We start from the raw sequence: 134,118 nt of genomic DNA, 5'->3' as shown, positions 1-134,118 counted from the left end.
GGTGTTAGAAGATGGGGTGAGGATACCTGGAGATCTCAGAGGATCGGCACCAAAGTCCGTCATGCTCCGGTTCCCCTTTTGCCACGTGAAGTCATTATTCCCAGCACCAAGGGTTTAATTAATAGCTGCTGTGTGTCTGGGTCTTTTTCAGTGCTGATATATGCTGATGTAAACCAACTGGTTTCCATGGCTGCAGCTCCATGAATTTGAGCTCTGGGATGAAGCATGTCATTCCTATACCCACGGCTTTGGGTAATGCACATCGGGCTCATGCACAGGTGATGTTTGGGCTGCCTGTCCCCGCTCCTTTCCATTGCCACAGTGAAAAAGGCGTAAACAATCCTGTTGAGCTTTTAAGGAGCCCAAATCCGTAGCAATACATGTAAAGCAGTTTAGAACAGTCAATGCGAAGAGAAAACAAAACGTTGGTTATAAAACATGGGCTTATTTAGTGCTGAGCTGTAGGCACTTTTGCTTCCTGCTAATTGTGGTCATGCCATGGGGTTATAGAGCAGAAAACATTATTTCCGAGCAGTTTAACTCAGTACTGGTGGAAAATAGAATAGCCGGACTTTCATAATTGAAACATGATCTGAGATGTTCTTGTTCCAGCTATTTTTCTCACGTGTATGACCTGATGCACTCATATTCTGGTCCTAAGCCTTGACTTGGTATTCCCAGAGCTCACAGACTTTGTGGTTTAATTTTTTTTCATGCATACAGATGGCAGATGAGGCTGTTTTCAGTGTCCCAGTGCAAGCCTAGGACACTGAGGATATTGTCACAGGCTGACGCTGGGGTAAATTAGAAGCTGCTGGGAGGAAGACTCTCCTGAAGTGCAAAGCAAAGTTTGGCAGTGGAATGGCCCACATCTGCCTCAGCCTTGCCCATCCCACATGCCTGTGGACAAGGTTAACATTGTGCATGGGGAAACAGGCTCTGCCAAGGATGTATTTGCAAAATGACACGTTGCAAAGGTATTTCCACTCTGCTTTTGGGTATGGAGCTTGGGGAGGAAGAGGGAAGGGCCAAACCCTGCAGATGAGATAACACAGCAGGGGCCTCACGGTTTGGAAAAGCAAGGGAATGAGGCAAAAATCCCCGCAAGCTACTCAAGACACCAGTGCAAAGACCCATCGCTACTTACGTGAGGTTAAATGTCCTGGCTTGGAGCAGCCAAAGCACTGCATGAATTTCTGAGAATATTTCGGGGAGCTTTCCTTGACCCTCAACCAAAGCATGTGACATTTTACAACAGATTCCTCATGTAGCCTCACTCAGGCACTTCTCTGCCCTACAAAATCATCATGTCCGAATGAAAATCTGCATAGTGCCTCTTATAGGCAGATCCCTACAGATTTGATAGAGGAGGATTGGGCTATAATTTACTGCTCCCGCATCTGCTGTACTCCTGGGTATGGGGAAAAAGATGAGAAAGCAATACATACGCACGTATATCGACCGCAATAGATGCAAGGACCTCACTTGTTGGGGCTTATAACTAACTGAAGCAAAAGACCCCTCGAGAAGTACATCTCAGCCAGCCATGACCCCTAAGCTGTGAGCAGGGCAGGGATGACCGGCAGCCATAAGGGACTGAGCACCCGCCTCAGGATTTGCCCCAGCTCCTTCAAGAGGAGTTTTGATGTGGGAAAATGAACACAGCTTTGCTCTTTGGCCTGGCAGGCTCGGACTGGTGGAGGTTGGGGCTTCACAGGGCAGTGCTCTGCGAGCACCAGCTGACCGAGCAGCACAGAGCTGCCTTTGACAGGTAAAAGCGTGCTGGTTAATGGTTAATGGCAGCAAATGGAAATGTCTTGGGACAAGGGAAGGTGCCCGGGCAGCGGGGTGAGGAGTGCTCCCCTGCCGCCGTGCCACGGTACAAGGCTGCGCTGCACCGGTGGAGACACAATCGTCTTGAGCTGTAGGGAGCCGTTGCGTCCTCCTCCGATCGGCTCATGTCGGTCAACGGCTCTCAGCATCCAGAGAAGACTCGATCCTGCAAACGAGCCCTTTCAGCACAGCTCTTGGGCAACGCGGTGCAGGGAGCCGTGTGAACGGTGGATCCCGCGCGGGCAGGAGTAGGACGGGCCAAATCCTCTTCTCCTGATTCAGAAGAAAGGAGTGGCCTTGGCAAGCCAAGGACACAAGGGTGAATGCTGATATTAGCTGGAATAGCTTTGGCGAGAGTTCTAGAGATGCAGTTCCCCTTCCTGGAGACAACAGCTTGCAGCAGGTTAAGACAGGAGCAGTCTCTCTGGCACAAGGGTTACAACACTGAGGCAGAAGAAACCTATACCTGTTTCTCCAATTTATTGCTTGGCAATCTCAATGCATTTTAAACCAGCTATTTTGGGCTGTGAACTGGGGCTATGGGGCTCATGTTTTCTCAGACTTATGGGGAAAAGTACTCCCCCTCCAAAAGAAAAGGAGAGAGGGCCAGAGATTATGGCATTTTGTAGCATGACAGCAAGGTCTCCCAGGGCTTCTGGCCAATCTTGAACCCCTCTTCTATGTCCTAAAATGTCTATAACCCATCCTTGAAGGTGGGAGGCACCACTCTTAAGTCTCTGCTAGCAAGGAGAAATACTGCAGTGAGTGTTAACTGCACTGACGACAATGATGGGCTATAACAACACTGATGGAAATGGACATTCCACGCCAGACCTCCCTTGGTTTTTCTGCATGAGCTCTGGCTGCTACTGAAGGCTTTGCAGTGATATACTGCAGCGTGTTTTCTTTTTTCAAAATTACTTTTGGGGTAATGTGGAGGAAAACCCTCGTGGAGGGTGTTTCTTCCAGATTCCCACTGGCAAATGACTCCTGTCTTGGAGCAAAAGAGCTACTGTCACCTTTCGGGAGGTTAATCTGCAACTTGCCGGGCAGGTGGAAATCTCCGGGGGCGGCTGGCCGTGCCTGTGTGCACTGCGGGCGTGGGTTCCTCCGCACCTCTCTCCGTTTGCTCTTGTGCCCTGCCGCCAAGAATTAGCCGGTGCACTGAGAAAACAGGATAGCCGAGGTGGGACCGTGACGTGGCATAGGCAAACAGCAGCCCTGGCTGAATTCCAGCCAGAGGAGGAATGCGGCACAGGGCCTCCAGTTTGGATCCGGATGTATTCAGATCATTGTTTTATCTGGGGAGATTTCCAGAAGGACTCAAGTCCGCCAAAGCCATCACCACAAGGTCACCATCAAACCCAACTCCTAACGCTGATGCCAGAGATTGGGCACCCGGTGTTCTTTGGGTTATTGGCTGACTATCTGCTAGGATGAATGAGGTTTGTGCTAGAAAAGCTTAGATTTGGTACTACTTCAGGTAGTTAGCCTGCTTTCCCAGAATGCCAAAAAGCTTCAGGGAAGTACTCGGTGGCAATGAAGGCTCAGCAAGACTTGGTCCTTTAGGTAAAGAGATGGAGACTTTAATGGGGTGAGCTTTAAGGAGACATGGTGGACTTCACAAAATCTAACCATGGGGGAACAACATGCAGGAAAACAAGACTATTGTGTTCCTGTTCCTGAGTGTTTTTCTCATTTTTACATAAGCCGCAACCAGCTGAGCTGAGGACCCAGACTATCAGCTGCTGATTACTGTTATTAAATTACACTCTTCTTCTAGAGATCTTAAATCCCAATTCAGCCCTTTGCAAAGCAAATATAGATGACTTACAGACTTAATCCCAGGGTAAGGCATCGTGGGAGCCTTGCACTGAGATGTTTACCTGTCTCGTATCTGTCTTAATACGGTAGCAGGGATTATCAGTTGCTATTGTAGGGATGATACCAGGGAGAGGGATAAGGTTTCCCAACCAGTATCACTGCAGGAACTGGGTAGTAAAGACAAGAACAAACCCAAGCACCAGCCTGGCAGCTCGGTAATGAAGACAAACCTCCTCCTGAGCATCCTGTCACCACCCTGTCCTCAGTCCTCAGCCGTGGTTTGGACCAGGTGTTTCCCCTAGGTAGAGCAGCACATGAATCTTGAAGAGGAAGAAGACAAAGAATGAGGAGAAGAGGACAAAAAGCAGAGAGGATCAGTAAAAACAAACATCCCTACAAGCGAGGCGGTTTTGCAAACTGCTGTACAGACAGTTTTGGAGTTTCACAAAACCTCAGGGGCTCTCTCTCAGCCCTAATGAAAACCTTATGAAACCCAGCAAATTCCAGCACGCTTTGGTCAGGGTCATCGAGCAGAGCCTCTGCGATTTCCAGCATGAGCTGAATCTGGTAGAAAGGAGACATTTCGCAGCAAAGGCTGCCCAGGCAGGGGAGGCTCAGCCGCACCGGCACTGGTAAATGGGTGTACGAGCCTGGCAAAGGTTATCCAGCCGCAGCCCTTGGGCAGCAGAGGAGTAACTCACTTGTGCCATGGTGGTGACAATCCCCTGAGGTCCAGGCTCCTTGGGATCGTCCTTTCATGAGAATCACACCACAAGCAAGCGAGATGAAGGATTAAAGTCTTGTTGTCATGTGGGAGCTGAAGCGAACAGAGGTTATTTATACCTTTTGGACAAGATTACACGGGATGTCCGTGCAAGAACCAGAAAGTCGACTCAGGTCCCCAACAGCTCTCCCGGCAGGAGATCTGACCTGGGTTTGTCTCCTGTGGGGTACAAGACTGGTCCTTTAGCACTCAGTAAAGCCAGCTGGTCCCAATGGTTTTAATGTGCGCTAGTATCACTGGATGCTGAAAGGTGTAGTTGCAGGACATGCTGGCTTTACTGGCGAAGGCTGCTGGAGCTCTCGCCCTCACTGTTTATTTTTTTTTTTAGCATTCAGGCAGACCAGCAGCTTTCACAACTGTGGGAAACCTGATTGCTCACGTTGGTGACCATACCTGAGTGCCCACAAAACAACTCCACCCTCCCTTGCAAACTTCATTTTTAACCCATCTCATTTCAGTGACCCAGCTGCACCTGTGACTACAGAAAGTCACTCTCTGATAAGGGCTGGTGTGGGGGATGAAATCCTGAAGCCCTGCCCTGCTGCCAACGCACTCCAGCCTCCCCCACGAAATTAGTGCCATAGCAGCTGCCAGATATAGAGAGGGTAGGGGACGTCCATGTACCGTGTCAGATGGGAACTGTGCCCTGGGAGAGGATCTGGATTTTTCTTGGGGACTTTTGAGTTTGTTCCCCAGAGTCTGTCCCCAAAATAGAGCAAAAATTTCCCCAGGACAGGTAGTCTGGTAGCTGAGCTGAGTTTACCATCTCCTATTGCTCGCATTTGCTAAACAGAGCTAATGAATTCCAAATCTTAGGAGGCGAAGGGGTGGGAGGACAAACCCCACAAGCTGCTGAGCTGAGGGACCTTCAGGCAGAGCCAAGATCTTGCCTACAGGGCTGATGATAGAGCAGGTAGCCGGGGCTGGAGCCAGCCCTGAGGCGAGCTATTGTTTGCAGGAATGCAGCCCTGCCTGTGCCAACCAGGAAGGAGCAAGAAAAATCAATCACCCTAAAGGCTGGGAAATTGTCATCCTGCTACACGTTGCCTCTCCCTATTTTCCAGGGAATAGGGTGCAGAGCACTTTCTATACCTGACTGCACATGCTTGGTCCATTACCCCCCCCTACATCAGATGTCACGTCAGGCTGCTGGAAGGAGCTCCCCTACTGCTGCTGTGAGGATGAGGAGGGCACCGATACCCCTCGCAGCCTCGGTCCGGCTGATGAATGAAGATCAGGCACTTTGCCGGGTGCTGTATGCCCTTCCCCACGGCCTTCTGCACGTCGTCTCCACCTACTTCTTGTAGACCAGCCCAAGGATCACACGTAGGAGATCACACGTAGGGTGGGCTGGGGAAGGTTGGGTTAACTAGGACCCATAGAGCTTCTCTGAGAACGGAAGAGGAAGGGCTATTTGAGGGAAACAACTTGTTTTTCGTTATTACAGATGTTTCAGTGATTGAAGAATTCATGCAGCCACTTTTTAGGCAACATCACTGTCTAGAGAGTTAAGTTGCCTTGTCAGAAATGATCTCCAGAAAGTCAAAGCCAGAGCTAAAACCCAGGTCTCTTGTTTCCTCTAAACTACCCACTGGGCCATACATCCTACCGTGTTGCATTTAGATCTAAAAAGCCAGCTACGAGTTTGAGTGCCAACAAGTAACGGTGTCCCCCCAGCCGCCATCAAGCCCTGCATGAGAGGCTGGTGAGGAATGGTGGTGCTCCCTGAAACCCTCTCATTTTCAGGCAAAACCTTGCCCTGAGGCTGATACACCCAATTCCTCCTGAGAGCCTTTTGGTGGTTAGTCAGTGAAAACACCAAAGCTGCCCGCTCTTAACGGGTTGGAGCAATGACACCGGTGAGGAGCTCAAATGAGCCGAGAACCTTTTCTTGGGCAGTTCTGGTTGCCGTGTTTGAACACTAAAGAAGAAACCCATGTTACTTCTGTGCGGGATGGAACTCCTAATACCAGCGAGAGGTTGTGCTCGGGGTATCCTTGTGTCACTCCCCTGTTTCTCCTTCTTATGTTTCCTGAACAACAGCCCACATAAATAGCCCATGCTGCAAAGGGCAGTGTTACCTTAGCAATTTTTGGCACGCAGGGGAAAGCATCAGAAGTCACAGAATTGCACCCCTTATGCCCAGGGCTTGGCTTATTTGGATTAAACGTGTTATCCAACAGAGCAAATGGACACCAGCTCTACCTGTAGGCATCCGCACAACACAACGAGCGATTTCACTTCTTACCAAAACTGCTTGGGGCGGACGTTAAAGAGATGCCAGGGACATCGCCGCGCACGTGATGGCATCAACGCGCCCTCACCCACGGGCTTTCTGGCTGTGTTCGCGCGTGTTTTGCCTCGCCTGGAGTGCGAAGCATCGAAGCATCGCTCCCTTTGCAAACAGGGAGGAGGAGGAGGGTGATACTGAGGCTCACCAGCCTCGGGAGGAGGGACGGGCAGGGCACTCGCACCCCGAGTAGGAAGCGAGTCCTGGCTGTCAGGGTGGACCCGCTGCACCCGTCTTCAGTTTTAGGATGTTTTCTGTCCCTGGTGAGGATCTGGATGAGACTGGGACTCGACTCCTCTTTTCTCAAGGATTTACTGGGGAGGACTTTTCCAGACCACATTCCTTCCGCATAGAAATCCAGCTCCAGAAGAGCGTTTTGGGAGAGGACCGCAAACGATGCCTCCAGGGTTGCATTCCTGGGCTGGTGGATGAATCATTTTTCCAGTCCCACAAGGGAAAAGCCCATCTCTAAGGCGCTGAAGGCCAGGAACCAGTTGAGGGAGGGGATTTGGACAGGATGGATTGGTTTCCAAGTTCCAGGCGGCGCGAGTGAAGCTGGAGGAGAGCAGTTAGCACCGAGCAATGTGCGTGTTTGCACATCTCTGCTGGTCCCGGCAGCTGCAGTCTTTGCTTCCTCAGCAGGAGGCTGGGTGCAGCACAGGGATTGCTGCTCCGATAACCTGCCTGGGAAGCAAAGGACATGCCATTTTCAGAGGACCGCACTTTACACGTAGGAAGTGCACGGTCCAGCGTTGCTTTTTTTGCATGAACGACTGAAAAATTAGAGATTTCTTAGGAAGATTTTCCACTTTACCCAGAAAGTGGCGATTATTCAATAAAAACCCACACCCCAGCTCTCAGCCATTTCAGCCAAACTCCAAAAAGCTTCAAATCTCCGATGACACAGGCGTGAAGCTATTTCCTTACATCCCCTTTTTCTCTTCTCCTAAACCAGCCTTCCCAGCCGGATTACACTTCCCAAAGGCTCCTCTAAGGCTGCTTCGCTGGGTGCTTTGCACCTCACGCTCCCCGAAAGCAAAGCAGCAGCAGGTAAGCATCCTGCCCAGCCACTGGGAGCTTTCACAACACTTACTTTTGAAGTGAGTCCAGATGCATCCATGCCAGAAAATCCCAGTTGCAGATACGCGCCTACGGAAATGCAGGGTGCCTCGTGGTCCCAGAGACTCTCGGGGGGGTCAAGGGAAAGAAGCATCACCCGCAGCATGGTGATGGTGGCAGGGTGCATGCTATGTTTGTCCAGATGAGGGGTGTCCCCACTTACACAAGGGAAATATGATACGTGAAGGATGCTGAAGAGGCCACACAGCTTGTGCCCAGCCATGTTTGAAGCCTGCAGACTCGTACGCTGCCAGAGTGTGGTGGTTGGATTTGAGGAGAGAAAAAGAAAAGAAGATTAGATTAGATTTCAGTTGGAAGGGACCTACAACGATCATCTACTCCAACCGCATCACGCTCACTTACAGCTAGGATATAGCTGTACAGTAGTCCTAATACATCGCTGAAATCTTTTTTTGTTGTTGAAAATTAAGCCATTTTCTAGATGTGACACAAATCTGACATCCTGCTGAAAACCAGGCATTTATCCTGACACAACTTTTTCTTTCTTCTAGAAAAACCTCTCTGTGTGCTGTTTTCCTATGGGCCATGCTTTCTGTACTCTCCCTTCTGTGGCTCTGCCAGCCCACTTTATCTATAATTTCTGCCTTAGAGCACACTGGCACTGACCACAGCTCCAATTGAAGTCTCTCTGGCATCCAGCAGAGCAGCAGCAATTATTTCCCAGATTTTACATAACTCTCCTTTTGAATATATTCCTCGAATGAGACTTTTTTTTTTTTTTTTTTGGCAATGGTTTGTTATTTTAAACTTGTGGTTGTTTTTTCTTCCGAAGCACTGTGTAAGTGATCCAGACCTTGTCATCCATCACATCTCCCTGCTCACTTTCTGCAGCATGGCTCCCTACAATGCAGTCTTCTGGTCTCTATTTGTATATTTGATCTGCTCGGATTTATCATGAAGGAAGAAGCCCCTGCTGACATCTCTAATTTTAATCATCACTGGGAAGGCTCACCTCTACTCCTCACGGTGTTTGAACTGCAGATCGCTTCTCCATGGCTTCAGAAACCCATCACAAACACTGCTTCCCCGGTTCGGCTGGGAGACCATCAGTCACCTGTGACTGTATCCACAGCCCCACTGACAACAACGTAATTTTACATGGAGCTTCCCTAAAATAACGGCGGTGTTTAAAATAGTGCCTCTCTTTTATCTTCCTCTAGCATGATAATTCGATTCACTCAAGGCAGTAACCAAAACCATGCGGGAAATGGTTCTCCCTGGGGGAAACTGCATTAAGAAATGATCTTTGGAAAGCCCCACCAAGTCCACTGAGCTTAAGAAGATGACTTTGAGACAGGAGGGTTTAGTTCTTTCTATGGAGCTTTGAGCATGACTAAAGCAATTTTTGCTCAAATTTCCTGTAAGCAATGCGCTTCGGATCAGGCTGGGGGAGCTGAAGGATGAGCAAAGCTACGTTACATACCCTGGACAGGCAACTGATGGAGACAAACATCACCCGGAGCAGGTAACTGCAGGGAAAACACCGACCTCAAGAGAATATGACTTTTTGACTATTGCCACGCAGTGACTGGGGCTGACCTGCAATGAGGGACACTTCTCCCACGACCATTTTTCCCAGCAAGAAGCATCTGGCGTTATTTTTCCCCGGTCTTGCATGTTTTCCAACTCAGACAGCGAGCGTTTTGTTGAAGTGCTTTGAAGTTGCTTACAGATCTGAAGGCAGCTCCGGTACCTGACAGCTCGTGCTTCCCATCCTCCCACTTACCTTAGCCTGATAAAGTCATTCTCCCTTCCTACCTTGCCACTGTGCATTTTTAAATAGAGCATCAGGATACGCTCTGAACAGACATTTAGGAAAACAGGACTGTGCCTTCACACAATTTCCAGGCTTGGAGTGGGACCATTTAGAAATCAGCATCTCTCTCCACTTCTTTTCCTTGAATAGTGGTTTAGGCCAGCTGCAACTTCAAATTGAATGTTCAGAGGCCAAACAGAGCTCACCTGTACTGTAGCAGCCTTTGTTTTCCCATCTCTGTGTTTCTTTCATTACAGCAGTGCAGCTTATTTATAACAGACCTTAGACCAGCTCTCGAGGTTGTTAGCAGATAAAATTAATTAGGCTGTAGTTGCTGTTCATTTAAGGAAAAGATGGGAAATAAGAATCACAGAACTGTTTTGAATTTCAAAGATGCTATTAAGAAATTTGACATTTTTTCATTGCTCTACAGCTGGCCGTAAAACAGGAGAGGTGAGCAGAAGGTTTGTAGGAATGGACAAGTTTGTGGTTTGTTGTGGTAAAAGACTGGCATTTAAAGAAGCAACTCAGAGCACTTTCACCCAGCTCTAATCACAGTCACGATGGAAGAACCAGCTGTCCAGAGCAGGGAGTACAGCGGTGGGAGGACACAGCACAGAAAATCCTGCTCCACGTCACACCTTTCCCGGCAGGATTTTCTCAGCGGTGCCATGGCAGGCGGGATCTCTTCTCCTGCAGTGAAATCTCTGATGTCCCAGAATGAAGTTAGAAGTCTCTGGGAGCAAACATGCATCCCCCCTCCACCAAAATGACCTGCTAGTGCTCACCACGCACTTACTAATCCTCTCCTTTTGCAGGAGAGATGCTTCCCTACAGCAAATTTCACCTTAACTATCATACTACGTCAAGACGATTTTATAAGCTATAGCTGATGCTCAACCATGACTTGAATTTACTCCAGACGTTACTCTGCTGTTCCAGATTGCCAGCTTCTGCTGAAAATAATTTGCCAAGAACAAGCTCCTACCATGAGGCAAGGGATGGGAGGTTTGTAAAGCCTGGTGGACGGGCTACCTCGAGGCGATGTGCTGCGTCTGGAGTCCATACCTGTGGGGAACCAGAGACAGGAGATGGTTTGTGGTTTTATAGCAGGATGCAAAGCATTTATTTTGATCAGTGAACCCAAGTTGTTCTAGCACTTGGCTGTTACATCAGCACAGCCTGGGTGACTCAGATCCAAACCAAAGCTGATGCAACGGCAGGATATAGAGACACAAGCAAGATTAAGCTTTTAAGGATGCTCTTCCCACTTCAGTCCTTCAGCTTTACCAAGGCATAGGCCACTGCATTGGATGTGGTTTCTTGTAGCCAGTCTGGCCCCCCACCACAGCAAACATCAGGGGGGCTGGAGAGATGTGCCGCAGAGCCGAGAGGGTGATGGTCTCCCATGGAGATGGGGAAAGGTTGCCTAAGGTTGGAGGTGTCCTTCCTCCCCCAGCCAGGGTTACGTGGTTTGGGCTTCAAGTCTGTATGGGCCAGTAAATCAAACATGCCTCAGCCCAGTAAAGACTGACAGTATTTCATCACCAACAGCCTGTGAGTACCTGGGTGGTGAGCTTGTGGGGAGGTAACAACGTTGTGAGCCACGGAGTGGGACAGAGAGGACCCAGATCCAATGTCCAAGCTCTGCCACAGGTCACCTACGTGGTCTGGGGTGGCCTCTCCTCTTCCCACCTACACCTCCACTTCCCATCTGTAAAATGGGTACGTTGCCCCTCAATGGAGAGCTCCCCCTTCTACTACCATGTTTCTTACGAGGCTGCTGAGGAACATGAAAAGGTGACTACTTTCTTCTACTCTGAAGGCAGAGACCCATAAACCACTCTGGTTTCTTGTTCCACCGTCTGTCTTGGCAGCTAACCTGTGTTTCACTTCCCTCTGGGTTAAGTTTCATCAGATCCTGAACCGCTTCATTTGCTGGAGCCCTTCTCTACATTTATCAAACCACTCGTCTCGCTGGAGGATGAGCAGCTATTCTCTTTAATTACGGAGGTTCATAATGATCCAATTCCTGCTTCGCTATTATCATGCAATAGTTCTTGGGGTATATCTGCTCTAGAGCTGAAAAAGATATTAGGGAAGGGAACCCGCTATTATGACTAAGTGGTTGCTATGCTTCAACAATTCTGTATCCACGATGGAGCTGATACCCATTTTGGCTGCGAGATCCCTAAAAATGGGTGAGAACACACAAACCCAGTGCCTGTGCAATCCAGCCTGTCAGAGAGCACATCAAATTCATTATTTTAAAAACGCACCATGAAAGCATCAGAGCTGACAACCTGGTTACGAAGAAGAAGTTAAAGAACAACTTGATTTTCTTTAAAGTTAAAATTTAGAAAATCTAAAGCAGACAGAAAAACCGATTCCCTTTGCTGCCTGTAGCTGACTCACTGCAGGCAGTTGAAAGGCGTTTCTCCCCCAGCTCCCAAAGTAGGATTTTCAGGAGAGTCAGGGTGATATAGAATCAAATAAGATGAGGCTGCAGTCTTTACAGAAGATATAAGAAAACATATTATTTGTAGATTTTTTTTTTTACCCCTCAGATGATGGGAACTCAGATAATTTCCTTCTTTCCATTGGTGTGGAGCTGAGGAGTGCCTGTGCCCCAACAGCATCCAAGCAACAGAAATGATTCAAAGAGAAACAGGATCTCGGGGAGATCAGAGCCACTTTTAACATCAAGTCATTAACTGGAGCTGACCTTTTCCCTGGCACAGGGTATATATCACTGTAAAGGTTGGGAGATGCCTCTCAAGGAATTTTTCTCCTTTTAATTTAAATTCTCCGTATTGGCTGGGTTACATTAACTGAGTTGCACCTTTATTCTGCATCTCGTGGGGAATGCGTATTCGCAGATAATCTGATTTTTGCAGCACAGAGAACGTCTTTGTTTTGCTAACAGAGATGCAGGCGTTCCTTGCAGTAGGGTCCCATTAGCTCCAGCACCCCCAGGGCCCTGTGAAGCTGGAGGCTGCCCACGATGGGCAAAGCTGTCACCTAGAAAAGCCAGGAATTTGGCCCAGGCATGGATCCCAGCCTGGGATTTAACTTTCAAGGCAGCCTCCCCCTCACCACAGGAAGGCAGGAAAACCTGTGGTGCTTATTTAAATCCACAAGAATGACCTTTTTCACTCTTTGCAAGGGCAGCTTATATTAATAAACACACTGATTTGAGGCTGGAGCTGTGCCTTGTCGAAATATTTGGATGGCTGTAAGAGGATGAATGAACCTTCAGGTTAAACACAAGCAATTCACCCCATGGTGCATCATGTTCCCGGTGAAGCCAGATGGGGTTTGCTTCTCCCATACGTGTCTGGAAACACCCATCAGCATCTCTTGGCCCCATGTTGTCTCATTGGTGAACACTCATCTTCCCTTCTAGTAACGCTGTTTCTCTACTCAAATGGCAATATGTGCAAAATAAAAAGATTCTAACTGAACGAGAAGAGCGGTTTTGCTCCCCAGAATTAATGAGGAGCAGGATTGCAAGGGGTTTAGTGACCTCCAATCCAGATGTTTTGCAGTTGGAGAAGTAAAACAACGAATGCTCAGGGAAAGCAGGGGCAAAAGAGGGGGGAACAACTGAGCCAGAAGCGTGTCCAAGATAAGCTGGAGGGTTCGTAGCAGAGCTGGGGGTGATACCCTGGTTGGATGAATCCTCATCGGCTGCTGGAGCGGCCGAGCCCTCCTCCTTCACCAGGACAGGTGACCACCCCATTCCTGGGGACAGCCTGCCAGGAGGTGGAAGACACGTGGGAGTCATAGAATCAAAGAACAGCCCAGGTTGGAAGGGATGTTGAAAGATCATCTGGTCCAAACTTTCACAGGAAGGGGAGCCTAGATGAGGTTATCTAGCACCCCGTCCAAACTCATCTTGAAAACCTCCAGCGATGGGACTCCACCATGTCCCTGGGGAGGTTGTTCCAGTGATTGACTGTTCTCACTGTAAAATATTTCTTTTGTCAAGATAAAACCTCTCCCGGTGCAACTTGTACCCGTTGTCCCTTGTCTTCTCCATGACTTCTTGTAAAGAGAGAGCCTCTGTCCTCTTTGTAGACACCTTTTAAGTACTGGAATGCTGTGATGAGGTCCCCCTGAGCCTTCTCTTCTCCAGGGAGGAAAGACCTAACTCCTTCAGTCTTCCCTCAGAGGGCAGGTTCTCCAGGTGGGAAGCAGCACGCAACCGAACGCACAATGAGAGCAGAAAGCCAGGGAGATGGGCTGCGAGGGAGGCTTATGGGTTGCAAAACCAACCTTCTTGCAGCGAACAAGAGCGTGTGCTGGGCACGTGAAACCAGACAACGTGCTAACTGCTGGCAGAGAAAGACCTGGGGGTGTTGGTCGACAGCCGGCTGAACATGACCAGCAGTGTGCCCAGGTGGCCAAGAAGGCCAACGGCATCCTGGCTTGTATCAGAAACAGTGTGGCCAGCAGGAGCAGGGAGGTGATCGTCCTCCTGTCACTGGGCACTGGTGAGGCCGCACCTTGAGTCCTGCGTTCAGTTTTGGGCCCCTCACTGCAGGAAAGACATGGAGGTGCTGGAGTGTGTCCAGAGAAGGGCAACCAAGCTGGTGAGGGGTCTGGAGCACAAGTCTGATGAGGAGCGGCTGAGGGAACTGGGGCTGTTCAGCCTGGAGAAAAGGAGGCTGAGGGGAGAACTGATCGCTCTACAACTACCTGAAAGGAGGGTGTAACGAGGTGGGGGTCAGTCTCTTCTCCTAAGTAACAAGCGATAGGACAAGAGAAGATGGCCTCAAGTTGCGGCAGGGGAGGTTTGGATTGGATATTAGGAAAAAAATTCTTTACTGAAAGGGTTGTCAAGCATTGGAACAGGCTGCCCAGGGAAGCGGTGGAGTCACCACCCCTGGAGATACTCAAAAAGCGCGCAGACACGGCACTTCAGGACGTGGTTTAGTGGGCATGGCGGCGTTGAGTTGACGGTTGGACTCGATGATCTTAGAGACCTTTTCCAAACTCAATGATTTGATTTGATTTCAGGGGGAGACGCAGCAGACCCCCCAGCAGACGCTGCCTTTCCGGCCCGGCCGCCGTCCCCCCTCGCCCCCGCGCTGGCTCCGGTCTCGGCCGCGCCACGGGCATCGCGCACGGCTCAGCGCGCTCGCGCCGGCGGGGAATCGGAACAGACGCGGGAGCGATGCCTCGTTACACACCTGCCAGCTTGGCACCCGACTTATTTCTTCTTTTTTTTTTTTTTCCCCCGCCTCCTGGAGACTTAACATTTGTCCACGGTTCTCGTGATGTACGTCAGCCAAATCCCAAACAATTTAAAATGTTGTTGCTTTAAAAAAAAAAAAAAATAAAAAAAAAAAAAAAGGAGAAGAAAAAGGTCAGCAGCAAAGCTTTTTGAAGAAACAAGGTTTACACACTAGGGCAAGGTGTAACAACTCAACTATTTGAGAGATACCAATTTCTCTATTTTTTTATGTGCTTATCATACAATTCTGCATTTTTATGGAAGAAATAAAAAATCAGTAACTAAAATTATCATGAGTGCTTACCTGCCCTGCATTCAGTGGTGAAGACACCCGTTCCTTTTGCAAAGGAAACTCAGCATTCATTGGGCAAATGAAGAAATTTCCTCTGAAATACTAAGAGATATTTTTAACTGGAGGAAGACGTTATCCGTGGACCTGTGGAGCGCAACCCTAGCAGGAGATTCAGATAGCAAAGTTCTGGTGATGCTTTTACTCGAGATAATATCTTTTAAATTTCCTTTACGGCGCCTTTAAAAGCCAATGCTGCACAGCTGCACCATCTCGTGGTGTGACCAAGCCCTGCATGGCCCGAGCCTTTAAAACCCTCTCCATTTTCATAAAATTTTGATCACAGATGTATAAAAGCCAAGTACACTCCCTGCCAGACCATGCCACAGCTTGGCCCACCACAGTTCAGTGCCACAAAGTCACCCCAGACCTCCCCCAGCTCCCATCCTTTCTGCCTACTCATCCTCTTCTCCGGGATGCAGGAGTCCAACCATTTTCCAACTGCAACCATCACCATCCCAACTATTTGCCTGTACCCCTCCAGTTATTATTTCAAGATCTGTTCAGCAGATTAAGAGATCAGGCCAGTGAACTACTATTCATCTGAACCTGCCTTAACTGAATTACTAAGGTGTGTTACAGAGGGTTCAGACGACATCAAGGCTCCACGCGCTATTTAGAGAAAACATCGAAAGGAAAATTAAGGGTCACGGAGCTACCTGGCCCCGTGATGCAGAGCCAAGGGCAGGAACCTGGACGTGCTCAGTCTTACCTTTACTCTTACACAGCACGTGGCCCCACTAAGCTAGAAATGGGCAAAAATCTTCCTCTCTTCTCACAAACACATTTGCTCATGAAGGAACAAAGTGGCACAAGACACCAGATATTATGCCCCAAAACTTCAGGTACATAAAAACACGTATGAATTTTACACGTATCTACGGTTCTCAACCTCTCGCAGTATGGCACGTAGTAACCAGGTGATTAGTTAGAGACTAGGACATAAAAATCTGAAGAACATTTATAAGATGATTTTCCTATTAAAAACGCACACAAAAATATGTCAGGCTCTCATATTTCTGTGGGCTAACCTGCTAGCGCGTGCTTAACTTACACCAAACTTCTTTAGCATGATACTTAAGACGCTACTGCCTGAAGACCCAACTCTGAGACGTTTGTCAGTCGAAAGGCAGCTTCACATGGTCACCTTGAACCAATTCAAGTAAAAGGCAGCTCCCCCAGTTCTCTCCAGTTTGCTTAGAGTATAAATGTTGTTTGAGCATAGACTGGTCGTCACTGGTTAACCCAAGACCAGTGTCAGGTCACCTGCTCAAAATCACCACTGCTGGATGTACTCGCGACAGGCACCGCCAAGTGCAACAGAGACAGACGCCGCTGCAGCCTGGAAGAAAATGCAGCGACGTGCCTCCTGATCCGCTCCCAGGTTCCCGTTTATCCGTGCAAACCAAGGGCAGCCAGGTGGGGAATCAACTGTCTGCTTCAGGGGGTGCCCTGAACGCAACGTAAGGGATGCTGCACGCAGGAACTAAACCAGGGTCATATAGGAATCCCCACCAGTCTGCACCATCTGTTTTCTCCCACCACCTTATTCCCCTCCCAGAATCCAGAATCTTGCTCCTTTCTCATCTCCAGCTTGTGTACAGGCTTCAGTGGCTTTGGAAGCAGCAAGATTGTTTAATTCAAATCTCAGCAGGTTAACAGAAAAAGAGTGGGAACTGAACCTACCTGCCAAATATGCTGCTAGAGGAAGAAGCCCTTGATGCTTAGCAGTCATGGCTTTAATCTTTATTAAAGCCCAGCAAGTCCAAAGAGTTGGGACAGGAATGGAATGAGGAGAACCTTCTATAAAGTCTTTGCTTCCCCCCCCCAGTATTTCCCCCAAGGAGAATGGCATGCAGAGCGAGAGGGGGAGTTCTGGGGGCAGACCTCAACTATATGCATTATCAGACATGAAGAGGATGAAAAAAATAACACAGATAGTTTATTGTCAAACTGAATCAAAGCATGAAAAAAAACCCCCACAAAGTTACACTGTAAAGAAATTTGGTTTTCATCACAAAAGCTCGTTAAAATCCAACAAAGAAAACAACCCATTGTCAAGCCAGTAACTTCAACAACCCTCAGACTCTTCCGAGTGCAACATTTACTGAAAAGCTGGGAATTCAGAGGTGCTGTACATTGCATTGGTATGAACAAAACGATCAACCCTCATTATCTAGAAGAACGGTGGTTCTCAGAGGGGCTGACATGTTTCTGGCTTAACGGTGACTCCTCTGTTCGCCTTCAAGTAGCAACAGCCTTGTCCTAGCTGGAGTCCAGCCCGAGACGATGGCTAAGGCTGACGGGGGCCAGCTGCATTTCATTTCTTTGTCCAGCATTTTCCTGCAATTTACATCCCAATCAAATGTGTCTGCATCACTAAATTAAAAGGCGGTTGCAAAATTAAACGATGCCAGTTGCACAGAGAAGACCGGTGGGACGTATGATTGCAGCACAGGGTCCAGCAAGGTCCAGGGGATACAGCTAAGCTGACAGAGCCATCACCTCAAAAATTCAGTTTGCTGCTGATTTAAGCAATGACCAAATCTAACCTTTTTAAATTGCTGTTTGGGAAGGTGTCTAGTTGCAGATGCAGACTTACTTTACTGAATCAAATCGATCTCTATTAAGTCCAAGATGTTAGTGTATGTCCTGTGCTTCAGAAAAGCTGATTAACGAGGCATTAGGCAATTACAGGACAACCTGCTCCTCAGTGCAGCTCCCTTTGAAACAGCACTTGAGAAGCCTTTAAACAAAACGCGCCTGGAAGCTTTTCAAGTTTGAGTTTGCCAACCTGTCCAAACCAATATATTACCCAAAGATCATTTATTTTCCAGTAGCTCCAGCAGAACCAACAGAGGAGTCCAGGAGAACTTTGCCTGGTCTCCTGCCAGCAGAGCTGGGTTGGTAGGAAGTCTGGATGGCGAAAGTCGTTTGCCAGGAAAACTGCTGGAGACTGCAGGATCCCCTGGAGCTGCAGCCCACCTGGAAGAGCCCTTTCCCATCTTGCAGGGAATTCCAGAGCAGTTGGCTTTCCTTCTGAGTCAGAACACAATAAAAAGGGGGAAAAAAAAAAAATTGGAAGGCATATACGTATAGAGACTATCGTATATTCAGTTTTGCAGACACTTGGTTTCAATCAGTCAGGATAGAACAACAGTATTGTTCTCAACACTGTAAATGAGCTGTTTTATTAATCTGAAATACTTGTTTTACTGAGTGAAAGGCATCTTTATCCTAAGTAGCAGCTAAGGAGACTGGTAAAACTAAAAAAAAACCAACCCAACTAAAACAACCACCACCAAAAAACAACCTTAAACAAAAAAAATCAAAAAACCCAACCTACCAGTACAAATTAAAGGCAGTCTAGGTCATTCCAACTGATCACAGGAATAACTAAAAAATATTTTTAATTGCAACTAATGTGCTAACTTGAGCCAGCTGCTTATTCTAACAGGCCTGAGGTTTTCTGCTCACAAAGCACTAATAATATGTGCCTTTTCCTAGAAAGGAAGGCTCTGCCTAAGTCTTACTGTGTCAGATAAAAAGTCCCAAAATAGACTTTCCAACCAAATAAGTGTTTTATTCAGATATTCACTTGGATATGGCAGTGATGTTAAGAACAGCTATTCAAGTAGCTGAAGTAAGCCCTTCAAAAGAAGTCACACAGCTTTGAGACTTGAACAAATTATTGTATGATCTCATCCAAGAGATCTAAATAGCTGGAACATCTGCCAGAGTCACCACCAATTTACTTAGCAGAGTTCATCAGTAGTTCATCAGCTCTGTTTGCACAAGCAGGTGCCAGGGCAGTCAATAAGGAGTCCTATACATGACTTAAAAAGAGGAGACGGGGAGGAGGGTGGAACAGAGAAGGGTGATTTTACTATCTAACATGGAAGTGCATTAGCAGGAGTAAAGTCCCTGTCAAGTTAGGGCAGTGACTATTACTGAAGGAGAAGTGCAGAAATTCTTTTTCCCAGAGAAGTATTACATGCACAAGTAACTATATGGTTAAAATTTTTTATTTGTGACAGTAAAGAAACCATTCAATACCTGATTGACAACACTTCTCTCTCCTGAAAACACTCATATGGTATCTGTAGTGTTTCTCAAGTATCGCTGGATTGTTCATTGCATTAAAGTGTAAACAGCTCCATTATTAGAAAAAAAAAAAGAAAAAAGAAAGAAACATTGCCATTGCTTACTCCTCTGTTACGAAGTTCCCAACAGATCTTTAACAAGAAAGTAAGTCAGCTGGATTTTTACAATATAATGTGAAACAGAAAACTGACAGCTGGTTTTGCATAGTTAGCCCAGAGATTTTCAAGCAATTGCCCCACACAAGTCTCACCTGCCCTGCTCGCCCCACAAAGGCAAAACATCACAGCACCTTGGAAATCAGAGGCACAAACTTGTTTCTGTTTTACAAATAGGGCTGTGCGGTACTGTGTTTTATTAGTTTAAAAAGAATCTGTAAAACATAGGATTATGTGTTTGTAAATTATATAGCTACAGATTTTTTTACACTGAAATTTCAAAAGCTGCAACATCAGTACACACCAGTGTCATTTAGATACTTTATTGTCCCCAACCAGTCTAATCAAAATCATGCTGTGATAAAGTGATTGCATACACTGATAACCAAATCTCTCCAGGTGTTGAGTTTCTTCCATGTATAACTTTGCTGTTTAAAAAAGATTAAAGGGCAAAACAAATAGACAAATTATTCTTCCAAAGCTACCTAAATGAACACAGCAATATTGTACATTTGCTACGATCTTCCATTCAAAACCTGCCACGCTTCCTGGTGGTTAACAAGTATTCTGCGCACAGCCCTAGTTTACAAATGGCAATTTAATCGTAACACTTCAGTTGAATTTCAAGAATCTAAGGCATTCTGCCTTACAGCTTAATTTAAAAATACCTATACAGGCAAAAAACCTTTTTTAACCCGACATAAAAAGGACAACAGAACTTCAGGCCAGGCAGCATTTCTTTAGCTGAACAGAATGACCAATGGGAGAAGACTTTTTAATACTTCTATAATATCCAGAAATAGAATTGAAAACCAGGGTTTATAACAGCCCTGGTGACCTGCATGCATTAACTGCACTTCAAAATATGCAAGAGATTTAGGAAACAAGTATTTTTTCCTATTTTAACTTTTAAAATCTTGTATTTAAAATACAATCAAATACCCGTATTGCAAATTTTACAAACATTCCACTCATTATCTGACTTTATGGACAGAACTATATTGCTTTGTTAAAATCTAGAAACTCTAAATATATAGCGTATGTATATTCACACAAACTTAACACTTGAAATTTCAAGTACAATGATAGTGTCAAAATAAACAACTACGACAGTTTGATCCCTTTGGCCAAATCTGAATACCCAGGGAAGTCCAAACCTGACTGCAGAGTGCTCCAAGTTTTATTTCAATGAGAATGAGTTAAAAAAAATTTTTTTCATCAGAAGTTATAGAAAATACTCTTAAGATACTAGCAAAGATCAAAAATGTTGCTAAGTTTTTCACCTTTGTATTATCACCACGTGTCACTTTAGTGCTGTACTAAGTTAAAATATTTTTTCTTTCTTTTTTTTAAATTTGTGGATTTCAGGAGCCAAAATAAACAATACAGAACATGTATGGTTGTACGGAACATCATCAGAACCATTCTTCCAGAAGCTGGTGCAGAAGTTCAGTTGTCCATTATATGCGGATTTTAAAACAATACAAGACACTTTAATAATCAACATTCATTCACAGACTTAAGGCAACTGGTTCATGAAATCGCTGCTTTCATAAATGCAAACTAATGACATGGTTTGTCTCACATACAACAGGTCACAACCGTTAAATGGCAATGTCTCGGTGGGGTTATTTATTGTCTAATTGAAAGATTGTTTGGTCTAATGCTAGTGAGAAAGTCTTTGAATTTTTTCAGCCACTCCTATCATACCTGCACAACTAACTACAACCTGAATACTTCCCTGCAAACTGTATTTGAAGCCTAGAAGCTACAAACACAGTTGAAAATACTGCTCAGAGAACAACTTTTTGGCAGCTTACAGTTTCATTACTCTGAAGTCAAATATGAAATTAAACAATCTTAAACTGAAAGTAAACGTTAATGGACTAACCAGAATCCATACGTCCTTTTTTTTTCATTTTTTAAACAACATAGGTTGTTTGCCTTTTTTTTTTTTTTAAATTTGACAGTTTTGTCTTTTGTTGTGGCACAGAATTATACAGTACTAAGGTAATGCCAACCAGTAAGAAAACAAAACGGTGATGCCGTACAGACTCATGAGCGTCATGGGACTGCCTCCAACATCCCTCGCTACAAGACAGAGCAAGCAGCTGGAGCACAGCTGCACTGCAAGGGGGCAAGTCATCTCTCAGTTTTATACTGCACCTACGACAATCTACTCACTGCCTGTGTAGGCTGGCCTGCCCTTCTATGAATGAATTTGTTAAGCTGCTTCACCAATGCGTTAGACAAGGATGACAATCCAAGTCCATTGCAATTATTTTTTCGAAGTTGTCAAGACTTTTTGAGAAAAACAGAAAAGGCAAAGGGGATCTACTATTCAGGATTTAGCACTAGGTTAATTAGAAGCACCAACAACTCCATTTAGTTTTCTCTGATGACAGCCAAACATAGCTGTGATTTTTACATTTGCAGACTTACGGTGTGGGTAATAATGAAAAGGTGACACTGGAAAGGGGAAAAAACCCAACAAACCCTGTGCCTTGTTCTTCAAAGACTTAAAATATTTAAAAGTTATTTGTTTAAAACGGCACCTATGACACTACAGAAGATGCTAAGCAGGTTCTCAGATTCAGAGATGAGACTTACTCAACTCCAAAGCCGGAGGACCAATTTTAGTCTAGGCTAGTAACTTCTGCCCTTCCAGCAAGACTCGATAAAGGTCCTAATCTGTACATTACACCCTGGGGAAGAAGAAATACAAATCAGAGATGTGGGAAAAATACTTTTTTCATTTTTATACACCAAAGAAAGGAGAGGGCTTCATCCCAATTGAAGAAAAATAATTAGAAAAAATAAAGTCCTTTACAGGTCACCTTTAACTGAGTTCTCTGGTATATCAAGATACCATAGGATTAATACCTAGGGGTGGGCTATGAAGCCTACATTTTATTTATTGCCCAAGTTTGCAGCTTACAGAACATGTTTCATAGCACAGGCACAGTGGCAAAAACAGTATAACAGCCGATGGTCAACTCCATTTGGTGAGTATACAGTAGCAGCAATGAAAAGAAAAAAAGTACTCCAAACAGCTCAATACAGATCCAGCTTACCCAGATGGGTTTTTTAAAGAAAAGAATCTTAAACTAATAAATAGATCTCCTCCCCATTCTCCCAAGATAATGGTTTTCCAAAAAATAAGAGGCATGGCAGTTGTGCGTAAGCAGAGACAATAGAACTTCATCTGTCTAGAATAAAAGGTGCTTTAGATCTATCAGCCACCTTACTTTCTCAATTCCATCATTCCGTAATACTCAAACAACTGCAGATATGTTCAAAACTGTGCCCAAAATTGTATCAGTGAAACAACCATGTAATTAACCCAAATCACCCCTCCCACAAACGCTTAAACCTTCTGAGCATGACAAAATGTAATACAACTTAATGTCATTGTGGAGACAGAAACCCAGCATCTTTGTTTCAACTTTTTCCTTTGTTATATATTACAGTGCTCTATAAAATTTTTCCTTTTTCCTTTTAAAGCATTTAGACAATACAAGACTAAAAGATGTCTGGAAATACGTCTTATACAAAAATGAATTTTTATCTTAAAATAACATTCAAAAAGGCACTTCATTCTGTAAGAAAAAATTCAGAGTCAGGTCAACTGCTCTAAGCAGGGGGGTAAAATTGTCTGCATAGTGGGAGGGGAAGAAAGGGAGAGAAATTCAACTGCTGAAATACAAGCTTCTTTTTTGGCATGTTTTAAGAAAAGCTGATCCAGTAAAAGATGTCCATTTATGAAATTCATCAAAAGAGTCCCATTTAAAATAGCTTCTTTTTTTTTCTTTTTTTTTTTTTTTTTCTTTTTTCCTTTAAAAAAGTAGTCTGAACACATGACCTTAGGAGTCAGGCTTCTGAAGGCTTAATAGCATCACTCATGATTGTCCTTCGTGTCCAATGTAACAGGAAGATCAAGAGTAGCACTTCTGACAGGGGTGACCTCCCCAAAGCTTACATTTGAAAGAGCTGAAAAAGATGGAGACAGCCTCTAGCAACTGCAATCTAGTAGCAGAAGTCAGTCAAAGTTAAGGGCTACCTGTTGCAGAGTTTATGAAGCATACTGTAAACTTCTTCCTCTTTGCTTAGTCCTTCAAAGAAAGGAATAAGATCTAGCAGCTCTGTGTCTGTCATGTCATCAAACCAGGACTGCACAGGCACCTGAAACAAAGCAACCAACAAATACTAAGACGACTTCATGATGTGAAGAACATGCAAGTTTTGCTTATGTAAATGTCATGTAATACTCACTGCCATCACGGTAAGGCAAATTGCTAGTTGTTAGCATTCAAGCAGAGTACCACGTTCAAGTCCGCATTTTCTATTATGCAACATCAATCCCAAATCCAACTATAAAACATTTGACATGCAGCTGACCTTCTCCTACAGGTAACCTACATGACCAACACCGGGCAGCTCAATTTGCTCTGCCTCCTTGATATTCAGAATAGACTGGAAGAAACATACAGGTTATGAAGATGTACTGACACTTTATTTATGGGCAAGTCTTTTTTTCCCCTCTAAGTATTATCAGTGTGAGTCACTAAACACAGGCATGCAGCAACAACCCTTTCTGGCATGAGGTTGCAGAGCAAATATTTAAACAGCGAGTACAGAACAGTTCTCTGATTAAAATATAAGACCTTGAGAGCAGGTTCAGAAAATAATGCATATAATAACATAATAACACTTCTTAAATATGTGGGCTGGGTTTAGGGAAGGAGTTTTGTGTATCTTCACTATGGAAGTATACTGAGGTCTTTTAAAGACTATCTTGGATCTCGTTACAAGCTCTGGTTTCTGCAGAGACTCGAATATCAGTTAGCTAGCAGCACTTTTCTATACATGATTAAACCACTCTGACAAGGCCCTTAATTTCATCTCCCAAATTTCTACAGCTCATTATTTTCCTGGCACTGAATTCCGAGATACCAAATGATGATCTGGATCAGGTTTTTAATTTTAACCATGAACATAAATTAGAGCTACAGCTCCTGGTTATTATAAATAGCAACTTTAAACCATGTGTGGCACCAACCAGAAAAATGTTTTCACCCAATCAGTTAGAGCATTGCAGTATTGAGATGTGAATTTAAAAGCTGAATGCTGCAAGATAAATGGCTCATGTCAAAAAAAAACCCCAAAAAACCTAAACATGCTATCCTGGAGAGGCAGGACCATGCAAAACAGCGTCCCTAATAAAAATTTCCTACATTAATTTTAACAGCTCACAAAAAAGGCAGCCTAAAAACATCAAAGAAAACATTGCACAGCCTGATTGTTTAAAAGTCAGTAGATCTAAGGGGAGTTCCAGCTTGCTATCCTGGCAGCTACAAAACAGATGCGAGCACCTGTACTGATTGCAGCAATGGATGGAGCAATTCCATCGTAGCTACTGGAGCCAATACGAAACACACAGTGAAAATGCGCATTGCTCCTAATTATTCTCCCTTGAAGTACTGTTGCTTGGCTTTTATCCTTATTCCTAAAACCTGGTGAACTTGTTGACCAACATTTCTAATTGTGAAGTGAGTTATCACAAAAATACTTAGAAGGAGAAGCATAACAACACAATAGGATCTTGATTTTTTTTCTTCCCCTTAGCCATGAATACAGAACTCAGATAGTAACCAGTAAAGCATTAATTATCTTGTCTAATAAAATATTTTCATTCACACAATGAAAAAAGATGGAGTACCAAAAACAGTTCAAGTAAACCACCCTTTCTGTAATCACCACTCCAAAGAACAGAAACTGTGCTGGAGGGCAGCTTTACTTTTTAGAGCTAGGTTAGTTATGCAGGTTCTACACCACTCGGTATTTCTCAAAACTGATGGACTTCATGCCAAAAGCTAAAACTGAAAGCAGATGAACGGTTACGACTATGACACGTTGTCAAGATCAGTTTGCCCTAGTCCTTCATCATTTAGCAGTGAATACCCAAACCTAACTGCAGTCTAAGAAAACACAGAAACTAATGCTAGTTAACGTTCTGAAAGGCTATTTTCTGAAAGAGAAAGTCTGGGCAAGGACCAGAAAAATAAAGTTACACTTGAGTACTTTGAATACTAAGAATACTTACTGCATTTTCAGGATGGAAGATGTAAGATGCAGGAGAATTATCTACTATAATAACTTTACTCAGCTCACGTCCCAGTCGACTCAGATCCTTCACATAATTTCCTCGGTGGAAAACACAGGATTCTCTAAAGAGCCTTGCCCTGAACACACCCCAGCGATCCAGTAAGTCAGCTACTGGGTCTGCGTACTTAAAAATACAAGTCAGAAACATGAAGTTAGCAATGTGCAGATAAGGCTACTTCACAGAACTATACAAAGAAGGGACCCCAAATAATTTCAGATAAAATGCCCTTTCTTCATTTTCTTCCCTGCTCCTTGTTAATTAACTTACATGCCTGCAAACCTGAAGTAATTAACAGATAACACAAAAGTAGGATGGTTATCTTTCTATGGAAGGCTAACTTGCACTCTAATGTTTTCTGTGATTTATCGATTACATTTTATTCTTAGGGCCAACTTATAGTTACCCTAGGAGTTACCTAGAAGTTGATGGATCCAGGGATCTCACCTAACATTACCATAAAACCAGCCACTGCTAACAGAAAATCTATATGAAGCCATTTCCACAGCTGATTCATTTCCATGTGCCTCTGAAGATAAACTGCAATAAACGCATCTGAGCTCAATGTAGCTTTTTCAAATGATGCCCTTGGAGTGACTGGGTCAGCGAGAATCTTAAGATTACCAAACTGCATAATTGGGCCATAAAAGATCAGACAAAGATGTTATTAGGAAAAATACCCATGTACAATACTGGGAAATTCTTATTTTATATATAAGATGATACTTTAAGTGAGGCACAGCTTAGAATCCAACAATTGATATAAACTGTCCAAGGAAAAGTATCCAAATAAACTAGAACATGAAATAACCATGTACTTGGAAATGGTAGCTGTAATTTATTTTTGCAGGATAGGAGTTACCATTTTCCTATATTTTAAACTGAGAAATGAAACTGATGTTGAAATCAATCATCCTTTGACTATGAAAACTGCTAGACATTTAAGTGCAGTATGTTCCATTATTTAGGATTTTCACAATGTGACTGAACAGAACTTGGTAAACAGAGCGCAGGGAAGAATCCTCTAAGAGGGCACTAGTGCAGATCAAACAGGGTCCTGTCCCCTTCCACCATCTCTACCCTAGGTTGAAGTAAAAGCTTACTATGCTAGAGTATTATTTAGAAATAATCAATGTAATTTTACAAACAAGACACCACAAATACAGTACATTGAAAGAAGTGAAGAATTTAAGATGTCTACTACTGTAATGTCTACCACAAAACTACCTACGAGGTACTACTGCTACTGGAGACCAGAGGGCACAAAATATTCCTGTTGACGTTTCAAGCTTTACAAAACGTCTAATTTTCTAACTCCAGATTGCAACTGCACCTTGACAGAACAAACATGTTCCCAATTTTCAGATGCAGTAAATTTCTGAATCGCTGGCTGATCACGTTGATAGCGTTAAATACAGTGTATTTTATTTCATGCCCAGCTTTAATATACAGCTTTACTTGCACGCTATTTGTTCTAATTTCTCACTATAACCATGGTAACTTGTAAGCCTTTCATATTGGCATTATGAGCAATGCATGGAGGCTACATTATGAGACAAGCCCATATGTGATGGTGTTACCATGGAAACACTTACCCACACACTAGCAGACAAAGTACACACTGTCAGACAAAGAAGCAGAAAAGAAGGGGAAAAATTAAGATAGTACCAACTGTGGAAATAATTATCCATAGAAAACCCAACCAAAAGTCCACTGACCAGCACTGTAAGGGCTAACGAGATGAAGAGAGGAACAAACCTTGGCTAGACTGGCTGTGAAGAGTACACATTCAAAAAGCTCTCCCATCCTCTGAAGAAACTCATCCACATGTGGTCGTTTCAATACATAAACCTGGAATGATAATGACTATTTAGGTTTAAATGGTATTTAAGGTAACAGGGAAAGAAAAAAAAAAAACAAACCCCAAACGCTCCTGTAATCCTAACGCTTGAAGAAATAAAAGTTAACATGGAAACAGTTCAAACGAAATACTGAAGAGAGAAAAAAAAAGTATACAAGATAAAAGTAGACATCCAATAATGAGAAATTTGAATGCATGGGCTGCCAAGACCCATGCTGATTATGCAATTGCAAATACTGTGCATCATCTGGAGAGATGCTTCTTGAAAAATCTCATTAAAGGCAAAGAGAGACAGTAGGGCTTCTCAAGAAGTGAGGATTCAGATCTCTTAACCGAAATGATTTTGGTGCTGGTGTCTTCAGTCCTGAAGAGCTTCACAGAAGGAATAAATCTGATGAAACCTCTATGATGACAGGAATTGCACAACAGGAAACTGTTTTCTTCCTGTGGCTAATTCTTTCATTTTTTAAATTCCAGGCGCTAAGCACCATATCTTACTACAGATAGTTATCAGTCATCTGGATCTGCACACAGTTTTCACCAAAAATCTTCATAGCACCATGCAAAATGTCTAGCAAATGCTGCTTTCAAAATCTGGTGGCAAAGTCTACAGCATCTTCTACCGTGACCTTGCATAAAGATGGCAAATACTCAGGATCTCTCTCCTCTTGAGCAGCTTGGTTTCAGCAATGCTATATCGCCTGCTTGCACTGACAACCATACAGGCAAGCTTGGCTGCCTACTGTCAACAACCTGATTAATAGGTATTAGAGCCTCCTTGCCTCTCTTTTCAGAGCGAGGAAGATGATTTGCATTCACAGAAAATACCGAGATAAGATAACTGCTGCTCAGAAAGCTTACAAGTAGTTCATAATATACTGTGAAGCTGAAGAGGGGAGTCTGCTTGAAAAATATTTTTCTATCTTGTTTGCACTTAGATTAAAAGTTTGAGAGTAAATACTGGCAGCACTTTATCTTCTTCATTTGGCAAATAATCCTTAATTCTGGTAAAATTCAAGCGGAACAGTCTGGCATGTAACTGAATTCAGGAAGAACTGCAAGACTGATGCAATTTCAGGAATTTGTTTGATATATAGAACTAGATTAATTGTATGTATTTTTCTAGATTCATATTAATAAGGAAGTAAAAAACATAAGGCACCCAGAGAAAAAGCCTGAAGGAGAAAAATACGGAAATGGCAGCTTGAACTGAAGTGTAACAATTAAAGCCTTTAGCAAAAGAAGAAAAACAGTTGCATAATAGGGACTTGAAATTGAAAACCTAAATCTGAAAGCAAAGTTTTATTAAAAACATGTATGATGGAGCTATACCTTAATGACCAAAGCAGAAATGTTAATTACTTTTCCACTTCAGCTCATATCATGAATACATGATCTGCTTTAAGTTATTTCTATGAAGTTTAACTAAACTATCTCTGGCCCCTCAAATTCAAGCAATACATTCAAACTTTGATACAGATAACAATTTGTAACCCAGATTTATTTTTTATTTTTTTTTAAACAACCACGGCAGCACTTAACCAATCAATTAAATAAATGTGATATCTTATGAATTAAAGACAGTTCACAGATGTACTTCAACACCACTCTGTTTCCACAAAACTACAGCAAAGTTTCCCGTATTACACTAGGCATAAACCAATTTCCTATCCTACAAAAATGTAGTTAGTTTTTCACTTAAATCTTAATACGTGAAGTTGTTCCGTAGCATTTCCTTTCCAAATTATATCTTCAAATTTTTAAAGACACAGGTCAAAAGACAGTTGCAGTCCCTCTGCGTCTGGGTATGCAGAAAGAGACTATCCCACTTGCCAGTTATAAGAGGAAAGATAGCAGGATGCAAGTTACTCCTTAACTCTACAGTTCATAAGAAGTTTTTAATTCTTTAGCCTTAAATTATACTCCTACACTTATTTTTGAGGGCACAAAAGGGACGCCCCAAAGTCTTAAATTCATTCTTGGATAATTAGTGATGGAATCTAGTATTAGTTTCCCTTTTAAAACCTAGTGTTTTCAGCCACAGCAAAGGAAGTCTCCTCTTCACTCTCAATCCCTATCTATGCCTGTGTCGGTCAAGTATTTCCACTTGGAATGTAATTACAAACTCCAAGCCAAGGATATGAACTTTGCTGCTTGCAACATAACCCACCTCCTCCATAAAGAGAGCGTACAGTAAATCAACCCAGTAGCTACAGACTGAGAGCTGCTTAACCACAGGCTTGCGGACAGGAGTGGGCTTATAAAAGCAAGTATTTGCAATATGTGCTCTTTTGGCAATTCATAGGTCTCCTAATACTGCAACTAGTCAGTATTAGCTGTAAGTACACAGTGTTTTAAGTTGTATTGTCTCCCTTCTGCAGTTTAGATCTCCTGATCCACCACAGAGCACCCTCAACCTCCTCTACTTGAGTTGCTCTTGCTGTTTTACCTTAAATCTTACCTACTGGGCTCTGGCCAACAGATTTGCTTCTCACGTTAAATGCTTTCTTAATAATAAATGTGATCTCTTAGGATGAGGTCTCACCATATTTTCCCCTTAATTCTCCCCCTCTCTAAAAAGCCCAAACTCCTTCACCTGTTTTTGTGGGTGGTGGTTTTTTTTCTTCTTTTTTTTAAACAACACTTTTTTTTTGGAGAACAACAGATCTTAATACACTGGATGGTTATTCTCCTTAAGTTTTTTTGAGAAGTCCTACTTAGATCCTGGAAGCAACTGCAAGTGCACTGGTATCCTGGGCTACAAAATCTCTTTGGCTTACTTCACATAAAAAGCTTTCTTCAGCTGACAGTGCAGCTCTTTTCTCCTCTTCCTCCTCATTTGGAATTTTTTCCCCCTTACTTTGTTAGTGGCTGGACTTGAATCTCAATGCTGCATGGTTATTTGTGGCTTGGCTTTTTCCTCTGTTGCCTGATGTCTTCAGTTTAAGTCTCTAGACTGACTGGCTCCTGGCATTTTTCTGAGATTTATATACAGTCTTCAGGGCATTAGAAAAAAACCCAAACCCTCCAGTTTTTCTTTATTGTATGCTTGCTAATTTCTTACTTATCACAGTAAGATTTTAGAGCAATATAGTCTTTTTTTTTTTAAAAAATGAACCCTACTTTTAAAATGCTATGGCACAAATCAGGCACTAGACATGTTTTCACAGGATTCTGTACTTAGAGCTGCTAATGGCAGAACCCAAGTAATTATCTTTAATTGTTTTCAAGCATTTGGTATTTCCACACACATTTTCTATACCTCAAAGCAGTCTTAACCTAAAAAGACTCAGTATTTGTAAACCAAAAGAGAAACCCAGCTCAATTTTAATCAATTAAATAGGACACAAAGAATTGCCTTTCAAAATGAGCTTTACAATAACGAAATCTTCAAGGAATGACAAATAAATCTGCCCATGACAACTCAAACTCCTGTAATCTCCTGTTTTGTGGACTGGGTGCATCTTCTTAACAGCGAGCAGAAAATAACATGTGTCCTCAAGCCTCCGTCTTTCTGGTTCACACAGTTGTGGTTGCCTCCCAGTGCAAGTAACCAAGAATAGGCCAGCTAGAATGGATACAGCCTATCCTGGATTACTTGAACCAGGCCACAGCCTTCTGTAAGAAAATCAGTGAATTTTGTCCTTTATAGCAAGGAACTTTATTACTCGAACAGCGTTCTCCCCCACCAATAACAATCATTTTGTACACTGCATTCAAAGTATACATGAAAAACATTTCTTTAGCTTTCAACAACTAAAAATAAGCAATTGTTCATTGAATTAAAAAGCCCCCACAAAACACTTAAAACCCCCTAGTTTTACTCACTTAAGCAAATCACACTCAAGAATGAAATTCCAATTAACACCAAATCAAACTTCCTGGCAGCCTTCTTCACTCTTTGACACCGACAGCAATGCACAAAGGCACTGCAAGTCTATTTGGATAAAAGACAAAGGACCACCACACTCTAAAAATCTTCACTTATTGGGGATTAAAACTATATTTAACACATGGTTTCTAATCTGGGGGTTGCGATTGCTCTGCATTTGTTAAATGGGAAGCACACTCCAAAACAGTGGACATGTTCTTGCAGAAGTTACGTCAAGGGTACCAAACAGGTTGAACATCTTTCTCCAGCCACTACTTTCACCCTCAAAAAGCTTCCTCTAAAAAGCACTCTCAGTTGCAACACATTTCCCTGGACTTCCCACAGTTTCTCACTTATAATTTGGTAGAGTAGGGGACCAGCTCTGATTTCCTTTTATTCAGAGAATGAGAGCAAAATGAGAGAACTGGCCAGAAGAGTGTCAGCTTGCATCAGAACTGCCCTTTTGTATCTGTGCCATCATTCCCAACACAAAGCGTGGGATTCATCTCCTGTAACTTTAGCTGCCCTGTAGACAGGCACAGTCTCTGCAGGCATTGAAAGACCCATAACAGAAAGAGAGGTACCTGCACACATGAGTTATTTCCTTGTAAAATAAAATGACGAATCCTTTCTAAAGACAAGGTAAATTAAGCTAGAAAAAGAAAGATGGGAGAGGGTCAAGGGATGTTCAGAAAAAGCTGTTTTTTAATCTAAGGAAGCTGGTTTATCCAAGCACCCTTTAAGATGATGATTTGAGTTGTCCTCCCTATAGAAGAACAAGAGTCTTTCTGATCTTTGGATTATAAATGACATAAGGGAAAATGCAACTTCCCAAACTAAAGACAGCCTTATTTGAATACCTCTGCTGCAGAACAAAAAAATCACATTTACCATGAACAAAACTTGTTAGATAAGTCGGTTTTCAAACATACAGCAACTGATTTTGCCACAATTTGTATTTTTGGCATATGAGATCTGAAGTATCTTGTATAATTTCAAATTTCTTTCTGAATGGGCACTTCTGAAATAGCGTTCTCCATTTGTTTTCCATGGGGCTCTGTCTAAGGCACAGTTCAAGTACAAAAAGAACTTGAACAGACAAACTCCTGCTTGATAAGATATCATGCTTACGGGTAAAGCAGGTAGGGATACGCACTATGGACAGTATGGTTCCACAACATTTCACGTATCCTGTGATATTTTAAACGGGTGGAAGTATTTCCCAATGCCAATGATTAATCTTGGAGCATATAAACTGCTTAAGAAAATGGACAAACATTATACAGATGACGAATTTTGACAGATAACAAAAATTGTTGTTATTGGTTTGTTTATGCTCTAAGTGAATAAAAAATTACAGGTGTGAAGTGGGAACTGGTTGTCAAAGCTCTACAGTCTGTGTTAATGCACATCGGACTAAGCCAGAACATCCACTTTCGTCCTTAAGATTATCACAGTTTACAAATAAATAAATAAATAAATAAATAAATATTGCTGGATGACAGTACATTACTTTGCCTGCAGAGGTATTACAAACACAGGAATCCAAGACTTTGCCTATTCTGCATACCATATAAATTACCTTTATTTCAAGGATCACAAATTCCTTACAATTAACTTCATTTCTACCACGTAGATGGGACTGAGATATTTACCTATTTTAGAGATTAAGAACTTGAAATACAAAGGGATTAAGCAATTTCCTTGAAAATTATTGAGGAAGTCTCCAGCAAACCACAGAGACTAACTTCATTTGACCTTCTCTGTCAAAAGCATCCTTCCTCCTGTTCATGTTTAGGGTATGGACAAATCCACTCCCTTTGACCAGTTAGTTTTGTTTTTCTTTTTCCCATATGCAGTCACCTTGAGTGCCTAACTGCATCGCGTTTCGTGAAGAATCTGAGAGTTTGCAGCAAGGAACGGAAAAGCAACAGGCTTTGAAGTGCTTCAGTGTAAAGCCCAGTCTTTTATTGGGTTTTGTTTCAAAATGTAAATATATAATCTTGACAAGCTAAGTGATCACAATCCTAAGCCACTCAAAATTGTTAGGTAACCTATTTTATTCCTTTTCAAAAGTATTCTAGAAAGTTTTATGAGAGAAAATGTCTACGTTACAGCAACAAACACAACTAAAGCTCACATCAAATGAGGACCAAAAATACCACAATAAAAACCTCCCGAAGCATCACTTACTTATGTGATGAGCATTCAGCTCTGGTGAACATTAGAGGTTTAAATACCCTAGATACTGAATTTTTCTACATAAAACAGCACAGTATAAAAACTGTCAAAGCAACTATCACTTTAAAACACATTTAAGTCCATTGACTGATATTTAGTAATTATTTTAAGAGTAACAAGTACATGGATGGTTTTCATAACAGGAAATCTAACAGAACTATGAACTAACTTTATGATATATCAATTCTTCCAAGATCAAAATATGAATGTGTTTGCCCAAGTAAAAATAATCCATATAAAAGACAACATTTCAAAAATTGAAGTATTTAAAATCTCCATTAAATCTTATCCAGGGAAGATTTGCAACTCAGTAACTGCATTGTCTTTAACCTACAACATGCAACAGAAGATGTTTCAAACAATTTGCAAGATTCATATATCAGAAAGGCTCAACTTCACATTAACCAGTATAACCTGTCTCCAGCAAGAACTTTAATGCCTGTCTGAAGAGGAAAATTTACGACACTGTAATTTATTTCATTCAATGTTTTCAGAAATGACTACTGATTAAAGACACCAAGCTAAAATACATGAAGGGGACTGATTTTCAAATTATGGGTATTTTGCATTTACTGAAAACCATTTCACAGAGTCTTCACTGAAGTTCTTAAAGAATAAGACATAAATTAGTCTCCTTGCAATTTTGTCCAGACCTTTTGAAGATGCTGAAGTGTATTAAAAGGTCCTATTGGAGGAACTTAAACTACTTGCAGGAAGAAAAGGGGACAGAACTTAAACACAGATTGTCACAAAACCTGAAGAAATGTTCTTCCTTAATACTTTTATAAAGCTTTGTCCATACAAACTACCAACAGACATTAAAGCCAACTTATGTCCGGTTTGTCTGTGGAGGGAATAAGAAATGCAGTATTCAAGTAGTTTTTTCTGGGCCTAGGAATGTTTGAAAACATTTTAAAATTGACAGAGTCAAGTACTGAAGTCCTGAGAGAGATATTCTGGAGAACTGAAAAAGTTAAAATTGAGACTTAGTAGTTAGAAACTGCATACCTGATCCAACAGGGATGCCTGTCTGGATGATATATTCTAGAGTACACAGCTCTTGTATTTTGCAAAAGGACAGGTTATTGAATGGAAAGCAGCAAATAGACAAAGATAATGCTCTGGGACACTGAGGACATTTCCACTACTAGAACAACGCTAAAGGAACAACAGTACTTACCTGATGTATGGTTCCATCAATTTCAACAGGAACGATGAAATCAGCATTGCTAATTGGCTAGAAAGAATGACAAGGATATAAATCAACATTAAAAATATGATTATTAGAGGAAATATTTCAGAGGCATAAAAGAGAAGAGTACTTACTTCTCAGGAACAAATTAATAAGCATTATTGACTATACAGATCCACTCTGCGTATGCACCCTTTACACATGCAAGTCAGAAGCCTTACACAGCTCTATTCACCAGATACTGCACCTCCCTCTTCTCTCATGTTTTTAAGCTTCATACAATGTAATAGGCTTTACTGCTTGAATAACCCTCACTACCACTGAGTGTGTTTAACAGGGAAAATATCTATTTAGGTAATGCTTTCATCAGGTCTGTGTGGATGATGACAAAGAAATTCAGCCACGTGCTTCACATGTTCTACTCTGGGTCATCAATTAGTAATTAATGAAAAATAAAGACAGTGGTAAAAGTAATACCTAAGATTTATATTTGAATCAGGAGCTGTACAAGCTGCAACAAGACTTAAGTCATATAGTTAAATGATTCACAAGAGGTGATACCTTAAGATCATGCTATACCAATCAAATTAATCATGTAAAACTGCATTGAAATTCAAAAGGGAAGAGCAGGCATACTCTGTCCAAGTCCTTGAATCCATTTTTCTAGTCTGTTGAATACAACTTATTTCTTAAGACTTATTGTAAAAAACTGTTGGTCAAGTAAAATTACTTTGGAAAGCAGGAAAGTGTCCCTGTAGACAGTTTAAGAGTACGTAGTCTAATCTTGGCTAGGCAATAGTGGTAGTTGGGGAACACGCTGCTAACAGTGTTTACTAGTTCAAACAGACATCAAACTTGGCAGAATCCTTTGGCACAGCTCATGCACTACGTCCATGATAAAAAAAAAAAAAATAAAAAAAAATCACGTAAACATGCCTGGCTGAAGTTTGTAACTCATTCCATTATCTGCAGCTTGGAAATGGCTGGGACACAGAGCTGCCAAATACAGTTTTAACACAACTGATTAACAGACAGCATGCTTCATGGATAACAGCCTAAAACAAAGGCTGGGAGTAGTCTGGCTGGTAACTGGTATGGCATTACTAAGCTAAGGCTGGAAAACATCTTCACTTAGCTCTACTAGACTTGTACAGACTTTCCCATCTGGTTTTCTGGATCAGCCAATAGACTGATCTCAAGTACCACCAAGGAGGTGCCCCTGAAGAATCTGCAAGACTAGAAACAGTCTTCAAACCCATTTGGGGGGGCAAGGGGTTGCCAAGAAAGCAGAGAAGCAGCCTAGGTAAAGAGACTGAGAAGCAGATCACAAACTGGTGAGCCTAAACGGGTGCTCTGTGAAAAACGGTAGGAGAAAAGAATCCTGCAGTATTAACTTGATAGCATCACTTCGATCCCATTCCCTGGAAAAATGAGATTCTAATTCCACTGTCAAATGACCATAAGAATTTATATGGAGGGCAACACCCTCCCTCTGTAGCAAAATTAATACGGAAGATGGTTTGATCCGACAGCGGCAAGTGCTGTGTCAGAGGGCAAATGAGAAGCTACACTGACTCTGACCAACCGGTATTGACAACCAAACCTCCAGAGCAGCTGATGCTGGAAAACATCCTGTTGATGACCACTGTGCTAGTATGAGCTAAAGAATTCCTCAGATACCTGCAGATACAATCTAGACTTTTTTTTTTTAGCCGACATCAAGCAATTTACAAGATATATCCTCCTTTCTGCTCCTCAGAAAGACAGAGGAGAGGGTCCCATCTGTTATCTGCATGAAGCCCCTCAGAAAGAGAAGATACTCTGCAGCATCTCTAATAGCCACAGAACAGGTACACAAAAACATTCTGAAGCTTCACCTTAAAAGAATCCCAAATGAACTGTCAGTAAGACTCAGCCACCAGTTTTCAAGTGGGTGCCAGCTCCCTGCATTCTTTGAAGAGACTTGCACGCACTTGAAGAATTTATATATGCATGACTCCCTTAAGCAAGATAAATAGTCTGTAGCAGCAGAAAAAGAATAGGTCATTTCAAGCTGCTAAGGTTTTGAAGCCCACTGATAAAACTACAGCTATTACTAAACTTTCTTAACAGGAGCAACACCAACCAGATGTCAGAGAAAACCACATTCTGTTTAGACAACTTCATTTTTGCTAACAAATAAAGCTCACCATTTGTGACTTTGTAACACTAACCAAACTACTCTGAACTACATATTTGCTTCCCCCACTTACACTTTAGGTACTACGTAGCTTTCTTGTTGGCACAAGAGATAAGGAAGAGAGCATGGACTGGGGTTCTGTGCTTCATCATGATGGGAAGACAGGAGAGAAGTCTGCAACAATTTGCTGGATACAGGTTTCTAGGGTTGCACACGTGAAACACGTACGCGCCTTGAGTGGGAACCACAGAGACAGAGCGTGAAAGAAGACAATGTATTTCCACTGAAAATCTTTACTTCAGTTAGAACTGCTTCTATTTAATAAAAAGCTTCAGAGTTTTAAATGTTCTAAAAGTGCTTCACAGCCAGTTTTGAATATGACTACATTCTAGACTTGCATGTGGTTTAATTCATTTTATACAAAACCATGTTTACATCTCCTTGATTTAATAATTTAAGATTTTTGCTTCTATTATTGTTTTATGATGGGAATGATAACTATAATGTCTATCTGTTCCTTTTTTACTCTTGCCAAAGCACCCCAAATTTTATTCCTTTAATATGCACTTAACATGAAAGACTAGTACCTCCTTAAAGCTCCACAAATATGCAGGGGCATAAAAAGACAAGAATTACCCTCCTTCAGATGTTGCTCCTTTCATAAAAGAACACTTTAAATACTTTGCCTTTCTGGTTGTGTTAAAAAAAATTATCTGCATTTGAAATATGAAGCCTATTTCATAACAGAATTATGAATTCTAAAGTATCATGTGTTTTAAATAAAGCCTTTTGTACTAAAAATCACAAATTTATGTATGCTTTTACAGCTTTTAAGTGGGGACCTGCCTGGGCAGAGCAGACATGTTTTAGTGAAAAAAAACCCCAAACAACCAAACCCCCAAAAACCCCAGCTAAAAGAAACTGCAGAAGTAACTTGATTATTCAGGCAGAGCAGCGCATAGAGGTGTTAAACCCCCTGCTCTTATGGAAATCCATTGTTATTTCTGATGACCGCAACGCGTTTACTTCAGCTGAAGTATTTCCCTTTGTGAAACAAAATCCAAACAGTACCCCTGGACAGTGCCAGCCACTGAACAACTAAAGCCATTTCCTCCAACACTTGGTTTTCTCTTACCACATCACAGGGCTTCACATTAAGATAATGCCATCATAGCCATAAGACTCTAATACTGCAGAAACTCTAAACTTTTCCTAACACTATTTACTTCACACAAAAAAGGACCAGTTTTCTTTTCCTATCAGAAAACGTTATTCAGTGTTCATATTAAGTTAAGTAGAATAGTCTTTTGATTTTTCTTAAATATCTGTTTAACATCATTTAAATACCCATTAAATATCATTTGCATAAGTGGGATAATTAAAATGAGCCCACTAAGAAAGCACTCTGCAATAAAGGCAAACCTCAGTCCTACAAGAAAGGATTTATACTATGGCATACAATAAACTTGTATTTCTTTAAAATAGTTTAAAAAAAACCCAAACCAAACACCTAAATTGAATCTCATTTTGTTTCAAAAACCAGACAAATCACAGTACAAAGTTACCCACAACATTCAGAAAGCAAACTTTCATTTTTACATTTCAGGTAACACTAAGCCTAATACTTCATTATTTTTATGTAAACGAAGACTTTTAAATTCAGCTTTCCCTTCCTATTTTTGACTTTCATTTAATTAGGAAGGCATGGTCCCTCCTGTCCCAATCCAGCTGTGTTTCTAATCTCCCTCAAAAATTCTCAAGCACAAGTTCAGTCTGGGTAAAGAAGACAAGGATCTGGCACTGACGTTAAGAGGTTCCTGTATGCCACCACAAATTGTTATATACCATTAGGCACAATAAAGACAGAGAAGAATCTCAGTTTCAGTTTGAGGCACAGGAATATTTGTTCTAGTATCTCCATATAAGGTCTTCTTTAAGTCAACAAAGACAGGCTGTTGCCAAATTCTAACCACAACATGAATTATGGTTTGCATATTTAAATGCTGGCAGCTAAATACTGCAGGATTAAAATGTTGAGTTTATGCTAGCAGTGAAAAATGGAGTGCAACCAAAACTAGAAGACTATAAAGTTGATGGTAACTCTAGTTTGCTACTAGTAAGGAAACTTACTATTGATTCTTATAAATTCTCCAATCCAAGTATAAAACTAGCAGATGCTTTATCATGTCTGACATTTGCTAATCAGAAATGCTACCAGTACTCGGAGCCAATTTAGGTTATTTGTATTTCTGAATTCTCCTATTCTAACTTTAGCTCTACTTAAACAATAGAAAAATACCACTACTTCCACCACATGCTGAAATCTGAAGGGTTATAAAAGTTGCTTCTAGAAGATGACTGACTCATCAGCGACAGCTAAATGCTATTTGCTTTCCTGTTGTGAAAGCTAAATACTTAAAAACACTTAACTGTGATTGGGACAGCAGTCTCACATGGAAAGCAATTTTCTCAGCCACAGAGCACAGGAATCACTGGTGCCCAAAGTCTACTGGTTTAAGGTACGTCTACCTAGCATAAAGCTGTGCTGAGTTTTCTGTTCCCCTAGTCTAACTATGGCATCATTTAAACATCAAAAATGAAACCATATTTTCAGAGCAAAAAGTTTTATACCTGTTAAAATACAGGTCCTTGTTGGAATAGTTACCATTTAAAGCCATGAAGTCAATACTATTCCAGGTCTTGCTGCAGTCAGTATGACTTTCTCAGAATCAAAAAAATAGCAACGTCTATGTTACTCCCCTTACAGCTAAATTAGGACAAATAATCATAGGAGTAACAACGAGAACTACCAGGCATCCTGGGAGAGCCAGTAAGGCTAGTTAATGTGTTAAAAGGCTTAACATTTCCTGTAACATTCACTGACAGATTCAAGTTGCAAGAGATTGCTTTTGAATTTACTTACCTTAAATGAACTGTGCACTAAAGTTTCATCTAAATCAATGACCACACACTTCTTCCCATAGTCTGATGCTGTCAGTTCTGGCAGGAGGTATTTAGCTGGTGGCTAAAAACAAAAAGAAAAGAGGAAGACAACAAAAAAAAGTAAAACCTCTATTGAAGGGGCACTCTTCTGCCAACATTACTATTCTAGTAATTACTGGGAACTGAAATACATGACTTGAAGTTGAATGTTTTTCTGGGCTCATTGCAAGTACATGTATGGAAATTAATGGCTCATGCAATACCCATACAGACTTTTCTTCTCTTTTTGTTTTTTTTCTTTTCTTATTTTTAAATGAGAGACTTGTTTGGAATGATCTCCAAAGCATTGGAAATGGAAATGGTAAAACACCACCACTAGCTAAAAAACAATAGAGAAAAATAGAACATTTGATACAATGATTTCTTTTTCCAGTGGCCCTCCTCCTAATGCCTCGGTTTTAGTTGCTGCTGTTATCCTATTTATAGTCAATGCCACTTCCAGCTATATCACACCAATGGACCTTTACACCAATTGCTATTTCTGTTTGCTGTGAAAGATGCTAAAGTGGAGAAATCAATCCTGAAGGAAGACAGCATTACTAACTTTATCTTCCAGGACATGTCTCCACTCTCATTTTTACCACTTGTGAGGGTGCTGACCAAGAGCTTTCATGTGGATTACATTCCCAATCAAGGTATTAAAATTGCAGTATAAAACCTAAACTAGGCTCTTCTACAGTACAGTGCCCTTACTAAAAAATGGTACCAATTGCATGAATTGACAATTTTTCTGAAAGCAATGTAGACAGTCACACAGACTTCCGATGGCTCATTCCCCACTTTAATATCCCAATTTGCAATACAACTATGTTACTTTAGACTTCGGTACTGGATACTTCTGAAATAACAGAAATGGGGAAGAACGCTTCCATTTGGTGCTGAAACACTGGGTTTTTTTGATGAAGGAAAAGGACTACCTTTATAGAAAAATATCAACAGGGACAAGCTCAAGACTGAGAGGAAATTAAATTAATTAAGAATTGGATACAGAACTCTAACTTCATTCTTTTGCTATCTTTTTATCTGTTCAGACAATGTTGCTTTGGTAAGGATGCACCTATTATGCTTTTTGTTCTTTTCGATAGTTTTTTGTAGAAGTGCTTGCAGAGATCTGAGGCCATCCCTTTGCAGACAGTGGGAGACAAACAGATGAGTCAGACACCCTCTGAACATCCTACAGCAGCAAGTACAGATTATTAACCACTGATGGGTTTCAGACGTCGTGTTAAGTTAATAGATACTGGCCAATGATGCCTAGTAAGTTCCTGTTTAAATGAACTACCTAACAAATGAGATTCTGGACTTAAACAAAAGTGTCTTTAGCTAAAGTATAAATTACTGGGGGATTTTTAGGAGTGCTCACTGAAATTGATTTGGTGCCTTACAATTAACATCAACAACAGTTTCTTCAGCTACCAAAATGGAGGCTGCCTTGCTTACAAGCCACTTGTCTCAACGCATTTTCTCTCAGCACACATCTAACAATGACCTTCAAGAAAAAACAACTTCTGCTTAATGCCTGTAAAGTACCCATCCATCACAGTAGCCTAGCGAGGCTGAAATTTATAGGACACCCTTTCTAGGTGATAGACAGTCCCATATATACATTACTTCAATAACTGCTTGAGCTCTACCTCTGCTCATTTGCAACTACGACCAGATCTAAAGAATTTCGGTTTCTCACTCCTATTTCAAAATCCAAAAGGTATGTAGGCACCCCACCTCAATTTTTCTTAGTAAGAAGGATCCAGACTTGCAACTTGAACACTTTCAACCTAAACAGACTAAAAGCTTATTGAAAGAAAAATCAAACCCATTTGAAGACAATAATCTTCAGAACCCATGTTCTGATGCTGATTTCTTGTCTTTGAAAACTAGAAAAAGGTAGGAACATCCCAAGAAACCTTAAGCATACTGGTTTTTTTTAAAGAATAGTTTCATTCATTTTTGCACTCTTAAAGACTGTTAGTATTTAGTTTGAATATTTGACTAAGTTAATCTGCACAAAGAGTTCAAAGCCAGCAATTTCTTCTGCCATGTGAATTCTTTTTCAAACTGAAAATGTCTATATAAATGGAAAATATATGGAAATAGATATTCTTTCATATAAAAATATGCATATGAAAAATATGAGCACTGCCTTATCACAGATATCTTTGGTTTTTATCTGGAAACTAGTATGCCTGTCATCCAGAAAGGGACGGACATACACCAAGAACTACAAAATGTGAGAACCTTGAACTCAGTTTCTCTCCCTTTTCAGTATTGCCTTAGGAGATCATGTGTAATTATTGATCTAACTTTATCTACCAAGACTACACCTCAAGGTTTTTCCTGGGAAAAGTCTCCCACTAGGGCACACCAACCTTCCTACAAGCTTTCAGCTTCTTGAATTCAATCTGATCCTGTTTTCAAAGACACCTGGTCAACAGTTTGCACATTTGAAGATCAGAAGAAATAAATTTCGTATTTCAAAACCTGTATCTCTGTTGCCCTCAACTTTGAAAACACATTTGGCACCTGATAATCTAACAGGGATAAAGAAACTATTCTGAAGCTGAAGGCACTACAAGTTGCGAGACTGCTAAATGTCTGGTGTAGGACTTTGGAGCAAGGATGACATTTTTGAGGCTTTAGGAACTTAAAGGATTTGTATGCAGGGCATCAGTCCGTTCGTTTTGCTGTTCAAGCTTTCTGATCTAAAGCAACTTCCACGTGCCAAGAGCAGCAAAGCTTTTAGGCAGAAACAAGCATTACTCAATGTTGTATTTTAATTTCCTCGCTAATGGAGACATATCCAAGAAGAGTTCCAATTACCAGATTTCCATCATAGTTAATAGCGAATAGTTATGGATCTTTGATAATTTTTTTTAAAACATAGTAGCTTTAAAGTTATCTAAGATGATTAAGAGTACTTAATTGTGGCTAACAGCAACTCATATTTACTATGTAATACACTCCAAAAGACTGCAGACTTCCACAGAACTCAGCAGAAAAATAACATGTGGTATCTCAGTACTGTAAGTCCTAGCTTGGTCTTCAATTCCAACAAGACATAAATTGTACACAAGTTAAAGCTTTTAAACTAGTCACTGTTTGGGATTTATGCATTCCAGCTAGGTCTCATGGCTGATCAGCTTAACAGACCTTGTAGTGAAACGACTGCTGCACTGCTTCAGTCCCGTGGAAATAGTATATTCCCTAAGAAAAAAAAAAAAAAAGGGGGTGGTGGTGGCAAGAAAACAGGACTTTTGGTTGAAGCATAAACAGCTGGTCAACATAAACCTTTCAGAAATTTACTGTATAAAACAATCATAACTTTTCTTCCCTGTAGGCCCGTATTTCCCACAGAGACAAGTATCAGAATTAATAAGCCCTCTCTTTGTATACTGGAAATGTTGTCTAGCCTAAGTGCAGCACATTAATTTGGTGTTCATTTTCCCTTCAATTCACACTTTTGGTTGCACTCTACATAGCTAACAGCTTCTCCCAGCAGTTATGCACCAAAATACTCTAATAGAAGATAAATTATTCCCACTTAAAACACAGCTGCCAAAAAGTGCTAGCTCCTGTTATGAAACAGGCAGTTCACAAAATTTATTCTAGAAAAAGTTGTAATAAGAAGTTGTCTAAATGTAGGTAAGGACATGTGAAAAAACAGTATCCCAGTGCTAAGATTTAACTTCTGCAGGGATTCTGAGGACTAATTTTGGTACCATTCCTTTATACTGTGATTTTAAATTGAACAAAACAAATGGACACTCCAACTCATTTAAGAAAGTGCATGAGTATGGCTTTGTTTTTTCCATCTACCTTTTTGTTCAAAAGAATGAAAATAGGTGCTGAAGTTGCTATGGGTCTACTTTGATTTCTCTACCATACTCCTTTCCAAACAAAGCTGAGAAAAACCCATGAAAGCACAGGCATCCTGAGCTATACTTAATATATTTTTAAGTCAGGTCTATCACAATGTGTCAGCTGCTACTGTTTTGTCTGAATTTGTTTGTGTTTATTTCAGCCCTAAAAATAAATCATTTTGCAGCATTAGGGAAAAAAGAATCAATTAAACTGCTGTTTAATCTATGCCTTATCTGGAAACAGTTTCAGAATACAAGATACAAACAGGATAAAGTTCATCTTTAAAAAAAAAAACCAAAGTCACACTGTTTCTATTTTCTGAAAAACTGAACTTGAAGCTGGCATGTTTCTTGCTTAGCAATTATCTCTATCAATAACCAAGTGAAAATTCATATTAATTCAAGTCTTTAAATTAAGTGCAATTAATGCAGGAAAAATCTGATTGAGCAGAAGATATACTTCACTGATTTGCACATCAATATGTACATAAAGCATCTGCACATATGTACATAAAGCAATGGAAGTTTTCAAACAGGTGACCTCAGCAGACTGCCAGATTTTATACATGCATAATAAAGCTCCCGCAAACCTAATATTTTGACTGGAGGCTTCAACTTGGAAGTTTAGTGAGCAGGGAGTGGGCCGTACTCTTTTCAGAATCACTATGGAATTCTCTAAACACTTGAAGTAGTTATATTTGCAATGAGCCCTATAAAAAGTTAATGTGCAACTTAATTGTGACCAAGCTCACTCTGTTTCTGTTCAGAAGATTCTTCTCCTGGCATGTATAATACATACAGTTGGAACAGCCTATTTCTCATCCATGACCCTTAGTGGGTCTTAATCACACCATTAAGGACAGGTGTCCTCCAGCACTCAGGACAGAAAGCCCTTGTAAGATTGGCAAAGAGGACCAGGAGCTTTAATTTTAGGCATTTTTCTAATATAATGTTGCATCTTCGTTCCTACCACTTTATCCATAGGCAGCTCACTTCTGTCTTTATTTAGACTATTACGTACTAATGCTTGCTGGCTTCTGTTCGACAGCCAGAAGCACTCTGATACTCAGATAGTAAATGTCACACAACTGCCTGCGGGCAACGGTTGCTTGACAACACTTGCATGTCCTGCTGGAAGAAGGCATCGGATGGCACTGGAGAAGAGAAATGAGTGTGTTTAAAGTCACCTGCTCACTGAGAACTCTACATCATGACTGCAGAGATAAGTTAATTTTACTGCCTTATAAAAGTGCTGGGAATATAGGTCAGCAAAATTACAGTTGAGCTATGGAGAAAACAAACAAACAAACAAAAAAACCCCACGCCCTTCTTTATTCATTCATTTTCCTACCGCTACCCAAATCTAACAGAGCACTGCTTTAACATTGCAAGGACAGTGTTCTAGCAAAGTATCTCATTTCATGTTTGTACCTGACAAAGCTGTACTCATTTGTCATTTCAAAATTTTGTTCTGTTTGAATTCTTATTTCATTAATAGCTACACTAACTCTCAGGCAAAATTTTATTACAGGTCAGAGCACAGTCAGAACATGTTTTACACTAAAATAACTATTAGTAGAGTAACTACAGTGACCAAACAGAATCTGGCAGGTATGTAAAAGGAAAAGGAATTTAGAAATCAGTATTTTTATAAATCCGAAGTTTTCTATTCCCACACTTGCATATACAAATTACATGCATGTACATGTGTGTGTATACATACATACACACATGCACGCAAATATATATGCATGAGCCAAATTAGAAGTAATTTCATATCAGAAATAATAGGTAAGCAATAAAAAGTAATTACTAACAGTTCTTAAATCCAAGAAAAAGTGGTGAAGAGGGGAAGGGATCCGCATGGTTATAGCAATCTCCTGACACTACTGCACTGAAGCATGGACAGGGTTCTTACAGGACGTGTCTTGTAATGTTGGACTACATGAGAAGGAAGGGAAAGAGGAAAAAAAATGGTATCTTGGGGAATATTCAGGTCTTTAGGGGCTACCAAATATCTCAGGAAAGAGGGCTGTGTCAGTAACTGCACACAACAGCACTGCTACTTCCTGGAAAACTTTGCAATAATATAGTATTAGAAACAGCAAAGGACCTCAAAAAATGTACTTCCAGCTTTAAAAAGCCTAAGTCTTCATCCACATAAAAAACAAGTAGAAAAAGAACAGCTTTTTGACCAAAAAAGGTTAAACTTAATTAAATGAAAAGCTTCAGTTTGAAGAATTTTTTTTTCCCCTTCCTTTTATTTAGTTTTGGAAAATAATTCAGATGTCAAATGGCATTCCAAGTTTAATCCAGGGAAGATAAGCAGAAATATTGAGGCCCATAAAACAGCGGCTGATACTGAGCACATCATCTCGAACAAGTGCAGTAATGCAGCTGTGGTCAGTGTACTCTTTGTTTTCCTAAAGTAGCCTGTTTCAAAGAAATTATGCAGTTTCTAACTCTTATTTGCAACTGGAATATAGGGAAAAATTAGAGGAAAAGGTTTTTGTAACTGTGTTTCACATAGTGATGGTAAGTCACCTTTTATCTCTAAGTAACTTCAACTTTCAGACTACTTCACGCATTTTCAAACTGATAAAAATTCAAAAACTAATTTATCTGAGATGCAAGATCAAAAGCATATAAAACCGAAACTCTACTTTTAGTCCCTGTACAACACGTGCAGTTCAATTCATCTCTTGAGTATACAACAGTACAGACAGAACGTAAAATCCTTTTGTTAACATGCAACACAAACCAGACCTGTTAGACTGCAACATAAGATGAATCAAAGCAAAAGTTATGAAAATTATTAAAAGAAAAAGGGATAAAAATACATACACTTGGTATAGGCATGACCTGCATCTGGTCACCCTGGGGAAAAAGAAAAAAAATCACTGTAAGGGTAATGGCTTTTAAGGGTAGAACAAAGGTCTGAAGCAGTAAATGTAGCACTCAAACATTTTAAACCAAAAGTTCAAAGTATTCAAGAAACCAGGGTAAAAAAAATAAAAACAGGATCTTGCATTTTAGTCACTGAAATGACTGGTTAGTGTATCGGCATTTATGATTTTTAGGAGGCTGGACTGGTAAAACCCATGCTATGATTAATAAGAGATGATAATAAGAAAGTACATGTATTTACTGTAACTTTTTCAGCTTTAAGACCTACTAATGGGTATATTTGTCTATTTTCACTGCAGCGACAAGAGGCTCAGCCAGACCTTGGTAGCAGGGCAGAAGCCCACTCCTTGAAGTTGACTTCACTTGAAACAAGTGTCTCAGAAAAAACAGCTTTTTCACTTAGGCAACAGTAAAATGTCCAAGAAGGACACGATGATGATAAACTAATCCAAGGAATCCCACTTTCTTCACCCAGAAAGAGGCAACAGTATCAGTGCTTTTCCCATGGTCTCACTTTCGTATTGTACTTGGGAAAAGGCAAGACAGTCTTGGCCAACTTGACCTTTTCTTTTCATGCTGGGACCTGACATATGGAGACAAAGACACTTCCATTTACAGCTTCCAAATGGAGAAAGCGTGGTCACAGAGTCACCAACTCAAATATGTAAGAGTTTTTTGGGAAGTAGGAACTGTATTTTCTAATCTTTCTAATATATCAAAAACAAGTATTTTTTTCCTGGTGGGCACAGCACATAAAAAAAAGGAAGCTCACCCTTCTAGGACAGATGTTGCTTAGGTAGATGATTTTATTCTTTAATTACTTGGACAACACAGGCTGTGACTACCAGCAGACTGATTATCTATTGAAAGAGCTGTTGTCAACATTAGAACATCCTCTTCCAGCTTAAAAAGTCTTGTGCTCACTTGTTTTGGAGTCTAACATAACATTGACACATCACTGACAAATAAAATTAATTCAGTATTATTTTTAAAATCCTCTTTTTTATTGCTATAACAGCAGAACTTTTTACTGAGGTTTGACCAAAATCCAGAGAAGCTGATGAAGCAGCTAGAGAGCAGCAACTACTATGAACTATCAAGAAGTTTGCTTTATTAAAAAGTACCTGATTTCTATAAAAACAAACACACACAAAACCTGGTAAGATCCAAACCCCAAATTTTCGTCAAGGTAATGGCAAAAAGAAAAGAAAAAAAAGTATAATTCAGCACATTAAGGTCCTGTTAGTGGAACATCATCTGAAGTTCACGGGCATTTGAGAAAGGACTGTATCTGAGTAGGTGCCAGCTGGGTTAGCTGACCTGTGATCAAACTGTTATCAAGGATATGGCTAGGCAAGGAGAGCACAGATTGTGAACCTGTGTTTTGCTTTGTTTTTAAAGGCTTTTTTTGCCTTCACTGGTAGAGAGAATAAAATACAACCGCAGCTCCTCTTCTGTCAACAGACAAGAACAGTGTATGAGAGGTAGAGACATATCCACAGTTACGGTACAAGATCTCGTGGACACAAATATAGCTGTGTATCACATCAGGTTTTCCCACAGACTTCAAGAGGCACTCACCGTGGTGTAACTTCCTTTTTATTTTAGCAATCTCTTGAATAAAGAGCTGCACCCCACGGTATTACTGTTAAGCCTGACTTGCATGGGAATCCAGAATCTAAGTTGCTGAAGGACTTGCATTACTGTTTGCTTTGTTTTTCTTGCAGAATTTCTTAAATCAAAAAAACAAGAAAAACAAGCAAATTTCCTAAGAGGAACCCTAAAAGTACCTATGCAAAAATCAAAATGGTAATGATAACAACTGGAAAAAAAAGCAGAAAGATAAAATACAAGAGTCTGCTGGTAAAGCATAAGTGTTCATGAACAGGCAAATGCTTTTTAAAAACAAGCCTGCCATGGGAAACTTTTTGAAAGTGTCCTGTCTCATTTCCTGAAGCCTTGGAACAGGAAGGGAAATAGGTCATAATGGTATCGTTTGAAATAGATGACAGATGACTGCATTTGTTGAAGTCTTTCCATGAGCTCCTGATGCTGGTAATAGGACAAAGCTATTCCTAGAATGCCAAAATTTCCCCCTTGTATCACTTAGATAAACCAGGAACTGATTTGTGCAACCACTGAAATCAGGATTTTTTCATGGGACAATACATACAGCTGAAATGATAAATCCTACCTTTTCCCTTAGCTATGTAATTTTAGTTTGAGAGACACAACATTTTCAGTACTGCGTCCGTTCATCAATGCTGTCTGTCTGCAGTCACGTACGGGATCAATGAGCACCAAGTTACAGGCCACACTATTTAGCTTTTTTGAGAACAGTCTGTATTCAAAGATAAGGAGCTGTTTCATTTTAAAGAATAACCCCTTTAGAGAAGAAGCTGATCAAAAGAACAGATTTATCACATTTGTTTCTTTAACACAAAGCTTATACTAGACCATGATAGGTTCTTTACAATATTTTACAAAAACAATAATATAGTTACTATTTGACTCTTCATTGACTTGGAATATTGAGCTTTGTCTCTTAATATAGAAGACTTTTGGGGTCAGAATGAGTAGGCAGAGAGAGCAGAATCAAACATAGCTATGCAGAGGGGGTTCTTGTTTTCTAAACAGACCTGCCATACCACATGCTGATGGTGACCAACAGAACCAAACACTAAAAATTTTCTTGCTCTGATCGGCAAAGGTGAAGCAGGAGAAAGAGTACTATAATTTACAATAATCTCAATTATCTTCCTCCACATTGAAGAGTGTGACTGGTTTCCATGTCTGTTTGGAAAGCATGCCGTTAATAGTCTCCCCATCAAAGACTCCATGCTCATGCTGCTCCTCTAGGTCTCTTGTATGAAGAAATTACTACTTTTGACCTCAAGAACGTGCTCCCTACAAGCTGTTTTTCTCACTCTGGTGAACCATATTCATAGGGCATAGAGAAGATCCTTCTTCCTGCACTGTTATAAACAGAGATCCCTGAAGCAGACAAGAGTGTTGGAGACATGACAATAGGTCATCCAAACAGCTTTCCAGCATCACCTTGGAGATGACATTGTGCAGCAAAAAGCAGCAGGGAGAAGGAGACCTGTTGTAGTGATTAGGATGGGTGAGGTGGAAATTCAAGGACTTGACCTTTCTGGCTTCATTCCTGTTACAGGGAAGGCAGTGGGGACAGCTGCTGCCTCCAGAATAAACCCTCTTCTAACTCTGTCTTCTTCCCTGCTGAGTGTGGATCAAGACCTTCTCCTCTAATCCAAGAAGTATAAAAAACCTTTTCCTCATTCATGCTTCATCTTGTTGAACACAAGCCATCTGCCCTATTTGGATCTAACTGTGAAACAAAAGCAAAGATGACTCTAGTGGAAGTGGGTTGTAAGTGAAATGGCCAAGTGCCAATAGTGTCAGAGCTCTCTCACCCACCACGACTGAAAGCAAAGGGAAGAAAGAGCTAGTTTGCATCTAAGCTTTTCTCACCTTCCTCGAAGCCTGCAGATGAAATCTGTATCTGCAAACACTTCAAAACTCTGGTAACAAACTTACCCAGAAAAAAAAAAAAAAAACAACAAAAACAAACTTACACCCAGAAGCACACCCAGAAAATACACAAAATAAGTCAAGTCACTAATTGAAGAACAGAAATTGAGATTTTAAATTATTCAGAAGAAAACAAAGAACACTTCCTTCTCCCAACACTCCGGCCCCTAAAAAAAGAACTAGCTGGAAGGTGTTGGTGAGCTGCCTGCTGCTGAGGAGGCAGGAAAAAATTAGCAAGGATTTCTTGAGGTTGAACATTGTGTGCTCCCAATGACACATCTGGCTTGGCATCCAAGCTGCAGACAGGCTGATATACCCACTGTAATAGATATTACATCTTAGAATACATCTTTGTGCTGCACTAAAAAGCTGTCGCATTTTAAGAAAAACAAATATAAAATAGTTTCAGTAAATACAAGTTATTATTGAAAAATGTTGTATTGAAACTACAGAGACAGGATGGACCATTCATTACCAGTATTAGAGTCACACTTGGACAAGCAACTGCCCTGTGAGTAGAAGGTTTAAAAATGAACTCAATACTTTAAGGAAGTTTTTGGGCTTTTTTGCCCCCTAATGGAACAGAAGTCAGCGCTGACAGACCCTGTTTATTCAAAACCATGCTCAGTTTGGTGTTTCTTCCAATCCTATGAAGGAGTGACATGACACTTGACTTGCCAAGCATAATGAAGTCACATCATTTGGTAAAATACTAAATGAAGTACTGATTCATTTGAAGCACCAAACTGATTTTTTCTAATACAGCAAAATAATAATAATAAAACCGTATAATGCAATTACTCTAAACAGAATTTCAGAACTGTGTTTTCAATTACTTTATAAAATACTCTTCCCTGCTTTCCCTTCTTTACAACAGATTAGCATTTAAAGAATTGAGACTCCTAGTTAGAAGGAAGTTAGCTTATCACATCAACTTCACCTTCAAGAATACTCCAGAAGCAACATAGAACAAATACTGAATTCCTGTAAGACCAGCAGAAGCTTTCTCCATTACTTTCCTTCCTCTGAAGTCTTTTGTCACCAGTTTTCATGTAACAACTCTACTGAACAGTAAAGACAGAAGGAAAGTATATCCAAGTCATTTTATACTAGTTTCTAATGGGAACTATTTAACATCGTTGTGCATTTTTCTTTTTCTATTTTTGAAGGAAAGGTTCACAACACATGAACTGACTGGGCCACAGTCAGAGGTCACCTGTGATGTGATAAGTAATTAATAAAACATAAAAAAGAGATAGCAGATATAAGTAAGTGACCATTTGAAGAGCAGCTCAACATAATTTAAACTATTTTAACCTGGCAGGCAGAATAACGCCAGAAGAGCTTTAAACAAACAGAAGAGGAGTTTAAGCAGTGTGTTGTCAGGCCTTCTTTTCTTTCCTAAAACAGGTAATTTTGTCATTCCTGGACATTTGATTTCACCAATTTACAAACTGAGGCCCACTGTTGAATGTACTTTCCCCCAACTTACTTATCACTTCTGAATCTAGACAAGATGCTCAGTGTAACTCGATCAAATTCAACCAGCCTGCACAGTTCTAAACCACAGCTCTCCTGGTAAAAAGCATTAGCCTGACAGCCTAACAATATACAAATATATCCAAGTCTTCAATGTTGTTTTTCTTTTTCAAAGTAATTTCCTACTTAAACTAACAATGTTAGCACTCAAAATAAAAACAGCATATAAAAACACACACAGAACTTATTAGTTTTTAATACTGCATTTAAAATAGAAATGTCACAGACTTACTTGCACTCACTGAAGAACTACCCAAAAGCTTAACTATACTTGATTTCTTCTACAAAGATCTGTATGCATCTGAGTGCCTTTCATTCTATTTGAAGAAAATGCACTCTTTAATAATTCTTTTTAACATATTCCTTGAACTTTTTTACTCTATTTAACTGTAGTCTGGTAATTCTATGGATTCTGTGATTTGTGTCTTGGGTTCTTGTACAAGTATTGCACAACTTCAAAACTGCTCACTAAGATAGCATAGAGTGAGGATGGAAAATTGTGTGTATATACATCCAATCACTCTCTCAAGGAGTAAGATACGTTTAGAAAGCAATTGTTTTACAAAATGCAATCTGAAAACTACTGACTCCAGACCATTTTAAATCATGTTTTCTATAGAAAAAACAAACTCTTCTTTTCTTTATGTTTTTCTTTCTAATGAACTCCCATTTTCTCTCAGCTAGCAGCCTCACTTTTGTCTCCTTTCCATTCCCTACCATCGTGGAAAGGGAAATTTTACTAGTTTCCCTTTCTTTTTGTTTCTCAGGGGAACACCCGCGTACATGCTACACACGACTCAGCTTTCCCTTCAGCACATCCAGGCTAGATTTGCCTCATTTCAGTCAAAACGTACATTGGCTAGCAAAAGAAGTCTAAAAATACACATACAATTCCTCCTCTTGGCAGAGGAATTTTCACTGCACTTTACCTCTGCATGAGCAGTTTCAGCATGAACTGCTGCAGTTCAGACTTTACCTCCACATGTATTCTTAAGTCTCCATCACTTTCATTTGCTTTCCTTTCCTCTCTCCCACCAAACAGCTCTTCTAATCTTTCTCCTGAGCTTTTCAGAATTCAAACATAACCAGAAAAATTCGAAACAAAATAAAATGGATTGGACAAGGTAGGTAAGAAATCAGCTGCATCAAATATGAAAAATTAGTGTGAAGTGCAAAAGGGTGAAAAGATAGAGACATTTCTATTTCTGCTATTATTCCTCATCATGGATACACCTATGTTTGTGATCCCTTAACATCCTGGAAAAGTGCAAGGGGAATGGTGTTTCGATTAAGAGTATAACACTAGCACTAGTGGAGTTTTGAGAGTGCTGAAAAACAACATGGTATGAAAAAGATGGTATTCTTGTGTTTGCTATATTGAACTGAAATTCTTCAGTTCATAATGCAAATGCTCTCAATAGTTATCAGATTTAAAAAGAACATATAAAATCATTTGTGTTGTGATTTTATGAATATGGCAAAGCAATATAATTACTAGAACTCAATGCAAGTAACATGCTGCTCTTACATTCAATGCTTTGAAGTCCTGAAAGTTTGTATCGATTAATTTGACTTAAGTAAACAAAACTTAATAACCTGGAAAAATGGCCAAAAGCTGATACCTCTGGACTAAGTGTGCATCAAATATAGGTGAATGGGTTAGAAAAAAGGTCCAAAGAATTACAGTTCTCCCCCTCTTTGAACTGTTTTTATGTCACTGAAAACCCTTTCAACTGACATTCAAAGAGGTTCCACTACGCTCCAGTGGACAGATTTTAATCTTCCTGCAGCTGGGAAAGAGAACGAGATGCTAGAGACAACTCCGCATTTGAAGTTTTATGAGAAGTCCACATTTTTTGGTGTCTTACTCAGGTTTTAAATGTTATTTGCTTACAAAATGTGTAGTGCCAATACCCTTCATGGAAAGGTTAGTTTTAAATTGCATCTGAATAGACAGTATTAGCAATTCACCATCAAAACATTAATTTCTTCTGTAACTCAATGTGTTCCCCATGTGGGAAACCTATTAAGACAAACCTTCAGAAGCGCAGAGTTAAACCTTAGTTACAAAAGATCCATATGAGAGCAAAATAAGATAAAAGCCTGACCTTCTGAAGTCCTCCATTCTCCTCCACCAAAGGAGGAAGAGCACTGGTGCTATTGGTAGATGGTGGTTCGACATTGTAGTCACGAAAGCAGCAGAATAAGGTGCTAAAGATACTTCGACTCCTCTGCTTCTTCAAGCTGATATTACATTGGGACACTAGGAAAAAAAAACAAACCAGCAGAAAAATAAATTCATGTAGCACAGTCCTAGTTTTCCAGACTACAATGACTGAATTTAAGGTGCATGGTTATTACCTCAGAAGTCCTTTTCAAGTCTTAAGATAACCTCACAGAAATTTTCCATCATATTGAGACACGCTTCCTTCCATTTCAACACATTTTTTCCCTTGTCAAACTCACACGGTGACGTTAGCCTATTACTAACCAATCTAGATCTCCGCACAATCAAAGGTCTTGCCATATTAAGACACTACATTGAGAGTTTTCCTAGAAATATCCAAAGTAGTTACTGTAGATGACATGAAATACCTTGCTGCTAAAATACGTCTCTGGACGGAGGAAGCAAACAGGACTGATCTAAAACAGAAGAGACGCAGTAAATGCCTACTGATGCCCACGCATATTTTCTAGCCAAATACACAACCATATGTGGAACATTTAAACTGCTGCAAGGGTCAGAAAAAGATCTGAGATGTTTCTGAGTTTCCTCTGTTACTGCTTGACAGCGTTGCTGGGGGACAAAAGACACCACACAGAGGCAGCATGGTGAGCTGCAACATTGAATGCAGGAACAAGTCTGGAGAGGGTGTTACTAAATAAAACAGGAGTCCTGGCCTTTCTTTTCAACTTGTTTGTCTACCAGGATGAAAAAAAAAACCCAACAAACTGGTAAAAAATTACATACAGCTCAATGAAAACAAGTGTAGCATTTTTAAAGACTAAAAACTGTAGATAAAAGCAACAGTTTGGAGAAAAGAAATGCACATAAGACATCTAGTCATTTCCCTAAGATTCAAACTCCTGAAAATTAGATCTTGAACACAGACATAAAAAAATAGTTGGAAAAAAGTTTAGAATATTTTAAGTAACCCTCGATTTGATCACCAAATATTTTAATGTTCTGTTGTTAGCTAGAAGTGTTTGTTTCCTACGTCAGAGTGCAATACCTGACAGATTTAGCACTCTTCCAGGGCAGGGACAGACAGGTGCACCCCTTTTCATCTTGGGCCTTTCGCGCAGCCCTTTTTCTTTGATGTTTATCTATCCCACTGCAACATATGGAACTGAATGCTATTGATACTCAACTTGTTAACATCACACGGCAACACAATGAGAGACAACCATGTCATCTGCATCTTGTAAATAACTGCTTTACCACAACTATTATCATGAATACTGCAAGAAACCAACCACCACACACCCCCTGCCAGAGACAGGCACTCCCCTCTGCCGTATTGCTTTACCTTAGCCAGGACCAACTTACCCTCTCCATTAAGCAGAGGAGTATCTTAGACTATAAAGATTAATGGCTTCCTTTTCAGAGTCAACAAATGATGCAATTTAAAATACATGCAAACAAGCCTGAACAAGTTATTTTTTATTCTTTTCTTCACAGCTATGCAGCAGCGCATATTAAGGTAGCAAACTTTAAAAGTTGGATTACACTGAGAAAAAAGGATGCTGTGAAAGTTGTAGCACCAAGCAGATTAATAGCTATCCATGCACTACATAGTTTATTTACATTCTGCATTAGAAGGAACAAAACACTCCTGCCATCCCAAAGTTAGAGGGTAAGTGAAAATCTTCCTAAGTCCCACTGCAAACATCAATATGTAATTCCCCATCTTTCCTCCTCTCTCAGATTATTAGGGAACTGCCACATACATCTACCTTCCTCCTGATATTACAAATATATCAAGTGCATCAAGGCAATTGGTAACAGAAATACAAATAATACAATTATTAATATATAAAGAAAATTTCAGTGAAAGAAGAGTTGTGTATCAAATGGAACACATCTCTCCTGGAAGACTTAATGGATACCATCACGCTCTGCAGTCAGAGGGTGTGCAGGTACACGCTTGTGCTTTGACAAGAAAGCCTCATGGTGCAGATTTTGAGTGAACTTCCAACCACTCTCTGAAAATATAAACAAAATCCTCCAATTCTGTACAGTCAGCATAAGCTAGACATCAATACTTTCTCCTCTCAAAGCACTTGCAAAGTGTCCAACAGTAATTTTCTGTTCTCCATATCGTATGTAATTCCACATTTACCAAAATATTTTTCCACCTTAAGGGAGTGAGCAATGCTCAGGTTCAGTTATTAGTTGCTATGAAGAGGAAAGTATACCCGTATCAAAAACTAAATGGGTTTTATAAACGTTCACCATTTACAAAGTGCTCAGATAACAGAATAAAGTCAGAATTGTGCACAGTTTTGTGCATGTCTGTGTGTTTAAGGAAGTGTTTCATTACTTTAAGGACTGAAACCAATCTAAACACTGCTTTTCAATACTCCAGTTAAACAGAAAACATATGCAAAACTCTGGCCTTTGGTGGTGTAAGTTACAGTAAAAGACTCATTCTCAAAATGTCACATTCTGTTTGCAACAAATTTGAAGAAACATGCCTTTAGAAATCCCCAAAGGATACTTGTGCAGCTATGAAGGACTTTTTCAAAACAGCACTCAAGAAAGCAAGCACAAACAAGTTTGTTGCAATATCATCCAGGCAAGGAGAACTCCTTTCTGACCTTAAACACTGAAATATGATGAAATTAGAATGGGAAGCGCAATGCTGTGTGCCCTGTTCCCTACAGCTAGTGCCACCAAAACCTTCCTAAGAATCTGTATTTTGTTTTTAGCCTCTACTTAAGAATATGACAGCAAATAATCACATTTGAATGCTTAAAATAGAAATGCTCTTACACAGCATTTATCATAAGCTTTTTTTTTCCTGGACTTTGTAAGGTACAAGAATGTAACATTAAACTTCATTCTGCAAACAATTTTTATGCATAAAATAGTCCTCCCAAAGCCAAGACTACAATTTATAATAAAGTCCAGTTTATATTCTAGGCTGGGTCTGAGGTAGGTCTTCAACACTGAATCCATTTCTATAAAGTTAATAAAAAGTTCGTGTTAAGCAAGAAAAACTAATTACCAAATGTTTGCATAAGAAATGTTGCACAGTACTTCTGAGCTTAGTCTTGGGGAGGTTAATGAATACAAACAGCATGCAAAGCAAAAATTTACCTAAACCACATCATGTTTGTCCCCAAACCTCGTAATGCTGAAGATCAGACAATGGATGGTCTGGACTCGCAAAGAGCCATATTAACAGATTACAGGATAAAGTCGCAAATTTTCAAGAGAAATTCTGCCCAGTAACAACTACAGCATTTAACGGAGAGGAGTGAAAGCAGGGATGCTGCATGGGCTCTGATGGCTATGGCTTTAAAAAGATGCATGTGGCCAAGAGATGCTTGAACTCATCTCTAGTGATTCCTCAAATCTGTTCGCATCTTGCTGCTCTGAGCAAGCCTTTCCATCAGGTGTGAATTACAGCAGTGTTTTTAAATTCATAACTTACAGCCTCAGCTACACAGCAGATCAACAGGAACAACACAACCATTTAAGAACTAAAACTTGTATCTTTTCTACCTAGAGGATAGAAAGAGGCAGTAAACAGAGCAAGTAGTCTAAATAAACATTCAAAAATCTCAGATAAAAGCTACTGCTTTGTTCAAATCTTTTAAGAATACTTGTTTTGCTTGATAAAACTACATTTGAAATCTGTCCACTCGTACTTCATGAAATATTTGTTCTAGGAAAAACAATCCTTTATGTTGTTTTTCATCTTGGCAATTTTGCCATTCATAATGTAGTGGTGTTTCAAATAGGTCTTTCCACTAATTTAGATGCTATTTTAAAGAGATCCGTTTTTTTTAATGATATATTATAGAGGCTTTACTGTGACTCAATAAATTCTAATTTCGGATGCAGTAAAGAACAGAAGTTCTCAAGTGGCTTCACGTGCCATGCTATATTAACACACACAGGTATTGCATACGTAGAAAAGATATGCACCATATCTCATTTTTAGCAACTATGACAGTGTTGTGCATCACAGAAAATAGTTTCTCCTTCCTTAGTGACACAGGACCACATGCAATACGTGTGCTGTTTGCTAGATTTGCTTTTCTTGAAGCAGTGACAGTACAAATGTAACAACTGTAACTCTAAAGGTGTAAAGAAGCATTAATACTGAATCACTACTATAAATTTGGGTATTCTGGATGCCAGCAAATTTTAAAGAGAAAAAAAGAACTGCAGAGGACAAAACTTGGCGCTCCTTAAAAGCCTATAGGTAAGCCCAGGCAGTAATGAAACTGGAATGGTAAGCTGAATTATCTAAACTCCAAGTCTGAGCAGCATCCAGCACAAGGAATTGAGAGGACTTTTTGTTTTTTTTTCCCCTCCATCTTTTGGGAGTTACAACCTTGATTTCCTATGACATCCACAGAAGTACTATACTCATTACCCCTATCACCACTGAATGCCAAAGACAACTTCAAGCGACCTTTTACATCTTGAACACTGCATACCAAACATATAAACACTGCGTACCAAAAAAGCCCAGGCAAAACAACTTCACAATACAAAAGCATGTTATCCATGAAAGCAGAGAAGACTGTAACCAGCAGGTATCTGCAGAAGAGTTGAAGAAAGGAACCACACAAGACCGGAGCAATACTTTACCTTACATCACCACCCCAGGTACACTCTAACTGCACTTCAAGGACCTCCTTACCTGAAGGCATCAACTGCGTATCTAACAGTCCGCAACAAATTCCTCTTTCATGACTTTGTCCCATCACATTTTGAACCTACACCAACTTTTAGAGGCAAAAATATCCTGTGGCAAGAAGGTCCACAGCTCGGTCAACAGTTTAGCTGATTTCATAACTCTGACCCTCCTTGTGTCTGATCTTTGTACCGTCTCTAATTCACATTTTTGAGCAGGAGAGAGACTAGAACCACACACAATATCCAGTATGAAAGAAGAGCACCATGAATTTATACACCCACGTAATGCTTTGTTCTCTTAGTTTTCTAATAATTCCTACTATCTTGAGTTTTACAACAACTGAACGTTGGGCTAATGTCATTTTTCAGACGATCTTATCAATAACACCAAGATCTCTTCATTAGCAGGTATTTCAGGCATCACAGCAAATATAAGCCAAGAATTCTTATCTCTTCCCATGAAGCAATCTTCACACCTATCTACACTTAATTTCATCTGCTACTTTAGAGACCAGTCATTCAAAATCCTGTTGCCTTCCTACAACTCTTCACAGTTAAGTTTTAAATCTATATACAGGTGCACATATATGCACACACATTCATATACATGCACAAATACACACCCCTTACCCTTACAAATTTTGTCACCTTATTTCCTTATTCCCGTTTCCATATGGTTTAATGCTACACTGAAAAGAAGACCGCACAGATCCCCGTGTAACTTCTTCCCCAGGGATCTCATGGAGGTCTGCAAGAGCCTTCAGCAAAGCAGTTTGTCAAATTATCTGAATTTCTAAAAGATTATCTGCAGACAGGGTCAGAAATGGGAGCACAGCTCTTCCTACCTAGGAGGGAAGTCCCTTTGGTGCAGATTTCCCCCGATTTGAAAACACAGTCTCACCTATAATTTCCAGATGCTATTTCTAATGACAAGCCTCATTGCTCGTAACCTGTGTGCTACCCGCTGCTTGCGGGTAAGTTAATTCTTGAATTGCCTGCAAGTTTCTGGAATCCAACAATGGTCCACAGAACTGTGCTTATTGAGGTCTTCTGGTAAGTCCTAACTGAACCCACAGCATTACTAAGCTGGGGGCGGGGGGGCGCACGGTTAAAGATAAAGGCAAGTTTTAAAATAAATTACTGCAATCACGTAAGCTTAGATGGAATATACACAACCATACTGGGTGGTTATACGAATAGAACAGGAAGAAAAAAAACCCCCAAACAACAAACCCCAAATATTACAGACAAATGTTATAATAGGAATTTATACAAGAGCATGCTAATCTACAGTATCTTTTCAAACCTTTCACTCAAACCATCCTTTGGAGGCAGAAGGGTTGTGCTGCTGTTCTCCCACCAGGACAGTTTCAACAGGAGCACAAGTCACGTAGTAAAGAAAAAGCTTTTCCCTCACGCCCTGTATTCTAAAAAAAGTTTAGTTCAGGGCTTCTCTCATCAAATTTTGCTGTAGTTGTGTGAAATTACAAAACCAGATTGTTGTGCAGCCTTTGTACAATAAACCCCTTGCTGCTGCAGGAAGCCACTGTGGGACGACTGGAGGGCTCCTAATCCAGCCCATCCCTCTGCAGCGCATGAGTGAGCTAATTACCGCTGATTTTTTTTCCTAATTAAATGAATGCAATAGCCAGTTCTCCCAAATAACATAAACTGGGTAATGAAGAGACTTTCTGTGCGCTTACAGATGAACTTGCTAAATGCAATAAAATGAACATCTGTGTATCGTGAGCTCTCTGCTAACAAGTTTGTTTATAATACAAAATGGAAAGACGCAAGTCAGAATAAAGCAGTATTAAACAAAGCCTTTCCTTAAAAGGAAGCAGTTTTGAAATTTGTACATGATTAGAGATGCACAATTTCTCAATCTTCTTAAGAGGCTGTATCTGATGTTATCAGAAAAATAAAATTTTATATGCTACACGACTCAAGCTAGAAACGGTTTATAACTTTACTTATACAGCTCCTATTTTTGTGATTTATTGACCAGGATAGAAATTATTTTACAATACTTGGTGCCAAATCTGCACGTGATGCCCATATAACTTTGGTTTTAAATGCCATTTGCAGTTTATCATCAAAAGGTTTAGTCTTCCACATACACTTTGCAGAAAAGATAGGAATAACAGCACTGTCACATACCTGAAACAACCGCCCACAACTGGTCTAAGCTTCAAACATGTACAACCCAAGCAAATTGTTCTGTTTATATTCAGCATGACATACCCCAGATTATCTTCATTTCAACTGAAGCTGGCAACTTCTCTCCCCCAAAAAACATAATTAAATAAACTTAAGGTTTTGCTTTTTCCACTGCATTATTTCTTTGAAGGGAAGGATCCCCGACTAGTTTAGTGAAAGAAAAATATTTCCAAAACATTTAACTCCCCCTCCCCACAAAACCCTTTCCCATACACTGCATTAGTAATCTGCTCCGAATGGAGCTCATCGCATGGCTAGGGGCCAAGAAATAAAAGCTTAAATACGTAACACAGGTGTGGACATGGAGGAAAAATAACCAAGTAACTTATTTTTAGTTTTGAGATAATCTCTTCTTTATTTCACTTTAATCTATTTATAGTAGGTCACTGCACTTGGATCTCAAAAAATGTCAATATGATTTATGAACTTTTAGGAATTTTAGGAGAAACTGAACATTAGTCTTATTAACCCACTCCATGATGTTTTGGAAAACAAACTCAGAGGTTGCACCTGTATGCTAACATCAAATGGTTACACAAGAACAGCTTGTCTCATTCAAAGAGAAGTTATCTAGTAGATATCAGAACACTACAGTTTGCTTTCCATACCTGTGAAAGTCCTATAAAAATATACTTTCATGTAGTACCTAGGACAAAAGGAGAAAAATCATCGGGATGAATGTTAATTCAAGACAGCTAAAGCGGTACAAAGAAAAAACAGACCTCTACCTAAACAAACAAAGCTTTGGAAATGTTTTTGTTGCAGCAGCTTAAAGCAAAAAACTTCTTTTACCCTACATAAATTATTTATTACAGTCCTCAAATCTGGGTGGATTAAATACCTGCTGTTGGTTACTGGATGCTCATTTCCTAAGGATCAAAACTAGTGAAATTCTGAAGTCACTTTTTTAATACACAACTGAGAACTCAGCACTGCTCTCTGTACAAGGCTGTGATGCATCATGAGAAACAGCTAGTAAATGTTAAAAACAGCTACTGTACACAGAAGCCTCTTAACTGACAAGCAGGGATAAGAAACCATGAAAAAACTCAAAACAGCACAAAAACCCAACGGATCGCAAGGCAAATTCCAAAACCATAAAGCAGTTGGTACACTTCAGTTTGCACACTGAGGTTTGGTCGGACATACATATAAATGCAGGTTATACCTTCATATGTGTCAGCTTCTCTCATAAGCTATAACTTAAACACCTGAGCTGTCTTGCAGTGTTGCAGTATTCAAAAAGCTAGGAGGGTTGCTACTAGGAAATACTACATTAAAAGAAATGCATCTGTCAGAGCCCAACTCCTTGCATTTATTCAGCTCAAAGACTGAAGGCAGATCCACTGCTTCAGGGGCATCCACATTTCCTAATGAAGCTGAGAAGTTAAAAACTGTTTTAACAACCTAATTAACCTACTGAACTACGTTCTGAGTGAAATACCTTCAAGTTCAAATTAAACAGCTTAGATTTTGGCCATCTCCTTTCCTGCTCCAGTGCTTGACAAGCTAACAGGGCTACACCGAGACCACTTCCAATTTCGAAAAGCAGCACATGTAGATCTGTATCTCCAAAGGACTGAAAAGTAGGTCTCCTTGTGATCCAGGAAGGAACTAATTAACACTTAGCACTTTCATTTTTGTGCCTGTATCGCTTGCCGCTGGAACAGCCAGGGACAGAAGATGGATGAGAATACAAAGGAGAAGTTAGGAGATGTCCACCTCCAGTGGCACTCCAGTAACTCCTCCAGCAAAACGAGCCAGGGAGCTGCTGTACCTTTGCCTGCTATGTAAAGAGCTGGACATCATTAAAACAGGAGGCAAAATGTGCCCATCCAGCCTTACCTGGGTTCTCCTCTGAGCCCGAGGAGAGCCCGAGCTGTGCTCAGTACCTGTCCTGCGCTGGCATCCATCCACCTGGTCAGCACGTGGCATCGTGGGAGAGAGCATCAAGAACCGAGGACCAAAGGCCCGTAACGGGGTGCCCTGGTCTTCAAGGCTGACCTGTGCACGCTCGCTTTCTTTTCACATAGGACTAACTAGCTGCTGAACACACTAAAAAAGGTGCTACAAGGATATACGACCTTTTTTTTAAATGTGTATATGCACACGTATATGCATAGGCACACTGTTCACAGTTGGACCTTTTCCTAGTATTGGCTTTTTTTGAGAAAAGCCACAGCACTTCATACGTTCCAGAGGTGCCTATGGATATAAAATCTCAAAACACAGATCTGCTTAAAAAAATAACTAAAATCAGTAAATAAAATAAATAGCTAGCCACACCCCACAGCCACTCTTCCATCAGCTGGTGGTCTGAAATGGTAACAGAGCTGCCCCACGTACAAAGGACCAGAACCACTTGAAAAAAAAAAGATAAGAAAATTAAAAGAAATAAACCCCCTCATCTCACTTTCACACCTCACACAAGGCAAGGTTGCGGCACCGGAGTTTAGTGTTTGTTGGCAGAAACGATCAAAGTTTTTTTCCTTTTGCTAAAACAAAGTATTTCCCTTCTGAAGTAAAACTCATGCAATGCAAAAGCGACGCTTCAAAACAGCTTAAGGGCAAAATAAGATACAGCAAATAACACAAAAGTAGCTCCAGTACCAAAAGATTACTACCGTTTTTAACTGGATGGAAAACGAAGCTAACTGAACCCCGCAGGCAACGTTATGGTGATATATTATGCTACAAAATAAACGTAACTATTTGCAGTGACATTGTGGAGCCATCTCTCCATACCTATAGTGCTTCAGCAAGTTTAATGTTTAGTCCCAGCCACAGTAATCTATAATAGTGTAGAAGCAATATCCATAGAATCTGATATATTTAAAGCAGTAGCGCACCATGAAGATTCACTTTAAAAAATACATTTTCTGTAAAAACAAAAATTAAAAAAAATAAAATCAAAGCATTTCAGAAGCTGCAGCATTTCTTCATTGTTTGAGCAAGGACTGAGCTGCTCAATCTGGAGATTTTCCCAGCGCCGAGGTTTGGAGCGGCAGTTGAACAGGAAATACTGCGCAGTCTGTGCATGCATTACATTCCTGTCCCACCCCGAGCGGGCGGCCAACAAACAAACCTTTCTTCTAGTAAAAGGGGGGGGGGGAGGAAAAAAAAAAAAAAAAAAAAAAAAAGAAAGAGAGGAAAAAAAAAGGCAGACTGCACAAAGTTCACCAGCAGATGTGACCTATGAATCCAAACCGGCCTTTTCTGCTGATAAAAAGAATTTGATGCATTTGCAATGTTGGTGTAACGTCACGGTTTTTTGAAGCTGCATCAGCAAAGACCTGGAAGTTTAAAAGATGCAAAATCTGCAATGCTGAGCTGCTGCAGGGTGCTGTAAGTGAGCAGTAATTGCACATGTCAGAAGGTTTATTTTAAGAAGGTTTTGCCAAATATTAGTAGCAGCTTACAATCAAGCTGCAACAGTCAATCAGAACTGAATTTGGTACAGCAAAAAGACCTATTCACAAAAAGGGGGATTGTCTTATTTCATTTTATGTGCAGCACTAATGAACAAGGACTCAGCACTTAAGTTTGTCTTCAACCGTGAAGTAACAAACAGAATTAATAACCAGAACATATGTTCGTGTATCTTGACTCTTTTGAATTGCTCCCAGGTTGGCCTCTTAAATCCTGGAAGACATTTAATAATAATTTGTTAAATACTTGGGAGGGAAGGCAAAGGAGAAACAAACAAATGGAAACACGAGCAGCACATGGGGTCAAAATGGCAGTATCTCAGAGTTTGTTAGTCATGGCTGATACCCTCTGGCATTGGAAGAGGATTAGAGTCAAAACGGCAATGAAGCAAATGTAAACAAGCATGTGTTTATGGAGCAAAAATATGTACAGTATCCGATCTGCTCTGCCTTGGATTGTGCTTACATGTAACATGGTGGGAAAGGCAGAAAAGAACAACTCACCAAATGCCAAGTAGCTAAAACACAGGAAAAGAAGATACAAGCAAGCAATGCACGGGCATCTGAAGCCATCACACAACCAAAGCAGTTAACAGTTTTCCCCAAACGTTAATTTAATTAAAAGCTGGTATAATAAAAAAACCAGTCTTTGAACCAATGCTGATTACACAAAAAAAGAGTGAAAAACAAACTAAAGAAAAGCACTTTTGCAGAGCGTGTTTTCTTATTACGCATGGCATGAATGTACAGACAGACGGACACTCACACATGGCACAGACACACACACACACACACACACACACGGTCTCTGCAGCCCCTGCCCGCAGTTTCCTTGAGGAGTTATACCACGAAATCAGTATGAAGTTACTGAAGAGCTGTAAAAGCCCCTTCTTCAGTGCTCTACAGGCACCGTGCAGTGTATAAAACACCAAGCCACCCGTCTGCCGCACATATTTTCTCCAATCCATTAATTTTTCAAGTCAAAGTGTGATCCAAACCGAAAAAATATTGTCGAGCACCTTATCTACGATCGGCTCATTTCAAGTTTGTTCTGTTTAATAAATAAATGTTTGGGATTTTTCCCCCAATGACCAAATTCACAACCTGAGGTTGTGAAATTAATCTGAGTTTCTTTCTGCCTCCTGCCGCAAACAGGTTGACTCAAACATAGGTGACAGCTTTGGTACTCTTTTTTGACTTGTAAAAAGTATGAGACAAGTGGTTCACGAACCCCAAATGTAGAAGAAATTCTGCTCTCTTTCCTCTCAAAAATACTACCATACCTCCAAACCAAAGCCTTACCAAAACCTTGCTCATCTGAGGAGAGTAAGCTTAATTTACTTTTCCTAAATATAGCTGTAAGACATTCCCATAGAGACAGCAAAATTCCCAACTGTACTTTTTTTCAGCAAATACTTCAGTAAGACATCAAATCTAAAGTATTAGTCTATTTTTGCAGGCTTTCTCATCTCTTTCCTAGGTACAGCTCTTCTCTAACAGACTCATCTCACAAAAATACTGTTAAGGGGTGCTCCCTTGCAAGGAAAAGTTTTGTTTCTCCATTTTGCCTCATGAATTTTTCATTCACTCCCTAGGGATATTTTGGGACAGATATTCTCATTCCTGCCAGGGAAATTGCTCATCCAAAGATTGCTCCCCAAAAGATACATCCCTAATAGTAAAAATCAAGCTAGGACACCTTTTTTTTGTAGCTCCTTTGATGCCTATTTCCAATTACCACTTATTTCTCCAAACCCTTTGCTATTTTGTGGATATTGAGTGCAGTTCTCATAAAACATCCACTCTGCGAGAAAGTACACATTTAAAACAATGGTGTTTCTGGTAACATGTTTTATAGAACCAAAGCCAATTAAATCATGTAATTTCTGGAAAAGACTCTATCTTAATGGAGTAAGGAACATGCATGGCTACTTATGAAATATTTACATTCTTTCTTTGGAAGAAAAACAGAAGTTGTGTAACTTCAAAAAGACATTGACTTTAATAAGAGATGTAGTTTTCTGGACCAATTACTGTTTTTCCTCAGTCCTCCCTACCCCTCCCCAAATTTCTCTGTATTATGAAACCCAGATACAAGAGAAGAAAGAGGAACCCCACTCATTTGGAAGAGGAAACTTTCTCTAAATCACTGTATCATCTGTGCTTCGGTCACTAACATAAACTAAAACTAATAGCTGTTTCTAACAACTAAAATTGCTCTTGAAATCAAGTTACAGCCAGCATACCGCTAATATCACTTTAGCAGGTTATTTGAATCCAGTGTTTCTGCGAGCAAAATTAAAACATCAGATTTTGATTATAAATTTAATTGTTGCATCTTTAGTTGCAGGGATTTCTCAAGGAGTAGTCCAGAAGACACTTGAGTGTATCTGCTGGGAAAGAATCTGACTTAGAGGAATTGTTGCCAAAGTAATTTCTCTTCCAGCTTCAGCTTCCATGGAGTAGATTTTACCCAACCTTAGATTACCCTTCATAAATTCATTTTTTTTAAAATACTTGCAATATTTATGGACATGTAATACAAATCCATCTTACAGAGAGAAAAATGTTTATAATTTTATTTGCTGCTTTTTTTCTTCAAGCTGTTGCACGTACCCTCACCAGTTAAGCCAGAAAGAATTTTGATGAATTTAAGTTTTCAGTAAGATCTACACATACTCAGTAACTATATTAAATCTAAAGTAATTACAACATCAAGCACTGCGGGTTTCCAATTAATGGAAGTGTCACCTGCAGAACAGCAACACTGCTAGGTATCTCTCACAAAAATTTTAAGCTGTAGTTCATCTTTCTGTAACAGAGCATCTATTGCTACACTCCTAAGAGGTAATTAAAAAAAAACCATAAAAGCATATTGCAAATTCTCATTAATAATTTGCTAAAATACCTAGCATTGCTCTGGTGAAGTATGAGCCCTCTCTCCTTGGCTTTTAAACTCCTCTTCCCTGGGGTGTATTTAAAAAGGCCAGTAGGATACAAGCTGTCATTTTTGAAAGACAAGTGTAATGCACTCATATTAAGTTTAAAACATCTAAATGTCTATCCGAATCCTGATCAACTATAACCCCCCGCCCCGACTACAGAGGAAGGAACAGCCAAAACCAATATACATCTGACATTATTTTAAAATGTTTAGTAGTCTGATACAAAGATTTTTATTGCCCCAGTGGCTGGGTATGCATGTTGTACCTAAACACAAAGCTGAACTAAATAACAAAACCACCTTTAAGAAAACGTTTAGCTTCCCTCATTCAGCAAGTCCATAATTTAAATAAAAAGTAGTATTTCACATTAAGAATTAAAAGGCCTGAAATGGTAACTCAACAGTCCTTAAGGTAATTCAACCAATATCAGCAACGAGTGTAACAGCATGGACTGCAGGTACTGCTTGATATTAAGTGTCTTTTCAACTGATGCCAAGAAATAAATAGGAAAATAATCATTCCTAGCTTCTTCTATACTTTGGACTCAAGAGTATCTTACCCGTTCAGCATTCTCAGACCATTAAAAGCAGCACATTCCCACCTGGAAATATGATTTTCAGAAAGCTAAAACTAGACTAAGAATGAAACAAAAGATATAGGAAACTGCAAGTTTTGTATGATAAAGTTACTACAGTTTTGACAAAAAAAAGCAGTGAAACTTGCTCAACTTCCAGCAATTCCTTCCTTTCTAGAACAAAACCACAGTTTATTGCCTGTTTAGAAATTCAGATGATAAAAAATGAAAATGAATTAATTTTTCTTATTCCATTAAGCTTAACAGGAGGGGAATTTTTAAAAAGCATTTCAGGGCCTTAGACAAGTACTTAGATGCCTCTACCTAGCTGACAGTTCAGCTGCAGGTTGGAACAGCTGCAGACACGTTTAATTGCTTCTCCAAACACCCAGAACATCAAGTACTTTTGACCTATTTGAAATATCCTAAACTTTGTACTAAAAGGAATACACACAATTTAATAACCATGCTTTAACTTCTAACAATCCTGTAAAGCAGAAAGCTACCCACTTGCTATTTTACATATAAGCCATGAGAAAGCATGAATAACTGACCACTGTGTAATAACTGAAGATGTTAAATAACCAGTGTCTTCAGGACTGCAAGTTTGGAGAAGTTAAAAATAAACTGTTTCCTTAATTCTACCAGGAAAAAACAAAAACAAAAACCAAACCAAAACCAACCAACCAACCAGTATAGTAACTTTTTGTTTTTTACTGGAGCAAAAATGATGACATTTGTAACTACACAGATACATTCTTGTCCTGGTTTTGGCTGGAATAGAGTTAATTTTCCTCCTAGTAGCTGGTACAGCATTGTGTTTTGGATTCAGTATGAGAAGAATGTTGATAACACACTGATGTTTTCAGTTGTTGCTAAGAAGTGTTTACTCTAAAGTCAAGGATTGTTCAGCTTCTGATGCCCAGCCAGCAAGAAGGCCAGAGGGGCACAAGAAGTTGGGAGGGGACATAGCCAGGACAGCTGACCCAAACTGGCCAGAGGGGTATTCCATACCATGGGACGTCATGTCCAGTATATAAACTGGGAGGAGTTGGCCAGAGTGGGGCAGATCGCTGCTCAGGAGCTAACTGGGCATCGGTCAGTGAGTGGTGAGCAATTGCATTGTGCATCACTTGTTTTGTATATTCCAATTCTTTTATTATTATTATTGTAATTTTATTATTGTTATTATTACCATTATTAGTTTCTCCCTTTCTGTTCTATTAAACTGTTCTTATCTCAACCCACGAGTTTTACCTTTTTTTCCATTCTCTCCCCCATCCCACTGGGGGGGGGTGTGTGTGCGTGAGTGAGCGGCTGCATGGTGCTTAGTTGCTGGCTGGGATTAAACCACAACAATTCTACAAAACCCACTCCTTCTATCCCCAAACAAAGGCCATATATTGGTCTTATCAAAGGTAGAATGAAAGAAGGTAAAAATAGCACCTGCACCCATTAACAAAATTAAAACTCTTTCCTAGCTTGCTTCTTCAGGATGTGCCTTTGTGCTAATTGTAAGAGATAACCAAGGCATGATGCAACAGAAATTACTGTAATTTTACAGCTCACCCAGGTCCCAGCCTCTCTCCACCTACATTCTTGCCCAAGCTGTTTATGCAGAACACTTCCAGATCAGCTGGTCTCTGCCCAATCTGGCAAAAAAAAAGCTGTTTTCCCTCATCACTGATGCAGTGGCGAGGGCGAGCAGTTTATTTAGTATATAATGACACAATACTATCCCCACTCCTTTGCATCCTTTTCTTTCTTTGGATAAGAGAGCCAGACTTTTACCATTTGCATTAAACAGATCCTACTGTCCTGTTGTCCTTGGCACTAAAGAAAGCCAGGTCTTGCAGAGCACTTACTCTTCATCTCTTAGGGAGGCAGGATCCTTGTCTAATTACCAGCACTTCTAATAGCAGAGGTCCCAATTAGGCTCAGGGGAGAGAAGCAGCTGATGATCTCATGCAGGAGCCCAAACCAGATGACCAATCCAGTACATTTACTGCACTTAGCTTAGATGGAAAATCCCAGGCATATGGACCCATAAATGTTAAATCATATTAAGTCTATGTCTACGTATCTACTCAAGCACTTAGAAGGCCATCTTTAGGATTTGCCCCTTCGCTTCTCCCCAAAATAATAAGCTCTAACCTTACAGAGCCCCAGCCAGGACCGACACTCAGCATTGCTCCTCTTCAGTTATTTCCACGCTCTCTGCGCAGCTCTGAGTCGGACTTTGCCAGTTTGCAGTTAAGATGCCTGCACCGGCTCTGCAAGCAGGTGTTCACACAACAAACCCCCCTTCTATGTGGGTTGTAACTCAAACTGAGACGGAAGAGGGGACAGCAACAACAATTTCTAACCGAAAACTGTACGGGTGCCTCCGGGATACCCGGCTGCGTGCAGCAAAACTTGCATTGAGAAAAGCATTGCCTAAGACAGTCGCACCTGCCACAGCTGTGTGAGCTGTTTATCCTAATAGCTTTAAAAGTCCCTTTTGGCCAGAATAATAACTGTTATGTCCTGTACTGTAACACAGCATAAGCAATTTTAAAAGCTTTCTTCTGGCCACTGGATGAGTGCTATCAGTTTGGGCAGAGCCCCTCCCTGCCCATTTAGCTCCCTCTGCCCAGCCTCAGCATATTCAATGAATTACTAAAATCCAAACAGACTTCTGCATTTGAATTAATCTCCCGAAGCTATACAGAGCTAAAGCAGAAAAGCATTGTATGCGATTGCATGCCTGCTGCAAATCAAGATAAATATCTGGCACCTCTCCCACTCCTACATAACCAAAAGGAGGAGAACAAATAGCTGCATATTGGCTTCATTACTGCCTTTCTTATGTATGGACTCATACTTTTCTTGGGGACATAGGAAAACATGACAGGAGAAATGCGTGACCAAATGCAATTTTCCCAGACCAAAATTTAACAAAGATCAACAGTACAAATCTGGAGCTAACTGTTGCAGTACTACGCAGACTTTCTCCTTTATGCTGAAGAACTCTACTCCAGTAATATGTGTGCAAGAACAAAGGCACGAGTCCCCTCCCATGGTCCCAACACAAGCAAGCAATTTCAGCACTGCAAAATAAACAAAGTAAGGTCCGGTGTGTTTAAGACACGCACTGCCAAAAAACTCCTGCCAAGACCCAGAGAGCTGGTAGTGGGAAATTTCTGGGTGGTAATGGGTCTCCACACAGAACAGAACTATTATTTTTTTTGTTTGTTTTAATTACATCATTATAGCTCTGAAGTAATTTCTGTGGATATTCTCCTTAACCTCCTGGTAGCTCAGTCATCAGCCCAGCTGACCACAGGCAGTATTCACGTAGCCAAGCTGATAAGCGCTTGCAGGGCATAATTCATCTGATTTGTCTACACTAGAACCCACCCTAAAAATGCCAATTTTTTTTCTTCCCTCCTCTGAGAGTTGCTGATGAATAGCTCAGCTGTTTATATTGCAAATATTTACAGATAGGGGAAAGATCACCATCCCTCACTCACATCACTGCTTTAGTCTTTCCTGTAACTCAGAAGAGTTGGCCAAGACCAGAAACAATCCATCAAGCTTGCTTATCCTAAAAATGCTGCAAAACAGCTCCCTCATTTAATCCTTCTGCTCCTCTACCCGTATCAATGCAACTATTTCCTAATCACCCCGAACTATTAATCTGCACATCCAAAATACAAATGGAAAATGTTGTTCTTATGAAAACCAACCCAAAACACAGGACTAGGGCTTAACACGAGGTTCCTCAACAAGGCTGAATCAGGAACACTGGACATCAAATACAGCCTCCTGCCCCCCCAGTTTGCTGCTTAATGTACCCCAGCTTTCAGGATTCCTGGGGACTCCACCAAGTTTCCCGTGATATGCTGCAACAAAAATGCCGTGGTACAGAAAAGTCTGATGACACAACATTTCATGGAAGATTATTTGCTCAAAATATTACATGGACCAGCTCGAAGACCACAACGCAATTTGCAAGGGAAAGAGCTTACACAAACAGGGCAAAGCTTCTGGATGGACTTTCACAGCAGTTTTTTTTCTCCACTCTTCCTCCCTCTTTTTGCCAAGAGGTGAAAATGGAAAGTTTTTTCATACAGAGGATGCCTTGGACACTGAGTTACGCAGTACCTAAGCAAGCACATTATCCACAAAACATGTTTGGGTTTTTTTCCCTCCTTTGAGAAAATTCAGTTTTTCAAAGATCTTATCTAATCAGCTAGTGCACATTTATAGGTGAGCCCAAGCGCTGAAGAGGCCGTTTCATCCCTTCCTTTAATGAAGGATGAACACAATTTCCAAATACCTTCTTCGACAAGCCACACGTTAAAACACGTTTCACCACCATCCGATAACAATGCAAGGTAATTACAACACCCATGTAATGTTTGTACCTGCTTTCTGGCCACAGGTTTTAAGTTTCCCACTACCTTCTTAAGTCTTCTGTTCAATCCCAAAGATAGGTGTATCTTCATGAATAATGTTAAAAAATTGCAAGTTTTACAAATCTGTGACATTCCTCCTACTCTTCTGCTTATGGTACAAACATCTGTATCAGCCTGTGCTTTATATCACTGGAAATTTCATAGCAAACATTAAGAAATGTGGCTGGAAGTGAATGTGTAAAAAAAAAAAAAAAAAAGCTAGAAATATGTAATTTCTCTTGCAACGGCAAGTTTTGGATACCCCCATTAAAAGGAAAGACAATACAAAAATCCAAGTAATACCAGAAAGTACTAACTGCTGCAAGTGACAACTGGGGACATGGAGTTGAGGTTTCCTTAAAACTTTGGATCAAGTGACAAAAGACAATACTGTATCGTACTTCTTAATAGGATATATGTACTGAAAAGCAAAGAGAAAAAGGTCAACCCCACCAGTTAAGACAACCAGTTAAAGTCTAAAGAGAACTAGATTCACTTTTCTGCTCTACTCTGCATTTCCCCTTTTTTTTTTTTTTTTTTTGATAAGTGGCTTCATACGTTTTGTGCCATAGTTCCTTGTCTATAGAACAGCTTTTTAAACCCAGAGTAAAAAACACCTACAAAACATTTCCTGCTTCATTTTTATTCTTAGGTAAGGCACACACACAGCCTTTCACTAGGAGCTTGGGGCTGAATATATATTAAAAATTGAGAGGTGCTCATATAATTTAATAGTAAGGTCTAGAGGAATACTTAGCTTGTAACATCCTGACTTTATTCCCTTATCACAGGTAGCATAAATTCCTGTAGTGCTATCACACACTGTTTTATCCAACATCTAGAAATTACTTTAACTGTATCTAGGAAATACTTCACATTTAAGTAACAATTTCAGTTATGCCTTCCACAAAATAGAATTGTGATGTTTGGATATTACTAATTACAGATATTTTTCCTATTAATAAACTAATTGTTGCACAAGATTCTAGTAAGGCAATAGAAAAATGTATCTTGAGAGTTCTTTTCTAAACATGCAACTTGGTTTTTTTTTTTTTGTCCTTGAGTCATTTCAGGCGACTTAACAAAGCATGATCTAGGAATGAGAAAGTACGCTGAAAAGTACAAATGAAAAAGATCACTAAAAATGATGTCACTTGGCTTATACTTCTTGTTTATAGTGATAATACAGAAGAAAATAAAATTACAAACATAAGTTTGCACCAGGTTTAAAATATTCCATATTGAAAGAATTTAGTGCATTACATAATGCTCAATAGCTTTAAATGTTTCTCTAAATTCCATTTACGTGCAATAGATAGAAAAGCTCACACACATCTTGCCTGCCTTAATAAACCAACAGCATATACATATATGCATGAATACATTGCATGCATATGCACACATCTGGAAAAGCTAGCTTGAAAGTCGTATAAGCAACAAAAATATGTAGCCCAGCCCTGTATCCAAACCAGAGAGGTAATAATTCTTAGACATGGAGTTTAAAGCAACCTCAATAAACAGTCACTCTGTCATTCTAAAAAGCATATTGGAACTAGACATTTTTAGGAGTTGAGTTCCAGTAATATTGTACAAATTATTCAATGATCCTATCAGCTTTTTTTCAACAAAATTCTGGTTTCTTTTCCCTGAGGAAATTCCAATAGTATTTGCACGCACAACTCCAGTATTAGCAAGAGTTAGAGTCCTTTACATTTTTTTTTCCTCCATACAGATAATGTATTCTTCAAGTTCATTTCCACTGAGGGGAGGAAAAAAAGCTTTCAGCTTTGCTTTTCCTCATGAATAATACATTAAAAATTTAATATCAGAGAACAAATCTTCTTTTTAAGCCTGCAGAAACAGTAGTACATTTGCCCTATTACTCTGAAAAGATTCATGTCACATTTAAATAAGGGTAAACCATAATCTCCTGTTTTCCATAATTAAGCTGTAACAAAATATTTCACCATTTATCAGACCAATTCTAAAACAAAACTGTACAGCTTTACAACTGCCATCAAAAAAGATAATCACTTACCGTATCCACAATAAGGAGTACAATACATTTTTGTCCATAACTCAGTGTTATAATCTGAAGTGGAACAGATTTTCAGCCATTCATGAAAACTGATTTGTTTACATGAAGGAGACAAGAGAATCCTGATTTCAAGTAGGCATCTGTAGTCCACATCACTAATAGTATATATAAATAAAACCAAATCCCACAAGCAAAACCATTTACAGCAGCAAAAATTATGTAAGAGAGCAGAGGGAGCAAAATAACTGCCTGTTAAAGGGATGAGAACTTCTAGGAAGAGAAGAGTCCTTCTAAGAATGGCAGCCACATCGATCTCATGCTACTTGTTTAAGCCTTGACTCTGCAGGCTGATGGCTCTGCTATGGCCTCAGGCTTCTTATTCTTTCTTAGGCTTGTATAAAAATAAACAACCTGTGGAGTATGAACCCAGATGTTTCAGAAATCAGAAAGCAAGAGTCCAATTATACTGCTACCATAGAAGTATTTTTAAGTATTTGCGTCTGGCAAGACTGCGTTAGAAGGCAGTATCGCCGAGCTCAATTCCCTGGAGTCTTCAAGCATCTTTTCCAGGAAGCCACCAGCAAGTTAACGACACTGAAGGAACTGGACAAGGTGTCCTCTGAGAAAGGAGCACACGCACTACAATCTGCAGAATGAAGGACAAATACAACAAACACAAACTTTGTCTTCATTTCTATGCCTTATCTCTGCTGGAAGGATGAGTAGAATGTGGGAGGATATCAAGGGCAAAAGAGTCACTTTTTTTTTAAGGTGATTGGAAGAAATGTTATGGACTCTACTGTAGGGCTGCAACTACAGGTTTAAGCCAATCGTCAGCCCAATTACCCTTTAAAGATAACTTTTGATTTCTCTTCTTTAAGGTACTGCGTTCCACACGAGCTGGGATACTCTGCTCATTATCACAGCAAGAGAGTAGGAAACGCAAAGTTTTATTCTTTACCTAATTTACTACAAATCCTTTTAAAATTATCATTAAGTTCTTGGCATTCAAAGATTTCACTCTGGGTTGGATTTTCAGGTGGCTCTTCACTTTCCCTACAAGTCAAATTCCAAGGTACAAGACGTGGGAGACTCTCTAGTGCCTGGCTTGCAGAGAACTAGCTAGCAAACATTGTTTGATGATCAGTTCCCAGATCAGAGATTGCAGAAGTGAGCTGTAAACCATGTCAAAGACACATTTCTAACTGAGCTTTCAAAGGGAAGCGAGGTCCCAGCAAGCTTTTGGAATCAGCACTCCCAAGTCACTTGGTTTTGCAGTGTTCAAGAGACAGCCTCTTACAAACCTGTGGCTCTTCAACCTAGAGATTGGTGAATTCCTCGTGGTATTTTTCCCAAGAACTATTTTCCTACTTCTCAACATGTGCTTTGGTCTTAAAGAATGAAATTCGTATGAGGAGCTCTTTTACCTAAAGCCTCTCAGCAATAAAACCCTACTGCTTTCTGAACAGTTAAAACCACGAGAAACTGCTGATCTGCCCAGCTGCCCTCATCCAGCTCCTGTGTTCAGCACAGCGAACGAGCAGCTTTGCACAGACAGAGACTGCCCCAAATGTCACTCGTGTCCCACAGCAGGAAGTCCACCCAGCAGCAGCTGGCACACAGCGCAGCAAACCGCACAGTCTATGTTTGTCCATTACCCTTTTTCCTTTTGGCTGGCGTTTCGGGTTCGTGAGCTCCTCTCCCCTTACACAGGAAGCTGGGGCCTCAAGCTTAATCCTGCACATTCAGTTCTCTTCTCCTCCAGCTACCACTACAAATGTATTCTCCCAGCAAAAAAAAATAAAATAATAAAAGCACTGAAAGCTCTCGCAATCAAATCTTTGCTAAACTTCTCCATGGTGAGATTATTTCTCCCTATTTCTGGAAGAAAACTGAAGGAAAGAAAGATTAACAAATTCCTGCAGCTGAACAAACACACTGAACATTACTAATCAAGACAGAGAACAGATAATCCAAATCCAAAGGTACAAACAAACCTTGCAACACCACTACAACCAGATAACCACGAATGTCCTACTATCTTTGTTCACGTTTCGGCATTACTCTTCAGTCACGTTATAGGAGCCAGATGCAGCTGCGCTCGAGCACTTTCACTGGCTTTTGTGCGGGGTTGGGGAAGTGGCAGCAATAGCAGAGTTGTAGGAGACGGGTAGGAAGATGGGGAAGATGTGGTTGCAAGCAGAAGAGTTTGGCTACAGCAGCCTGGGAACCCAGTGCAACAGATCGATGGGGTAGAGGGAGGAAGGAGCAGTCTACAACTCTAATTTCTCTTCTTTCAGTCTGAAAGCAGTTTCTCTGCATTAAGGCATCTACCTGCTCTACGCCTCTGCCTGCTCGCTCCATGCCAGTCTCTGGACTCTACCATCAGCCCCTTCCATCCTTGGAACAGCTTGTTTCCTTCTCAACCTAAGAGGGTGAATCTCCTTTTCCTCTCTCTTGGCCATTACAACATTACCAGGACCACCCCAGTACATTCCAGGGTGGTGGTGGTAGAAACCAACCGAACAAACAGGCATCAAATTTCTGTATCTTGAAATGTAGCATTTTGTAGTGTTATTTGTGTGCCCTGCCACCCTCACCCCTCCCAGCAGCTTCCTCAAATCCTTCTTCCTGAACCTCATGGCCTAAAATAGAGTAAAAAAATCCTTCCTGTCATCCTTTCCAATTATTTTGGCACTTCCTCAATTATTGACTCTAGGTAGAACTACTGTACTATACATAAAGACATCTGCAATTTGCTTAATTGTATACATGGTACTCAAGACAGGTAGTTTTGCCCAGTTCCCAGACTCACCATTCCTTCAGTTGCTGACCAAGATCAGCAGCCAACTCCACTACAGTTTTTACTGGATTTACTCTCAATAGTTTTATAGCATTTAAGATGTAGACAGCACAGCAGCTTAAGTTGACTTAAGCACTGACTGTTGTATTGACAACCTCGTCAAAAGCAGCTGATATATCTTCCAATGCCTGTGGTCTGCTGAATAACTCCAGCTACTCACCAAAAGCACCGCAGGATGTGCAAAAGGCACCGCAAAACGAGGATGTATTAGAGCACCCTCCCTACCACCAGTCCCTCAAGGTATTCTGCAAAAAGCATTTGATATGGCTAAGAGAAAAGGTACTTTCTCAAAAGGCAGGGAAGAAGAGCTACTGCTTAAACTGCCAGATGAACTGATTTCTTTTAGGCCGTTTGACCATCTGATTCAAGGTGCTTCCAGTGGTATGAATAAACCTGATGCTTTTAAATGCTCATCCTTTATTTCACATTCAACTACAGAGATCCCACAGCCATTTACATGTAATGTTTAATAATGTAATAGCAAGAATAGGTGGGAAGAAAGGAAAAGAAGTGACTATACATGGATTAACTACACGCAGAATTAACCACACCAACACACCTTTTCTCTATTAAAAAAATCTATGCTGACATCAGCACTACTGTGATTTCTGTTGGCAAACTAACTATTGAAATGTTGCAGCCACATCAGTCACAGAAACTATTGACAGATATATAAATAATTAAATAAAAATCAGGATCCTCTCCACCCCACCCCCCCCTAAAAAAAGTTCTCAATTTGTTCAGCTTTTCACTGCAAGTCAGCTTTTCTAGTCTGATTTCTTTCTCCCTGCTCCTTGGAAAGCTCTCAAATCCAAATCCAGTGCTTAAAGCTTAACACAGCAGTGCAGAAGAAGTCTTTCCAAAACAGGGTACAGCAGGACGACTTCACCGTTCTTACAAATCAGCTGTCACATTGGAATGCGTAAACAGGCATATATCTTTTTTTTTACTGCTGCGTGTAAAATTTGACTACTACAACTATCTCAGGATTTTCTATGGAGTAGCAACACAACTAGTAGTCCTTTCTTCTCAGTTTTTGCAGTGGATTATTCCACAAAATCTTGAAATAGTCTGATGAAGTAACATGAAAAACACAGGATATACATTTAGCTCATCCAGTCCCTTTCTATTTTAGTGGGAACACCCAGTATGTCTTTTATTTCAGTACCTGCAGATTCAGTACATTCTCCATTGCATCATCCAAGTCACTTATGACGGACCAGTGCCAGACCTAGAATAGACTGCTGCACAGTCCTACCTGACACATCTCTTCGAAGGCCCTGAACTACTGATAACACTATGCAAAGATTTCTGCACCCATTTTATACCAGCTTATATGCAGACCGCATTTTTCTAGTTTAGAGTCTTAAAAGCTTCACTTCAACTCATGGTAATCTACTGGTTTTTCCTTTCCTTGCTACCAAGTTACAGACGTTAAGTTCAGTTTCTTTGACATGGTTTATTTTTTAAAAGAAAAATCTGCTGGATATTATCAGTTTCCTTGGATTCTTGCAATATTTCTTATGTTTCCATGTTCCTCTCTGAAAACTGAAATTAGAAATTATGAATAAGGCAGCCTAAGTATCATGTTCATTCTTCTGGGTTTTTTTTAGATGCTTATTTACTCTTCCCAAGGTGTCAAAGGTAACAGCTCACAGCTCTGAAGTTGCATAGTTTCACACCAGCCACTAAGCATCCAGTGATTTAATTTGCCATCTGCTCTCAATTAAAGACTTAGCCAAAGACTGATACAAGCTTCCCTTCCCCCATTTTAATAAAATATTTTAGTGTCAGAAGTTGGTAACTTCCTCTTCCTGCTGAGCAGCAGACCAAATCCTTTGTCTTCCTTTCATTACCACAATACTTGCTGATTCTTTGTATTCCCCACAGCCACTGCTAGGTGCATGTTCTGGCAAGCACAAGTCACAGAACATAAAAAATTAATTAAAAAAAAATAAAAATAACAACAAAAATATCAGAGAAGCAAAAATATTCTTTTATACTTACCCCTGCTCAAATCACCCCTATTGGAAACTAGGTCAGACTTTCCGCAGGCTTCCTTCCCTCTTATGCTGGAGAAATGTGTCCAGTTAGTGAGTTACTATATTTTCTATTCTTCATTTGAACTGGGACAGTCTGTGCTTGTCTCCATAATAAAAAATTCTGTTAAACTGCCACTGTATCTTAGGTCCTCTTTTTTTTCAGGTTTGCATCTATAAAAACACTGAGTCGTGTCTCCCACCTCTCAGAGTTTATTGAGGTTTGCCATCTTGTAGTGCACTGATTTTAATGTTTTTTTGCTCTCTTTCCCCCTTCTTCCTGCCTTGAATCCCCCGAAGAATGCCACCATTTCACAGTCACCCCTCCCAAACCACCCTCCACTTTTGTGATCCCGGTGCCTCCTCACCTACGATTTCAGAGTCACGCCTTTAGGGATCTCTCTCAGGTGTCCTTCCTACATCAAAGCCTGTTCGAACACTAGGAAGATGTGCTGGACAACGTGTCCTGCTGCACTCCTTCCTCAAGTGTCTAGTTGCAAAAATCACTTCACCACCATCTTTTGTGGTTTGAATCACTCTGGACTCTTAGACAACATATAAGGCATGTGCTAATTGCAAGATGCTATCAGGTCCTTGAGTGAAAGCACAGTAAGGATACAAAGACGTCCAAGAAAAACTATCTACTACAACGTGACTGTACTGACATCATCATCAGCGCTCACTTTCACAACCTATTATGTCAACAAGAGACGTGTTTTCATGAAACCTGGCCACTAGAGAAGCTGTCTGGTGCTACTGTTTTACAGTAAGTTTTATTATTTCTAACATTTCACCTCAGTCTGTCTTTCTTGATAACTCCATAAATGAAGTTCAAATGTTTAATTACTGTGTCATAAAGACCCATCACAAGGATGTTGGGTGCTTCACCACTTAACAGAGAGCACTCCTAAAGCTGACACTGTCCTGCCACACAACGGTTGAGCAAGGACAGCACTGAAGGTATGTTGTTACGATGAACCATAGTAGAGTGCAGCAGTCTTCAAATAGCAAGTGCAAACATTATTTATGTGCTCTACATCACTGTCACTGCTCCTGTTCATATGAAGCGCATCTTAGTCCATCCTACAAAACGCACAGTGTGAATGCAGACTGTAGGCTGGCTCTTCCTGCATAAAAGACAACTCCAGCATCTCCAGAGTTTGGCTTAAAGAGGTGTCATCTGTCACAGGTGAAGGACTTGGCCAAAACTGAAATTCCTTCCTGTAACAGACCCTGCGTTTTCCTGCCCTTTGCAGATCCCCTCCTCTCACAACTGCAGCTTTTACCATGTCTGCTGCAAATAGGCACATCACACTGATCCTTTTTCACAAATGCACAACTCATCTTGGATATTTCTAAAAAATAATCACTCTAACAAATCTTCATGTCTAAATGAAATACGAGTTATTTTGAGAGAGGTGCATATCAATCCTTAAGGGATGAATCTTACTTTCTTACCAAGAAAATTGTAGGTTGTATTTTCAGAGTCTAAGAAGTGCCAGAGAGGCACTAACACACAAAAGTGATCTCTAATTCTGCTCAAATCCTCATATAAGTACCTCTCAACAGGACATATTTCCCCTTTTGATCAAATGAGGACGTGACTATAGCCTTTTCTGCCCGAGTGAGAAAGCTGCCCAGCTCCCTTTAAGAAAGCTGTCACCAAGACCAGTATTTCCACTGTGACTAACCACACTGAAATAGAAGTGGTTTTGTTTGGAGGGGTTTTTTTTAGTGCTTTTTTTGTTTGTTTGTTTTAAGCTTTTTTCTAAATTGATTCTGAACTCAAATGCCTGGGAGAGAGGATTTAAAAGAAACCAAGCAACAAACAAACAAACTTTGTGCAATTTTGTACTGTTTCTTAATTCATCTTTGAAGGCAGTGCGTAGTATTGGTATCAAAAAAAACAAAAAAAAAGTCCACAAGCTCAGCAGTCAGTGAAACACCCTATGCATTTCCCTGAAGTTTTTCTTATAGGTAGAATATAAACTGACCACCAACACTTTAATCAGTATTAAGCATCCTTACAAGAACAGATAAAAATTATACTCTGGTTGTCCAAGTTGATTTTTTTCTTTTTTTTTTTTTTTTAAGCACACTACTTCCAATCAACATTGTATAAATCCAAATGTTCAGTGTAATAGGAAGCTTAAACATTAAAAAAAACCAAAGAAGAACTGCAGAATTCAAGGACTCCCAATAAAAGAGGAAATAGAAGGGATGTTCAAGACCAATTACACTTACAGCTCAGATGGACACCAATAGGCTCCCATCACGTTTCAAGCAATAACCATTGTCTCCACACAACACAGCTACCAGAGGAGGTACCCAAACTTACAACCATCTCTTGTAACAATGAATGTTTCTACCACCATGCTCAACCTAGACTACCATTTGACACACAGGCATGCTTAAATCTGTTCAGCTGTTCTGCACATATATATGCACGCCAAGCAGATGAAGAGAATCACATTTGTAGTGATGAATGAAATAACTACAGGCACATTTGTAATGTTTCACATCAACGGTGACATGTTCATCTATCAGGTTTTCAACATGTACAACCACCTTTCCATCATGAGATGTCTTACTACAGACTCCAGCAAAAGCAACCGCAACAATTAATGATCTGTTTGGTACATTTGTCTCTACAGGTACCTCATGATATCAGAGAGTGGGAAGAAAAGGATGAATCGTAAGAAAAACCAGTGTCATTTATGAAGACGACAATAAGAGGTCAGACTCTATATACTTCCAGAAGTGACCTAATGAGCCTTTTCTAAGGAACAGGGCTGCAATCTTGTTTTAATAAGAAGTAGGTGTACGTTAAGAACACAATTTTTCATGGACAGCAATGTAAGAAATAAACATTAATGACACTCCAAACATACCACTTGTTTTAGGAAATGAGAAGCCCATCAATTATCAGTGGCAGACCAGGATGTACAACTACCAGGACTGGATCCCAAGTCTCCGTGCCAAGGGAGACCCCGTATGTTTCAAGAACTTTTGAAGCAACTTTTCTGAAATACTTCAGAGTACAGGATTTCCGAATGCATTTATGCTAAACTTTATGTGGAGCACTGCTAGCAGATAACCTAGTGTCCTACATTTTTTCGGGTACTAGTCAAGATAGTAATTGAAAAGAATATGCCATTGATGAAAGGCCAGAAGAGAAACAACCATGATCTGCTCCATGTAGAATCACAGTTTAAAGGCAAAGCCCTTTGAAGAATAAAGACAAAAAAAAAAAAAAAAAAAAAAAAAGACAAACCCAAAATACACAACCTTTCTTCCACCAAACACAACCCCTGTTTAAACTTATGTTCAGAAAGGGAGCCAAACGCACACAAGGAAACCGAGAAGATGAGGCTGCAGCAGCTTGTCACATCGTGTTGGAAATTTTTTTTTTTTTAGAAATCTATTTTCCTTTTAAGTTAAGTGCTTAATTCCATGGATAAAACACACATTGATTAGCTGCTATTTTTGCTTCTACAGCGCTATCACTGACAGCAGTTTTGCTGAAAAGAGCCCCACAACAAACACTGAATATAGCAGCAGAGCTAACATACAAAATGATTTTCAGTAACACGTCAAAAATATGCTATCAAAGATTAACTTCTTGCCTCCAAAAGCAAAGACACTCTTTTAACCATTAATCTACCAAACTGCAGTTATTAGAAACCTCTAGTTACCCATACCAGAGACATACAGCACAATATATTATGAAAGCATACCAAATGCGGCTGGTAAATCACAGAAGACTTGCACTCAAATTATGCAAAAACTAGCTACATGGATTATTTCAGTACTAACGCTCAGTGTTTTGCAACATTTGGAAAAGATGGAAAAATAATCCAACTCCGTGAACATGAGTTTTACTGTAAAATGCTTCACTTTTGGCCTTGCTATCCTGTAACAGAGAGCACCAATTGGCTAATCCACTTTCAGAGATTTTTTTTATTTCTATTTTTTTTTTTTACTTCTCTTGAATAAACTGCAAAACTATGACCTGCCTTCTCCTGCCATGTCACTACATGAGAATAAAGCCTGAAATGCTAATACTGTCACCAAAACAAACTAAAAAACAATCAGAAAATGTGCTATTGAGTGTAACAGAGTTGTATGCCCAAATAATGTGAGAAACCAAAGCAGTAATTAACACAAATTGTTTTATGTGACAGAACGAACAGAATATAAACAACCTACTATCATGACACTGCTTAAAGAAAGAGTTGGCTTGTTATGGCCTAGTTGGTATTATGGCAATAAAGCAAAAGGACACTGCAAAAGGTAAAGGTGAAGATAAGGAAAGGATATATCAGAATTTTATGTATTTTTTTCTTTGAAGACAGGATTCAGAGGAATTTTTAAAATGAGGTACAGATTTTTCTAAAGGAATATCTACCCTGTAATTTTTTTTAATCTTCTGTACTGAAAATTAATGTTCACGGCATTCTGATGAAATGCTAAGATGATGATGATGATGATAATAATAATAAAGTATGTACATTCTTCCTGAGGCTGTGTGAACAGCAGGTTGTATGAAGCATTAAACTATTTCACCTCTGCAAGTTCAGTGCTAAAATTAGAAGTTAGAGCAAAAAGTAGTACCTAAAATACTGTCATCCTGCATGTCCTGGAAAAGTTAAACTCAAGCAGCAGAGAAAGAGTATCCTATCCGCAACAGTTTAAAAAAACCCCTAGAAATATAAAGAAACCCCAGCACTAGTACCACCAAAAATTCCTTAGTGTTAACAGTTGTTTTTTTGTAACCTCAGAAGAGCATTTTGCAAGAGGCAAGTTGTGCCTTGTTGCAATTTTTAACCCTTGTTCTTCCTGCACCTTTGTGGAGATATGACTATCAGCAGTTCTTTTTTACGGTTGAGGAAAATCAGGGAAGCACAGTCCTGACAAGAGGGGACTTATGTCAGCTGCAAATGCTGGTAACAGTTTATTAGAGCAAAGATGAATATTCTGAAGGATACAAACTCCAGCCTGACATTCACGTCTCTTATGTGACCTGCAGAACTTCCTGGTGACGTAAGTTATAATTGACACAGAAAATAAGAACAGGCACAATGAAAGAAGGGTTGAAAAAGCACCCCAAACCACCAAGATCATCTATGCTGCTGTTCTCTCAAAACCCAACCTGCTCTACATGAAGTCCACACGTGTTACAGTACAATCTGAAAAACTATTTTAAATCATTACACATTTGGGGAAAAAATAACTAACACAAGAAAAATGTAAAAAGTTGTCAGATGGCAGTTTATTTAAAAGCAACCCATTATTTAAGCTTCTTGTTCAGGAACACTGAGCTATTTATGGATCATCATGTCATTTCTGGAGGGAGACCATAACTATCTGATACCATTAAAGTCCTCAGTCTAATTTTCAGTAGAGCAGTGACCCTAGTGCCCCAAGCTTCCTCACATTCATACTACACTGTATAAGAGCCATTATCAAAACTACTACTCACTAAGATTATATAGGCTCAGATTCTGTGTCTTTTACAGAAAATATAACAAACCACCACGCCAGATTGCTGCAGGATATTATGAACTGCCAAGTTTTAAAACAGAGAAAGTTGAATTTTAGAGGCAAAGGATCTCATCTAAATTTTAAATCCAGACAAACTTAAGTTGATTTCAAGATTGAGTATGAATATACACTGCGTAACAACAGCAAACTACTCAGGAGCAAGACCACTTCGTAGTTAGGAATATGTTTGTCAAAGAGTGAAAAACACATGTAATTTAATAACAACATCATCATCATCAACATCTCATTATCTCCCTTTCCATCACTGAAAAGGTGAGCTGATACCACTATTACCTTCACATAAATACATATCCAGAAAAAATAGTTTGTCTACAACCACAGCTAAGCATCTCTAGGTATTCTGTAGGATGGCCTCAAACAAAGCAGATAAAAAAAAGCCAGGAAGGGTTGGTTAGGTTTTTTGGGTTTGGTTCCCCCCCCCCCCCCCCCCTTTTCCCTTCTTCATTTTTGGAGAGTTTTGTTTGGTTTTGAAGAAAGCACATGCTGTTGCTCTATTTGAAATACTAACCACTGCAACATTTTTATTAACAGCATTTCTTGAGCTTACCTGTTTCTTGTTTTCCAGAGAGACTATGCTTTCTAACTGTTTTGGCTTTTACTGTTATGAACAGATACAGGCACTACAACACTGTAAAAGTGTGCTTCCTACTTACTCAGTTTTATGCTGTAGCTATAACCCCAACACACAACAGTCCCTACCCAACATGTTCAAGATGTAGACCCACAATTACACAACCTGCTAAAACTGGCAGAACTCTTTGCCACTGACCTTACGTTCCCATCTTTTCTCTTGTGAGAAAATTAACCCAATCAAGAGGCGGTGGGGTTGGAGCAGAGGGTTGTTAACTATAGCTCAGACATAAAACACTGGACAATGCATAAGCATACAAGCACTGGTGTTTGTCAGCCCCGATTCTGCCTTTGTTATCCAAGTATTTCTCTGGACAATTAAAGTTCATGGACTAATAGCAGGTATTTACTGAAACACTCAGTAACTTGGGTAGAGAGTCTCAAGAACCAGCAGGTCAAATCCTTAACAAGAGAGTGCTGGAAAAGAGGAGTATCCCTTTCAAATGAACTCAGCTGCCATTTTCCTAAGTGACTTAACTATGTTAATATTTTTTGACACGTAGTATGACTTTGTTGAAAGTGGGATTTTGTTTATTCTAGAAAATTTTAAAAGCTATGCGTGCACAGTAGGAGAAGCGCTTTCAACAGGTGATTATGCTAAAGCAAAAAATGGCTTAGATGAGTAATTGAGAGCATGACAAAACTGTATTATTTCACAAAGTGGGGAACCTATAGCTATAGTATCTTCCTGTCTTCAGGAAAAAAATACAGCCAAAGCAAGTAAGAGAACAGAATGACGCACCGGCTTTAAACTGAAAATCACTACAAACATAATGGAAGAGAAAGCTCTTTGCAGACAAATGATATTTAAGTGAACAGTGAACTGCTTGAGGAAGAGGGCAACATCTGACAAACAAGCATTTTATTATTCTTCTGTATATCTAGATTAACATTTTAAGCAGATACAGCTACCTAGGGGGAAGTTAAAGAGAAGATGGAGTGAGACTCTTGGAGTTACACAAGAACAGTAGAAGAGACAATGGATCCAAGTTGCAGCAGGATAAATACCTCCTAAATATTAGGAATTACAGTGGTAGAGCAGTAGAAGAGGGCCCCAGACAGGCTGTGAAATCTCCATCCTTGGAGATAACTCAAAACTTGACTGGACAATGCTCAGAGCATCCTCAGCCCTGCTTTGAGCAAGGACCTGCAGGTGTCCCTTCCAACCTGAATTACTGTATGGTGCTAGAAGCCTGGACACCACCTACCATGATAACAAACCCTGTTACCTGAAGGTGGATAGCACGTATTTATGTATAGTTTGTGCTCCTGCATATATATGTAACAACTAACTCTCAGTTATTTAAAGAACTATACACAAGTATTTACAATGACTGAAATACGACTAATGGGTTAAAAAAAGACAAAAAAAAAATCCTTTTCTAACATCAGTCTGCCAGTCTTGTATGAACAATAAGCCTTTTCTTTTAAATTTTTTTATGTAGCAGAAAATTAAAGCTTAGTATTTTTATCTTGAAAATCTGTATTGCCAAATAAGAAAACCTAAAACAGGCTTGTGTGACATCTGAAAGGTGATTTTTTTTTTAAACTGACATTTACATCACACTGAATTCTTTAAAAGCTTTCATCCGTCTTTCCTCCAGTTTTATGTTAGCTACCTTATTCTCCTTTTTCTCAGTTTTCTGTTTACCCCAGAAATATCGGCCTATCTCCCTTTTTCCAGTTACTTACTATTTAGTCATCCTCATTCCCTTAAGTTACTTGCTAGGACGTTAACAGTAGAGGTAGAGCGAGCAATATCATAGCCTGCCAGTGGAAATAAGACATCATTTTGCTAATCATTGATCATAGAAAAAGGGTGAAAAGCGTTAGCATCTCACTAATTGCTATATGCTTGTAAATATTTACCAAATTGCAAACTTTCATCATGAATCTTACGGTGTCAAGCTCCAGCAGCGAGCTAAATTTTATCCTTAGTATCACAGACCAGCATCATTAAAATTCTAACACTAAGCATACAGCTGAGCTTACAGAATGATTTAATCTGGTCCTAAAGTAGAATTTCAGAACAGAAGTCTAAGGTTGGCTGTAAATTCAACCGCCCCAACCCAAAATGCATAGCAAGTACCTGTGTTAAAATGCCTCCCCTTGAAGCAGAGCTTAAGCTCACACAAAGTCCTGTACAGGTGCCAAGCCACACATACCTGCAGGATGAGACAAGATTCCAAAATATTACAGCTTTAAGTTCACAAAAGAAGGAAGGCGGGTACTAGATGGAAGCCCTGTGAGCAAAGCACTGGTCAGATCCCCCATTCCAGGCATGGCCATGCAGCTCTCTTATCGCTATTGTCTTTCCCTCCACTGATAAGAGCAACCTGAAGCTAAGACCCAAACCACTGAGTAAGTGTAAGTCAAATGAAATTCAGAAAAAAAATATAAAGAGTCTTAGTTCTAAAGAGCTATGAAAATTTAATTTTGCTATGAGTGCAGTAAATTTATGCTTCCTGAATATAAATGTTAAAAGAGAAGTATATCAATTCTTTTAATGGAATGCACACTTTGGACTTCTTTTTTTCCCGTAGCAGTACCATGGACTACCAACAAGTATGAGATGAATCCAGTCAGAATCCCACTCAAAATGCTCATATATGTGTGATCTCTCCCCTTCCTTCCACAACAGGATCCCGTTTCCTTCAACATAGCCAGCCCTGGTGATCTCCCAGATGAATCCTCTTTCCCTTCCATAACTGAGTATTGATTTGCCTTTGATGCTACAGACTTCAGAAGAGCAGGGAACTAAAAGTTTCTTACAAAGACTTTTCATAAATAACTGCGAAGGATCATGATCTTGCAAGTATACTTATTTAATTCAGAAACAGATAATTGTAACAGATTTTGTGGAAATGCTGAAGGGTAAGCATATAAAAGTGTTGGTGGTACTCACTCAGGAAGCCAGCTGACAAAATCCATCAGAGAAGGCATTAGCAGAGGTGATTTTTTATCAAATTCAGTTGCAGCTTTTTGCAATGGGAGATTTGTTAACATCCTATAGAAACTGTGAAAACCATCAGAAAGGCCCCTGGAATAATGCAGCCTTTCCATAACTCTCTATATTGTTCTCTGGGCTGCGCAACAGACACAAGGAGAAGTTTCTCTACAGTGGCAAAACAACAAGCCCCTGCTGATGCTGAGATCAGGTTTGCCTCTATGGAGTAAAGCAATATGACTTCAGTGTGACATGAAACTTCCACAAATCGCAATTTAAATATGCTGCTGAAATTTATCCATGAGCAAACTACACAATTCTTGTCTGCAACAGGGCAAGTTTTTAAATCGCTTCCATTTTTACTGCATTACTGATTAAATTCAGCCAGGTATTTTGGCTTTGGAAGCTGCAGCATAGACGGACTTCCAGGATGCTGAAGCACCACGTTACCTAACGCTGTTCAGAACAGCAGGTTTCAAAATCTGAAAAGCCCATTTTAACAACCACCCCCAATGCTGCTAAACTTAGAGAAGCAGAACACCACCAACAACCGCTGAAATTTTTTTGCCAAGTTTTCCCTCTTCTTCTCCTCCTCCTCTGAAGAGAGGCTAAAGATAAACGGTAGGACTCTGCAAATCTGTATCCCTGGTTACATTTCAGTGCAGCCAAACACCAGTGCAGCATGTACAGCGTGTGGAGCTCATGACAAAATTGTCAAATTTGGGTTTTGAACTCCATTCCACCTATCTTTGCACACAGCCAAGCATGGAGGTCGGTGAAAAAACTGTGCAGGCTTCCTTTACTGTTAATGGAGTCTCCAGTACATGATTCATGTCATCCTAAAGCAGACAACTACAACGGTGCAATCAACTGCATCCTACAAGGGCCTGCGTTTCCTCCACCATTTATTAGAACAAACCCACCTTATTTACATGCACACATGACAAAGCCACAGGTTAATTTTGACTGAGTACTGAAGATTATTTTATTAAAAAAAAACAACCCAAACATCAAACCCCCAAATCGAAAAATATTCAAACACATTGAACAAAATGGAAGACGCCCTGACTTCTAACTTTATCAACCAAAGGAAGGAAAATTCTTCTGTTCCTGACTACCTGGTAAGGTACAGCAACATTTCCATTTTTCAGACATGAAAATGCTTCTAAGCATTGCTAGCAACAGCTCAAGTACTTGACTGAAAAAGTTCTACCAGATATTTAAGCACTGCATTATTTAGGACTCCTCCAAGCAAGGCAAATGACTGTACTTAAAATACTAGTGACAGCAGAAAGCCTTGTTTCTAAGAAAATACTGCCAAACTAACAGCATCAAAGATGAGCAGCACACCATGTCTTTCAGTCACACATCCTCAGCTGAGGGACAACAGAACATCTGGCTCAGCTTTTTCTCAAAAAGGACCGAAATGCTGAAATCAATACACAGGTAGTGTATTGTGTATTGATTCACACAGAAAAAAACAAACAAACAAACAAAAAAACAACAGCCAGCGGGGAGGGAGGTAGGGATGGGCAGTGAGTGCAGGGCGGGCCCTGGACATCTCCTGGCACCTCCTGGCTCCACACAGAGTGAGAATAATTATATGTGGTCCTCCCGGTAATCAAGAAAAGTGGCCTATTTGGCCACTTGGACCAAGAGGCGGGTCATGGTTTAGAAGCACATTGGTATTATTTCCTGTGACTGTTCCAAGGGCTGCATTTAACCTCTGGGAAGTGATACGAATAGACATGATGTTTTCCAGAGGGAAAGGTGTTAGCGGTCAATTTTACCCAAACATTGCCAAAGAAGTATCTTCAGGTTAAGCATCTGAGTCCTCCATTCAGTTGCTGTGCTTTATTTTTTTCTAGAAGAATTAAAAAGTGACTTCTCTAGTAAATACTTGATGCCATCTTTCACTAGAACACAAATCAAGAATTTAATGTGTTTATATTCAACTCTCTTGCTCAATACATTTCTACTATTATTTAATACATTTACATTATTTAATACATTAATACATTTACAGAGAAGTTGACCCATGCAGACTTTGCAAAGATAATATAAGAATTTATAGGTGTTTTGCCACTTGGTAAACTTGATATTTATTAAAAAAAAAAAAGTGTTTCTGAATACTGGGTCTCAACAGTAACCTATCATGTTCAGAAAATACGCAGAATTTATTTTGTTACAGCACAAGACCATCAAACCTCAAGAAACATTTGGTTGCTTTGTATGATGAAAGAGAAAGCAAAACCAAAACTGCTTTCAGAGACATCTGCCTACTGGACTTGGTAGTCATTTCCACAACTGCAACATTTTATCAGCTATTTAACTGAAAATACAGGATACGGATTCCCAGACAATCACAGTCGCTGCACACATATCATCTTAATTAAAGCAAGAAAGCCTGCTTAATCCTGTAAAATATTTCATAACAGCCAGCTAGCTGACTATCGCCTAATCAGCTATTAAAAATGTGGAAACTGTGAACCCGTTTTCCAGTCAGAATTATCCATTCAAAACTGTGTCATTATTATCCAAACCAGAAATCTTTACTGACCTTATTAGCAGAAGAGTAAAGCCATTTGTTACTTGAAGGCTTACCATACAAAGCCCACCTACAGTGGGACTTAAATCAACTTCACAATAAAAAATTGCAGAATTATTTTTAAAAGAGCAGCTAGTATTGGGCTGACAATTACTTGAAAATAGTTTAAAAATACCACCATAAATTTTTGGTTTTGTTTTCCCATCTTGACTCCAACCAGTAATTTAAAGTGGTCAACAGAAACATTTTACTTCAACCTTGCACCATTAGCAAAGGAAAAAAAAAAATAATCAAGCATTCTGGTAAGTAGTAGGTGCATTACTGTTTGCTGAAAAAATAATGAATTTTTACCTATCGACTTCTAAAATTACTTAGTGAATTCCAACATCCCCCTGTCCACAGCACTAAGGATAAACAAAGCCTAAACTGAACAGATATTAACTGTAACATGTTGAATTTAGGTCTATCTGAGCATATTATGCAATGAATCAGCCGAGCTGTATTATACACTTATCTTTCTTTAGTACCCATTGAAGACATTTCCAAAGCAAAGACAGTGTTACTTCTATGTTTTAGTACAAACACCACTCAAACAAATGCATATCCTTGCACACTAACATCCCACTTTCTCAAGGGGTTGGAGTGTGTTTTGTACAGACTGAGTGCCAGGTTACCTTGCTAAAAATCATACTGCTATGCCCTTCTGGTCATCATCACAAGGTTGCCTTCTGAGATTTTCATGATTAGTTTCCTTTTCACAGCTTATACCCCTGGTAATATTACTGGAATTTTTTTGTTTGCTTAGTTTTGGTTTGTTTGATTGGGGAGGGAGGGTAGGGGTGTGTGTGTCATGTTTTGGTTTTCTTGGTTTTAGGAGCGCAGGGGAATTATTTTTTCTGTTGCAAAGCTCCAATAAATATTTTTAGATATACAATTTCGGAAGATTGCAGGTGTTATTTAAACAGAGATTGGTGAAAAAAATACTTTTGGGTCATGGGGTAAAAAAATCAGAACTGCATGGTGCAACAGGAATTCACAACTGCTGTGGAAGTTGTATTGGATCATAACCACAATAGTGCAAGGTCAACATTAAGTTTTGCACTTCAGGCCTTAATCTAGCATATTACACAGTGCAAAATGAAATAGCATAGTTTCATTCTTTCTATTTAAGACATTTCCTGAAAGGACACTTTGAACAGAAATTATAAAGTGAAACCTCCCTCTGATCTCACCTTTTCTTGAGATGTGGTACTGCAGCTACTGAGTGCTACTCTGCATCTAATGGAAACAGTACCTTACTGATGGATCTAGGGGCACCTGGTTCTTAGGAATCTACTGAAGTTGTTTCTTGCACCTGGGGCAGCTTTTGTCTGAAAGCTCATTATTCTCCTTTTAATAACATTACAGTTTTATAACATGAGATAGTAACAGTATTTAGTTATTATGTTTAAGATAAACAACTGTTTGATTTAAAGGTATTGAAAAGAATCCATCACTACCAAAACAACTGAGGTAGTGACATTTTTAAAAACACTGTGCTCTGAGAGCTCACTTGCCTGCCAGAACGATGCTAAACAGGTAATTTATTATAAAGTGCAGCAGTAGTAGTACAAGTAAATAAAGGAATGAGACCTGAACAGATTTCTGTTTCAAAACTGCCAAGTTTGATTTCCAGTTTTGTTCAAATTTTTATCCTTTCTCCTGTCATGACATATTTACAAAAGAAAAAGTGGTGGCAACTGCAGGCTAACATGTTGGGCACCAACAATCTGAAAGAATTACAGAAAAAAACACCCCAAACTATCATCATACTAACAGTGAATGCTCTTTGTAGTAATACTAATTAGTGTATCTAAGTTGTTAGCATCCTTTCCAATATAGACAGCAAGAATTTGCTGGAGTGATTCAAATTTCTTCTGGGGCAGGAAAGAAAGGAATTTGAATTTCAGGGCACAGTTTGCATTAAACTGTCAGTTTTATCATGATAATCTGGAGCCAGAAACATTCAAGTATTCAATCCACTCTAAGAAGGACATTTCTTGGGTTTTTTTAGGTTTCACTTTCATTCTCCATTAAACTTCACTATACTTGCTTCCTTGACATCTTTAATCTCAACACAAGAGGGAATCTTCCAGAAAGACAGGAGATTTTGAAATATGAGGAAAAAACGAGTCCCACAACTATTACTCACGATAAACCCGATTAAACAAATCCACTTAAAATCTCATTCCTTTGTGGATAAGCACAGACCTCTACACAGATGCAAATTGTTTTACAGTTATGTTGTAAACCCCCTCCTTCTGGGACTTTTCAATTTATGTCAATGTGTAATTAGCAAATGAATTGCACTGTAGATTGCATTCAGTACTCTTTTCCTTTTCTTTTTCTAATTCCCCAACTAACATAACCTCCCCCCGCTTCCAAAACTCTCAAATAATTTTCAACTGATTCTCAAGAAAATCAGCTTCATATCATAAAAAGTCATGAGAATTGGCAACTGGCCAACAAATGACTTGGCGGAGGGAATCATCTTCCAGCACACATAACCCATCACAGGAAAACTGTTGGTGAGAGTTCACAATAAATGTAAGTACAGATACTTGACATGTGCAGTTGGTCACTATGTAAAGACATTTTTCCCCTTCCTTCCCCTACTGACTGATGACACACAATTCATATGCTGAAATACTATCAGTACCTTCATAATATTATTTTTCAGTACCTTCAAAAGATTACTTTTATTATAATAAATGCAAATTGGTGTCAGTTAATCCTGTTTAGGAACTTCCAGATAAACTATTTTGGCAACTGTATCTTCAAGGATTATGCAGGTCACCCATACGATGCATGAGCAAACACTTCCTTTTACCCAAATGGGATATTCTGCCTTTAATTCTGAAGCCGTGCTGTACTGTAGAAAAAGCCCTAGCATACTTTATTTGTTATTTTTCATGCACCTCCTCCCTTTAACTACAGCACAACATTCACTCAAATTTTTTAACCAATTGTTATGAAGAAGAAATAAATGTCTTGGTTTTAAGAACCAAAGCTGCTGTGCAGCGGTGGTGATCCTGCATCAGGCACAAGATGATAGACCTTTATCTTCCCAGACTTTTATAGGGAGTTAAGAAACATAGAGAACGTCTCTCCTTATAAGATAGCTCCTGCCATTCTGGCCAACTTGCCAGGGGCCAATCTGTCCATGCAGTATGGTCCAGGGTTCCTCATCACCGCACCATCTCACTCCCCAAACATCTACTACAGCTTCTCATACCAGAACTATACCTGGACGCAGCCACCAGTGCCAAACACCTCTGAGCCCCTTAAACTTCAACACAAAGCACATAGAGGCAGCTGTTACAATCCAGAAACAAGAGAAAAAGGTGAAAAAGCAAAATACAGCAAGGGAGAGAATTAAAAAAAAAACAAAGGTCAAAGCTTCACTCAAAAAAATCCTATAAAATACATGCTTAAACTGTTTTTCCTGAAATGCTTTGCTTTATGCTGCATTCATCAAATTGTTAACATGTATCTTTAACCAATTTTAGTTTTCATTTCCAAGAAGTCCCATAAGCCTGTTTTTTTAAATTCGCAAGCCTTTTGTGAAGGTTTATTGAGATCCTTTATAATCTTAAAAGTTCCTTTCTCTCCAGGTGGTAAATACTACATCATTCAATGTGCTTGGCTGAACCAAGCATAAATTATTAAGTATCTTCTAGGAATGTGTCACTATTGACCACTCCTTTGCAGAATACTTCTATCTGAAATATCACTAGGAATAATTGCCAACTTCACAGTTCAAGCAAACCTTAGACTGCAAAACAACTTCAAAACCTATGCCCACCATTTTGAACTTTACCAAAGCTTTCTGATAATTAGATCCTCAGTAACCACATGTACGTGCATGGGTAACCAATGCAAGTATGTAAATATTCAGGCATGTATATACAAAACAGCTTTTGTGGACAAAAATAAAGAAGCCCTGCATGCAAATTGTTAAATGCATGCTCCAGACAACTTTGTACAAAATTCGTACCTTTAAAAAAAATTCTTTTACTAACATTACTTCAAAGAAACATGCCTAGATTCTTCTACATGTGTCCATTGTAATACCATCTGTTGTGGCAGAATTTTCTTTGACAGCTATGAAGATGCAAACTGATCCATCTACCCCAACAAAATGTTCTCTGAGGCTAGGACTTCATCCCCAAGTACTGCAGACGCATCTCTCCCTCTTCCTCCCTCTGACTCCCAGAGGCCAGGAGAGGGGGGAGCGCTACACACCAAGGATGACCAAGCTTTGCAAATCATCAAATAAACAAGAAAGATTAAAATTTTACTGCTGATTACAGCAGACAAGGAAACAGCAAGATTAGTTTTACTGCAAATTCTGCTGGGAATCCTGGAGGACAACTCAGGAAGCAAGAGAGCTGCGGGGGTGGGGAAGAGCATGGCAGTGAATAAAAATCAATACTTTACTTTCTACCAAGAAAACAAGGAGGTCCTACAACAGTAGCAGAAAACAACTAACAGAACTGGCTGGCCAGTTACTCATGAGAGATGACTTGACTTTAAACAAAACCATCAATATACAAACAGTAACTTCAAGTTGGCATTCATGAAATAAATTTGTTTCCTACAAAACTGTCCTGAATTTTTATAAACATTTTAAGAAGTTACATACACAGTAGTTTTTGACAGATCAGGCATCCTCCATTTGGGGTTGCTCTTCTGTACAAAATATGTCCTTCAGTATCTTATTTGTCCCTGTCTGTCAAGCTTTAAATATACTAATAAACATTCAGAAGAGAGTAATAGTTCTTCCTTGCAAAAAGAAAGAAGAAAAAATATCTCATTTAAAAAAGCCCAACATCCTTAGAATCTAAGTCTACCATGTATATATTCAGATGTAACTCACAATAAATTTTTTAGGTAATGGAATTCCAATTTCTAGTACGGCCTATCACTTCTAATAATGGGGTTTTCTTTTTTTACAAATCATACTTCATTATCTTGTACAAAGAAAACAAGACGTGGCACTTTTATGCAAGTAATAATTTTGATGACACGCTGAATAAAGCCTACAAACTTTATGTAGGCCCAGTGCCATGCACAGAACTTTCTCTGCTCATTTGTCTAAAGCTGGTATTTTTACTGCTAATATCTATGTTATGCAGTAGTAGCTGGTACTGAAAGGACTGGACTGTCTAGGATTCACTTTGATTTTTCTTGTCTTATAGCAAACGTTCTAGAAATACAAAAAGGCCAAAATGATACCACAGCAGAACATATTTTTACTCTCATCTATTTAGATGCTACTCATGCCTTCTGTATCTGTCACATCTATGTCCATCTTACACCTTAACCTCTCCAAGTAAAAATAAAGCAAGCTCCCATCAAACTCCGGCAAAAGTAGAAGTTGTAGAAGATTAACATTTCCAACGTGAAACTCTTAAAAACGTCTCTGACTACATTACAGCACAAAAGGCATCTTTCCCCTGTGCCTGCCCACAGCCCCTTACAAAAAGCTCTGGAAGTTCAGCAAAGCATTTAAACCCACTGATACCATGTTATCCTATTTGAGCCTCCTGGCCAGGAAGATGAGCACTGAAAATACAGCTTTTATCAATATCATGCAACAGAAAAGACACACAAGAACTTCAGAGATGCTGCTGAGCATTTTTGTGAGATTTTCCAGGCAGGTCTCCACTGCTGAAAGAAATCAAACGGTATTCTAGCAATCCAGATGTGGTCTTTAAACATCTAAATGTGCTTGCTCATTAGCTCTATCAGCCGTTCTCTTATTTCAGCTTTAAAGATTCCTGCCCCTTTCTGGATATACTTATGAACTGGGATACGGGAACACACCCAACCACCCAACCGGGTGGACACAGACCCACCGACTTCATCGTGAGAGCACCCGCTGCCTGGAGTCGTACGAGGATGGACGGGGCTGGAGAAGGTCAGGAGTCCGTAGTAGACACTAAACCTATTCCCTGTCCCACTACCAGTGCCCATTTGGGCTCAGCAACCCTCAAGAGCCAGGACTTCATACCCTCCGCTCTGTCCTTCAAACAGGCTGGAGCACTTCGGCAGCTCTGTTCTCCTTCCTGGTCCTACGTACATCCACATGCCCAGCTTCTCTCCCAGCAAGATATATAACCCAGCCAGGGAGGAGAAGGAGGGATGAGCCACATCTTCCCCTACTGATTCACACAATGGGTAAAAACCCAAGGAAGAACACAGGGAGTTAGACCTATCTTTGCTTTTCCTATTTTTTTAAAAAAAGGGAAACGTTAAATCTCATGGACAGAAACACTTCCAATATAATTCAAAGTAATCCATGCAAATTCTCCGTCGGGTAGGCTTGAGTAATGGACAGAGTCACTCCCAAGTTAACATTTCCATATCCAGGATTGCCTGAAACTGGATTTTTAATGGAAAACGTAATACTGAGCACCAACCACAGTGGTCATTGCCAACAACTCTTCCAATGCAAAATTTAGCAGAAAACAAAGGCGTACTTGCTTATAGAGCGAGTATTTAAGATTCAACATATATAAAAATTGTGAGCTAGAACTAATTTGTAACCATTTTCATGTTTGAAAGATGACTTTTACAAGACAGTAAAACTCATAAATTAAGTGTTCCGTGATGGAAAAATAAGCTTCCCACAGTTAAACCTGTCTACCAGGCAAACAGGAACAACATTTTTCACCAACACTGACCAAATAAGTGAGTTCATTTCTCTTAGTTTTCACTTTCTCAGCATTTTAGTGTGGTATCTCTCTAAAGAAACAAACATGGACCCATTATCCCAAGGCTTATTTGTGATGTTCAGATTAAATTCTGAAAGATGGAAGTGTAGCATCGATCACACTGCATTTTACTGATTATGTCAGAAAATGCTATTTGCATTTCTGAATACTGAATTGACAAAATGTAGGTCAACTTTGGTTTTTTAAAGGCATGTTAAACTTCTGAACACTTTAGCTAAATCACTGCATTGAAACAAATATGAATTTGACACGACATGCACTATGAAGAAATGATAATGCTGCAGCTTACAGACATGGACTGAATATTAGATATTCATGCAAATTATAATTCATGTTACTGCCAGTATACTTCAGCTTGTTAAGTGCTACCCTAAATCAAACCTTGGGTTACTACAGGTTACTACAGTCTCCCTGGAACATAAAACCTACTGTATGGTTACTCTGGTTTCATATAACAACTATGTCATTAGTTAATGATTTAAAATTTTACCCTCTGCGAGCAATTCACATTCCAATGTAGTGCTGGAGTGGTTTCCACATCTGGGTTGTTTTTTTTTTTTTAATACTAATTTAAAGTTAAAATTCTGAAGTTAGTATTATAAAAATTTGTTGAGACAATGTCTCAGGAACATTAACATACGTTCAAATGTTTGAGTACTCTGAATCCTGGTGATGTAATGGCAAAAAAGAATATTCAAAATATGTTCATATATTTTCAAAATGCTTTTTATTGAAGACACAATTAAAGATAGTTATTTTGGCTTTTAACTTGAGATCTTAAGAACTTTTATTTTAAATGATAATGAATACTGGTCTCGTCGTCCTTTTTTTTTTTTTCTCCTCCAATATTATTTGAAAGAAAGGAAGGCAAAAAAAGTTTGCCTGTTTGCAAAAACATCCTCAGAGAATTATACTGTTCATTAAAAAAAAAATTAATGGTTTAGGTTTCAAATAACTTATTGCAGAAAAAAATACACTTCTGTAGGGGCACTAAAACATTTAGTTACCCTAAATAACTGAAAATAGATGCTCAGCTGACAGACAAATTTTATAGAAGTCAGGAAAGATGCATCTGAAAAGAGAAAACACAACACCACAGCCTGAAGGTAGTACCTGAAGAAGGACTGGACTATTATTATGCTAGTACTTAACTTGGCACACAGAAACAGCCAAGAATTTGCATAATTTACGAAGATCAAATTAAAGCATGTAGGTAAAAAAAGGGAATTCACTTCTTGGGACAGAATGCCTATCACCCATCCACGATCATACTCTCTACATTACACTCAATGCAAAGACTTGTCAGCATTGCACTTTTTTCTCTAGATTTAACTGTATAGATTTTACATTAGAGATCACTGTTAAACTAATTAATAAGTAATACTTTCCTTATAAAATAAACAGTTGATTTTATCTGTAGAACTCAGTAGAGATTTAGATTTTCAGTCTTTCTTTGTAGTTTTTATTTCTATTTTTTCTTAGTTGCTCACATTTATCACTGATGTTACAAACTCCCTTTCACATACTTGTGTCTCCATTTTAATTTCAAGTTAAAAGTCTTGTTAATGCTTCCAATTTCCAGAAGCGCCAAATGACCACAACATAAAATATTTCTGCAAATAACTACTATTTTCGTTACTTAAAAAACTAACAGGGAATTAAATCCTCCATGAATTCAGGGCTCAAAATATTTTTAATCACCTACGTAGCACTTCCAACGGGGAGAACGTAAGTTTCTATTTCCCAGAAGTAATTTAACGACATAGATAGGGACCAAAATCCTCCAGGAGCATGACCACCACAGGCATTTCAGAACAAACATTACAATAGTAATAAAATATGATTGTAGCAACTTTCCATGCTCAGCCTTCATTTTGACAGACAACTAAATACAGTGCACCACCATGTGGCAACATATTAGGGAATGCTTCATGTACCAAGATCTGTTTTTTCCCACCTTTGAAATTTTTTACTATTTGTTAAAAATAAATGTTAACAATTCCACCTTAGTATTAATAAATTCCTCTTTAACGAGCTGTCACAGCTTCACCTATCTCAAAAGCTAATTTTTAATAGATCTGGACTAGCAAGAAAATATTTGCGCATTTTTATTTCTAAAGCACAGTATTTGCCTAAAAACATAACTGCCCCACAACCAGAGAAAGCTCTGTTTCTTGCCAATCGCGCTCCCTTGCACAAGAGAAATAGGGCATAAGCATATACTGCACATCAAGCTCCTTTTAAAACATGAATACATTTAAAAAAAAAAAAAAATCAACCGAAATGCTGGACTCACAGCTGATTAAAAGCTTCAAAAAATCTTGGAAAAAAATCAAAGACTTGAAGGTATACACATGCATTATTTAGCAGTTGCTCAGCTACTCTAAAACTGCTTCTCTCTAGCTTAACAACAGGAAAAAAATTGGTTTTTTCCATGAGAAACACCAACAGAAGGTCCCAGAAACCCTAAGAAAACCCTGACTCCCGAAGCCACTACATGCCACTTAGTACCCTGGAACATATTTCTGCAGCCATACGCTAAACTTGGAGGAAAAAGCAGGTTTTCGTTAAACTGGACAGCCTTTGCTTACACAGTATAGTGCTGTTGTAATTCACTGTATTACAAAATTTCAGAAGATAGGCTCAGGTGATTCTTGTATTTGTTAAATACAGAGTTAATTCATTATGCCTTAACATATTTGTTAGCCATTTTGTACCAAGACATTCAGTTCAATGTGAATTACCAGTGAAGACTCACTTTAAACATCACTCTCCCACTAAGAACCTATCTGTATTCACCATCTGAGCTTCGGGCTCTCTCGTAGCTCATCGGACCGAAAGGTTTTGCTAAAACTGTTAAGAAATCTAACAAAAAATTGGGTGACGTGATACGCAACCACGCAAGAAAGGTAGGTAGCGCAACGGGTTTTCACAAGCTCCGTACCTCCAGCAGTGGGAAAACCTGTAGTGGAAGAGGTAGGAGCAAGCAGCACTCTCCTTCCAGAGCCCAGGACGGACAGACCTGCAATTCTCTTACTGCAAAAGTTGCTCTGGCATGATTTGTGAGCTTCACCACAGAGCACATAGTCAATCCAAAGCATGCACTTTAACCACATTAAAAAAAATACAGAAAAAAAACATTAATCCACCTCCTATATTAAGATCATGCTGAAGTTGCCTCATCTCAAACTCCAACTACCCTCCTTCCACCCTCCCCCCAGCTCACCCTTGCTAACACGCAGCCTGAAAAGCCCCTGCTATGCAATTAAGACCATCATGATTTTCTGCCAAAGACAAACCAATAGCAAGAACACAATGCATATTATGCAAGTTACTGCATAGTTATGCAAGTTATATGCATATTTTCGCTACGCGGAGTAGCTCACTGTACCGAGGACTCTGAAGACACTTGTTTGATGTGGATGCTTACTCTTATTCTGAGCTGTCAAATTTTCCTCTACTTGTCTCAACTGGCTTTTTTACACTAAAATTTCAACCAGCTGCTAACAACACTAATGAAGCTCTTCCAGTATGTACAATAATATAGGCTAAGACCACAACAACATCTGAGCACAGTACCACGTAAGTCTGCTCCAAACCAGGTCTTAGGAGACAACGCAGGCAGAGCACCAGCACCTTATTTACTGTAGACACCCCATGCTCAAACATTGACAAACCGGAGGAAAACATCATAAATCTCTTGAGACAAACAAGGCCTCATGGTGGAAGTTATCACTTCACAAGCGATACGAATTCAAGAGAGGTACATGAGCACTCCTATACCAAACAGAAAAATAATTTTTTGTTCTAACACCCCCCACGCTGATGGCATTTCTGTTTTTTTAAAATCTACCTCCATACTACTTCTGCAGTCAACACTGGTGAGAGGAGAAGACGGAGATTTCACATACAGCCTTTCATTCGAAAGTAACAGGGACCAACTTCTCCAACAACACAGGACCCCTCACTATTTAGAAGATGAGCCACACAAAAATGGAAGCTTTCTGGATACTAAAAGCATTGATTTTAGAGGGAGATATATCAATCTACAATTTTTAGAAGACCACTCTATTAGGAGGTCTATTACCATACCTACTAGGGACCATCGCCACACACTCTATTTCCAGTTTCTGTCCTTTCTCCCCTTTTTACCAGCACTGCCCGTAACAAAGCATAAACTCGACATCCAAGTAACTTCCAAAATCTGTGAGCAATCACACAGAACTCCCCAGAACTTGAACCCTGCCGCTTACCTGTACCTTTCGCATCGCCAGCTGTAAGGACACAACCACTTACAGCCCAAGACCCCTCCGAGCTTCCAAAAGGAAAGGAGATTAAGGGCAATCGTCAACGTCCAGACTTTTGAGGAGAAGGAGCTCCTTTGGCCAGGCTGGATTCAACTTATTTTGGAGTAAAATGCAACGTAAGTGTGATGCCTTATGCAAAAACCAGCTATTTATCTAGAGAGTAAACAGAGCCCGCTTTTAAAAGTAGCCCGTGTTTCTTTCCGAGACACACGAGTATCCTTCAACAACAAACCCGAAAGCTACGCAAATTCTTAAACGTGAGGCAGGGAGAAATAGAGGGAAGCAGAGAGAAATCTGGAAACCCTTTTTCCCAAAAAATGGGGCAAAAAAATTTAAAATCCTCAGCTGAGATTTCAAAACCTTGCAACACATCCAGCACAGGTATCCTTTACCTGAAGCAGGGCACTAACTGCAAATTGACAACCTTGCAAAGTTACCTCGCAGACCCTCAAAGAACAAGAGTATTTTATTTAAATAACTGCTGATTAAATTCGGTATTTAAACACTGTAACAAGTTCTCGGCTGTATCCAGCAAGCAGTTTCAGAGACCTTCACACAAATACCTTCATCCCACAAAAAAAAAAAACCCCAAACCCAACAAGCCCTCCTCTATTCCCAGCACCCTCGAGAGAGGATTATACGGTCACTGAAGAATGCAAGTTGTTACTACGTGCATTTTTAAGCAGCGATTTCCAGAAAAAAAAAAACCAACCCTCGAACAAAAAACTAAATAAAAAACCATGGAGAAAGACAGAAGGCAGCTCACCTTTATCCTGAGTGCAGGACAGGATCTCCTCCTCTTTGGGGTTAGTCACCTGGGTGATAATGGACGGGTTGTCCATGGAAACAGAGTGAGATTCCACCTGGCTATTTCCCTCCCAGAGGCAGGCTTGTGTGCGGGGGGGGGGGGGGGGGTTGTGGGGGGGGTGGGATTTGTTTGTTTGTTTAAAATTCAGTATGTGGATTTGTATTTAAAAAAGAAGAAAAAAAACCAACAAAAAAACCCCAACTTCTCCAGGAGCGAAGCCAAGCTGAGGGGGGGGGGGGAAGGGGGAAAGGGGGGGGGAGCACCGCGCACAGGGGCCCCTCCGGTAGCGCTGCCACCGCCGCCTCCTCCAGGCGCCAATTCTCCACAGAGGAGGAGGGGGGGGGGGGGGGGGGAGGCAAACCAACCCCCCCCCTTAAAAAAAAATAAAACCAAAACCAAAATAAATACAATTAATCCAATTCACCCTTCCGGGAAGCCCTCCGCAGCGCTCCCCCCGAGACCCCGCCGGAGCTGCCGCCTCCTCCTCCCGAGGCGGGGGAAATGCCGCCGGCCCTCCGCGCCTCAGCCTCGCCTCGCCGCGCCTCCCCCCGCGGCGAGCCCCCGCCTCACGCCTCACGCCGCCGCCGCCCCCCGCATCCACCTGAGCCGCCCCGCGGGGCCTCCCCCGAGGCAGAGCGTTGCCCCCCCTCCCGCCCCGCTCCCTACATACCCACCCCCCCCCGCCACCGCCCTCCTCCGCCCTTATCTCATCCCCGCGCCCCCCACCCACCCACCCCCCTTCCCGCGGGGAGCGCTGCGGGCTCGGCGGACCGACGCCGGGCGGCCGCCCCCTCCTCCTCCTCCTCCTCCTCCTCCTCCCCCCTTTCCCGGGTCACGGGCCGCCGCCGTGCGCGGGCGAGGAGGGAAGCGCGGTGCGAGGGGAGGAAGGGAGGGGAAAGGGGCCGAGCCGAGCCGCGCTACGCGCCCCGGCCGCGCTCCCCGCGCTGCGCCACAGCCCGCCGCCGCCGCCGTCGTTCTTCGTCGTCGTCGCTGCCGCCGCCGCCGCCGCTCTCGCCGCCTGTCAGCCCGCCCGGCGCGGCCCGCGCCCCGCCCCGCTCCACCCCCGCGCCGCGGGACGCTCCAACATGGAGGCGGGGAGCGGGCAGCGCCCGGGCCCCGCTGCGCGGTAAACAAGGGGGCGGGGCTACGGCGGGGGGAGGCGGGGCGAGGGCGGGGCGAGGCGCCTGAGGAGTCGGCGCGCTGGCGGCGGGGGGGGGGGGGGGGCTATTGTTATTGCGTACAAAAGGCTTTTCTCTTCGCCGCGCGGAGGGGGCGGGGCGACGGGAGGGGGCGGGGCCAGCGCTGATTTGAGGGGGCCCTGGGAGCCGCGGGGAGGCGGGAAAGGGGGTTGTGCGCCATTTCCCCTCCTCAGGGCTGTCCCGCGTCGGCGCTGGGCCGAGCGGGGGCTGGTTTCCTTCGGGAACGGGTGTAAGTTGTCTGAGGAGGAGGTGAGGCCAGTGGGGAGTGAAATATTTTTGCAGGTGGCCGTGAAGTGTTTTTCAGAGGTGAGTGTGTGGCTAGAAGGTACCAAGGGCAGTCTTGGCGGCTTCTCTCAGAGAAAATACTCTCTTTTTTTTTTTTTTTTTTTTTTTTTTTTCCCCCTTAGAGCGTCTTAAAAAGGCATGTCTGACTCTCCAGGAATTCCCAATGCTGCTATTTGCTGGTGCGTCAGGAGACTGACTCCAGAGTGCGTGCCCTGCTCCTCCTGCCTTCCTCAAGTACCTGCCGTTCGCCAGGGTGGGGAAGGGAGGTGGGTGAGGCCACCCAGACTAATGGCTCTTTTTATGGCACTGTTGGACTGTAGAATCAAGAGAAAACCTCTAATGTAAATAAGGAATGGCAACCCACTTTCTTTCCTAGGGGAAAAAAAAAATTCTAATGTATATACAAGCCTCTACTGCAACCTTGCTACAAACAGCACAGATACCATTTTAAATTCCATTAACTAATTGGGGAAGATCCTTCTGTAGCTGGCATAGACCCAGGACAATGTGAATTTAAGTAATACTGGTTGCAACTATCTTTTTTTTTGCCCTAAACCAGAAAGCCACTGCCTGTGTCCATTTTTAAAATGTGTATATATAAAAATACATATGTACCTCTGAACAGTTTTACTTAACAGTAGCAAAAACATGGCATTTCAGCTGCTGAGCTGGATTGCAGAAATGACCATTGTGTTTAATTCCAGGAGCAGCAAGCACCTGTTCTTGTTGCAGTGCTTTACCGCAAAGGGCCCAGCCTTGAGGAATTTCTAATCTGCGGTAGTGCCACATCTAGTTTCTGGGGAAAATTACTTAAATCTCTGGGTCCTTGTTTCACTCTCAGTGAGTGTATTCCCTACAGTCAACACATTTAAACATTTTGCTGCGAGTCTTCAAATTGCTGCATTTGCCTAATGTAAAAAAAGTTGTTCAAAATCTAGCTGTGTCTTCTCTCACAAACTAACACTCCCTAAACAGCAATACATGTAGAGATACCAGTATTGCAGGTTTCTGGGACTTGTATTTTAGGTTTGCCTGTCTTATGACAAACACTTGCACAGGGAATGAGTGCAGTGCTACTGCTTGCATTGCATCCAATTGTGCAAGTTTCAACCTGCTATTTAGCTTTGGCTTCTCAAGAGAAGAGTCTTGCAGTTGCAAACAGTCCCTTACAGGTTAGATCGGGCACAGATGAATAGGAGTTAGTACATGTTGGCTGATGGAATTAGTCCTGTTACCTGCGAAGGTTGAGCGCTCCTGCTCCTAAGCTATTATGAAGCTTTATCGCAGCACTAGCTATGTTGTAATCCAGCAAGTGCTTGATCTTTTACCTGCCCAGGCACTGGAGGCATTTTTAATTATCTGAGGGTTAATTTGCATAGAAGCTTTTGCTGAAACAATAAATTCATACCTCTGTTATTATTGGATATGAGTTTCTGTATCAACACTTGTATTTGGATAAAACCAAAGTAGCTTCCTACTAGCATTAAGACAAAGGGGTTGCTTCAGACCAAGTTCAAGAGTCATCCAGCACTAAAAACATCTTCCACTTCTTTGCAGGGAAAGGGCAATTACGTGTGGTATGAGAACATGTGCTCTAGTGCCTCTTTTCTATGCAGGGATGAGGTGATACAAACGTCTTGTCTGATGAAAAGCACGTTTTGCAAGGCTTGACAGATACAATATTCACCTTGAACCAACGTATATTTTAAATGTTGGTATGACTGTTTTTGCAACTTATGTTGTAAAACTCCATTTGAACAGCTAGCTGTTTATTCATCTTATTAAGGAATTTGGTACTTGCTTCAGTTTAGAGGGGGAACTGCTATTTATGGTGATATATAAAGCGTAAGTAGGGTGAGGGGGTGCCAGAAGGGGATATCTGTCCCTGTGCTTGTCCCTTCGCTACTGTCATGCAGGCCCCCTTACCCCTCCAGTCTAAAGTGGAGAGCAGAAAAACAGGATACTGATGGCGCACTAGGAGCTGTAGACAGTCCATGCTCTTGCAGGGCAGTGGGAAGCAGAATGGAAGTTTAGAAAGCTCAGCTGTACTTGTACTGGCAGCACTGCCGTAACATAGGAAATGGGTCCCTTCCTCTAAGCAGGGTTGTTCAGCCTCTCCCACCCCCCTCACTCCCATTCCTGTACTGGTTATCAGACAGGTGTAACAGAATCAAGAGCAATCCACGTTGTTTCCTTTCTGCTTTTACTTTAGAGACACTCTGAAGTGTGTACAGTATCTTCTATCTCTGTTTCTTTATATGCTGTGTAAACTAAAGCCTAAATAATCCTGTGGAACAAGTGAATGGTTTCATCTCCATGTTACAGATAGGAGGTGGAGGCACAGACAAAACAATACTTTGCAGGAAATTGCAGTACAAGCTAGTAGGAGATCCACATTTTCGTCATGACTCCTGACATTTGTCCTTGCTGCTAAAATGTGTCCCTGTTTCAATGCCATAGCATGTTTTATAATGGGGGGAAAAAATGTTTTTTTAGCAAAACTGTTCTACATTAAAAGGAAGCGTTTATTTTCATTGATATCAGCTCAGTGAAGGCTTGACCCTGGGCCCACAATGGGAGTTTTATCCTTGACTTTAATGGAAGAACAATCAAGGTCTCATGATATTACATCCTAAAGAAAGGAAAATGCTGCAGTTTGTATGTATCAATAAGATAAATGTCTCATAGTTAGTGTAAGCCACTATATTCTTGCAATAAACGGTTTATTGGATTGATTAAATGTCTTAACTTCACTTTAGCTATTAATCAGTTTTGGCAGCTGTTTATTGCTTTGTATACTTCGAAGTAATGGAGATTATTCCTTAATTATCTCATTGCAGTTCATTCATTGTTTCCTAAATAGTGCCATTACAGTGGTAAATTGCAACAGTAAACCAGTGTCAATACAAAGTTATGGAGTTCCTATTTTATGATGCATTCATAAAGTTAACATGATCTACTTAAAATGTAGCTGTGATTTCAGCGCAGTGACCTATTCGATATAGCATAAGAGATTCTGATGAGAAAACAGTAGAGCATTAAGTGTGCTGGGACTCTGCTTTCACAAAAGTAAAACATAGCATATTCCCTGTTGGAATATATGTGCATATCAGAATTTATTAAACTAGTACTTATTTGATCACTTTTGGTTTCACCAAATGCTGTGAGTTCCAAAGGTTTTGTGCCTTTGAATACAATGTATTTGTTTCATTTTGTCTGTGAAAAAAGAAATGAGAACTCTAAGCAATACTATCATTTAGAGGTTACTATTGTCATTCCACGGAAGGATAAGAGAGTACCAAATCAATCAGAAGAAAATGGCTGCTTTTAGTATTATTTTCAGATCTGGCAGCAATACATAAAGTAGCAGTTGCATAACGATTTCCATTCTAGGTCCCTTTTTCAGTCAACTGTAACTATACCTAACTTTAACATTATGAGTTGTCTGTTTCAGGCTGAGTTGTTTGGGAGGAATCGGTATTACTGTCAAGCTGAGAAAGATTCATGAAACCCACTTCCAAAAACTGTAACATAAATTGTCTCCTTTCTTGCTCCCCAATAAGATTTTTTTTTTTAAATAACACTGCAAATTTTGAGTTCTCATTTTTTTTTTATTCTCCTTGACTTTTCACTGCGCATATGATAGTGGAGAATGTGGGTCCTTAGCTTGGATTAAATTAGTGCCGAAGATAAGGTGAACGGGTTTTTACTAACACTAAGGATTTATGTTCAACCCCAGATTCGTATAGACTCCTGATCCAGAAACTTTGATTAAGGAACCCAACTGAGATGAGGCTTGATTGTGCCAGATGCTAGACACCCACATGAGAAACGATGCCTGAAAAGCGCTCAACCCACTGTGAAGTGAATGTATAATTAAAATGCTGGGTTGAATTCAACTGGTGACCAACAGGTGGAAGGCTCTGTAGAGCTCATCACCTGGTGACCTACAAGTGACATATCCAGTCCTCCCTAATTGCAAATGATAGCTGCAAACGTTTGCAAGAGAGCCTGGGGGTTTTTTGAGCAAGCAACCGAATCATGTTCCAGCCTTTTCAAAGGCTGGCAAAGTCTCCCATTCACTGGGTGTGCTACTTGCAGCTTCTGCTTCATATGGTCAAGTTTAAACAGTCTCCTGCTTCCCTAAGGTGCTCATCAGCATCTTGGAGCTGGAGGTGAGCTGCCACCAGAATTCAGCTAGCAGAGGCATTCGTAAGAAAGCTCCCGCTTAGTCAAAACCAGCTGACTCAAGGCAACTATTTAAATTCTTTAGCCTAAGTAATTTGGCGTAAACCAGATTAGGGCTTACTTTGAGTCTTTCAAACTACAGAAGCAATACCACAGGGCCAGAAACAACCATGTAGGAGGCAACAGCAACTTCAAGTAGTGTAATTGCTTGTCTAGCTGAAGCCTTAGACTGTATCCATGCTATGACTTTTTGCTGTTGGTGAGAGATGAGGTGAGAATTCTGTGTCATCAAGGGACCACAGTGGAGACATGACAACAGTAGAAGGACTTCACTTTTGATAGCACTTCTATTTCACTTGAGCAGCAGTGGAATAGGCTAAAACTTGGCTTTTACCCTTATCTGGTTACCCATTGTGAGCACTCTCTTCTCCAGTATCCTGCTGTAGCGTTCCTGCTGATACAGCTGTAGAGGCTTGGTTTCCATTTCAGTTTTACTGGTTGTCAGATAGTTTATCTGTGAAACAGATATAATAACAGCTAATCTTGTGTTATGGTTCCATGGCTGTTTATAACTCCTATTAATAGCAACTATGGAAAGCCTGGGAGCAGATTTTATAGGGCACTGGGGTAACCAGTTAACTGCACATTCCCCTGAGGCTACGTAGCATCAAGTGTATCAGCTTGTCCTTTCCAGACTAGGTCATGATCATCTTAACTCTGGCATTCCTTATCTTTTGGGGATTTGACTTTGTGCTCTTGGTGTTCTTTCTGAGACATGATTGGTAAGCAATTGATTTTGCTGCATGATTTATACTTGCAAATGTCCCAGCTGATTTCCAAGAAGAGGCTCCATAACTAAGCTCTACCTTGTGCACCAGCTTAGGTGGGTATCTTCATGGCACTTAAAAGTGATCTGCTGAATTGGCTGGACTTTCACTAGAGGGAAATAGGATAGGTACACGATGTTTCGGTAACTCGTAGAGGTTCATACTTTTAAGTGCTTCTAAACGAATTCTCATTTCAATTGCTGGTACCCACTCTTAAAGCTGTGTATTTTATTCCCCAAATGTGGGAAATACTAATGTAATACCTGATTCAGTGAGGCATTGACCAACACAACCTTTGTCACATATAAAACTTGCGTCCTTGAAACAGGACAACAAATGCCATTCTTACTGATAGATACATGATGGGTTTGCTAAATTAATAAGAGCAATGGTAGATTCATGCCACGTTAGTGATGCGGTTATGCTTTCCCATTAAGCACAGTAAACATGGGAAGGTGTTTGTCTACCAATTCTGGGGGAACCAGCTGATGAGCTGTGAGAAAGTCCTGGGTTTGTGGATGATGAAACGGGATAAGAAAGGCATGACAAAGGCCTGAAACAGCCCTCAGCAAGGACTTCAGGTCATCTTGGCACACAGAAGTGGTAATTTATTCTAGGAGTCACTACTGAAATCATCAGTGTGAGCTATGAAATAAAGCAATAGTATGAATAAAGGCAGGAGAATTTGGCCTAATTGAGAAACAGAAAAGGAGGGCTGAGGAACACGAAAGTTCTTGTAAGTGCAGTGTCCTGTCATGTGAGTCAACTGATAGTCATGGTAAGTAGCAGTCTAATTTTTTTTTTTAAAAGGACTTCTCAGAAGAAAAACCTGCTGACTGTTGGAAAAATACAGTCAAAACGATTAAGAATTGCAATGAGAAATTCTAGTCTGTGCCTAATTTTATGCCATTCATTTCAAATTGCATAAATGGTAACTTGGCTTCATGCCTAGAAGAGCACCTGAGAACACATTGCATCATCACTGAGAGTCTATTGGCCTTTTTTAATTATGGGCTGGCTTTGGAAAGTGAAGTGGCTTGAGTGGTTAAGGCTGATACTAGACCTAACTAGCAGTGAATGACTACCACAAAAAATGCTAGCATGAAAACCACAAACTCTTTGAAGTCTTTGGAGCTATGCTTACTTGCCACTCTGACCATTTATTTGACTGAAATTTGGTTCACACGGCCACTAGTGGAAGATGAGAGTGTCACGAATGTGAAAGAGCATTTCTCATGTGGTGGGGTGGTCCGTGTGGCTGGAAGTAGAGAAATTGGAGTCAAAGTGGGTAGGCTTGAGTGAGGAAAAGAGGAGAGAGTATCTGCAGATGTTACAAAAGGGAGCCTTAGGCATGTATGTCTTCTGTACACAAGCTACGAGGGGGAAGGGTAGATGGGGGAAGTGGTAAGGCAGAGGAAAAGAAAATGAACCACAGAATGGGTAGGAAATCCTTAAAGAAAAGCTCCTAACAACTCTCATCATTTCAATCCTAGTGGCTTTCCCCTAGAGAATTTCCTAGCAGGGCATTTCAAATGTGGGGTGACCTTCAGCACCTGGTTGCTGGAGAGCCGCAGAGAAAGTTGTCGGCATTTGTTGGAGAAAGGAGCTTTAGATATTGGAAAAGCAGAGGCAGTTTAAAGGAGTTCTGTGGCTGTGCTTGGGAATAGTATTGTTCTCTTCTCCAGTTGTTCCTTCTGCTGCCTGTGTAATGAAAAGGAGTCCAGTGGACACCAGGAGCTCCACATAGCTTTGCTTTCCTGAATATGCAAAGCTATGGAAGTGCTGCTGCTTGTCTGGTTCCTGGTGACTCCCAGAGCAGGAGACACTGGCCATCCCCAAACAGTTTGGAGTAATATCCTACACTTTTCACTGTAGAATTTGTATTCCAGTAAAAGGGCCATGAAACAGGTTCTCTGATAAATATCTACAAGTAACAGGAGGGTCTAAGCATCAGGAAGATGCGCTTCCGTAGGACAACTAGGATGAAACTGAGGTTAATACAAATATTTGATGGTGAGATCAAGATAACTCAGTCTTGTCAAAATTACTCTCACTGTGCTGGAGTCTGTACAAAAAGTAGTAGGAAGTGACCCATAGCCTAAAGATCTGCAGTTAAAATGTAAAAGGAGATATAATTTCACGTGGGAAACCGAAGCGTAGAAAGAGTAATTCAACTGAGATTGCATCGGCAATTTCTGGCAGGGTTGGGACTACCCAATCTGCTACCTCTCCAGTCTGAGACTGAAACTGTCCAAGATCTTGAAAATCAACCCGGTAAAGACACGGGAAGGAATATAGTCTGATAAAGTTGCGTACTACTCCTGGAAGATTGGCAAAGTCCATAATTCCTGGTCCTATCACCCACCCATCGGAAACAGAAGCACCGAGCGGCCCCCGGGATGCGGGAGCTCAGCCCTGTGAGCAAACACAAAGGACTCACAGAGCGTGTACTATTGCCTCATGCAACCGCAGTGCAATCGTTTGTTAAAAAGGTGCCAAGTGTAAAAATGTAACTGATGCTCTGTCAGTGGGTCAGTGGGAAGCCTCCGCTTGTTTATTTTTGGAGCCGCCGCCCCAGCAGGGTACCGCTGAACTGAGATTCTCGCATAAGCCTTTCCCAACTTGAAGCCTGTCCCAAGCCACCAACTTAATGAGTGCCATTGCTGTCATTTACAGCTAGCAAAGACATGGAAGCAACTAGATTGTAGCTCTATTAGCTGAAGACGTGTAGGCAGGCCTGCCGCAGCAACAGACTTCACACGGTTGCAAAGTGTTGAGTGCTCTGGAGACTGATATGCCATGTTAATTCAATTAATTGGTTCTTCAGCTTGATTGAAAGATCGGCTGGGGAAGTACAAATATCAAGCCAAACAATTTTTTTCTTGTCTGTTGTGGGTAAAGCATTCTGCACGTGATTGTCTATCAAATGTTCAGCTGCAACACGTGCATCTTGATGTTCTTGGGTGATTTTCTCCAAGCTTTACTTGACAGCTATTCTACATTTCACTTTCCCTTGGGTCAGTAAATGAAACATTTTCCTTGCATACTTGCATTACATTCCGTTGGGGAGATATATATGACTGGGTACAAGCCAAACTGGTGTTTAGAGACTATGATAAAACTGGAAAACAGTATCGCAATGTGTTGGTCCAAGCATCATTTGCAATTCTTTGCCCCTGGCTAGTCATCCTGCAGCTCTGTGTAGCAGTAGTGCACTCTGTTCCATTTGCATGCAGAGAAGACTTTGAACTGCCTGGCATTTTATGTGAAATTTCCCCTTGGCTGAAGGCCCTGTGCAACATCCATGCACCATTTAAGTTCTTTATGCATTAGCTTTTACCAGAATAGTTAAATAATTAAGGCAGTCTGTTGGCCAATATATTGATAAATGAATTACTTGGCTTCCATTGGCTGCTATTTATGTGACCGTGTGGGTTGTTATTTGCACGTATTCATGCAGCTCCAACTACAAGTGGAAGTGCCTGGATCACAGAGTGGTAGTGCTTTTTGGAAGAGTTGGGTTTTGACCTCATGGGGAACCCCCCCAGCTCTCTCCCAAAGGAGGAATTTGTGGCTGAGGGGTTGGGTTGTATTTGCGGACTGCCTGCGCCTGAGACAAAACCAACAAGCAGCGCTAGGACACCTGCTTGACCTGTACTGCTTTGATTTAGGGAAATTAAACTACCCCATAGAGAAAGAGCTGAAATCCTGCTGCCTTTGAGAATGTTATTTCAATGTACTTGTTCAGTGAGTTGGCCTGGTAGTTTACAATTCAGAAACCCTAGAGCATTTGTGAATTGTGAGGGAAGTACACTATTCATTATCTGCTGTCAGGCATTCATCATTCCAGTGTAAGCTTCAATCCTCTCATCAGGATGCAGAACATTACTTATGACCAGTCACAGGCCATGAATAATGGCTTAACGAAATGAACAGTTCTCTAACAATTCAGACTCAGGTTTGTTAATCGAAACTATTAAGAGCCAGATTCCGGCACCCCCTCACGCACATTGAATAACACCTATCCCCAGTGCAGTCTCTTTGGTTTTAATTGCATTTATGGTTTAACAAACTATTTTTTGTTAATCTGGCTGCCCTCAGCTAACTAGCTCACGGGAAAAGCTGGAGTTTGCCTCCACCAAAGTAGTTCTTGTCTCGTTCTGCATTAGCACTTGCTGTACAAAACCACTTTGGCAGTGATGACAAATCTGCATGTCTTTTCCTTAGCTCCATCAGATGGGATATCCACACTGGTCAGCAGCTAAGCACTGCTTAAAGCTGAGCAATGATTTAAACATATCTTTTATTCTTCATGTGCTAAAAGTAAGTCAAGTGACACATTCTTTATGGGACCTTACGCACAGCAATAAATTGCATGACCATATTCATCCATGTGTAGGATTATGCACTGTTCTAGTCAACCTCCCAGTTGAGGTTTCACACCAACAGCAGTTCTCTCCTGTATATTGCCAAACATACTTCAGGCTCCTGGAAAGTGGAATATATTGGTGTATTTGCAACCCAGTCCCCAAGTATTCCTCTACAAATGTTCAAAGCAGCTGGTAGCTCCAGCTCTCTTCCCCAGTCGTAGGAGGCTTCTTACATTTTTTTGCTATTCTGAAGTGTGCCAAGGACGCTGGTACTGCATTTTTGAGAAGCAGGGATTGATTAAGTTGGAACATTTCATTTATGGAGAGCTTTCTGGGTAGTGGTGGTAAGGTAAAGCCCTGGAAATACTCAGCTGAATCTGTTATCTTCAGTACTGTCTTTGCATTGTAAAGCACAGCCTTGGGTGTCATTACACATATTGGGTAAGACCTCCAAGTGTGGTTCCCCAGCACTATTTTGGGGCATGGGGACTACTAGCAGATGTGGAGGTGGTAGGATATGTCCAGGATCCTGGATGCATTCCTGCTCACTCTGGTATTCTTGGGCTGAGACTTCCAATGGAGACTCTCAGGAATGTAGTTAACCAACTTCCACTGTGGTCAGACTCCTCTATGTGTTTGAATAGAACTCTGCATTTTATTTTACATATGCATTTGTAAAATCATTTTCAGTGCATAATCTTCCATAACCAGTTCTTCTTCCTTGGGATCATATTTGGGAAACAGCCACAGCAGCTTCACCCCCGGAATGTATTTCCCAATATGATTAAATGTCAGTCCATTTGTATGGGTAAATCACTGCTCAAAATGAGAAAAAAAAAAAATCCCTCTAGATTCATGTCAGAGGATCTCTCGATCAGCAACGGCTGGTGCAGGGGAGTCACAGCTTGCTCTGGGTTTTTTTCCAGCAGATTACGGTCTGAGGCACTAGCTGCAATGAGTGGGAAGGGAGGAGCAGGGAAAAGAGAGAGAAAAAAGAAAAGGCCCTGATCGAGAGAGAAGCCGGGAGCGCTTATCTCTCCCTCCTCTGCCTTGCATTCACTGCCACCAGCTCTTCATCATCTCTTTCTGCCCTCAGGGCTATAAATGTGGGCATCTGTGGGGGAATAACCTGACATATGGTTTTGTCTCCTCTTGGAAGTTTTCAGCAAATTTTCATTTTGGTCATTTCTTTTCTTCAGGCATTGTATGTTCTTTATTAGAGAAAAGAGAGGAAAAATGCAACCCAAACAACATTGCAGCTTCTCCAGCAAAGTTTCTATTTTGATTTATTGAAAACTTGTCCAACCAGTTATTTATATTTTATCTGTGAAAGACTCAAAAAATTTCATCTGAAAGAGATATTTCCATGGAAACGTCCATCTTTGATGAGATGTCGTTCCTCAGATGTTTCAGCTGAAGAATTTTGTCAGTTCTGGCAGAAAAAAAGAGTGGGGGGCAGAACAAACAAAGGCCAAGCTCAAAGGAAAACATGCAATGCTTCAAGTTAATGGGCTAAAATGTCAGCTGGTAAACTGCCATAAAGCCAGAGAAGTCAAGCAGTCAACCCGAGTCAATGGAGCTATGCTAATTTACACAGAGGATCTGGCCTTAGATTTTAATAGAACCAGCCTAGCAAGCTGTTTCTCCTCTTGCCCATCCTCCTCCCTTTTTAATAAGCTCTCAGTCATACTTGGCCTATCCTTTAATAATTCACCCTTCTTTCTTCATGATCCTTCTTCCTTCTCTGGAGATAATGGGATGGGATTTTCTGCTTGCAGCCCTCACAGAAATATCACAGACAGGTTAAATTCTGCACAGCTGGCTACTGGCTTCTAACATATCCCTTGTGCCTCTTTCTGGACTCTAACATCCATCTTCTGTTTGGTCTTTACTTAGCCGGTGCCAACTGACTTCAATGCTATTTGCTATATATTATGATACAGCGTATTGTATCGTAATCTATAGATCCTGGGATATTGAAGTATTAAGCTCACAGAGCAATCAGTTACTTTAATGGGAGTTGTGTGTGTCTGGCCGCAATTCTGGAAAGCAGATCTATGCGATAGCTCTAGGACACAATCCAACTTCTGGACCGAGAGACTGCTCTACCGCAGAAGTTACTATTTCTTTCTTGCTCAGGGCCAAATAGGTATTTAAAACACAATTGGCAAGGTGCACATTATTGTATGCTTTTTTGTTGTTGTTATGTGTAACTACAGTATGAATAACCATGTGTAACTGCTCAGTCCTACGTAACCTGTAGCTGTATGAAATAAACACTTGGTGATAACCAGTGTCCAGACCTGCATGTTTCTTACCCCGTTCCCTTGAAGCCAAGATCCAAAGTATTGAATTCTGCAAGACCCACCAGACCACTTTTCTTAATCTAGTTCTAGCTTCTTGTTGACCATGTGCTTCCCTCTCAACTACTTTGATTAAACAGAATAGGGAAGTGTTGATGCAGAAAAACTCCCTTGTAGACCTTAAAAGGCTCATGCATCTTTTTTTTTTTTTGGAAGATCATCACTGCAAAAGGAATGACACCTGATTGTCTCCTATAGAAGTAAGTAGTTTTGAGTCCCCAGAGAATGTGAGCCCCTATTTTCAGGGATGTATTTCAAATGCTTCGGTTCATTGTACCTGATCTTGTTCATGTCGAGGAGTGAAGACACCATGCAAAGTCTGAGATGTCTTCTCTGTTGATTTCTCAGAAGCATATTGCGTGGAGCACATCTTTTGCACACCTTTTTCCTGAGTAGCTGAGATGCTGTTTGATTGCCCAGGTACAGAGCTGGTAACTGCATCTTCCAGAGAAATAAAAAGTAATGTGTATGAATGGTTCCCTTACTGAAACCCTGTGGACTCAGTATTGATTAAATCAACCTTTTGCAACAACAGAAGTATGATTGATGTCGTCTGAATTTCAGCTTAGCATCTTGATTGGCATTCTTGTTTAATGACTGTTCCTTATTTGTTAAACTTAATTGATGGTTATTGCATTTGTTTCTAAAGAATATTGCTTTAATTAAAAAAAAAATCTCTGCTCTACAGAAATTAATATTCACCATCTATATGGCACAAAAAGACTATGTGGTGAACATAGAGAATAATTAGTAGCTGTAGGAGGAGAACTTATGAGAAGATGATTATGAATATGTAATAGAGGAAATAGACTACAAGGAAATTAAACCAAGACATTTATGAGTGAATAATTGACCTCTGAGTAAATACAAGCATTCTCTCAACAGCCACTTGACATGTTGTTAACCACTCAGTATTTCAGAACGTTAACCACCCTTTTGACTAACCAGTTCTTTGCTATTGGCAACAACTCACTCTCTGGAGTTGCCTTCCTATTTTACAGGGTGATTGCTTACTGTATGCATAATGCTATAAATACACGTGGTGCCAAAGCTTTGGAGTAGGTGGGAGAAAGGTCATAATTTGTTACATATGTGTAAATCTACGCTTAGCCAAGGGAAATAGTTGCAGGGACTAACTAAATCTGCTTCCAGAATTACGCTGTTTTACAAGAGAGCAAGACTTTATCGCCACTTCCAAATGAATACAGATCTCTTTCCACCTTGAGGGCATCTGTCCAAAGTTCAGATTTTCAGAATTGACGGTGAAGTTTCTAAAGTCCATTTTCAAAGTTTTCCTTTAAATTTAGTGACTAATTAGGAATTGTGACTTTAATGACTTTAGGCTAGAGATGTCAGCCTGTTCTCAAGAAAGTCCCAATATCTTCCAAATAAGAGGCCTGATAGATATGAGCAGATATGTTAGCCAGACAAGCAAAGCTGATAGCGGTTGTATTTGAGAGATAGTTCCCAAGAAACATAAAGCATCCATGAGTAAGGACTAGGCCTTTAACCTGAATTGTATGGAGTAAGTGGAGTCAAAGCTCCCTGAAGGAAGACTGCGTTCATATTTTGAGGATTCAGAAATCATGATAAAAAATAAGATGAAGTTTGTTCATTGGGAAATTTTTATATTACAATGGTCCATGGAGAATGAGGTATAATGGCTGTATATTGAGGATAAAGATTATGTTTTCTCTCTAGAGAGAGGAATTATTCCTGCTGATTATGGACCAAACACATTGCTAAATTATTGCCAGTTTTACACCAATGAAACTGATAACAAAGATACGGTATCTGTGGAGTTTTGTCTTTTCTCCTCCTTCCCCTCAAATGCTGGTTAGTGCACCAAACGTTTTTTACATCATAGAATAGAGGGCAAGTAGTTATCTAGAAAATGTAATGATCAACTACAATACGTGACTGATTGAATCAGGTGAGTAGTGTGAAAGATGAGGCTCACTTGCTGGCCTTGGCCTCTTTGTTTGGCAAAGAGAGATAAGAAGACAAAGCTCAGTTTTATCAGAAGTTAACAAATGACTAAGTAGATGAGAATCTCAATTCAGCTCTTTATTTCATTGTGATCCAAGTAATTAATGGAGTATGCTTGGAGGTGGTAAAACACTGAACAGAATACCTTAGCTATCCTCCCCTTCATCTCTGCTGGAACATAGATTGGTGCTGTTGGGAGGTACTGTCTGTATCAGCGAAGACCAGGTAGAGCCTTTGGGTTTGAAGGGAGCTGGGCATTTAGTTCTTTAGCCTCCTTAGAAAGTCCTAATCTACATAGCTGTAGTCTACATGAGTCCATACTTACAGTCCCAAGTCGCACTTTTAGCTATCTTGCTGAAAGACAGCAAGTTTGGGGAGCTAAGGTATGAGCCATAGGAATGAAATCATATGCTTATCCCAAAGGAAAGATGTGGATGTGCTCCACTTCAGCACAGCTTTTATCAGCTGTGAACATTTTTCTTTCTGGGAAAAGGAGAACAACCCATAAGCTAAAAGCAAGTAGTCCAGAAAAAAATTGATCCAGTCTTTTTTTTTGGTGATGATGGCAAAGTTTTAATGGATGCATCTACAATAGTGAAACAAATGGTGTTGACCCCTTACAATTTGCCTTCTAATTTTTTCCGATTTTTAGAATGATCCACAATTTTTGGCCCAGGCCACCTAGCGCTGTGCTGAGCAGTCTCCAGTCACTGTTTGGAAGTTCACATGGATGAGGGACGTTTTCCCATAGGCAGTTTGGATGAAGTCAGCCTTTTCTGGAGGCTGAAGGACTCTGATGGTATGGACACAGCCAGACTGTGGTAGTTGGTCTCTGGACCATAAAGTGCTCCCAGGCACAATTTACTCCACTAGAAGAGGTGTAGCTGAAACTTGTTAGGCTATATTCAGACATTCAGGGGAGATCCTTCCTCAGTTACCTTTTCAGCTAAGAATAGCTGAGATAAGTTGTAAGAGAAAGAGGGAATATATTGAGATCTTTTACGCAAATCATCCACATTAAAAATGACAAGACTATTTGGAGGATCCGACACCACTTGAATAGCAGTTTAGCACTTTCTGGGGCATTCTGCTTTTTTGGAGGTTTTCCATGTTTGTGGAAATTTGGGTACAAGAATTGAGGGTATATTTTGAGCCTCTGTGGCTGTGCCGCATTTCAGAACAAAAAAAACTGCGGCAAAGACATAAAGACCAAATTCAAACCAGGGGCTAGGACTAAGATGCAAGAGGATGGAGCAACAGTGCACGCTCCAAGAAAGCATCCTTATGCACTTCTTCTTACAGATAAATGCTTACATATTGGTCTGAATAGGTGAACATGGGCTTACGTGCTTTCTAGAAATGAGGACAGGGTTGCACAGAAGTAGAAATCCGATGCTGGAAGAGTTTGATTCTGAAGTTCCTGCAAAGGGACTTCTGGGGAGGTGGATTTAGCTGTATGGGCAGGGAGGTTAGAAACTAGGTGGTTACAGGAATCAGAAGATGCAAAGAGATCATCCGTAGAAAGAGATCTGAAGAAGTAAAGGTTAGCCTTGTTTAATCAGGGTTAACATTTTCTAAGTGTTTAGATACTGTCTTAAATGTTCTGCATTCTAAAGCAATGTTAAACATAGTGGGTCCATTTCATTTTTACTGGCACAAATGAGAAATAGACCTCTCCACTCACTTGAGCTTCTACTGCATGCAAGATCAAAATCAGAGCCAGAGGCATTTGGAGTTTGAAAGAAATGTTTTTGGTTTTGATGTCTATTTTTGCTGCCTCTATTTAGAGCAAACATAGCCAGGGCTGGAAGTGAATACAGTGTCTCTGAAGAGGTGAATTATTCCCAGCCAATCTGTAGTGGCAGAAGTGTGGTACCTTATGGGCTTGAAATAGACCATCCTCATTAACCACATGTTGGGCCAAACTCCATTAATTTCTACAGCCCCTCAGGGCTGAATTTAGCCCATTATAACAAAGTGATAATATCGTTGGAAGCTATTTTTGTGCCCTGTGCTGTAAGTTGGATACTACGATACAGTATAAACTAGGTAAAGCCAAGATATTTTAGGCTTTTTGGCATTAAGTAGTTTCTCAGTATTTGTCCGTGCATTTCTCAAGAGTTCCCAACAGTACTAATTAGTGTGCATCAACGATGCTTGAAATTCAGGGACAACTAATGCAGTGAGTGTGTTGGGGGTACCTGTGGTGTCTTCAGAGCCATGTCCTTCTAAAGGTGTTTGAAGAGAGCTGTGTGGTGTGGTGGTAGGTTGGCCAGTGATTGCTGGGACTTTACTAGCAGTAGTGATTGTAGGAGTGCCAGTGATATGGAGTGACGGAAAACTAGGGAAGACTAGGCAAGTTTTCTACTAAAGTCCCTAGCGTGGCCCACTTAGGGCTGTTGAGTTGCACGTTGACTCATGCATATCTCCTCTTCTAGTCTAGGTTATGTGGAGACCTCTCAGACTTTGCTGTTGTTGAGGCAGCTGTGTGATTTAGACTTTCGTTGGGGAAAGAGTGGAGGTGGCAAGGTTGCTCAGGCTGATGTCATGAGTCCATCCCAGGACTAAAACAGATGGCCAGACCCCTTCCCACAAGGGACAGTGGGAAGCTAAGAAGCAGTTGACATACCTGGTCTATGTGCTATTTCTTAAGACATCCCTGCAATTTGTCTTTCCATTGGTCACTTGTCTCGTGGCTTTTGGCCATCTTAAGATGCTGGTATGTGTCTCATGAGCTCAGGAGTATCAGTCACCGCTCTGGTTTAGCAGCACAAAGAGGACTCACCGAGTTCATATGAAAACTTCTCCCAAACATACGCAGTGTCTCCAAATCACGGTCCCCTTCTCCAGCTGAGGTGAAGCAGGTGAAGGTGGGTGCCCTGCTGACACGTGACAGTTTGCCGTGATGTTACGCGATGCTGTTCTCCTGTGTTGTTATTCCCGTGGCAACAACAACAATCATTTGACACATCATCCTGCCTGACGCATGCCTGAGCTGTGCTGTACTGGCATTAGCCGGCTTTACACCTGCTGAATAATTGTGCTCTCGCTAGATTCAAGATCGGGCATGTGAGCTTCAGCCATTCTGAGAACAGCTTCACTGGAGCAAAAAATCCGGTTAAAGAGAGAAACATAGCAGGCAGCGAGCTGCTGAGTCATGACGCAGCCCTCCGCGGATAGCCTTACACCAACGCAGAGGATCAAAGGTGAGGTGACCTTGTGCATCGGCGGTGAGGCAAAGTCCTCTGCATGGGCTGGAATGTGCATTAGCTCTGGAATGCAGACAGGCAAACACTGCCTCTATTAGCAGCTGTAGGCACGGGTCTAAGATCATCTGCATCTAAGGGGAAAAAGCTCCGCATGTGTCCGAAACCCAGAGAAGTCAGTGGAAAGACTCCCATCAGTTGTGACTCGGGTGCTCAGAGAGAGTATTCTTAGATCTGTTCTTCTGACCAGGATTGTGATTAGTGTGGGTGGTGTTTAGTTTTGGTCCACTCTGTTTTGAAGCTGGCTGAAGCTCCTGGAAAGCCTAGAAACCTCTCTTTAATTTGCTAAATAGGAAACTTGCATCTTATCCTGTAATTTCACAATTCTCATTATGATCTCCAAAGAAACATTAAAATGGGTCGTGTTTTAAAGATTACGATTTCTCATCCCGTCTCCAGCCTACTCTTTTTATTTCAGTGGTCTAAATATCAAGGTTATTATTTCTGGGTATGTGTGAATCAGTGGTTCTGTACTTGCTGATTCCTATACCACCTTCTGGCCTGGGTAATTAAACTAAGCAACCTTTCGACTACTTTTAGAGGGATTGTCTGGCAAGGCTTGTTTCACTGGCTTGTCATATGAATCGAAAGCAACAAAGAGCCCAGTGCTGTTTGCCAGATCTCCTGCATTGCTCTGAACAGTGTCGGACAGAGAACACAAAGGTGTCGGTCAAGGTGAAAGCAGGACTCTTGTTTTCTGTTCAGATCCCTTGCTCTGTTTTGGGCTCACAGGTGCTGCTACAAGGCACAGACTGGTAAGATTCATCTCTCTTAACTTTAGACATCTGCAATGTGGACATTTACTTCTGAGTAATCATCCTGGACCCCCTTCACAGTCCAGCAGTTTACCTCATCCTAAAGTAGACATTTGCAAGACATGCCCTATTGGGTTATGCCCTAAAAGACCCTGGTTGTCTTCATGCACTCTAATGGGGTCTAGCAAATAAGCTCAGAGACAAACATCTACAGCTGAGCTATCCAGATTTGGTTAGAGAGCCTCAGGTTTACAGTCTAGTTTTCACTGGATCTCAGGGTTTTAAAATCAAACCTCTGTTCAGTCTAGTTTCACTTCAGTCAGTCATCTCCGGAGACGGATTTGCCCTCTTTCCAAGATAGGATGTGAATTTGATCCCTAAAACATCTGCACATATGGCCCTTTGCTGAAATCATGCTTTCATGAGTTTCTTGCCCTGGGGCATACCTTTTTTTTTCAAGCCATCCTCTAGGAAGTATTTTGTAACAGGGGAATCTGAATGGGATGGTTGTGCTTCTTTCCATTACTACTTGGGAAACCACCACTGACCAGAACACCCACGAGCAAAAAAGCCACCAGGGCAGAAAGCCCAGACGGGCTCACCCTGGACAAAGCCCATCATGATGTCCTCGTGAGCCAACCTACTTGCAGAACAGGAGAGCTGCATCTGGATCGTGCCTTAGAACACACCGTGGGATCCTTAGCGTGAAGGAAGCTGTATAAACATAAAATATCTCTGTTGATTATAAATGACAGCGAAAGGGAAATGCGTGATTTAAAGCAGTGTCGGCTCTGGTCTAATAGCAGATAAACAGCACTGGGGCTGTTGGTCAAATGGTGCTATCCACTCTACACCACTCATGTTCAGACAAACTGCAGGGGAAGGATATTTTTTTCTATCGACGCCATAAAAATCTGCGTGTTCCTCTATGTCTTTCCTACAGAGATAAAGACATGGACACTGCTGACATGTTACATTCCTCTTATCTGGGGTGATTGTGCAATCCCACTGGTGTAAATCTCCTGCTTCCTAGCGTCATGCAAGCAAACTCTGCCGTCGCAAAGAGGGAGGGCAGTTTGGCATGGCGCTGCCCCCCCAAAGTAAGAGGTGTGACTTGTCAGCAGGAAAATCATGGAAGCGATTATGTGGAAGGTGGCAAAAGGTTGGAAGTTAACGCAGGGCTCTTCCAAGAAAGCACCATACAGTCTCCACAGCAGTTCCTCCTCTCGCTATGTGTTTATGTAAGGTAGCAAGAGACTGACTTATTCAGCTGGGTCAGCTCCCGAAAATCTGGGCAGGACTGTCACGCTGCAGGCTGCCGTTACGTGATCCATCTTTGGAAATACTGTCCCATCAGGAGCACTGCCAAATTGTGCATGTCCAAGTCCTGATGTCCTGAGGGCTTTGGGAATGATTTTTATCTCATGCAACTTCAGGGGAATGAATCAGGCGTCAAGTGCCACTTTAGGTGTCCCATCTTATCAGAGACCTCTGCAGGAGGCTGGCAGATAGGAGATGGGACCTGTGTGAGACCTGTGCTCTTCTTGAGTGGTGACTAGAAGCCAGATGAGATACACGAGGGCATGAGATGCCTGTATTTAGGCACCTGCATATCTACACCCTCAGTGTCTCCATCAGAGAGGATGTTATTGCAGTCGGTGTAGAGATGTATTTTCAAGGTGTGGTTTAGCCAGACTTTTAGGCACATGCTTCGGGTGGAGGTGATTTTTCCCCTCGACACCATGGACTGTCATAACTAGATTTCTGTGACTGCAAAGGGAGCTCAAATATAGACATTTACATGCAAGCAGATGAACCTCATCCCGGATCTGGTCTGCCTCACGTTGACATTAGCTTAATACCAAGAAAACAGCAATCCATGGACCTGATTTTACTCATAATTACAGCAGTGTTGATGAGATAAGATTCAGAACCACCATTTGGCAGTTGTCCCCCAAAGTAAGCTCTGACAGATATTCATTATGGTAATGTTTTCATGGCTCCTTGTGTAAAAACGAAAGTTTCAGTTAAGAGTTATTTGTTTGGATTCAAGCCAATTGCAAACGGCTTCAATTTTAACGGGGTGTCCCATGACGCTTTCAATTACAATGAGGTGAGTAAGAGATGTTTTGGTTTGCTGGCAATGCTGAAAGATAATTACACACATCTATATTGTTCTTGATCTAATAAAAAAGTTTCACTCAATCCCAGAGAAAACATTTCAGTTTGTTTTTAAGCATTTTTCACATTAAGAAGAAAAACAGAGCAAAAGGAAATCTTTGAACAAAGAGACATTTCATAGTGAAATCCATCTCAAGCAACTTACGTTTTTCAATTCTAAATGAATTCATTTGGCAAAACTGACAGAAATTCACAGTGTTGCTGCTTTTTTTCAGCAGAAAGAGCATTTAGCCCCCCCAAAATACACCCATGCTGTTGCAGCTGCAGCGTTCAAAAAGCCACAGGGCTTTGGACCCTTGCTGGCAAGGTGGAAGGGACCTGGGACGGTCCCTGCAGGTTGGTGACAGCAGGTTAACAAAGGGCTTTTGGAAACCTTCCCTCCACAATACTTCCAGAAGGTAAATGTTCCCGGTATTATTTGCAACACGGTAATATGTCACAGTAAATGCCAGGTACAATAAGCCCCAGACAGCAAAACTGAGTATAAATAGATGAGGGAATTCCTGGCATTAGTTCTGGAGCAGTTTGGGACTGGAACAAGTGAAAAATACAATTTCTCTAAAAGGGAAGTTTCCTGTAAGTAAAAGAAAATTTCCCCCATTTCTCCCTCCTCTTCTTTCGCCAGATTCCATTTTTTCACCAGGGAGAATCTGACTTTTTAAAGCGAGTTCAACCAGAATTTCATTTTGCTGAACTGGCCTGATTTGAGATGCAAACTGACCTCTGAAAGGCTGAAATTTCCCATGGGAGCAGAAATTTTCTCAGTTTTGCTCATCTCTAGTTACTTCTTGCACAGAAATGGCCTAAAGCAAACAAACAGCCGCTCTCCTAGTGCAGATAGGAGAGCTGCCTGGTAAGTAGGTTAATTTGGAAGGAGTTCCCTGGTGGCAGCTCTTCTTCCTCTCTTCTGCCCAGGGAAACCTGTGCAGTGATCAGCTCTGCAGACAGGGCAGTGACAAGCTCCCCTTCAAGGCAAAAATAAACTTAAACGTATATAAACTCAGAGATCCTTTCCTACAGGAGTCATTTACACCCCAAGACAGGCTGCCATGGCCTGACGCAGCTCCGCTGACCTCAACAGAGCATCCCAGCAAAAGGATCACCTCGTTCTATATCTGAAAATTTTCACTTTTCCAGCAAAGCTAGGGATCCTAAAGGATTTTTTTGGTAGGCTCCACCAAGCAGCTGATAGCCCAGATGGGACTTCATAGCTGTGGCTGCTAGCTGGTGATGCGTCCCTGTTGGTGAGGGATCGGCACGTTACTGGTGAGGATTGGCACGTTACTGGTGAGGATTGGCACGTTACTGGTGAGGATCGGCACGTTACTGGTGAGGATCAGCAAAATTGCCAAAGCTGGGAGGCTGGGGGGGGATGCAAGATGGATGCGTACGAGTGGCTCTGGATGGAGGCAGCTCGTTCCTTCTTATTGCCTCTGGCTCCATAACACAACTGCAAGGAGACATCAGCCTCCAGAGCTGATGAAAGCCTGGGGCAGATGGGGAGAGGTGGACCCCCAGGTGCAGAGCACTGCTGGTTTTCTCTGCTGGAAAGTTGCTATCGGTATGTATAGGGCATGGGATGGAGGGTCAAGCGGTTCTGCCTCCTTGCTATAAAGACAGATGTGCCCTCGGAGCACTGCAGTCTCGGTCCTGAAGTATTCACGGCTTTCCATGCCGAGCTTCAGCCTTCCTCCAGCTATGGTATAGTGACAGTCCTTTACCTCTCATCTGAGGATAGCAAAGTGCCCTGCAAACAATTAAGTCTCACAATCCCCAAGTGAGGTGGGGAAGAATTATCTCCTCATTTTTACCTGTCTGGAAAATGACACAGAAATTAATTGACTTCTTCAAGGTCACTCAAAGAGTCAGTGGGAGATTTGAAAATGGGACCCAGGAGTCCTGACTGCTGGTCCTTTCTAACCACTAGATACCTAACATCAATTTCTAGAGAACCTGCTCTTAGGCTTTACAATTTTGATTAAAGATTCAAAAAATATTGGAGCTTTAAAGGAAAAAATAATTCACCACAACTTTAACGAGCGCTTCATGACTGGGCACAGCCCCTCTGGGAATACAAGCCCTATTTAAGAAGAGCTGATCTGCTGTATGCTCTGCATACGCATGAGGTCTTAGGCTCGACGCCAACCCACACGGGCAGCTCAGGTGGCTGGCAGGGCTTTGCGTGTCCGTGGCCAGAAGATGAGGTCCTGAACTGAAGAAGCAGCAAGCTGTGGGTTTACACCTTCCACTGGGCTTCTGGTGCGTTACGTGTCCAAAAACGTGTAATTTAGCTGCTAAATACAAGCAACCCGGGCTTTGAGAATAACGCCTGGAGTTTAGCGGATGCACCTCCCGCTCTGCGTGCAGAAGCAGAGCAGTAAGCTGGCTCTTTGCCCAAAATCGTCCCGTGTGGGGCAGAAAGCACCTTCCGCCAGGCTCCTCATCCCCTTCCCCGTGCTTCCACCCCATGGCCGTGCACTCCCGCAAAGCTCAGCGACCCATTTCGGATGCCACCTCATTTCTTCTCCCAGCAGCGCGCAGGGACGCCCTCCCAGCACACCCGCTGCTCTCTCCTTGGTGCAACCCAGCCCCATAGCAAGGGTGGCGAGGGGAACACGACCTGCCCCTCCTTTTGCTCTTCCCTGCTCTTACCTTTCTGGGATCACCACTTCCAACCCTTCCATCTCCATCGGCAAGACCCGTCCCAGCCAAGTGGCTCCAGCAGCCTGACTCACTGTTACCCTCTAGTGCCGGACCAGCCGGGTGACAGACACATCCCTGGAGAACGCAGGAGCTGCAGGCAGCGCTAGGTTGTCCTCTTCACTCCCAGCCGTCCCAAATTCAAGTCCTGGCCCCAGCGACTCGTCGTAGGGTGCTGAATTTCAGCCCCTGGATGGTTTGGTGAGCCACTTGCTCTGCCTCTTGCACCACGGCCGGGCAGATTTGTCACCCAGCCGTTGGTAGCGTGGATGAGCATCTTGGTTCACTTGATTACGTGCCTGCTGCGTTTTTTTTTTCCTTCCTTTCTTCCTTTTTAGTTAAGGCTCTCCCTGTCATCTCGCATTTTGTTCTTCAGACCTTGTTTGCTGTGGTTTTAGTGGAGGGACTGGTAGCCTGTTTGCCCATGGAGAAGCTGACGGTGAAACGCCTGCCAGGAACAATTAGGGAAAACTTGTTCTATTGGAAACTCCTATTTTTATGGGGAAAGCACTGCTGGCGAGAGGGGCCAGAGTTTGCTCCCAGTCTGTACCAGTAAGGGCTTGAACACAGGAAGATGGGGAAAATGCTGAAGCCCTCTTCTGCTTTCCCTGCAGTCTCTGAGAATATTGCCATTGGTTTCCAAACAGCCAGGATTTTCCCTCTCTGCTGGGGAAGGAGGGATTGAACATCTTAAGAGCAGCCTTTACGGATAAGGCTCCCCGTGGGGCTGGGAGCAGAGTGCTGGGATCTGGCCAGGGTACAGTGGGGAGCTTGAAATGGAGATGGCTTTCCTGGGGAGGGTGGAGAAAGGGAATCCCTCATAGCAGCTGAGCTCTAACCCTCCTTCCCTCCCTGCTTCCAGGGGAAGAGGGTTAGCATTTTTCCCTAGTAGGATTTGTCAGTGTTGGGCACCCAAATTATATGCCTTCTTACCCTAGCCTGGCCACAGCCCTGAATGCCAGTGATTCAACACTGGAAACACTAGTAAAGCTACTTTGTTTTTCATGTTTTTCCATTTCTTTTCTTTCTTAATGAGTGCCGCCAATTCCTTGTTTCACACATGCCAACATGGATTATAACTTGCTCATCTGAAAAGAGTCTGTCACATTGGCTATAGACTCGAAGCTATGTAATCAAGAGCTTGTTTTGGCCCCCTTACACACTTGGACCTGTTTTTCTGATAAGCTGAGCTTGTTTATGGACATTCATGAAAAGCAGCTTGTGGTTTTCTGTCCTAGTGCATCTTGTTTGACTGTATTTTAACTTCACTAAGTGTTCCCATTGATAGAATAAACATTGGTATTTATATAAATCATTTACACTTTGAGATCCTGTGATAAAGCATGGTAAAAGTGTCTTGTCTACACCAATGAACTGAGCAAAGCAAACATCCTGTAAGTTAGGTAAGGAGCATTTAGAAACTTTATGGCCAGAAACACCATTTGATCTTTGAGTCTGAGCACTTGTATACACACACCATAAAAATTCACCCACGTATTTCTGCATTGTGTCCAGCAATGCATTCTTGAGTAATGCGTCTGTTCCTGGAAAACATACAGGGCACTGTTCAGCTGCCTAAATAGAAGTGTAGGGGTTTTTTTTTGAGATGCTGTGGGAATTTGAGGCATCCACTCAGGTCTGATAGGAAATGATGCAGGCATACAGGCTCCCTCCCTCTTGGAGCAGCTGCTGGAAGTTGGGCAAGATACCCCCAAGACCCTCAAGAGGTGTGAGATATCTATGTGTTGTCAACAGAGTTGAGCTCCCTGCATGATATGAAGGGTAGCGTTCAGCTCACAGACGGAGACAGCTAAATTCCAGTGTCTGCAGAATGGTGTCCACGTGAGCATTGAGTGTCTGAGTTACAGTCAGTGGAGGTCTTGTCCATCCAGTCGATGGACCGCAGAGAGTGATTCATTTGGTCAGATGAACAACTCTTTTGACCGCATTAGGAGGAACTCAGTTTTCTAAGCATTGGCACCTTTTGCTGTGTGAGATGCTTTAGACTATCCCGCATGTTGATACCTAGGATTCCTATGGCATCTGCAGTGGCACACATGACAAAGGACTTAAAGGAGACTGAAATGAAATTCCAAAGAGGTGCAGGTCTCCATAGATCTTTTATCATATCTGCTAGCAGATATGTGTGCAGATACCTAACATACAAAGGGCACTAGACATGTCTGTTTGGAAACTGAGCTGAGCACCAAAATTGGAGTTCTTCTTTCCTAACTAAACATTCATAATATAGATAGCTATATCTGATGTGGCCAATCCTGGCTCCCTTTACCATAGGTGGTAGGAAACGTGCACTCCAAGTGCATGATTCATCTGCCCAATTTTAGATGTCTTCTCTAGGAAGACATGAATAACCCCTTGGTTCTCCTGACCACACAGACTAGATCTCTACAGGGTCTGAAAGGTGCATAGCAAGTTAGGAGTCAGCGTTGGTTTTTCCCTGTAGATAGTCATTTAATCAGGAGAATTGAATCTTCAGGAGATAACAGTCCACCAATTCCTTTGGTAGATTTTCCCTGTGACTGGTAATTGTCTCATCTGAATTTGCCTGGTTTGAACTTCTGGCTTGAGTTTATGTCCCGCTGCTCTTCAGTAGATTGAAAGGCCCTTTAGCACTGCAGTGAGTCACATATTCTGATCATCCCATTGATAAAATAAAGAGCTGGAGCTGCTCAAGGCCTTGCAAGATTGCTTAAAATTCTTAAGAACTGAGTTAACACATGGTTGAACACCTTGTTTCTGTCAATGAGGACAAATTATTAAGTAATTCCGTGTTACAAGATAACTGACTTGACAGCATCATCGCGATACAGCCATCTACGACAAATCAAAGCAAAGCTTTGTGCAAGCCACATACGAATGGGAAAGTTTAGCTGTATATCAAAGTGTGTATGTCCAAAGAGAGTCAGAAAGACCAGAAAACTGGAGAGAGAATATCCAGTGGATGTAGTCACAGGAATGCTGTTAGCATTTGCTAAGAAAATAGAGAGAAGGAGAACAATAATAGATTTGACTTTCATGTCTTGAGTTATCTGGAACATGGATTGGAGCTGTGAACTCAGAAACAGCTTTCAGTTCTTTTCCACCATTTCTAGAGAAAAAACAGACTTTCTCAATGAACAGGATTGCACTGAGGAGATCTTGATCCTACAATAATTTCTCCTGGTGGAAGCAACTCTGAATTTTGACAACTGCTTCAGCATACCCCAGAACAGATGTCTTTCCTGAAGTGGTCTGAGCACTTTCTTCAGAATACCTTATTTTATCTCAGATTTTGGAGCAGGATGTTGGGTCTTCTCTTCCTTCCCCTTTGAAACTGCACAACAGCTTAGAAGAGGCAATGGCAAAAGTTCAGAGGAGGGAAGGTTGAATGTAATTGTGCGGCTAGCAGGTGGCCTCATCTCCTTCAGAACGGGTCCTGACACCATGACTAACTTCACTGGTCATGATCTTGGCCTCATATCCCATGGGAGAGATGCTAAGATGAAAGGCATATAAGATACCTGAAGTCAGTAGGATTCGAAGCTGAGTGAGAGGGAAGTCCCTTGATGCTGGGTATTGCACATCAAGCAAGAGAAAAACTTGAATGACAACCCAGAAAAGAGTGCTAAGGTACCCCCTGCTCACTATCACCTCGTGCCTCTGATCCAAGGTGGGGCCTCTGTACATGGCTACCATTTCTTTCATCATTCTCACTGCAGGTAGTGTAAAAGAGGAGGTGGACACTGTTCCAGATGATGTGAACAAGGTGAGCAGATATGTCTTATAACCTCTTGTTACGACTGCGTGCACTGGAAAGGCACATGGAGTCACTGTGCCTCAGTTTCTCCCTCTGCATAGTGGAGCGGGTAGGACAAATCTACTGAGTATCTCCTGAGCTGTGTAACTCTAGCTGGTTTAACTCAGACCCTCTGATGATATAAGTCAATTCCCATGATGCTTACTGACAGGGATTCTGGCCTGGAGCTTGCAAAGCAGCCAGAGATTCACATGCAACATGTGAATCCCATCCCTGGGGCAAAACCCACTGCCAAATCTGGGAGCAGGAGAGGGATTTCCTTGCTAGAAACATCACAGTGTTACCCTGGGGAGTGAAAAAGAAAAGAAGCCCACACGCCGTCCCCTTTCCAGGCAGAGTTTAGTTGAATTTTAAACAGCCTCACTCAAACCTCCCCCCATGACAGCAAATGTCACTTGTAAAGTATGTAATTTGTGCCTGCAGGCTTGTGTCACCCAGGTCACAAGCAGACGTGTACTCCCTGCTGTTTCCTTCTCTGCTTTGAAAGGATGTGGTTTCAGCGTCGCCTGGCATCCCAATGAGGCACACGCAGAGCTGGGGCCTCGCCGTAACACGCGTGGGCTGGCGGGTCTTGGGGAGGTACGGACGTCCCCGCTGCCGCGGTGGCCACCTCTGTGCGTGGCTCCCTGCGTACGGCTCAGGGCGCTGCCGGCACCGGGTCTCTGCATCCTCCGAATCACCGGCTGTTAGAGGCTGTGAGCCCGCAGGGTCTGCTGGGGGAGAGATTTCTTGCTTCTTCTTGGGCAGATATCCCTGCTTCTGGCCTCGGGCTCGTATTCTTCCCGGCTGATAGACCGCTTCTCGCTCCCTCGGCGTCGCTGCGTTTGCAACACAGATGGTGCTTGCAGCACCCTGCTTTTCCCAGCCTGACCTTGCAGCAGTCTCTTTTCCTCTAACTAGAAAGCTGACACTGCTGGTCACTCCTGCAAACCCAACCCACGCTGGAAGGGAGCTGCCAGACCCTATCCATGCTGTGACCTATTACAGGAGACCCTTTGCAGGTCTTCAAGGCTGTGTTGGCCACACGATGATGGCGTGAGGGTGGGCGGCTGCGATGCTCACCATGCTGCCCAGTCCTGTGCATGCCTTGATTCATCTCAGCGTTAGGCAAGTGCTTCTTCTGTTGGAATTATTTACGTTTAATTACCCCAAAAAGCCCCGATCATACTAGACCTCAACAATTTTGTCTTTTCTCACAGTGAGACCTTGGCAGGGTTAAATAGCTTCGCAGCACCTTCCAACCAATTGAGCGCTAAACAAGTGCTTCATCGTTTTGGGAAGTGAAACTTGAGCTTCTCCAGCGTGCCAGCCCAGCGGATGCCTTCTGAAGCTTGTTTGTAAACGAAGCGGGCGCATGGCTCTCCTGGAGGTCAGGGAGACATGGCCGTGAAAGTGCTCCGATGAATGAGAGTCATGAACCACCTGTGGCCCTCAGCCCTGGATGATCCTATGAGGCAATTCAGTTGCTTACTATATTTCAAAGACAACAGCGGATGAAAGGCACTGTGGTAGTCTCTAGACACTCCTGCCAGGGTTAAGGCCCCATTTACCAATCAAGAGTAACGAAATTTTACACCTTTTAGAAGGCGCTTCAAGATCTGCTTGTGATAAGTAGCCTAGAGAAGCCAAATATTGCTGTTATTATTTATTCCAATGTCAGAAATGTGTCCACACCTAGCAGTAGATGCATGCCACCATAGAGACCTTACAATCCCGTCAGCCAAACGATGGCAGAAGAGGAGTATCCATGCCTCCTTAGCCATACAATGTGTACCTGAGGGAGGTTAAGTGACTCACTCAGGGCTACGCAGCAATATGTGGAAGAGGTGGGACTGATTTCAGAGCCCCATCGCTTAAGGCTGCGCCTTCAGTAAGGATCGGGTTAGCAGAGCAAAGCAGTCCTTGCAGAGAAGGGTCCTGGTCCCTCCTGGTCTCCATGCAGAGCTATGGTCATGCTGGGCAGGGAGCCTGTGGGGAGTGAGCTTCCCTCTGTATTACTCATAAAAATATTTTGTTGCTTCTTCAGCCCACTCATAAGCACAGCTATTGAATCCCTGCTGGGACCCAGCACATTTGTGTAAATAACTGGGACAGAGAGAAAATTTCCCCTAAAATATTTGGGGGGGTCTGAAAACTGGGTTCTTCTATACCCTCATCTTTTAGGTGAAATGTACGCTTTGAACTTCTGTTGGAAAAGGAAGAAAACATTTCAGTTTGAAAGCCTGAAGCTAGGTGAGGGACACTGGACTTGCCCAGCCAGCTAGTGTGTGAACAGAACAAGAATCGGGTCCCCATCAGATCTAACGCCTGTCCTTAATTAGACACGCTTTAATCTGTGGGGATTAAGTAAATTAGAGTTCAGTGGGAACAGTGAATGTGCTCAGCACCTGGGTGAGTCATCTCCTTGGTGGCTCCACTGTCCATGCCAGCCTGAGGACGGGAGGAGCGGATTCTCCTGTGCGCAGTCCTCGGATGCAGCACTGAGGCGAGCTGACGGACCAGTCTAGAAAAGCTTGTCTTGTTGAGGGTTTGGTCGGAGATCAAGAGAGGACCTCAATTTTCAGACACGTCAACCTCATGCTTTCTATGAAGGGCAATGAAAATGAGTTTCATGTCCCAGGGCTGTGCTCTGCGGTCCCATCACCAAACTTGGGTTCACCGAACCTTACGAATTCCCTGATGGGCCTGCTCCTGCTCCCACTGAAGACCTTTGACACCAGCTCAACTAAGAACAGACCTAGATTTGTAAAGAGAAACCAAGGTGGTTTGGGGGATGAGAGAAAGTATTTTTCCTAGAGATTTTTTTTCAAGTAATTTGCATTTTGTTATTGCATTGCTGAGGCCCTTCTTTAAAATCAGACCTATGAGCGAAGCTGAGATCCTCTTTGCAATGCTTTTTTCTATTCCTCTTTTACCCCACTTTGTGCCATGGAACTGCTCCTCAGTGGGCACCATTAATAAATAAATGCTTCCTTCGTCCCCTCCTCCTTCAAGCCAACCCAAGGGAATGAGATAGCACTTTAACAAGTCGTTATTGAAGTGATGGTAAATATAAACCCTTGATGGAGAGCTGTGGTGTAGGAACAGATTGCCCAGTTTTCTTAGAGCAATGGAGACGTGCGTGTCATTAATAAAACATCTTGTTATATGTTTTTTAACTATTTTTCTCAGTTAAGATCATTACCTCTGCTTACATGAAAAAGCAGATAACTTGATGAAGGTTCTTGTAATAAGCATTGTTGGAGCCATCATCTGCCAGAGTATCTTGGTAATTAATGGTTTGTTTAAATTCCAGTGCATAATTGTCTTTGCATTCTTGATTCTGACTGTTG

At 41.1% G+C, this 134,118-nt stretch overlaps 1 protein-coding gene and 1 long non-coding RNA gene across 4 annotated transcripts; one reads left to right on the top strand and one right to left on the bottom strand.

Annotated features, from left to right (window-relative positions):
* Window positions 1–17,135: 17,135 nt before the first annotated feature.
* Window positions 17,136–103,489, bottom strand: CTDSPL (CTD small phosphatase like). Of its 3 annotated transcripts, XM_075044453.1 has the most exons (9): window positions 102,805–103,489; window positions 53,948–54,102; window positions 46,686–46,718; window positions 43,132–43,185; window positions 39,905–40,006; window positions 34,791–34,847; window positions 27,396–27,488; window positions 25,578–25,763; window positions 17,136–23,656 (listed from the first exon to the last, which is right to left on the bottom strand). In XM_075044453.1, the coding sequence occupies exons 1-9, from the start codon at window positions 102,878–102,880 to the stop codon at window positions 23,531–23,533; spliced, it is 882 nt and encodes a 293-aa protein (XP_074900554.1). In that variant the 5' UTR covers window positions 102,881–103,489; the 3' UTR covers window positions 17,136–23,530. The 3 variants fall into 3 exon arrangements, with proteins under 3 accessions (XP_074900554.1, XP_074900564.1, XP_074900572.1); XM_075044463.1 differs by lacking the exon at window positions 43,132–43,185 and having other exon boundaries at window positions 102,805–103,483; XM_075044471.1 differs by lacking the exons at window positions 43,132–43,185; window positions 46,686–46,718 and having other exon boundaries at window positions 102,805–103,486.
* Window positions 103,490–104,138: 649 nt separating this feature from the next.
* LOC142038753 (uncharacterized) lies at window positions 104,139–105,754 on the top strand. Its single transcript, XR_012652692.1, has 2 exons — window positions 104,139–104,351; window positions 104,453–105,754. It is a non-coding gene; the product is annotated as an uncharacterized LOC142038753 (long non-coding RNA).
* Window positions 105,755–134,118: the final 28,364 nt, after the last annotated feature.

Source organism: Buteo buteo, chromosome 2 (assembly GCF_964188355.1).
Source record: "Buteo buteo chromosome 2, bButBut1.hap1.1, whole genome shotgun sequence".
Lineage (NCBI taxonomy): Eukaryota > Metazoa > Chordata > Aves > Accipitriformes > Accipitridae > Buteo > Buteo buteo.
Note: the sequence above shows the minus strand (reverse complement) of the source record. Positions and strands in the feature narration are given on the sequence as shown.

What these genes read in the sequence shown, in the direction of transcription:
- CTDSPL (XM_075044453.1), bottom strand. Translation starts at nt 102,880, where the DNA reads ATGGACAACCCGTCCATTATCACCCAGGTGACTAACCCCAAAGAGGAG. An exon ending in GTCCTGCACTCAGGATAAAG is followed by an intron (nt 54,103 to 102,804) that starts GTGAGCTGCCTT and finishes TTTTTTTCCTAG; the next exon opens with TGTCCCAATGTAATATCAGC. An exon ending in TTGATGGAACCATACATCAG is followed by an intron (nt 27,489 to 34,790) that starts GTAAGTACTGTT and finishes TTATCATTCCAG; the next exon opens with GTTTATGTATTGAAACGACC.